General features: G+C 40.6%; 7 protein-coding genes across 10 annotated transcripts; 3 read left to right on the top strand and 4 right to left on the bottom strand.

Annotated features, from left to right (window-relative positions):
- Positions 1-35,919: 35,919 nt before the first annotated feature.
- On the bottom strand, positions 35,920-38,041 carry LOC116711084 (cyclin-dependent kinase inhibitor 1C-like). Its single transcript, XM_032550463.1, has 3 exons — positions 37,344-38,041; positions 37,157-37,247; positions 35,920-36,695 (listed from the first exon to the last, which is right to left on the bottom strand). The coding sequence occupies exons 1-2, from the start codon at positions 37,909-37,911 to the stop codon at positions 37,159-37,161; spliced, it is 657 nt and encodes a 218-aa protein (XP_032406354.1). The 5' UTR covers positions 37,912-38,041; the 3' UTR covers positions 35,920-36,695; positions 37,157-37,158.
- A 7,544-nt stretch (positions 38,042-45,585) lies between these two features.
- Positions 45,586-69,586, top strand: ptdss2 (phosphatidylserine synthase 2). 2 transcript variants are annotated; one of them, XM_032590795.1, is made up of 13 exons: positions 45,586-45,749; positions 46,197-46,639; positions 52,120-52,221; positions 55,324-55,406; positions 59,850-59,917; positions 60,897-61,031; positions 62,412-62,462; positions 63,706-63,819; positions 64,320-64,438; positions 64,714-64,828; positions 65,979-66,124; positions 66,210-66,395; positions 67,482-69,586. In XM_032590795.1, exons 2-13 carry the CDS (start codon positions 46,419-46,421, stop codon positions 67,723-67,725), a joined length of 1,584 nt encoding a protein of 527 aa, XP_032446686.1. In that variant the 5' UTR covers positions 45,586-45,749; positions 46,197-46,418; the 3' UTR covers positions 67,726-69,586. The 2 variants fall into 2 exon arrangements, with proteins under 2 accessions (XP_032446686.1, XP_032446694.1); XM_032590803.1 differs by lacking the exon at positions 45,586-45,749 and having other exon boundaries at positions 45,803-46,639.
- Positions 69,587-70,193: 607 nt separating this feature from the next.
- tmem168b (transmembrane protein 168b) lies at positions 70,194-75,952 on the bottom strand. Its single transcript, XM_032590783.1, has 4 exons — positions 73,883-75,952; positions 72,904-73,046; positions 72,543-72,817; positions 70,194-71,905 (listed from the first exon to the last, which is right to left on the bottom strand). The coding sequence occupies exons 1-4, from the start codon at positions 75,017-75,019 to the stop codon at positions 71,358-71,360; spliced, it is 2,103 nt and encodes a 700-aa protein (XP_032446674.1). The 5' UTR covers positions 75,020-75,952; the 3' UTR covers positions 70,194-71,357.
- A 147-nt stretch (positions 75,953-76,099) lies between these two features.
- Positions 76,100-84,922, bottom strand: samtor (S-adenosylmethionine sensor upstream of mTORC1). 2 transcript variants are annotated; one of them, XM_032590826.1, is made up of 6 exons: positions 84,649-84,922; positions 80,460-80,601; positions 80,044-80,157; positions 79,251-79,365; positions 78,656-78,984; positions 76,100-78,546 (listed from the first exon to the last, which is right to left on the bottom strand). In XM_032590826.1, the coding sequence occupies exons 1-6, from the start codon at positions 84,806-84,808 to the stop codon at positions 78,333-78,335; spliced, it is 1,074 nt and encodes a 357-aa protein (XP_032446717.1). In that variant the 5' UTR covers positions 84,809-84,922; the 3' UTR covers positions 76,100-78,332. The 2 variants fall into 2 exon arrangements, with proteins under 2 accessions (XP_032446717.1, XP_032446708.1); XM_032590817.1 differs by having other exon boundaries at positions 76,100-78,984.
- A 1,414-nt stretch (positions 84,923-86,336) lies between these two features.
- LOC116710039 (protein phosphatase 1 regulatory subunit 3A-like) lies at positions 86,337-94,356 on the bottom strand. 2 transcript variants are annotated; one of them, XM_032548839.1, is made up of 4 exons: positions 93,304-94,356; positions 92,790-92,857; positions 92,598-92,695; positions 86,337-86,607 (listed from the first exon to the last, which is right to left on the bottom strand). In XM_032548839.1, the coding sequence occupies exons 1-4, from the start codon at positions 94,137-94,139 to the stop codon at positions 86,473-86,475; spliced, it is 1,137 nt and encodes a 378-aa protein (XP_032404730.1). In that variant the 5' UTR covers positions 94,140-94,356; the 3' UTR covers positions 86,337-86,472. The 2 variants fall into 2 exon arrangements, with proteins under 2 accessions (XP_032404730.1, XP_032404721.1); XM_032548830.1 differs by lacking the exon at positions 86,337-86,607 and adding an exon at positions 87,440-91,045 and having other exon boundaries at positions 93,304-94,154.
- Positions 94,357-96,204: 1,848 nt separating this feature from the next.
- On the top strand, positions 96,205-113,474 carry LOC116710052 (forkhead box protein P2-like). Its single transcript, XM_032548851.1, has 16 exons — positions 96,205-97,319; positions 97,952-98,120; positions 100,042-100,155; positions 101,125-101,187; positions 102,674-102,731; positions 102,873-103,026; positions 103,494-103,601; positions 104,724-104,811; positions 105,290-105,385; positions 107,042-107,207; positions 107,330-107,400; positions 109,207-109,308; positions 109,397-109,518; positions 110,908-110,977; positions 111,075-111,199; positions 111,301-113,474. Exons 2-16 carry the CDS (start codon positions 97,965-97,967, stop codon positions 111,419-111,421), a joined length of 1,614 nt encoding a protein of 537 aa, XP_032404742.1. The 5' UTR covers positions 96,205-97,319; positions 97,952-97,964; the 3' UTR covers positions 111,422-113,474.
- A 4,688-nt stretch (positions 113,475-118,162) lies between these two features.
- Positions 118,163-121,812, top strand: LOC116730077 (myoD family inhibitor domain-containing protein-like). Its single transcript, XM_032579066.1, has 2 exons — positions 118,163-119,204; positions 121,115-121,812. The coding sequence occupies exons 1-2, from the start codon at positions 118,895-118,897 to the stop codon at positions 121,366-121,368; spliced, it is 564 nt and encodes a 187-aa protein (XP_032434957.1). The 5' UTR covers positions 118,163-118,894; the 3' UTR covers positions 121,369-121,812.
- Positions 121,813-125,286: the final 3,474 nt, after the last annotated feature.

Genomic DNA, 125,286 nt, shown 5'->3' with positions numbered 1-125,286 from the left:
CAGAATTTTCATTATTTCCGAGGCGGCTGCCACCTCTTGGGTGGTCCTCACCATGTGTCGGCCCACACTATAAGTAAATATGTGCGTGTTTGAGGGTACATACTAAAGTTTGTGTCCTGTTGCTCGCACATTTTCTGAATAAAATGTTGTCCCTGTGGTTCTGCGAGGAGGTGTTGCTTTTTTGTTTGTCTAAAAAAACGGCACAAGTCTCAAGATTCCTTTCACCTCCAAAATTAGCCGTGTCTGTCTTTTATGAGGGTGATCATGTAAACTGTCACACAGTAAGGAAACAACCAAGTAAGGCTGCTGACCACAGTGTTGGAGGAATTGTTATTGTTGGTGATTACTTTTTGACGACGCCTCTAAAACCGAACAATTAAGGTTTGAATTTTTGATTCAGTTTAAATCGACTCTTCCTTTTAAGGTTGGTCATATCTCATCAACGGTTCAAATGTTCAAGTTCTACATTAAAAAAAACAAACAAAAAAAAAACAATTTGGTATTTCATACCATTCTTTAAAAAGAAATTACAACTACGGCTAACAAATAACGTTTATAATTTAACATATTTGTTGAACCAGACAACATTTTTTTGTTTGCTTTCAGACTAAGGAAGTCTGTTCCACTTTTTAAAGCTGGCAGTAGTTTTGGGTATGCAGTAGGGAAATTAAACATTTTCATTAACACAACAAGAAAATGCAGTTGACAAAAATATGGAAATATTTTTTGTCCACATGGAAGCCATATGTGACTTTTTCATGGCAGTCTAAATGGCCCAATTCCAATCTTTTTTTCTTTTTTTTTGTTAACCCCTTCAAAAAATCAGATTTGTGCCATTTCTACTTGTGGCTCTAAATTGGATTTGTATGTGAATGATTTCAAAGTGTCTGCAATCTGAGCAGTCAGGTCGCATTTTATCCGACCTTAAAGTCATTCACGTGAGTCACAATTCTGCACCAGAAGAAGCCAGACGTGATAAATCTGGACATAAACAACGGCTGAAAAATTGTAATTATAACATTTAGTAAGAATCCGTGTCAGAGAAGCGCATCACACCACAATCCCGCCACTCCTGGTCCGACTTCGCATCCAAACAAATTTCTCTACTGACGTTTAAGTCAATGCTCCGCTAAAGGTCGTTGCTATTAGTTTTGCTTTTTCTTTTTCTTAGTTTCCTTCATCTTGTTATGATCTGTCAGCTCCCATTGTTCAACAACATTAAAATCAGTTAATAAACCCGTCCATTATTACTTCCGTAAACGGCGCACAGCAGTGTGACGTCTATGTTCTTCTTCTGCACATACAGGTAGCTTCGGGGTTGTAAGTTGTTTACACAAAAGTCTGATAGAGGTCGCATTATTTAGTAGCACAAAAAAAAAAAAATCCATTTAAGCAAAAAATCTGAATTGAGCACCAAGACCTGCTCTGTGCGAATGTGGCCTTAGTGACAGACAACATACAAATGATTTGAGACTCTTTGGGAATGGCATAGCTAGCTGAAACATTAGCCGCTAACAACCCTAAAGTTAGCCTCCGCCGTGCACCTTTTGCTCCAAAACTAAAGTACTCATGTAAAGTTTTCTTATTGTTATTGTACCCATTTGGGCACATTTTGGCCAAAATCTCAACTTTTGAGTGAGAACAAACCAGCAAAGAACAGAAATTATTTTAAACTTAGTTCAGAATGTGTGAAACGTGTATTCAATTTGTGAAAACATCCAAGCCAAGCATTTTTAAAGGTTTTTTTTTAAAAACCTTAGGATTAAACAAACAAAAACACAGTACATTGACCACTCAAATGAAGACTAAAACATTCAGATTACAGTTTCTTTAAAACACAAGCTCTCTGTGAAACGTCTATTTAAGAAGACGTTTCGTTTCGTGAACCCAGCAACATTTAGTCATCCCACCCTTACTCAGAACTACAACAGGTCACAGAGATATGACAGCATGCATCTTGTAAGGAAAGTAAGAAAGACTCGGTAAGTAAATAACTAAACGTTGACAAAGAGCCTATCCCACCCATCAACAATGAGGATAGAGTCCATTAAGAGGACAACAGAGACACACCAGAGACGCCCAAAAATTAAGGGCGAATTGAACCCAGCAAGTGAAACCTGATGGGAAACCAGACGACTTATAGGAAACACATGCATACTCTGAGAGAGCAGGCCAACTCTGCACTGAAAAGTCCCAAGTGAGATCTGAACCAGCGAATCTCCAAACTGGAAGGCAACAAACCTATTATAGTACACCCTAGAAATCTTATATTGATGACATGAATAAATGGAAACCAGAAAAGTCATCTCTTTACGTTTGCTTGCATAGTGCACCTTAAACTAACAAATCTGTCAGCCTGCGACTCCAAGGCAGCACACGAAATGGACTGTTTTTTGGAAACTCTGATGCTGAGGCAGGCTGATGAATGACTGTGGACAAGCAGGTGGTCTGTCCATGTATATTGTATTTCCAAACAATACGAAATGGAATGATTTTAAAAAGCTAGTTGGGCGGCAGACCATGAGCTCCTAGGGCCGCTTGAGATGCCCCTGAATTAGACAAAGGAGGTGCAAGTGGAACAGTAACAGAGTCGTAGTCTTGTCCTTCAGTGATTTGCGGTTCAGCTGTTTCAAGTTAGCTGAGTACCAATTGACATAAAAGCTTTTGGACTTGGTCGCATGTGGCCCACAGCCAAAGTAGTGTAATACAACATGGTAAAGAAACTGGGATTAAAACAGCAAAGTCACTGACATCTTGACAAGGTCGTGTGAGGAGACCTGGGGTGCATTCACACCAACGCTGTTTAGTCCGCTTTAATCAAACTCTTGTTCATTTCCCTAGAAAGTCCAGTTTGTTTGGGGAGGTGTGTGAACACACGATCGAACGCTGAGGTGGAACAAAAACGCAAACTCTGGACTGCCTGAATCGCTAGGTCTCGGTTTGGTTGAAGTAGAACTCTGGCACGGTTCGAATGCCTATGTGAATGCCAAGCAGATCAGAGACTGCTCCAAAAGCAGGAAATGCACAAATACAGCCAAAACAAACACGAGAGTTTAACGCCAACGGGAGAAACGGCTCATTGTCTTTTACCAACGACAAAAGAGAAATCCTGCTTGGCTTTGGTTTACATTATGTGAAAAAGGAAGTTGCACTCATGTCTTCTTCTTCTGTAGTGTTTCCCCCAGTGGTTCTTGGTGCAGAGCCACCACAGACAAAGAGGTGAACAGGTTTTTCGATTAGTTTGCCTCGTTTGACGCGGTGCAGTGTGAAAGCGAACCGTACCAGTTGAAAATGTAACAAGTGTTGCAGTTTTGCTTCCAAGTGGAAACACCTTGAGTAAAGATTCTGATTTGATGTCATTAGTAACAGTTCTTGGAAATGTTTTTTTTTTTTTTTTTCTGCTTCTAGTAATAAAATGTGTTTTTCCGAGTATTTGTGTCGCGGTGGGATTTTGCCCCTGTTTTGTGTGAACATGCCTTTGCCTCTTCCCCGCTGTCAGGAACAATAGCATGCGGTGAAGTCCTGAGCAGCAGCCAAAGTCAGGAAGAACGCCATCCAGAGTCTCAGCAGGAGCTCGCTGCCTCATCATAGTCACAGTGGAAAGCAGGTGAGATATCTGGAATGCCAGAGGCTGCTTTTAAAAGGAAAGCAGGCGAAAGAAAGAAAGTCAAGGATTACATGCATTGTGCTGAAAACAGGAATTTGAGGCTGCGGCAGAATGAGGTGGCTTTGTGGTGGAGGGGGGGGAAAGCCACTGGCATTCGGTGATCACAAATTGTGGCTTTGTTGTTTTTGTCGTCTAAGATGTACTTAAAAATGCCTTTTCCTGTGTTAGACAAAATAGTCTATGTGGACGTCAAGTCACAAGCTTATTAATTTTTTTACAGATATATAAAAATAAGTCTGGTCTTCTTTAATGTTTATGTTTTTATAGAAAACTGTCTAGAAACTATCATTAGCAATTTGCTGGAAAAGGTCTTGATATGACATTTTTGCGACATCGCCTCCGTACCACCGTTAGCCTAATTGTTTGTTAGAATCAACAAACAATTAGGTTTAAGAGATGTCAGTGTCTTCCAGCTCTTCGTTTGTCTGATCTGTTATCAGTAAATATCAGAAATAAGTGAAAATGGACATTCAGAGCTGAGAGCTTTGAAAGATTTCCATTGGATTTAGTTCAGGATCAACTTCACAATATTGATTTTAGCTGAAAAAAAATTATTTTCCAGCCTTTCTGCCACGAGTGGTCATTAATTACGTGAATTAGAAAATCATTGACATCAGAGAGGAGTCGCTGCTAAACAGAGTTTTGCTAATTTAATTCAAAGAAAGACGTTAGAAAAAAAAATTTGCTGTAAGCATTTAATGTTAGCAATTAACATGGTTAACAACTGTCAAAAACTGTTAAATACCTGCAGGCCTGCATGTCTTCGCCCTTGAGGCCTGGAATTACTCAACTCTACACGAAGAGAGTCTGAATTTCCAAGCAGATCTTCTCAATCTACTTCTTAAGGAAAAATATCAACAGGTACATTTAAGTGGTCCTTCTGGTTAGGTAGCATATAAAAATAAACCTGAGCACAAGTCTGGACAAAAAGAAACAAAACAACAACAAGTCAAACAGCCAAAAAATAAATAAACAGATATTACAGCAGCATAAAGGAGAAGATCCAATAAATATAGATGCTGACAACTCTACTGCCGTCTCTGGATAAAGTGAGTAACTAAAGGTTATTTGTCTTTGGAAAACACATTATGTACAGATCATGGCAAGCATTTTGAAACAAAGTCAAAATGTAGTGATTTAGATATACCGGTAGTTCAAATTTCACTGAAAATATGGGGAGCTTTTTTTCTGAACTCGACCTTGAACATCCTCCCAAATATTCACTTCTTCTTCTTCAGGGATCCATACATATGTTGTTGCAGCTTATTCTATGTGAAATGTTTCTGCTAAACCATCAGAGAGTTGCACACAATTATAAAGTGAAATAAAAATGATTCATAATAATTTGTTTTCAGTAAATAGCTACTTTTGGCTAACTTCCTCCCCAGGGTTAGGCTTACAAAACAATATACCAAGATTTGAACATCTCACAAGAGTTTAAATCCATCATCCAAAAGGTGAAGGAGTATGGCGCCACACCAAGTGGCTACAGCTCAATCTGTTGACTGTGCAACTGTTTGTTGTGAGTCCCAGAAATCCAGCCTTTAAAAGAAACCGTAAGCAGTCTTCCTTAATGTTTAGCACAATCACGGTGCTCATTCTACACATAAAAATTCTTGTAATCTAACAAAATGTAAAAAAAAAAAAAAAAAAAAAAAAAAAAGCTAAGGGAGTGTGAATACTTCTACCTTTTTACTTGCACCACATCTCATCTCATTCATCATTTTGAAGTCACTCTCCCTTCACTGTTCACTCGTTTCGGCGTAGACTCTCACTGACACTGACAAACTGCCATATGTTGTTAATATGCACGTGCACCCCAACCCGCAGCGTGCCGACTACACAGGCCCAGCCCACGACTCCCAAATTTGCTGATTTGACATAAACAGGTGCGAGAGACTGCACGCAACAAGCCAGGGCACATCACCCAGCTCGTTTTCCCTTCCAGGCTTGCTTTTCGCACCCCAGATCTTCCAGTCACTCGCACTGAGGGAGGGAGGACACGGATGAACCGATGAGCAGATCTCGTAAAGCCGGGCTGCAGCCGGGCTGTAAAGAGTCATTTGTCTTCGCGTGAAAGCAAATGCACTTTGGAAAGTAGAGTTTTCCAAAACTTTTGTTTTTGTTTTTTTCTTCTTCTGCTAAGCTCTACTTCTCTCTATCGCCTTCCAAGCATATCCCTGAAGTGCATCTTTTATTAAAACCACATGCGGGGTAAGGGGGGTGGGGGGAATTGGCCATTTATATCCTCTCTAATTCAAAGTCCCTGCAGCGAACACCTGGAAGAGTTTTATGATAGATGGATCAGGGTTTTACAGCCAACTTGAGCGTGGCTGGAGTTGTGGGGGGTGGAGGACGGGGGGGGCATGTGATTCGTGGCATAGTTTTTGGCACATTTTAAATAAAGGTCCTAATTTAAATGTGTCTCTCTGCTGAAACACAGACTGGGCAGAAACACCAAAAGCTTATCCAAGATAAAATGCGTTCCGGTCACAAACACTGGTAAAGTCTGCATGGGCCAATATGTCGCACTGCATCGCTTGACCTGGACTGAAGCCTTGATTATCCACAGAAAAATAAAAACATGATTGATTTTAAAAATTGTTTGAGACAGTCGAGGCCTCATCAGTGCCATTGGCCACCGAGGCGGTCGATCAGTGTTCAGATGACGACACTGCAAAAAAAGAAAATCAATATCTTACCAAGTATTTTTGATCAAATTTCTTAGTACATTTGAGATAAGACTAAATTAATTTACAAGTAACTTTTCTTTGAGAAATAGGAGCTTTTTTCAATTAAATAATTCACTAACGTTGATTTAAAAAATAAATAAAAAAGTTCTAGCTCCATTGGCAGATTACTTAGCTTATAACAGGATATTTTTCCATGTTATAAGTGAAATAATCTGAAAATGGAACTTAGTAGTTTTTCATCAGTATTAACGAATTATTGACTTAAGCAATTTCCTGTATCTTACTGAGAGTTTTTTTTCTTCTTTTTTTCCAAATGTACTAAGATATTCGCACTAGAAACTAGATCAAAAATACTTGGTAAAATATTGTGTTTTTGCCGTATACAGGTACAACCCTATACATTACCCTCAAACTTCCAGGCCCTCACAAGATCTGAGCTTGAATTAGAGCCTCTCGACTGGACAGAGTAAACTTTATTCTGAATCCTCAAGTTACACAGTTCTGATAGAGGACCCCTAAGTCGGCATATTGGGCCGTTGTCCTTAAATGCATATTGTTTCTCTTTGTAGACGACAGGCCTTGTTTTATTTTAGCTCGTTGTCTTTCCTTGTGTCCTGTGTCCCATTTTCTTCCTGTTTTTCTTGATACACCTGTGCCTGAATTTTCTGTCCTTTTGGTCTTCGACTCTAATTTTTAAGTTAGTGTATTTGCTTCCCATCACTTTTGTGCAGCTGTTTTACCCACAATTGCTGTCTGATGTTTATTAGTCTCACCTGTTTTGGATCCCAAAATCACTGACCAAGACCTTTCCACATCCTTTCCTTTGTCCTAGGTGCCACGCTCTTGAGTTCCTGTGTTCTACCATTGCTTTATTCCATAGGTTTTACTTTTTTATATGATAAAAGTCATCCATTCAGCATGATGCTTCCTGCTTGTATTTGGGTCCTACACATCAACTCATAATTCATACTCAATATGACTTCTGCATGACTGTTTCTGCTTCTTTTCTGGGAAGGCTTTCCACCATGTTTGAGAGTGTGTCCAAATCCAGTTCTTCCAGACATGCATTTGGAAGGACATACAGTACACTGATTTTGGATGAGAAGGCCTGGCTTTCATCACAAACCTTCTCTACCTAGTTAGGGTCATTGCTCTGTGCACACCAGCCAAGTTCTTCCACATCGAACTCCCTCATCCTTGTTGACTTTACGTTAAGCACTGGGGCAAAGTCACGTTGGAACAGGGAGCGGCCATCCCCAAGGTTCTGCCGAGAAGTTTGAAGCATGAAATTGTTGTAAATGTCTTGGTACGCTGAAGAATCACAAGGTCGTTTCGCTGAAACTCCCCCCACTGAACCCCTCTTCATTAAACTTCGACCTCCACGCAGTGCAGACGGGGATGCACTGCGTCCCCGTCTGCATTGATGCAGTGCAGACAGGGACTGGAGATTTAGTTCCTCCAGCAACTAAATCCAGTAGATGAGTGTGGATTTAGCAGTTTCTCTGCTAAATTCAGTCTGGAACTGCTAAATCCAGACTCAGCTACTGGATTGGCAGACAGAGACATGATTGGTCACTCCAGAGAACCGCCCTAGATGTTCTAGAGCATCTGTCTCAAACATCAGTCTTCAAGAGCCGCTGTGCCATTCTTCCGGTAGTGCATTTGGAGAGGCCTTAAGATATTATATTGCTACCACTTTGAAATTCTCTGAGCTTCTGAGAGCAATCCATTCATTCACAGATGTTTGCAGAAGGCGCCTGCATGTCCATGTGCCAGATTGTATACACCTAAGACTATGGAAGTGGTTGGAGCACCTGAATCCAAAGATTTGAAGGGGTGACCCAATGCTTTATTGGCAATACTGTGTAATCAAATCAGTCAACTCCAATGTGATCATTCTAATTCAGACAATTATGCCAAATAGTTGGTTTATTGTGCCAGTCGTTGAAAAGTTGCATGCATCGAAGGAAGCCAATCTTAGTCACTGACTCTGTAGCAATACGTCCTACTGAGCCATCTTTGTTGACAGCAGGAAGTAGAGAATCCCTTTTAAAAATAAACTCCAGCCTCATCGGAATTTAGCTATTTATTATAAATGTATCTTTACCTATACAGGGTTTCCCCGAATCTATTATAAGCCTGGCGAGCCACCACACTTTACTTGCCCCCCCCCCCCGGCCAGGCTAAGCATTGCTTAGCTATTTAAATTTTTTAAAAAACGTTTTCCTTTTTTAAGACCTTATAGTTGGTGTTCAGGTATTAATATTCCAATCTTCCAATAACACATAAATATCAAGTGATATTTTCAAGTTTTCTGTCATTTAAACGTTTTTTACTCAAAAACACGACGGGCCGCTGGATGAGCAACTGCCCTAGCGCCCAACCACCGGGCTTAGCAAGTTTTCCTGCTATACATTTACTAACAGCTGTGCTATTTGTGAAATACCTAAAACTTCACTTTCACAGTTGGTTCAAAATGAGGTCTAAATGTAAAGTGGTCAAAAAATATGACAAGCTTTCTCAGCAAAATAAATTGAATCTTAATAAGTCCTCATAGTTCAAGAGTGCGTCTAGGGGAATTTTTGAATTTCAGGTGTCAGAAGTGGGAATAAATCACCCACAATTAAACGCACATTGACAGGTTTCACAAGAGTTTGCATTTCAAGCAACATACACCTCATCTGTCAAATTAAGCCCGTGCATTCATTTGCAATGCAGAACAGGGCGAATTGAATCCAATCTGATTTATTGATTCATCAGCATCTAATTTCCACATCAGAGCTCGGCAGAAGAGCCGCGTCAGCGCACCAGCTGAGGTTCAGCGTTTCTGGCCCTGCGTCTCCTTTCCGCTGTGGGGAATCTCATTTGCTGTCTGTAATTGATTGTTCATAATCGCCGCCATTGGTCTCATCTCATTTGCTGACCACATCTCCAGGACTAATGATATGCCATCTGTTCACTTATGAGTGTGGCAAGTAGTACCAGCTGGAATACCGCTGGTCATCCAGAACAGAGATCCCCATTCTCCTCAGGCCATTCATGTGTTCACTGCAGAAAGCTTGGGGGTTGATGAGAAGAAGACAAAGGCAGGTGGTTCACACAGATTTGCTCATCTATGGACACGGGCAGAAGTATTCTTTTCGTAATACACAGGATTTCTGTGTGTCGTTTTTGTGATTTATAAGCTCCTAAAACCCGGGCAGAACTGTGCAGAGAGCCGTGGTGCAGACATGATAATGGCTGCGCTGTGCTGCGCCCGACGGCCTGTAGTTTTACAGCTAGACGAGAAGCCCCTTTTACTGTGTGGCAGCTCAGCACCAACAGATGTGTTTACACAGCCTTTATTACCTGTCATTAACGAGCTGTCAGCATGTGCGTGTGGAAACAATTGAGGGTTTACCTCAGAGACGTGTGGGCCAAGGGATGCAGCTTTTAAAAGGTCTGGATGGGCTGATAAGATCTGAACAAAAGGGGAATCGCTGAACCCTGCCTTTAAGGGTAGAATGTCACACAGGCTCCAAATTCAGCTTTTTATTCTTTGGCTGTCTACTCCATAAAAAGTGACTAGGAAGTCCTGAAATGTTGAAAAGCGTGTTCATGCACATTGGAGAGTAGTTTTTGCGGGTGGGGGGGTCAACCGATACAGGCGATTGGTCCTACACCAATTCAGACCTAGAAAGACCTCCAGCAGTTGCTCTCACGAGATATTTTTATTCATCAAAACTTTTTAAGCACTTTGTGGTTTTTGAATCCATCTTTTTATGTGTAGGACAAATATGACTGCTGTAGTTCTGTAGTAAGAAAGGAGCAGGGAAACTGATACTAGTGAACATGATAGGATGTTGTGGTAAAAAGGAGACGGTGATCAGTCATTATGAAGGGGGGTAAAAATAGAAAAGGTGTCACACTTACGCAACTCGGTTCAATAAGCATGCACACCCCTAGAGTGATGCTTTGTTGTAGCATGTTTTGATTGAATTACAACTTTCAGTCTATTTAAGTTCACCGCTGTCAGTAATTACGATGAATCCAATTAATCTGAATAAAAGTTCTAAGGTCAGGAGAAAGGTGAACTTTTCTCCAGAATTGATGCAAAAACAAAGGGAGAAATATTGATGGAAGCTAACAAAGTGCTAGCAAAGACACTAAATGTACTTCCAGAAGATCCAGTGGGGTCTTTGGGGGCATCTGCATGTAGCCCACCTTTCTGTCGCCGTGTTGGGTGCTGAAGGGTAACAGGAAGTACACATTGAAGGATGATTTTAAAAAATAGCGTTAAATAGCAAATACAGAGTTGCATGAGTTCAGCATTGTGACTCGCCTTTGTCACAATGTGGTCCAGTCAGGGATCTGGCAGCGCCCAGATCAAGACGTGCAACAATCAAGTTTGCCAGCCAGTCACAGAGCACCCCTTCCCTGCTCAGCTCCTCCAGACTAGCAGCAGCAGTAATTCGCAAACACGTAGTGGAACTGCGAGAAGGCGTTCCACAGAGCTCATCCTACGAATTACTTTTCAGTCCAACGCTCCTAATAACAATCGTAAACGGCGTAACGGAGAAGAATCGATATCATGAGACACCGAAAGAGTAGGAGCTTCTTAAAGAGACAGTTCAAAGTCAAACTTCTTTTAAGATATGGTTGTTATATTTAGCATTTTTATAAAAACTGAAGGTGATGTAGCTACTTGATTGTGTTATATAATGGCTCTAAAAATTACATTTTGCTGCCTCTTTCAGGAAATAGAGTGACGAGACATCTGCTTGTTTACCGGTGAGAATAATATATGTTTCAGGGACGTCAAGAAACCCAAAAACTACATTCTAATATATTTCATAATTCCAATAATGTCGGTTTTAAGCAAAAGCAACGCTGCACATCATCAACAATCCCGCCATGCCAACAGTGAAACATGGTGATGGCAACACCATGCTTTGCGGTTTCCTTTTCTTTAGATATAACTACAGGTTTATAAAGACAAAATATGACCTTGATTCTATCGTTGGGTCTAAAAAAAATCAAATAAATCTGGTGCAGTAAATACGTTTTCTAACTCCTTTTCTCTTAGTTTGGGGGCGGGGGACTTACAATAAGAAAAAATGATTGTAGAGGCCATGCAAAGGACTAAAAGTGTTGGTTTATTTCCTGCCTGTCCAGAGTTTGTTGCTGTTTCTGCTTGGCTGCAGTCTAAAAGCTTTGGAGAGGTCCACAGCTGCAGGCTGTAGTGTACCGCACAGACCACTGCAATTATAGCCCAGCATGTTGGCCAAGCCAACAACTACAGTGGACACTTGGAGTGTGTGTGTGCACGGGGGGGGGGGGCTAGCATAGGGGAGTGTGAGTGTGTGTGCATGTCTGTACTGTTGCACTATGTTTAGTTATGGACAGCTGCCAGGGGAAGGAGAGAACAGTAAGGAAGGGGGCCTGTTTGCTCTGGCCCTGCACCAAAAGGCTCCTCTGTTTTCCTCAGCTGGTGATAATAGATGGAGGGGACAGACACACAGAAAGACAGAAAGAAGAAAAAAAACAGTGAGGCTAGCAAAAAGTAATAAGAGGAAAGAAATATTTAGCGTTGAAATAAAAAGAAGGAATCAATCCTCATAAAAGAAGAAGAAGGGGACAATTCAGCGGTGGAACGGGGAGAAGTTGGAGGTACAGTGGAGAGAAATATGGTCGGATCTGGGCATGACTGACAACTTTTAATCTAGAGTATTTTGCAAAGGTATTCACGCCGGTTAGACTTTTGCACATTTTGACGTGTTACCACAAACTTATGCAGGGAATCTTGTGACTTGGTGTCAACGCTAGCCTTCCTCCAGCCACTCTTCTTTAAAAGCCACATTCGTAAAGTGCAAAATGTACAGTCGTCCTGTGGTCACGTTGTCTTTGTCCATTGCACAAGATCCCGATAAAAGTCACTGACATTTATGTACGTATGTAACAGGACAATGTCGGAAAATGTTGCAGGGGCATGAATACCTTCACAAGCCCCTATTCTTTCAATAAGATGAGTCAGTTTTAGTTTTCAAAAGTCACGATTCTTAAGCAGAACACTGTATATATCATTTTAAAAGCTCAATGTCTTTACAACAGGCAATGGTAGAAAAGTAAAATTAAATACAGCTCAAATATATGAGGACCATCAACTTTGAGAGCCTTAAATTTAAAATCCAGCATGGTTGCCTCTTTCTTCGCAGGTGTTTGCTACAGTAATTAAGAACTTATTTAGGCTCGTCTCAGGTCCTCTTGCCAAGCCACCTGCAAGCATAGTACGAAAACATGTTGCTGCTCGAATCCATGAAACGCAAAGAAATAATTGACAGCCGCCCAACTTGTTTTTACCTAAGAAGGTTTTAATGAGATGTGGAAAAGTATAGAATTTCCCAGAACTGGATAAGTTTGGAAAATGATGGGTTGTTTGTAATTTCTAGACTTTCTGCTCTATCCCAATGCTTAAAAGCGTTATATCCATCCATTGGTCCATCATACCTGTTGTTCCGATCATTCGTACATCAATTCATCCATCTAAAATAGAGTTGCTCTGTTATGTGCCTATCCGTAAACATAGCATACATGTGTTTGCTAACTGTACAGTACAATGTACCTAAATGTAATCAGTAATGATGCCTTTCCCTGCTGACTCTGATCTAATGTGCACAAGCCAATGATTGTAGCTACAACAGCTCCGTCTGCTCTTAGTAGGTAACGTAAACTGACGTTAGCAGTTGCAATGGATTATTGCTTTGCACAAATTTCAATGAATAAACAAAGGGTTTAGGTAATAGGCTGTAAATGACCTCTGTAAATTGTTTTCTTCCTGGTCCATTAACAGACTCTGTTGATTTCTATCAGTGTAATCGTTCTACACTCCATCTCATCTGACCTCTTTCTTCTTTTTGGCGTTTTAGTTGCATTAAGTACTATTCTTAGTTGGGGCTCTTTGAAGTAGGCAAGTAACCGCAACACTCTGAGACAGGAATCCTTCCAAATAGCCTTTAGGAAGCCTAATTGCTGAATATTGCAGACACGCGACACATAAGTACACAGCCTTGCATTTCTGTAACAGGAGCCGAGCTGGCAGAGTTTACCATTTGTTTATGCCCCTGAGAGAGTTTTCCTTATCCTGCTAGAATATGTTTGCTATTATTCATTAACTTTTGGAAACTGATGCGTTTGTTTGATCATTTGAGAGACTTCCGTTCTTTTTCACGCAGTTTTACCTTACTGGCTCCAGACTTCTTTTTTCCTTCATTTAAACTCATTAGTCCCCTTTTACAAAACGCCTTCAAGCAAGGCCTGAGAGGCAATCTTTCTGCATCAGTGTTACGTCTGAAACGAACAAACAGAGTTTGAAGTCGATCCGACAGCAGCTGCGTTTCTGTTTAAACCTATAATTTTGCAATTTGACATTCCGAAAATAAATTTGCTTCATGGAAACGAGCCAATTTTGAATAAACTGTTTTCAGTAGGAAGTTTTTGTCGCAAGGATTGGGGTGATTTATTTATTTATTTTTTTGGTTGTATTAAAATTGGTTGGTTATACAAAACTGGAAATACTTTTTCACATCACATGAGTCACATGATCAACAACCAGATGTTGCCGCTGGCGGCAACCTTGAAGAAGACGACGGGAAGTAGTTGGAGGATTATGGCGTGGCATGATTTTTAATGACTTATTGCACGAACAAATTCATTCATGTGCAATTTTAATTACGTTTCTTATTTAATGGAAACACAATGGAACAATGGAAAATTGTGTTTTTCGACAGCGGAATATCGACAAAGTTTTTCGCACATTTGTAACATTGTTTGCATATAGGAAGTGTTAATAAGTGTTGCTGAAGAGAAGGACACACACCTCCAAATCGCACCAAGTTTTTGAGACCAATGGAAGTCAATTGTATGTTAGAGGTGAAATGTGGATTGGCTACTCTGACAAAAACAACTATCAAAGGTCAACAAACTACTTTTGTTTCACCTCCGTTTGGATCGTGAAGGCTACAAATCTATCTGGGTCTGGTGACGGTGTCTAGTCTGTTTGACTTTATCTAGAAAGAGGTGGTTCCACTGAGGGAACTCCGCAATGCTCAGCCGAGCGCAGTCAGACTTGTTTTGACTCTGCAAAGCGACTACACAGGAGCCTGCTGACCTTTTCATCTGTCTGAAACAGAAACAGGAGGCAGTGAAGCAGCCACCTTAGCTAATTGGGTCCCACATCTGACAACAGGCTTCCTCAGTGATGTATACGTCAGCAGTGTCCAACACTGTGGGCAGATCAAAGAGCCTAATTGATGGGATTTTTTTCCACCCCCATCCCCTCTTTCCCCACCACCAAGTATTGATTGCGAGGCGCGTTACTCCGCTAGGGAAAGACATAAAAGGGCCACGGCAGAATTTTAAGCATAATGATTCGATAATGCCGGCCTTTCAGTGTCTGAAACCGAATCACAGCTTCAACGTCAAGAGCGGATGGGAGTGCGGGCAGATTAAAGGGGCCGGTTCCTGGGGCTCAGTGTTTGTTGTTGTTCAGCTCAAAGTTTTCTGTCGACGATAAGAGCCCCCTCTGATCATCAGACCTTCTTTGAGAACTATTCACAGAGCAGCTCATTATGCCCATCTGATTAAAAAAAAATGGTGAAAAAAAGGGCTGATTTGTGTTTTTATAACAAAGGATAAATACACTATCTGAATCCCAGTGGGTTTGTTTGCTTAGTTCGCTTGTCTACTTCTACTGGCTGAGCCACAAGTGTCTCTTAAGGCTGACAGGGTTTCTTGGGAGGCTTTAAAATCCCAACACTCTCGGCCTTTTGTTGGTGGACCCTGAAGAAAGGACAGCAAATCCTCTTGGATGGAGCAATGGCAAAGACGGGAACTGTTGTTGAGACTTAGGAGGCTATCAGCTAATCATGAAAGAAACCTTCTGATTCACTGAGAAAGGGTGTTAGTCTTTCTGCCCCCCCGCTAATTCAGGGTGAGGCCTTCAAGGCCTAAAGAGAAGATCAGCTAATGTAGAGCTGCTGCACCTTCCATCTTTGTTTCATGAGGACGTTTCAGTTGGTTTTAGTCTTTATTATCCATCTATTATCTATACCCGCTTAAACTTGCAGGCTCACAGGGAAGCTGGAGCTTATTTTCAGCGGTCATCTGGCAGAAACACCTTTGACAAGTTTCCAGTTCATCTCTAATTATTAAAGATAATCTTTTTTTTTTTTTATTTCCTCTTGTCGGTCTTCCTAAATGGGCAGTGTTGTGTAAAATTGACTTTTTTTTAGCTTTACGTCATGTTCTAATGTTATTCCCTCATCAAAAACATACTCGAGGTCACACTGAGGTCATTACCAAGCTAGTTCTCAGTGAAATGTTTGTAAAAATTTTGTTAAAGGGTAATTAGAGGAGCCATGTTGTGACGACTTCCTGAAGGCGGTGTTTCAGAAAGAGCAGGAGCTTCTTAAAGAGACAGAGGTTCAATTTCAAGGTGTTAAATTACCAAGTCAAATTTCTTTTAAGTCATATCTGATACATGTTGCATTTTAATAACAACTGAAAGTAACAGCTACTTGACTCTGCTATAGAACAACAAAAATGTGCCTGGAAAATATATAATACTGCCCCTTTGAATAAAAAAAAATATATGTCTTCAGTAAATGAGATAGTCAAAACAAGGATGGAAAGCTTTGCATTCACTTTTTTAATTCAAATATAAAAAACATTTAAATATTATCACGTTCCACTTTGCTTGTGCGTGCACAGCATTTACTTTATTCGAACATTTTCTCATCTTAAACCAAAAACATTTAACCAACTCTGTTGGAATTCGAAGGTGTAGTAGACCAACACAAAGTGTAAAATGTCAGTGAACATTAACTGTCTGGCCTTTGACTGGACCATTCAAATGCATTGGCTAAAGCATTCCTGTTTATAGGATCAATGTTCTCTATGAGGGTGCTCCGTCTCAAAGCTGGAACAGATTGTCTTTTAGGGTCTCCATGTATTCAGCTCTGTTGATCTTTGACCGCCTTTCATGTCCTGAGTGAAGAACAGAGTCCACACAGCATGATGCAGTCAACACTATGTTTCAGAGTTGGGATGGCTTTACAACCTAACATTGTCGATTTGTTTGTAGTGAGAATACAGAGGCTGTGAGTTGAAGCGAGAAATAACTTATTAGATATTTTAATTTCTTTATTGGTTTGCCACATTTTTATGGGATTGTCCTTCTGCTTCTAACACTGTATCTCACCTGAGTTCAGTGTAGTGGGAAAAGTGGGAAGGGCGTACAATCAAAGCGGTTCTGTGATCTGGTTTAATCTGGCTTTCGTTACTTTGTTTGGTGCCAGAACCGTGTCCACTCCAGACTAATTATATACTTTAAAAGAGCTTTAATTCGGTGATCCGGCGTTGTGGAGGAGCCCGGTGAACACTGTTTGGTTTGGGTGACAGTTCAAGCTGTGTGTGAAAGCAGTCACTTTCTTTGTGTGGTCATGAGCCACACAAGTTGTGATCACTGCGTGTGTGTGTAGGTGGGTGGCTTCCCATTTGTGTCTGCTTGTTGTGTGTTCCCTTCTTGGTAATGGGGCTATGTAGCCATTTGTCATGTGATGACAGTCAGTTGTGGTTTGCTAACTTTGAGTTGGTCAAATTATAAACTTGTCGCGTTCAGATCAAATCCTAAACAGAAATGTAGTTCGGACTGATGATGGGAGAATGTTAAAGTACATTAAACATTAGAAGATTCATATTAACTTACACTAGATTGTATTTTTATATGTTAGACTTAAACAAGAGGTCATTTCCTGTAAGGCTGATATCCTAATGGCAAGGCTGTTGTTGACGAACTACTTATTCACCTGGAAAAAATAGTTTTGACAATGTATTTGTTCATCTGGTTAAAGTACTTTAGCTCTGATAATTCTCTAAAACATTTTTGTGGGACTTCAGAAGGTCCGTTTGGCCTATTTGAAGGTGCTTTTTGTATACAAAGATCCTCAAAGTGACACTTTTCTGTGATTTGTGGCGAAATGAACAATGTAAACTACATCATTAAATTAACCAAAGAAAGATTTTTGTTCCACCTCAGTATTCATATTTCTTTAATTTTTGTTTTGTTTTGTTTGTTTTATTACAATATTGACATATTTTATTAGTATATTACCTTCAAAATGTAACTGTAACCCTGTCCGTGTGAGCTGAAACCTCGCTGTTCCTTGTGTTTTCTTTAATGGTGGTTGTCGGAAGGAAACTTGAGGCAGGAATCGGACACGCACGGCGGTTGAGATCGTGGTTCCGACCGTTTATTCGGACCAAACGACCGCGCAGCGGCTTCGCCTTCAGAATTCACAGCAAATACTGCGTGTCAACATAAGTCTCATTAACGCAGTTATTTTTTATTTTTTGTTGTTTACAGATACAGCATATAGAAGAAAAAGACAAAACGATACAAAACTAACTACTTGGACATTAAAAGTAACATTTAACTACATTGAGGAGAAATACTGACCGCTGTTCTGCCAGCGCACCGTAACTGACGCCAAGTACGGCGCTCTTCAACGGACACACTTTACCAATTTCCACAACTCAAAGAACAAATCTAACATTTTGGTGGCATATTTAAGCCACTGCCCTACATAACATAGTCGTGATTGTGAAGGTGGCAGAAAAAGTGGTATACATTTGTTCTGTTTTTTTAAGACATTTGGATCTGATATCCATAAATAAGATCAGGACAAAATACTCAAAAACCGGTCAGACATAACTGTAACTGCAGTGAAATGTGGCTCTACAAAACAGACTTTTCAGATCTTAATGGGTAAGAAACTTCAAACTACTTGAATCATTTTCATCTTCCCTTTACAATTAAACACCGCTCTGTGTTGGTCTATCAGAAAAATTCCAAATAAGTTACAATTAAACTTGTGATAGTACCGTTGAATACTTTTGCTCGCAACTTTAAGTACAAATTCAAATAGTAAAGCGTACATATCCTCCAATGACGTGCGGTGAGGTTCATAGCTGGTGAGGCACTTACTTAATCATAATAATATTTACAAATATAGACCCCCTGCATGTTATTGTTTACATAAGGAAATTTCGCGCATGCGGACAACGCTGGAGGGCAAAAAGACTATTCTTCATTTCATCCATAGCCGCGCTGCCGCCGTAGAATAATTCCGTTAACTCTATCAAACGTGGACATGTAGATATTATTAATTTCGTGCTGTGCTCCACAGCAAAGGGGGAAACAGTTAAAATACAACTCAAAACCAAATCTTTCTCGCTCTCTGCATCAGCGCAGCTACGCGCAGGCTCGTTGCTATAGCAACCGACAACAACGCCACAAAAAAAAAAAACACTCAAATATTTCCCACACAAAGAGCAGGACATTCAGTCTATTGCAGTAATATGGTTTTAGGTTATGGTTTTTGCGATTATTAATAAGTGATTGTTGTGGTAAGAGGAGAAAACTATAAATATATCGCTGCACTTGGCTAGCTCTATGGCTAGCTCGCTGTTACTGTCTCTTACTCTGCAGTTGTTTAGTCACAATGTCTGGGATCATGAGCGCCCCCTGCCATGAGGCAAGAGAACTGCCCGCCTCGCCTCGATTCTGTTCTCTGGTTTCTGATCGCTCCTCAGCACACGAAACACGTTACACACACAGTTGATGACAAAAAACACTGTATATTATATACATAAGCTAAATTATGGAAAATCAGTTCATACATTGAATGTTTTTTAACCATTTTATTGGCGACGTACAGACAGGAGGAGCATGCTCCCATAGAATGGCAGCCAGTGCAGTTAGTGAGAGGTTGATCAATCCCAGGTGAGGCTCAGATCACTGCTGCCTCACCAGCTTCGCTTCCCAGCATTTGAATGGGAAAATGCGAAAATTCTGCGATTTTGAAGAAAAAAAATCAGAATTGGTTAAGCTAAATGAAAAATAGGTACTTTATAGCACAAACCACAGGGTGAAAATAGCAATATATATTATTTTATCATTATATATTTTTTCATGATAATATATAATGACCACACGTCACTGATATCCTCTAAGTGTAACAAAAGTCTAGTTTCAGGGCAATTTAACATTTGTTAAAATCTACAAAATGCACCTTTAATCATGTGTGTGCAGCTTGACTACAGTAATCACAGCTATGGAGCCCAAAAACTGTCAAATGTACCTACAATTTTTATTTTCTATGAAGCTCAAGTTGAATTTTTTTTTTTTATATTTCGTTGTTTGTGTGGCCCAGTCTTATAAACAGTGGATGTTGAAAGTAAAAGTGAAACTCAGCAGGAACTTTTCAGCAGGTGGGGAAAGACCCTCATGATCATATTTAACACATTTCTGCTTGCAGCAGAAGTAAAACCAAAAGAAATGCCAACGAATGTAATTTTGCTATTGTACGTATCATAACAGAGGTAAGGATTTACTTCAGTAAAGTCTAGCGAGATCAGCACAGTGATGGAAAGAACATCTCTATTAGATCATACAGACGCATTTTTTCCTCATGAGCCCAACTTTTATTTCTCGCATCCATCACATGGGGGCATACTTCGACTGACTGACGCTTCCTTTTCACCCTCTGCGGCCGCACACAGACACACACTTCGCCGCTCACACCAGACTTTGACATCCACTGTCACACAAGGGCGACACCCCCTCTCTTTTAAATGTACACAATCGCCATTCACTAGGCAAAAAACCCACACACACTGCATCCCCGTCTGGATGGGAGCTCTTTATCAGTACACACGCACGCACTCTTTCGCCTGCACACAAACGAGCACTTGAGCGAGGCCCCTCTCCACCCACCCACCCCCTCGGCTTATTGGCTCTCCGTTTGGCTGGTGCCACTTTGTGCGAAAGGTTTTGTTGCTGGCTTCATGGGGAGCTGCTGGGGCCTGGATGCGTTTTGTGAGGGCCACAGGATGGAGGCCCGAGTAGAGTCCTGACGTGAAAGGCATTAAAGAGTTTTATCTGGAACGGGCACACAAAATTTACAAAAATTATATTCTAATTTAGGGCATTTGAAGGGGTCATTTTTCAGACTGGGATCAAAAAACTTGGACAACTTTTAAAAACTGAACACAGAGTCAAAATTGGTCAGGGTTAAATACAGGTAAACACTTCCACTGCTATTAATAGTCAAATTCAATAAAGTAGAATATTACTGAAAAGTTTATGTATTTCAGTTACTCGGCTCACAAGAAAAACACATTACAATTATTGTATATATAATTCTCCAGAGAGAACTCTTTTATTTCTGTTAACAAAGCTTTAAAACAGCTCTAGAGCAAGAAATGCTGTAAGCTAACACTTAGCTTGTAGCTTAAACATTAGCCTTCAGTATTTCCTATTGTAAGCTAGAAGAAATGCTGTAAGCTAATGTCAACCAGTACCTCTACACTTACAAAATCAAACAAAATACAGTGTCAATTTAAAGGCTTAGATTTGTGCTGGTTTGTGCAGCGTTTGTAAGCTATCATGTAACACTCGCTATGTGTTTACAGTTAATGAACTCATAATAAAACCAGAGCTAGGTTCGGCTACTGGAGTAGTGAGAAGTGTATTTTGAATTAATGACCACAGACCCAAAAAATTTAGTTAAAAAACAGCCGGCTTATTATTTGTTGAAAGAACAATAAAAGAATAAACAACAACAATGTTACACAATTAACACAAAATGACACAAATTCCAAAAAAAATAATAGTTTCCAGTTTCTTTAAGAATATTTTATAAATCTAAATTAAGGATACTATTTATTTTACCTAGGTTATAGTTCTATTTAAGTTCTAGTTAATACTATTTATCTGTTTTAATTTACAGTTTGTTCTAATCTGTTTAATCTATTTTAGTTCTTTGGTGTTTCCCTTAAGGAGTAAAAAAAAACAATAACAGCAAAACAACAACACAGCAGAACAATTCAGCAAGGACAGGTCAAACTGTGCTTCAGATTGATGTCTTGTTTCCTCCGATGATCCAACAGTTAATTCTGTTTCAGTGACCCACTGCTAATGCGCACAACAACATAGGCAGGTCATACCAAGTTGCGGGGTTGGCAATGTCCAGCAGAAGGCGTAGCTCCTACTAGATGGTCATTAAGCTCCCGGGTTGGCTCGCCATCGCGTTCTCCTTAGGAAGATCCAATTCGGTGATGATCCGAGACTCCTTAGTCCAAATCCCAGCCGAACGTAAGAAAATAAAAAAAACAACAACAACAACAACAAAAAAAAAAGCCAAGTCCAGTTCCACAACACACAAAAGATGATCCCGAACACAGTCAGGGTGAGGAAAAAAATAATGCGAAAAGCTCCTTTTCAAGAAATAAGACAAAACAAAACAAAAACTAGTCTTAGACAGCAAGTCAGCTACGAGTAGTCAATTTCTCTTATCTGTCTCTCTTTTTTCTTCTTTTTTCCAGCACAATCCCGTTTGCTTCTGCGCTCTCTGCTTGCTTTACGCTCTCTGCTTCTTCTCTCTCACGTCAGAGAGCGCAGCAACCCGATTGGCTGAATTTAGTCACATGGATTACACATAAATGTAACCCTTCAGAATAAGAGAGTTCGCTGACAAAGCAAAACTGGTTTATACAGTTTCTCTAATCAATTAAAATATCAAAAAAAATCAAAATACAGCAATTTTAATGTCTCTAATTGTTGCTCTTTTTATGTATATATATATATTTTTAACAATTTTAAGATCGATTAATTCCCTATTTATTCTCCTATTTATTTATTTCCTATTTATCTAATTTACTATTATTTTTATGAAGAGGCTATTTCAACCTGGGTTACAATCATTTTACAGATTTAAAAAAATAAAGTTTCCAGAGGTCATCAAAGGTCAACCTGACCCCCAACATTAACGAAATCAAACACAATTTGTATATTTTTTTTCCCCCATGTTTGTTCTAGTCTGTGCAGCTGAAATGTTTGCTGCACACTTGACTGACTCAAAAGTTGTTTGATTTTTAGTGAACCTAGGGGGAAGTCTGGTTGACCTTTAATGACCTCTGGAAACATTTATCAATATATTTCAAATGATAGTGGCACAAAGGAAATTTTTTGCTGCACAAACCAGCAAAAATGTTTAGGGTCTGTTTATATTATGGTGCTTGCTCAGTGTGAAAATTGTGGTGGGATGCCATCGTTTTGGACTTCTCTTTATAAGTTTGGGAATAAACAGAGCAACACATGCTTGAAGTAAATTACACTTCACATCAATTTATGTTTGTATCTCCAAATATGATTAGCCAGGTTGCACACCTGCACTCTGCGGTGCTTTAATTGCCCTGGGATGACACTTCAAGCGTGATCTTTCTGGGATGAGAGCAGGAATCACAGATCTCTCTGAGGTCGGAAGGCGGGTGGGGCGAGGGGGCGGATTTTGTTTTTATTGTTTTTCTTGGGGGACGGGGTCGGACAGGAATGGGAGGCGTCCGTGGTATCTGGGAGCAGATGGCCTTCCTCTCCCTGCGTCTCCTTTTCGGTGACGTCCGCTGGGAATTGGAGAGGCCTTTAAGCATTCCTTTAGAGGCCAAAGACAGATAAGTGAGTTACGCATTTCGCCACCATCTGGACTCAGACAGCGCCTGGCCCGCAGCTGACAAGTGCGTGCACGCCCGGGCGTAGCTTGGTAGTAAAAAGGGAGGGGTCGGAGCCGTTCCTGGAGAGAGAGCTCTCTCCTCCTCCTGAGTCGGTATTGTTAACCAGGGATGCTAACTTTTGGGAATGCCTTTTTTGTTGCCCGTCATTGTGGACACGTTTCGGCCCATCCTCGTGCAGCTGACGGCGCCTTCGTGGGACACAGCATCTGTTGTTGTTAAGCAGGAGGGAAGGAGCAGGAGAAGATGGCAGGTCACCTCGTTAGGTTTGCCAGTTTCTCCCGTTCCCATCGTTCAGGCCTTTGTGCGCATTGTTGCCCGCGGTGTCGCTCTGCCAGGTCTGCTCTGTGCTTGACCTACAGCATGTCTGCGTGTGGCAGTCTGACTCTTGATTCTTCACGTAAGCACAAAAACAACATTGTTCGAATGCAATTGTGTGTGCAGATGGAAGATTCATTAACCGTGTTGATGGATTTTTTTTTTATTAGTATTATTATTGTTGTTATTGTTAGTCCAACAGCTACATTTGATTGCACTTCTTGCAAGTTGTACCACATTTAGCCCTGCCAGTAATAAAATAATGTTGTGAATGTTTTTGTGTTCACAGTTAAAGCTGCAGTATGGAACTTTTACAAAAACGCGTTTTCTTACATATTTATTAAACCTGTCACCATGTCATGACGGTATGAGACTGATAATCTGTGGAAAATTGAGCTCCTCCATCTCCTCCTGACCTACTACTGTCGTCTGCAGTTGGTCAAAAACAACCAATCAGAGCCAGGAGGAGGGTCTTAGCGCTGTCAATCTTTCAATGTGTATGCGATGCTAAATGTGCTAATGGTAGTCAAACAACTTACCGGTCCAAGAAAATTGTTTATCCGTCGCCATCGATGGCTATGCTAACTAGCCTGAGCATTTATGACAGCCTCTGCTGACTGGGAGAAGCTGTAGTTTAGCAGGAAGCAAGGGGACAAGAGTGTTTGACAGCGCTAAGACCCTCCCCCTTGCTCTGATTGGTTGTTTCTGACAGAGCGCCATATGTAAGATGACACGAGGTCTGTAGGGAGAAGGCAGACTAACTCAATTTTTTTTCACAGATTATCTTTCTCATACCATACTGTCACAACATAAAGATAGTTTTACCAAATATTTAAAAAAACATTTTCTTTTAAAAGTCACATACGGCTACTTTAATGCCTCTTAGTTTTGTAGGAGAGTTAAACTTCCAGCAAAGTACCGCTAGAAGGATGTGAAGGGATATTCGAAAGAGTTGGTCCAATTTATGCAACTAAAACGCAAAGGATAAACTTCTGAACGTGAGGAAAACAATTATAGTAAAAAAAGAGAGAAGGATCGCTCTCTTATTGTTCTGCTACTTGGCTAATAGAAATAATATTGTAGCTAACGAAAAACAGAAAAAATGTAGTTTCTAGTAGATTATGTTTTCTAGAGTGTATTTTAACATCTGAATTCAATTCATGTTTTCACTTTAAGTTTGCAAAAACAAACTTAAAGCTCTTTTCACAAAAGTGACCCTTTTTTTTCATTTTGCCTGGCAAAATAACATTTTCCAAACTGAACTTAAATAAGAATGAATAATGAATAATTATGTAACTTTTCATCCCAAAGAATCAAATCTTCTATATCTCTTCAAAAGTACCTTTTACTAAAATCCCGACTGCATGCTAGCAGTCTTGAAATGAACCCTCTGACTCGTATTTGAGTCATATCTGACCTGAAATTCTAATGTCTCTATTTCTTCACCGTTCTCATCCAACAACTCCTCTACTCCGATATCCTTAAATAAACTTTTACAAGCGTGTTTGAGTGTGCACGCACACGTGCGAATGCTTCTGCAGGAATTAGCGCCGGTACGTGCCTGAGCGGGCTTTTCCCTGCTGTGTAATTGCCCCCGGTGAATCGGCCCACTGGCACTGCCCCGCGTGAAAAAGGAAAAAAAAGAAAGATGTTGCTAATCCGTTGGGTCAAGCAGCCAACAGTGAGCGAATTTAACCACCCGGACCGCAGCCACAAATTAGGAAGAGCTGACGGGACCCTGAGGCATTCTGGGTATTGTTGTTGACTGTCAACAGGTTTTCAAAAGAGAAGCCACAAAAAGGTGAAGATTAATAGCTGCCTGACGACCTTGGAGTATAGTTATAAATCTATATTGCCGTCACGTCCTGTCTTGAAAGATCTGACGTCATGAAGTCCAGGAGGCCATCACCTCCCGCGCAACTTTCTGGAAGACGGTCTAGTTGAAGGATCTCGGTGCTTCCGATTGCAAGAAGGATGATTCCAAAATCAGCCTCTCCTGGCTGCGGTCTGATGAATGATGCACCTTTGTGGAGGCTGCCGTGGCCGACCCTTTTCATCCCGACCAGGAGAGCAAGTGCGAGGCATGAATAGCATTAGTCCGAGTCAGTGCACACATAGCGGTGTAGCCAGCCCTGAAAGCTCGGCCTGCTGGCCCTCCTCCCTCAAGTTTTATGAGCCAAGATGATTGAGGGAGAAGAAAAACTTTCCTGCCAATGGAGGAGAACAGCAGGGACGGAGAGGCGTCACTGAGACGGATGGATGGACGGATAAAGCGGAGATAGCAGCCGCTCACCAGAAGACTCTCGTCCCGCAGAAGAATTGACGCGAAGGGGAACAGGTTTGCGGCGGAAGAGCTGAAAAGGATCCGAACAAAAGGAGGGAGGGTGGAAGAATGGTGGCGGAGGACTCGGGCTGTCAGGACTGGCGCTGGGACGGAGTTAGAGCTCATTTCTCATCGTGTCATCACGCTATCTGCGTCTACTCCGTTCTTCTCTACAAACAATTGCACGGTCACAATGGGTCAGACCTCTTCCTGGGGAGCTGCATATGTTCCTCCGGCTGTAAAGCCGCAGCACTCGCTGCAGTTTTTGATAGCTACAGTATGCGTGAAACCGCTGTAGGTGTTTCTCATTGTGCTGGTCTGAACCTGGAACCTCATCGATCGCAGACAATAGTCAACACTAAATCATCTTCTGTCAGCCTCTGCAACGCCTTCAGTAACCACTCAATGTGCATTTTGTCATGCCACAACCACAAGCTATTTGGGGGATTGTATGTAGCGCATAACTATGAATTCAAAGGCAACCTATGCATTGTTTCAAATGGTCAATATTTGGTAGAACCTACTGATGCAATTACAGCTGTACGTCCTTTGGGAAACGTCTCTACTCCTTTTACACATCTAGAAACTGATGTTTTTCTCAGATACTTCCTTGCAGAGTAGCCCAAGGTTAGACAGACTGAGTGGAGAGCATCTATGAACTGCAATTTCTCAATGTTGCCACAGATTCTCAAACAGATTCAGGTATGTACTTTGACTTCCATGAATTCTCATCATCTTAAAACACTCAATCTGCTCCCTGCTTGTGTCATCGGGGTTGATGTCTTAATCAGAAGTGAACTAGATTTTAGATTTATGGCCAAACCTAACCATCAAGCAAATAATCTTGCGAATTTCAGATCTGGTTTGGGTTGAGCCAGGCTTCTTTTTGTGAAACCTACAATGCAAACGCTGCATAAAGTGGCACAACATAATGTTGAGTTCATCTAAATAAGGGAGTTGGCATCTTACCCTGTTGAGGAGAAGAAAGAAAGTAGAGAGAGAAGTTAATTAGACTATAAAAAGGGCAGCGCAATAGACACAGCGCACTCAGCCCCACCTATCAATCACACATCCTAGATGATTTGCACTTGACTCAGCCCTCCATTTCAACAGGCGACAAAATTGAGCTGGAAGGCGTTAACGTAAATTAACGTCAGCGTAAAGTTCAAATTGTGGTCTAAAAACAAAAGCAGTAAAATTTTATTTAAAATCATATGTCGGGTTTACTTTGGCCTCGAGCTTATTAGTAAAGTTAAGTTAATAGTCATGTCACAACGTCTATGGGCTCGGCTGGGTCAGGTTGGATTTCTTGGGTCCAATCTAAAATTAAAAAAAATGTGACGCTCACGTGGCTGTGAGCTCAGAGATCCACAAAGCTTACCAATTAAGTGTGGCTTTTTCAAATCATGTGTGCCAAATTTAAAACATCCCGTTATGCAAACTTTTTTTTTTTTCTTCTGTTTTGTTACATAAACGGTTTGCCAGGTGTGGATGGACAATTAGACTTCCCCTCACGTCCCGTATATAAAGCCCAGCATTAAGCTAATATGACAAAGACGTAGCTAATATCATTAACAGTGTGTCTGGCAGGAGAGCGGGTTCTGCATTGTGCCAGCTGAATCTCTGTCATGGCTTACAGCGAGACTCTACAGGGGAAATGAATGAGCCATTGGTAATGTTATTAGTTACACCTGCTTTTCCCTCAACAACAACAACAAAAAAAGTTTACGTTTTTCAACTCGACGGAACAAAGAGGCCCGAGTCTGTCGGGGAGCCCCATTGCAAAAAGCAACTTCTACGAAATCGCACGAACAGAACCGCTATGAATATCTGGCGTCGCTTCTGGATATTTCGGGGGCTTGCCCAGAGGAATGAAGATAATGGACGTCTTCTCTTTTTTTGGCGCCAGGTTGTGTTGACCTTGTCACCTTTTAGGGACGGGGTAAAAATAAGAGCGGCTCCAAGAGAATGGAAATCTCTTGATTGGCAGTACTTAAAAATGTTTCACTTTAAGTCAATGGGCTGTCAAATGTTATTTTGGCTTAATAACAAGGAAAACGAAAGCGTTCTTATTGTAGTCCGTGTTATTATGATATATATGGGGAAAAAGTTGAAAGAAGAGAAAAATGTCAGAGGGAATTTCTTTTTTGGGAAAAACATGCTGATGTTGAACTGAGACACTTAAATCAGTTAAATCCTGATTTAATATTAAACCTTTTTTTTTTTTCTTTTTTGTTGCACAAGCATGGCTGACGATACTTTTGCGAAACAATTTCAGAAGCGTAATGGAAATCTCCAAAGTCATTTTAAATTACTTTACGCTGTAAACGCGTCTCTGCTGGATTCCGCCGTGTTTCCGTAGTTTTTAGAAAAACTGAAAGCATCCACATTGATATCTGTGTTTGTCGGGCTTCATAAAAGTGAAAAAAAAGTTTTTTTAGCAAAAACTGAAACATTTTTTTATTACTAAATAATAAAAAGAAATCAACATATTTTGTTAAATGCTAAGTTATAAAGATCATTTTGTTTGATCTGGTTTGTCCGTTTGGTAAAATAATAATAATCATAAAACAAAATAGAGATTTTGCGTATGACTTGAAGGTTTCAATTAAAAGTTAGAAATATTTAGTTTGTATTAACTTGTAAAAATGATTCTAAGGATCTATGCCTGTTTAATAAGCTTAAAAATGTTCCCTGAAAAATTTGTTGTTCATTGGCAATAATTGCCTAAAGTTAGCAAGTTGTTCTTCAAGACTGACTTTACTAATCCAACTATACAAATTTAATTTCTTAAAAACTTCCTTAACCTTAAATGTGATGTCGCTCTGACATACATATATTAGCCCCAATTAATCGAGCTAACAGGTAATTAAACCAACATTTTCATTTATATTCAAATCAATTCATTTTGTTGGAATTTGTTACCAAACAAAAAGTGGCTACAATTATAAGAATTTCATAATTATTTATTGTAATATTTAGAAACCAGCATACTATATTAAAATTTTGAGAATTTTAATACGCTCCAAAATTAGGGGTAAGAAAATAAATATCGCTTCATATTATGACACACTGAAGCGTTCAACTGCAAGAGGGAATAACTTTAGGTGTGTTATCCTGTTGTAATGTGATTTAGATGAAGTTAAAACCAAAATATGTTCTCGTTTAAACAAGAAGGGTTGTAAAAGTAAAACGGCAACACCCCACGAGAGTTTTGAGTGTCATCTAAGGACTAGGAGAGTAAAAGGACGGAAAGTCAGAGGAGCCCTTTTATGCCTTTTTAAGAAGTGCCAATCTGTCGCCGGAGCTTATTTCAGTATCTCGTTATAATGAGAAACTTTCTCATTATAACGAGTTCTGTATCTCGTTGTAACAAGACACTGAGAGTTTCTCATCACGCTCCTGGATTTATTTCATAACCAAATCTGGCAGGTAAATGCTTCCACAAAAACAAGCTACTGACAGGTTGATTTTTATGTGCATTATTAAAAAAAAGAATTACCTTGCCTATGAAACATTAGCCATTAAAGTTATTTAAGCTATTCATTTATAAATTCAACAATGGTAACGGATATTGGTTTGGTCAGCCATTAGCTGTCCTCTTTGGTTGTGTGTGGTTCACACCAAATTTTGTTTAGGCTAATTTCTCTAATTTTTTTCTATTTTAACTAAACATATAAACTTAGTGTAAATACAGAAATGTTTGAAGATGACTGCGAAAGATTTTGAGGAATGTAATTGTTTGTCCAGCTTAAGTTTAGCAACACCGCTAATGCTAAAAAGTCAAACCTGCTAAGCAAATTGAGCTTCTCCGTCATGCCGTTTCAAGTGCATCTCCTCTGTGGTTGTCAGGGGAAACGTTTGCGTACCAACTTGGGAGAAGCTTTAAAACGTTTGTATCTAGCTTTTAGCCATTCAGCAACAATGCTAATGATTTCTAGCTAGCTGGAAGAGCCAGTTGTTCTTCTCAGCCCTGAGTGAGACATTCCTAAAGAACGGTCAGTAATGAAAAATGTTCAAAGAAAGGTTTACATGCCACGTTGTTACTGTAAATTTGAAAGTTTCAGATTATTACAATTCAAAAACTTTTGAACAGTTTAAGTCAAAGGGTTTATTACTGTTTCAAGATAGTTATACGCTTTATATGCAGTTTTTGATTATTTTTAATTTGGCGCAGGAGAAACGGATGAAAGAAACAGTCAAGGTACTTGCTTGATATTATTCTATTGCATTGTAAAATAGGGTAAAACTTCATCCTTATTAATTAGGTGGTTTTGTTATTGAGTAACCTGAGCATGTAGGTTTTGAATGAGTATTAAGGAAGATGACACTGTAATTTTGAACGTTCAAATACCCTGTTGTTTATGAAAGAGTTTGATTCATAAAATCTTAACAGAAAAACAAAGTGTAAGTAGCAGCAGCCAGACTAATCAATTCACAAACCAAATGAAGTAATCACAATGATCTTAGTACTTAGTACTTTTATAAAGTACGCAATCTCTTTATTGCGTTCCCAATAAAGAGATTGGGAACGCAAATCATTTCTGCTAGTATATATATAATAAAACTGATCCAAAGTAAATATATTCAAATTCTTGCACCAATTTTGCTAGTAAAAGTTGTGTGTTATTAAAGTAGGCCTGTCTCTACGCCCCACAGAGTTGCCATTCGCTTCATCACCTCGACCAAACTTTGTAAAACATCTCTAAACGATCTCAGTTTTTTTTTTTTGGGGGGGGGGGGGGGGTTTCTCCCCGTGCAACATTAAATCTGATCCCCTTGATGCGTGGGGAGCGCAAAGCGAATTAGAGACCGAAGCGGCGGCTTGATTCACCCCCCTCCTTCCTTTCTCAGCCTCCTTCCTACTCCAACCGAGACCAAAGTCGAGATGCGGGAGGGGGGAGGGGTCAGAGATGCAGAAAGAAGATATTTGAAAAGCTGCCACGAGTTCCCTGTCACACCGCCTCCTGCGTGGATTGAGCCGTGCTCTTTGTTATCCACAGGCATGAATACTGAGTGGATGTAAAGAGAGGGAAAAAAAATCCAAAGAGAGAGAGAAAGGAAAGAAAAGAGAAAACGCTGGCCTCGCGTCTGCATCTGGTGGCCGAACTAGAAGTAACTTGACCTGCAGGTTCTCTGTAGTCATTTCCCTCATTGTGGGAAAACGTTAAACTTTGCACACACGGTTGATTTAGACTAATTTGCGTTAATTCGTGCCATACGCCAAGGTAATGGCGTGCGAGATAATTTTCCTCTGAGATAAATTAAAAGGACTCCAGGATTTTGATCTAAGCGTTGCTGGTGGATGTTAACGACTGCACACACTGACGCTGTGTGCAAGAAGGGGATGAGCAGACTCTATTTTTTAAGGAAGCTGAGATCCTTCAATGTGTGCAGCAAGATGTTGGAGACCTTTTATCACAGTGTTGTTGCCGGTGCCATCTTCTTTGCTGCTGTGTGTTGGGGAAGCAGCATCAGAGCCAGCGACTCTAATAGACTGGACAAAATCATCAGGAAAGCTGGCTCTGTACTGGGACTAAGGCTGGAGTCCCTGGAAACTGTGGTGGAGAGGAGGACACTGAAGAAGGTTCTGTCTATTATGGACAATAAACAGCACCCTCTCCACCACATAGTGGACAGACAGCGGAGCACCTTCTCACATAGACTGCTCCAGCTCCGCTGTCGTAGGGACAGATACAGGAAATCCTTCCTGCCACATGCCATCTCACTGTACAATAAAAGCTAAATCATTGTTCTGCACTAATCAGTCCAATTTTGCACAACTGCACTGTGGCATACGTGCTGTACATATATTTACATATATACATATCTGCATTTTTTTAAATCTTTGCAAGGACTGCTCTAAGTTGCTTTTGATATTAACAGCATTTTATATTTTTACAATTCATAGCATTTTACATTTTATTTTTATTTTATCTACAACTACTACTCAGTGGTAGTTGTTGTTGTGTCTTGTCTCTATGCTGTAACTGCGAAGTAATTTCCCTGCTGGGATGAATAAAGTACTTCTATTCTATTCTATTTTCTTAGTTCATTTAGTGAACTGTCTAATGGCTGCTGTTGTTCTGTTTTCGTGCACAAAGCCTATTATTGTAATCAAATGTTTAGAAAAGAGGCAAAGCTTTTATGAACATTCCTTACATAATTCCTCAATTTCATGATTTGTTTGCGTCATCCTTTTTGATGAGCATGCAAATATATCATCTCTCGTTTCTTTGCAAACTCTATTCATTCACATTCACAAAGAGACAGGTGTCCAACAAGCTGACGAACCCCCACCACCACCAAAACACACACACACACACACACACACACAAAAACACACACACACACACCCCCACACACACGCCCACACATGCATAATGCTCACACACACTCACGTAGGAGTATGTAAACTTCCAGCAGGATTAAATAAAGGATTATTTTGGAATGTTCTCCAATAGTCTGAGTTAATTGAACTGTTTAGTCCTTACTTTGTAGTTTTAATAAATAAGTATCTACTCGAATAAGCATCAAACAGGCCTTGCAGATGTTAAGCAGACTTTTTCTTTCAGGTTGCCCTGCAGCGTGAAAAACAACAAAAACAATTTCTAATTTTTCCTCTCTCTTTTTTTTTTTTTTTTTTACAGCTGCACACCTGTTTAATCGTTGAACTCGGTTCTACGTCTGAACTTTAAAGCATATTTAGCCCTGAATAACCCACAGCGCATCGTTTGAACTTTACAAGTCCCTCTTTTTCCACCTGTTTCAGCCTGGAGCCCCAAAGCACAGCCCGGCGTGCATTATTCAGGTTCCCGTGCGCCACTCAAATACTCAAAATTAAATGTGGATTTTTTTTTTTTTTTTTTTTGCGGTTATTTTTTTAAGAGCTGGAAAGGGTAAAAAGGGGGGGTCAGGGAGCTTTAACTCGGTGACAAAGCCTCATTTGCAGGTCAATGCGATGGCACACTCGCCTCTCCTCTCCATCCAGCTCTCCTTTGTTCCCAGTCGCCTGCGCCGATGCCAGATGGTCATGGAAAATGCTAATTCTCCCACACACACACACACGCACACACACACACACACACACCAGCCCCTTACCCCTCCTCTGGCCGATTTTCCTCCTCTCTATATTTAATTGCAGTCTTCTGCAGACCGTCCCGGTAATTACGTGTTTCGAGTGGAAAACACATCCCTGAAATAGTTTTTTCTTTTTTTTTTTAGTCGCTACATTTGCACAAAACCCGAACGCTCAAACGTCCCGTGCGACGTGGCTTTTAATATTTGAGGCCGTCGGTCAGCTCCACTTGATTTTGCGTGTACAGTCAGGACTTTCACCTGTGTTCAAACAAAATGCGTTTCAGCATGTTTATGTCCGCTTTTTTTTTTTTTTTATGTTGGAAAAAAATGCATTGATCTGAAGGGAAGTTTGACTTTATTTTTTATTTTTTACAAATATGTCAAATAGATTTTTGATTACAAAATTTAAAAACAAAAGCTACAAACTCTCTTCCGTCCGGATTTATTCCAAGCTCAAATAATCAAAAAGTAACCCTTGTTGTGTACGATTGTGTAAATATAAATGCCTAATTAAGGTTTTACTCAGGTGTTCCTGCCCTTCTGAAAAAACCTTTTCCACTTAACAGACATTCTTACAGGAGAGAAGGAGAAAGCGTTTAAATAAGTGCGTAAAAATATCATCATTTTGCCGATGACGTTGTGATGTAAGCCAAAGGTCATATAGGGGGCCCTTTGGGGCCCATGAGACTGATTCTCCCCGTCAGCAGCTGCTAGTACAATGATGACCCATTGTCGAAGACATGTTTAATGAGCTCTGCATGTTCGCTGTCATCTCTTTCCTTTATGTCCATCATACTCTCATCATGCGCTCCCTGAATGAAGTTATAATGGTCCGACGGGCCTTTGTGGAGCTAATTTAGAACCGCAAGGCTCCGTGCGTGTGAAGCGTTCCGAAAACAAAACGATGGTCTCGACCGGTCCTCTGAAAGACGGCCCGGGCCCTACAAATGTATTTCTGTTCGGCTTAAAGAAGAGCTTAGCGAGTTATTTTTCAGGCCTTAACCTGTGAACCTTCCCAGAATGGCTCAAACTCGAACCCTTCTCAGCAAACGAGAGCGCCTTAAAGGTCCTATTTACTGGGACAAATTTTATATAGTTACACAGCTGCAGGGACAAATAGGGGAAGGTGACCTGTTTAGCACCATGGAGGGGCATGAAGGGAGGAGTCGGGTGGGGCTGTGCGGGGAACTGAATCCGCCTGAATGTGTTCAGTCTCCAACACAGTGGAGACTTCATTAAAGTAACACATAAACAGCTGTTGTCTTTAACATGTAAACTATTGGGGATCCAAAACTGAGCTGAATGTGCCCTCGGCTCCCCCACAGGCATATGGGCGTTAATTAGCTGGATATAGCCATAGATTAATTATAATATTTTTTCTTTGCCCATTGGTATCAATGGAGGAGCCAGACAAAGTGTGCTTTGTTCTCTGACGCAGGACATTCTGTGGCTGGACTGAATGGGTCTTGGCTATGTCTACATGGATTTGCCATATGGCAACAAAAAGGAAAGAATGGAGCCAGAGAGCGCTTTGTGTTGGAAATCAGAACAAGCTCCCCGTCACAGCTTACGGCTGACAAAGTCACCATCAAAAAGTCTCCGTTTCCATCCAAACATTCGTGTCATACAGTCATGGGAGGGCCAGGAGGGGGAGGGGACTGGAGAAAAATTATGAAATATAGCCCCATATTCGCTTTGTGGATATTGACGGGCGGCCATGCATGGATATAGCCATGGATGCATGCATGCAAGGGCCCCACGTTTGGCTTCTTTCAATTAAGGGTAAACTTGCAAGTATGACCAGTTGAATGGTCTGTTTCAATAGACGAGCACCATTACAAAGACTAGTAGTTTTCTTTTTGCACTTTCTGGCAGGTGGCCTCCACGCCCGGTGTATCCACGGCGGGGTAAACAGAGTGCGTGTGTGCGAGTGGGTCCTTTGGAGGGCCTTGTCGAGTACGGGTTGGATGTGTGCGTGTGTGAGTGTGTTTTGGAGATGGGGGGCGGTGGGTGGGTCTTTGCGGCGGACAAAGCGGGGATCCAAAGGCAGCTGCTGCTTCTTTACAAGAGGCGAAAGGGCCTTTAAATCTGAGCCTATATCCCGCAGCTGCCATTAGGGGTTGCTGCGTCTGAATGCGGGTTTCCCCCCGCAAAGGGTCTTTGGGTTCGTGTGAAGCGGATCCACGCAGACAGAAAGTGGCCGCGTCACTATGGGGGCCATTTGATATCTATATCTGTGATGGTGACGGAGAGCCGGAGGATCCGACAAAACACAGAGCGGTCGCACTTTCCACACGCGTTTCAGGTGGCGATGCTGGCCGTTTCACTCCTTCACAAGTTGTCTGGTGGTTTGGGTCGTGTGGACTTTTTCCATACCCAAATAGCGTGGTCAATTTGTGCCTGTAGGGGTTTGTTCTGTTCTGGCTTTTGGCAACCAAAGATTTGAAGCCACCGATGAAATGTGGTTTTAAGAATTAAATATATAAGATGTACAAGAAGAAGATCTAGAGAGTTATATTAGAGGGACTAGGTTCCAGAGTCTGTTGTTATATTACAGTTTTCTGGCTGTAAATGTAAGTAGGGTTGATATATATACAAAGTCCTCAGAAAATAGCAACTAATTAACAGGCATATGAATTTAGCATTTAATAGCTATTTAGTGGCAAAATTAATTAAAGTACCCAAGAACGTAGAAAAATTATTAAAGTAAATTTTTTTAAAGTAGATAAGCAGTAAATGGTGACATGTTTAGAGCATGCAAAAACCTCTGTGGAGACTTTAAAGAAAACAAAAATGAGCACTTACCTTCATAATTTATTCAAAAATTACATACATTATTAGTGGTATATTTTCTGAACAGGGATTCAGAAATTATAGTTACATTAGGAAGTTTTTCAAGGCTAATTATCTCCAATCATTAAAGTATTTTATGACAAAATTACTATGCACTGGTTGAAATTGGTATAAAATGGCAACATGTTCAGAAAATACATTATTAATTTATAAGATTTACTCATTTTAATTAGACTGTAGCTTTCATGTGGAAACACAAAGCAGAACATACGCATTTCTTTCAAACAAACTACCAAATGCTTTGTCTGCAGGGAAGCCTGAATCGATCCTGAGCCAACCAGGCACAAAACACAAACGCTCCTAAAGGTTTAATTTGAAGATATTTTATTTCTTTCTTTTTTCTTTTTTTTTTCAAAAAAATTACTTAGGGCACTTGTATGAAAAAAAATAAAACACACACCATACAACAAAGAAATTCAGTTGTTGTTTTTTTTTTTTAGGCTTAACAACTATTGGGAAGCTACGAGATTGCAAAACACCACAATATCTTTAAAAAAAAAACAGCAAATAAAATAAAATCGAAAATTGGCAACAGACTAAAATCAGCGAGGCATTTGACAAATAAAGAGAAACATAAATAACTTATAAGTTAGAATAAACTTAACATATATACATTTACAGGGGAAAAAAACACAAAGACTAGAAACAAACAAACGCTACTGTCTCTATAAAGCTGTACACTTTTGGCCAGTGTAGAAGATTTTTCTTTTTTTTTCTCTAGGATTGCACAGATGTTAAAACATTTAACACTGTCGAGTGGCTGTATGCAAAAGCAACAATGAATGCTACATTTGTACTGGATAGAAGTAATCCAAACGAAACTTTTCTCCCTTTTATTTTCCTTTTCTTTCTTCTCGTTTTAGTTTTTTTTTTTTTTTTTTTTTTTTCCTTCTTCCATCCACCCGCCCCCCTTTGAGTTCCCAAACCGTTCGGTCCTGAGAGGAGCTGCGGGCGGCGTCGAGGCTCCGCTCCGCCGGGGCTCACCGAGGTTCGAGCCGGCGGAGTAAGCGGGAGTCCCCGTCCCCCCGTCCCCGGTTCTCTTCCTCCGGCGGCCTCAAAAGCGGCTCTCGGTCCGTAGGAATCCTCAAAAACGCGCAGGGAAGTAGTGCAACAAAAAAAAAGTGTAAAAGAAGAAGAAGAAGAAGAAAAACGCCACCTACGGAGGAAATCAAAAATAGACATGGTTCAGTTTTTCGACGAAATTAAAAAGCATTTCGTTTCACGAGAAAAGCGGCGAGTCAGCTTTCCACGGAAAGAAGAAGAGTGACGACAGCAGCGGCGAGGCGTCGCCCCTTCTTAGCGCAGCGTTTTCCCGCCACATTGTGACGTACACATCCCCCCTCCCAGCTCGCTGGTGTTACTACAGCTACTACTATCACTGTAGCTGCTCCTGTGATTTCACCACCAGCTCTCTCTCCCTCCCACCATCCCCCACGTCCACTCAGCCAGCCGAGATAACGCTGTCTGGCTCAATCACTTGCAACCACATTATTACAGAATTGATCACAAATGACTAGCTATGTGCTACAGCTGTTACAATTTGAAGAATTAAAAGAAGAAGAAGAAGAAAAGCGTAATTGCTGTTAATAATGTGGGTAATTAAATGAATGTTCTTACGTTCAACGGATCCTCTTTCGCGGAGTTTGTTCCAACGAGATGGGAGACTTGGGAAGTCTGTCGGCAGCCTTCTTTCGTTTCATGAAGAAGTCTATATGAATGAAATTATAATATACATAAGTCACAGTATGTACATTTATCTGAAATTAAAGCGGCTTCTCTGGGTTGTTTTCCCCCCTGTAACTACCTGTGATGTGCGTGTTGTTGTCATCAGCAGCAGCAGCAGCAGCCGACCTCTTGCGCCGAACACGGGGAGCCTGTCTGCGAGTCCCTGAGATCCCTGTGACCGGCCGGTTTTCCTGATTCACCTCCGCCGGGGTCGGGGAGCTACTTTCGCCGTCGCCCCCGACGACGCTGCGGTCGCTCTCCGGTACCGCTAAGCGCTCCATTACATCCCCGTCGGAGCTCTCCGACATAACGGATTCCGAGAAGGGCGTCTGCTTTACGGGCGTCGCCGGGACGCGCGTCCTGCCGCTCTGCACCGATTCCCGATAAAACGCCGCCGTCCTCTCCGCGGGCATCTCTTCCCACTCGTAGTCCCCTTCCAGCGGCGTGTTGTCCTCGAAATTAAAGTTCCATCTCTGCTGGTCCCGCTCGGAAATCTCCCGCAGCTTGGCTTTCACGTCCCGACTCAGCTCGTCGTGATCCACCGGCCCGAAAAGACTGCGGCACACGCCGGTGCGCCTTTGGAGAGGGAAGGTCCTGCGGGCCACCAGCCTCTCCAGCGCACTGCTCGATAACTGGACGTGGGACATCTCCGAAAAGAAGATCCAGGTGTTGGTTTAGTTGTTGTTTCGTTGCGCTGGAAGTGCGTGTCTGCCTGCCCCCTCGTAGCTCGGTTTAAATGTACCTCTGTGCCGTACGCCTCACAATTTATAACCTCCCAACGTGTCGCGTAGATCCAGGACTTCCTTCATTGGCTGGCCGAAACTCCAACCCTCCCCGAATACGCACACAACCCTCACCACTATGTCCTCCCGAGGACTCTCCCGTTCTTAAATCTCCATTTCTTTTCACGCATCAGTGACTCGTGTGTCCGAATTTTTGACATTTCAAGAGTTCCAAAAAAAATGGCCAATGCAATTCCTGTTTAACAATTTAATCTCAATCGACCTGAAGATCTTGGACGCAACTATAGTTACAACTATCTTATGAATTGTTTGCTTCTGGACAGTCTCAAACACACCTGCAGGTTATATCCCATGTCAGTGTGCACACACAAGGGCCCCTTATCTTTCAGTCCTTCAGCAAACAATGAGCGCTTTGGATCATGTTTCCCAGTCAGTCTGCAGAGATGTTGCACACAGATGCAACCTCTGCTGCAGCTCTAATACACCAGGTCAAAAATGCAACATCAGGGGATGAAAGATTATAATCATATCAATAAAAAGTTGAAGCCTAAAACCTCTACAGCTGCTGTTTTACGCATATGTGAAAGTACTGTATTATTATTATTATTATTATATTTATTATCATTATTATTTTGATCTTATTTTAACTTATTTAAATTATTTTTTTAACAAAAAAAAAAAAAGAAGAAGAAGAAGACGCTTGTGTTAACTATCCCTGCACATAGCAGAGTCTCTCCTCAGGTCCGAGCAGAGAAAACGGACAACGCCTTTACAAGGAAAGACGGATCCACAGCGACCCTCAGTGGTAAGCAAATGGCACTGCAGATTGAGCAAATGGCGCAACTTTGAATAATAATTTGTAGACGCTTTTCCTTGTGCTTATTTCTTCCTTCTTTTTTTTGTTGTCACACCTGCATGTTCCAGAACATCAAACCTTTTCAAAGACAATATGAGATTTAACACAAAAGGCCATTGTAAAACTGTGATTTAATTTATTAGCTGAAACAAGTGACCAATCTGACATGATATACAAAAAGTAGCATAATCATTATTTAATTATGATTGAACAAATTTTTTTTGAGAAGCTGAGTTCTATGTCACTAGACACACCTAAGCCTAATTATTGCCATTCTCACAAAACCAAGAAATAACTTGCATAGAGCTTGTCCGGAACCATAGATACACCCCCTGAGCTAAAAACAACTGTAGAACAGGTAAGTTCACTGACATCTATCAGTCTGGATTGGATTACAAAGTCATGTTTGGGGTTTTGGCAATCAAGTCAACCACATTGTAAACAGTCATTCAAATATGGAGAGAGAGTGGCCATCTTGCCTAAATTAAATCTGCATCCCAAAGGTCGCAAAAGAACCAAAGTAAACATCTAAGGAACTGCAGACGTCTCTTGCCTTCAGTTTTATAAATGCAATACTAAGAAAGAGAGTTTGTGAAAGAATGGGACCCAGGAGAGAGTTTTGTGACAAAAGCCAACTTAGAGTTAAAGGAACACAAAGACAAGTCTTACATTACAACAAAAGAACATCATACCAACAGTCTAACATGATGGTGTGATGATTAAGGCTGCTTTAGGATCTGAATAACTTGACATAGATGAATTATTGTCTCTTACGGAAAATCCTGAAGAAAAATATGTGCAACAGCTCAGGACAATGATCATAAACTTAATGAACTGAACTTTTCTAGAAGTCCGCCTCAAAATGGCTACAAATCTTGAGTAAAAGTTTTGGAGTGGGCTATTCCAGAAACTAGTTAGTACGTTCAAAGTTAAACCCCAATGAGATGTGGTATGACCTTAAACATACAGGCAGAACTTAATTTTTTACATAAAGCAGATTAACCAGATTCTAAACCTGATCTTAGGACTTTTATGGCAGGCATGAGTGAGAAGATAAAAGGCAGGAGCCGAGTTTTATTTTCTGTTTTGTTGAAACACACGGCAGTGGGAGGTGTCACTCGCATCACACGGTGACGTCATATGACAAGACTTCCAGCTTGTCAGTAAGGCTTCCATGTGAGTGTCATCAGAGTCACATGCATGGAAACAAGGAGAGAAATCTCCTTGTGAGGAGACTTAGCAGCGCTCACTGCTCAACAACAGCTCAGCTGAGTTGTCATCATGTGATGGTTTATGACTGTGGGCAGGTGATGCAGTTTGAGACATTTTCTTAATAGTGCAGCTCTCCAATTGTCGTGGTTAAGAGAACTAATGAGTTCCTGTAAATTATTTATCGTAAAACGTAGTGCCTTGCAAAAATCGTAATACTGCTTGATGTTTTTGGACGTTGCCACCATAAATCTCAATGGGTATTCTTCTAATTTTAGTTGACAAATCAGTACAAAGTAGTATATGATTGTGAAGTAGAAGGAACATTATGCATGTATTTAGCTTTTTTTGCTGTTGTTTTTGACAAATATAATTCTTAAAAGGTGAATGTGCATTTGTGTGTATCCCACACCAAAAAAACATCTCACAGAGCACTGTTCAAGCCGTCATCTTAAAATGGAAACGGCACAACTATTAGTCTGGCCCAGCGGTGTCAAACTCCAGTCGTCAAGGGCCGGGGTCCTGCAACGTTTTAGATCTCTCTCTGCATCAACATACGTGGCTCTGCTAGTGAGGCAGTTTCACCTTTTAATTCAAGTGTATAGGACAAGGGACACGTGTCGAAGTTGCAGGACTCTGGCCCTTGAGGAATACTGTTTCCTCAACAAATGTTGGTGCTTACAAAAGGGTGGCAAGAATACATCGATTGTTGAATGTATGGTGTGTATAACCTAGGACACACACCAAACAAGCGTTGTTATCTTCTGGTCAGAAGATAACAACAATATTGTTATCTGGTCAGAAGATAACAATATTGCTTTAGTCAGTTTTGCTGGTGTAAAAGTACTTATAAATAACTTGCTTGGCTTGGCAATATTAAACTTTTTGGCTTGCATGCAAATTGTTGTGTTTGATGGAAACCAAAGGCAACACAGTGAAAGCACCCACACAGTGAAACATGACTGTGGCTGCATCATGCTGCAAGGATGCTTTTCTTTAAACCAAATCAAATGTTAGAACAGGACGGCCAAATCCAAAATCTAAATGTAAATCCAAGCATTCTGGAACGTCACATTGTAGCTCAAGTGCTCCCCCTAATGGCTATTAGGTCAAACAACAGCAGCTTATTCTTTGTCTACTGAGAACAGTGCATCATCCATCCAGCGTGGTAACTTCATCTCTCTTGTTAGTCTAATAGGTTTTTATCAATAAAGTAGGCAGCATAAGCTACATCTTAGCAAAGGGATCATAGATAACTCAAGCTGATCTTTGTTTCTCACAACTTCTTTGGGTTTAAGTTGGTTACTGATTGGCTTAATGAGGTGGGAGGATAACACCTTGGTTCCCCAGGCAAGGCTGTCTAAAAGAGATACTATCAGCCGTAAAAATGCAAGGAGAAAGTCTGCACTCATTATGTTTCAAAGAGGATTGGGGGGGGGGGCGATTTTGGTGTTTTCACAAAAGCAGCAGGTGCGGCCGGTCTGGAGTTCTGCTGTGATCACTGACTTCTTTAGGCCGGGTGTGATTCTTTCATCTTGAAAGCAGACACATGCTTGAACTCAAGGCTGCTTAACTGGCCTTTTGAAATAAGTGGAAGCAGCCAGAGGTCTGGGTTCTGGCCGAAAACAGCCTGGAGGCAGAGGGAGTTTCAGGCCGAATGCTGATGGCTGAGGTGGGCAGTGACCAGCAACAGGTTGGGTTGTGTTCATTTGAACCGAGTGTGCCTGTTGAATGTCTGATGAAGTCATGTGAGGCCTAAAACCAGTGTTTTAGATTTGTTGAAGGAAAACTAAAGATAATGTGCACACAATTTTGAGGGTAGAGTTAGTATGAGTGGTGCTTATGGCAAAACATTTCCAATTTTAGTTTAATCAGAACACATGACATGTCTTCAAAAATGAAGGCCTTTGTCCCTGAGTGCATTTTGCAAGGTTTTTTTGTGTTGCTTTTGTAGTCATGGCTTCTTCCTCTCTGAGTGATACTTGCATGTAATGTTTGAACAGATGAGTGTGGCACCTTCATGCACTTGTGAACTCTTCCCAAAGATGAGCCAGGCTTGTGCCAGTCCATGATTCTTGTCTTCGTTTTCAGACATTTACAATGCCATGGCAACATCAGCTTGGTTTTTCCAATTGTTTAAGGGCATTGCAGTCTTGGTGTAAAGCTCTGTACTTTTGGCCTTTTTTTAACCCCATATTCTGGGAATTAGTGAATGAATTAGTGTGACTTAATGAGAAAGAATAAAAAGAATATAGGGTGACATTTTATAAAGTCTACACCTTTAATGCTTATTTTGGGATTTGTAGTTTTCTTTGCGTTTCACGTGAGCTTTCCTCTTTCGCCTGGTTTGGGTGCTGCTTTTTCAATCTTGCGAACACGTAATTTCTTGGGTGATGTTTGGTCCATGTCTCCGCCCCAGACACGGACCATTCACCTGAACAAACCGAGCCCTTTGATGTTTCAGACGCTGTGCAGGCAGGACTGCTGAGCGTTGCAGGAGGTAAACAAATGGAAAATTGCTCACAAAAAGCCTACAGCCTATTGTGAAACCTAAAAAAAAAACCCTGCACTTTCTGCATGCTGCGTGTAGGTTTAAAGCAGACGTGTGACATACTCAGACAAACCAGTTGCCAAATCATTGCACTCCTCCGAATCGTGTACACAAACAGCCATTCATTAGGCATTCTCAGCGTTATTAATTTCAGTAGGCTGCGTAAAACCCCAGAAAGATGGTTACGTTTTAGCTCTTGAATGTCCTTTTCAAAGTGCACACAATCCTTCAGTTTGTTCTGTGGAGGCCTGAGAGCATTGTTCACTTCACTATCTGAAAAGTGGAAACGTCATTTTCATTTTGGGCCATATCAAAAATCTGAATGCTCTTAAAGGGCCGGCTGTGCCAGAATATACTGATGAAACCAATTAAATTGCTAAAATATTAACAAATAGCTGTTCCTCTGGTGTTTTGTGATTGCTTTAGTGTTTTTTTTTTCTTTGTAATCAAAATTAAAGATTTTGTGGTGCCAGTTTAGAAATGTTTGTAAGGATTTATTTTATTTTTTACAATATTTGTGCTAATGTGTGATGTTAAATGTGACTTTTTATTTCTCACCATATCTATTACGGACTATAACTTGACGTCCAGTAAGGCTGAGACAGCAGTCATTTAAACTCAATGTTTTTGACCAACTTTGAGAAAAATTTGCAGTAAAAACAGAAGAAAAAAAAATGTGGAGATTTGTTGATTTTGTGTGAATTTTGTAGATTTGTGAAAAACTGTTAGGACTTATTGATGTAATTTGTTGTCAAAAGGGCCACATAAAAAGCTGCATCTAACCAGATGTGGCCCCCGGGCCTTGAGTTTGACACATCTACTGTAGGCCCTGCAGGGACAGCAGTGGTCAGAAAGGCAGCCAAGAGGCCCACTATAACTCTGGAGGAGCTGCAGAGATTCACAGCTCAGGCGGTGGGAGTCTTTTATAAAAAAGCATTGCGCTCTCTTTTGCTCTGTTTGAACAATGTTCTGTGTTGTATATCAGAGGTTTAAATTTATTTGGTCAGAGAAACAATAAATGCCTATCTTAATAGGAAGATTACTGTTGTTTTTGAAGGCAAACTATGAGAAAATCCTCCAACTCTTTAGTCATTCATTTACCTTTAACCACTGAGGTTTTGTGAATAAAAATGTTTAATCTACAGTGGTTTACGAGATAAATGTCTACCCAGTGTTCCTCTTTGCCTGAAAGGAGTTTTGGCAACCACATAAATTCTTTTCATTTTAATCTTTAACTTTTGTTCTCTTACAACTCACAAGCTTATCAAAGCCGGGAAGAAGTAAAAACATCCAATAAAAAGCAAACAAAGTCACCAAATTTGAAATACCTTTTAAAAACTAATCATTCCCCCTGACTGAATACATGTTGTCAGATTACTACCACAATCGCCAATGTATTTTATTGATATTTTAGTTGCGCTTTCATTTTATAAAGAAAAAAATCTGAAAAGATATGCCAGGAATTTTCATATTTTTTGCCCTTTGTTATTTGCCAAATAGCATATTTGTTGTCCCGATTGAAAGTCAAACTTTTACTTAATGTGCTCGACACATAAAGAATTTTTTTTTTTTTTTTAATGTTTCATGGAAACAAATGAAGAGAGAAAATTTCATACATTAAATGTGAAGTTATAATAGAATTACGACAATTAAATACAGATATATTTTCGTAATAAATATATTCAGTGTTTGTTTTAATAACAGCTCAAGTAAATAAGTAGATTTATTTTTTTGGTTTGTGTTTATTTCTAAAGGAGGCGGATATGACGCTATGCAAATTATCCAATTACAGCCATGCTAATAGCTTTTAGCAAAAACGGCGGCTTAAACGCCTCTTTTTAAACTGAAGCTCAGACTGAGCACAGTCCTGCTCAGCTCTTTGTACCGTTACTGAATGTTAGTAACTCACAGACCGATAATACTGAAAAGTAAATGTTCCTCAGTAAAGCGAGGTTATACCGCACAGGAAAGTAGGCGAAGCTGGACTTCCGAGTCGAATGTTTTTATTTTCATAATAAAACGATTTCAGTTCGTCATTAGGCGCACAGAAAAAGCAGACGAGCTTCCGAATGCCTGTCAAGTCACGGCCATTTTGTGAGTGGCATTTTTTACGAGACGCTTTAATAATAATAAAAACAAAGCTGTAGAAGACCGTTGCTGAGGTTTGTATTGCTTACTCTGTATGAAAAGGCATCTTTGTGTCTGACATTAAATAAGAGTAAATGTTTCTTGTTGTCAGTGGGGTTTATCAGAAGTTTATGCTTTCTAAATGACAAGGACTTTTCATTTTTTTTAAGAATTATCATTGCTTTCTTTACATTTGGAAGCTTATACACACTAGATTTACCACACCTTGGAATAATTTGGGAAAGCCCAGATGATGATATCATGGCAAACTTCTGGAAGGCAATGATAAGGTACTTCATGCAATCAACCCTGGTCAAGGTTTGAGTAATTTTCAAAAGAAAAGTACTTCTAAGTGTAATATTACTGCACCATACTTTTTAATTTCTACTTGGTTATTATTAATGTTGTTTTATTGTTATAATATCATAGTACAATTTCTGGCTAGGCTACCCCCTCTAACTGCTTCCCTGTATGAATAGGAAGGGTATTGTAACCAAACAAATGTTTCTTCCTGAATTTGTTGTGTAATGACCTTATGTACTTCTATTCATTGTTGTTATTTTATCTTCAAAATATCAGAATTTTCACATCACTTTATTCAAATCACACCAGATGTCAAAACAGCGTATTGGAATAACATTACTCTTACCGCGCGAAACTGCCTCTCACAACATGGCGCCCGCCCCGACGTATCACTTCTAACCGGAGACGGAGGGCCGTTTTACTTTGAAGAGCAATTACCGGAAATGCCTTTGTGTTTCAGAGCATGTGATTGTGTGCGGCGCATGCAGTTGATTGTCAATGCTTCAGCGGCTCATCAGTGGTTCTGTGTGTGTGTGTGTGTGTGTGTGTGTGTGTGTGTGTGGGTACAGCCAGGCTTTAAACAACTTTTTTTTCATTAGCAGCAAAGCTGTTTTCGACATTTGCTATAATGTGTCGAGTGGCAGCAGCTCCTGCCGCCCGTAAAACAGCCCGTAAGCACACAAATTAACCCAGCTGGTGAGTAGTCGTAGCTACATTTCACACGCACACGAGCGGCTAGCTAATAAATGTCCTGAGTCCTTTAAAAGAAGAGACATAAATAGTGAAACGCTGTCTTAAAGAAGTCTCTTTATACCGGCTGGTTAATTAGTAACAAACCTTTTAGTTGACTAAGTCTCCTAGACAAGGTCAAACATTTAAAAATAGCTACCAATAGCTAACCAATCTGTGTGACATGAAAGCAGAGCTTTGATTTGTTGATTAGCTCCTACAGTTTAAAATCCTCCCAGGGTGTTTTGGAGGAAGTCGTCATTGCTGACAGTCTAGGAACAGATGACATTTAAATAGTTTGATACAAGTAGGCGGCGTCGGTCTGCCTGTCTGACAGGTTCACCGCTAAGCACAACTGAACGGGACGTGATTTTCAGGTTGTTGTTTTTTTTCTCTCCCTCCCTGTTGTTCAAGTTACGTCGATTTTTCACCGGCCACCTCAGGATGCTGGCAGCCACCTGGGTGGGGCTGACGCGGATCACAGAGACCAGGAGCAGATCTCAGGGATAAGCCAAACCGAGCCGGATCACTACTCCTCCTCTACTTCTTCTTCTTCTTCCTCTTTCCCCCCTTTTCTTTTCTTTGAAAGCAAAGTGGGCGGCTTTCAAAAGGGTGAAGGCAGTCACCCAACCAGCCATGACCAAGTCCGAGTCGAAGAGAAGCGGCGTGTCCGCCGGCAAGTGCGCCAGCGCCGCATCCGCCGCCGAGCAGGTCAACAACGGCTCGTTTGATGTGGGTTTCCCGGAGCCGAGCCCCGGAGCCAAAGCCAAGGTGCTGAAGCAGACGTCCAAGGAGAGCCTCCACCGGAGAAACGCGGAGTGCGAGGTGTACGACGACGGGACCAACACCTTTTTCTGGTGAGTGGGGGACCTGAGGGTGTCACGACCACCTACCCACGGAGGGGAGGAGGGGCGGGGGACCGCGAGTTTTGTTTTCTAATGCATCAAGGCTGTCTGAAAGTCAGCCCCCAAGTTTATTCCAGCACAGCTAGAGCTGAATTAGTGGGTTTCCTCACACAGACTCACATTTTCCATCCAAGCTTACCTACTAGTGTCCCACCCTGCTTACCCAACACTAGATGAAGATGGCAGACAAATAAACCTGAGGTCCTGTACTGCAGGTGGTGTTCTGTGTATGCTGGGAGCGGGTCTGGGAATGTGTCATTCCCTCCCTGCAGCAGTTTTTCCTGGCTGTCTTGGCTCTTCAGTGTAACGGTTTAGTGTCTTTGGTGGTGGAGGCAAGTCACATGCAAGAGCATTTAGTGTTTGACTCAACTTGGGCTGAAACAAGTAATCAGATTTATTGTGATTAATCGGTTATTGGAATAATTCTCAGATAATTTAGTAATAGATTAATTAAGTGGAGAATACACAAAACAGGCCATTTGGTGAAAGAGCAACACAGTCAGAGGTGGACTAAGTCAAACCTGTGTAAAAGTATAAATGTTTATTTTGCATTAAAGAAAATAGCCTTCTTTATCTTTAAACATGTTCCACTCAAATTCAGATTCTGTAAAACAAATAATAATAATAATCACCTTTTATTATGTAACCCCCCCACCAGATTAGCCCTACACTGTACTGATTATAAGTCAAGCAAGAAAGGCTGAGCTTTTCACACGTTAATGATAGAAGTTGTTTTTTTTTCCAGCTGCAGATACATATACTAATAAAATGTTTGTTTACTTATCAAAAAAAGGAACTGAATTATGTTTATTTACATTTTACTTTATTTGTCTAATATTGTACAAAATAAACTTTACAGGGTGCCTGGGCAAGCTTAAAAAGTTGTGACTTGGTGGTCGCTAACTTGCTGCTAATATACCCTTCCTAGCTAGCTAGCTAGCTTTTTTTTTTTTTTTTTTTTATTAAGCAAAATACATCACTAGTTGGATGGACGATTGTTTTTGCCCATAAGATCCAACAGGATCCCTCAATAATTTCCTATATTTAAAGGGTTTTACTTTTTTCTTTTTTTTTTGTCTTACATTTTGTCCTCGCTAGCATTAAAAAAAGGTCTTTAAAAGTCTTAAATTTGGCTGGCTACAACCTGCAGATACCCTGTTTAATTACATATAGGAAAAATCTTCAGATTGTGCCATATTTTTAAAAAAATTCTGATTGATCGTCAGAATAATTGATTGCAAAAATAATTGTTAGCTGCAGCCCCATTTTGTACAAAATCAGCCTCTTCCCTTATAAAAACAAGTGTCTTCCAGACTGACAGTGCAAATATTTGCTGGTTTATTTTATCGAGCATCTAGAGTTTATTCAACTAACTAGTAAATGCGCTTAAATGTAAAAACTAATGCAGTCAAACTACACATGTCTGATTATTATGTTTATTTTAACCGCGACGTTTTACTTCCTCTCGATCTTTTCGATCTCTGTTCCAGACTTTTCGCCACATTTTATCACGCTGCAACTGCAAATTTCAGAAACGTTACAAATGAAAATCTTAAAACATTTGCATTAGTATTCAACTCCCACGTACTCGGATGCCCCTACATGAAATAAACGGTTCAGGATCTGTTGATTTGGCGAAAGATGGATGAGGCTGAACTTTGAAAACCAGGTGTCGTTTAATTTTCGCTTCCCTTTACAGTAAGACGGCCTTTTATTGCCGTTTCATTCTGTCACATGAAACGGCAATAAAACAAAAGGTTTGACGAGACACGTTTAGTCAAAATAAAACGGTAAAATCCTTCCCACATGACATGTGCAGCGAGTCGTTCATTGATCCGATGCGTCTTTGGAAACGACAGTGCTGGTAATCTCCACCTCAGACATGTGTGGAAAATTGGTGACAGCTGGCCAGTGATAAGAGTGAAGGATTTAGTGATTATCCGGATCACAGGTCAGCCTGGAAATGCAGAAAGCGGTTGAAAGAGCAGCTGCTTCTTATTTGTTTATTTTTGCAAACAGGCAGATCTGACTTTAAGTTTAGTCTACCGAGGGTTGTGGAGAAATGTCCCAAAACAGTTTGAGGATGAGGAAACCTGCCTCGAGTTGGTGAGGAGATGGAAAGTAGAGGCGGTCTGCCTTGTAGGGGCAGACTGGAAAGTGGTTTTTATTTTAAGAAGTGGGGGGGAATAAGAGGATTAGAATGGACATCACTCGGATTTGCAGTAAATGTTTCTATTGCTGTAACTTTTCTACCCATTTAAAACTGCTGGTTGTATCTCAGGTTTACCAACGGGCTCCGTTCTAATCTCAGGCTCTCTGAGCTACACAGAACCGGTATTTGTTCTCCTCCGTTGTTGCTGTGTGGTTGTCAGCCTGGAGGCAAACAAAGGGCCCTCCCCTCGTCCTCCTGCCGAACAGGTTGGATAAGGAGGTGGAACCAGGAGAAAATGCCAAGGCCGCCATGACTCGCTTTGAGGACTTGGAGAGCAGCTCTTGTTCTTCAGGTTGACTGATGGAAGCTGTGATTGCAGCATGAAATGCAGCCGTTAGAATTCACCTTGCAGAAAGTAAAACCTGACCTAATAATACGAATGCAGGTGCTGGTCTGTTTGTTTGGGTTTATTTGTATGTATTTATTTCTTCATTCACTTCTTGTTTAGCTCAGATTATTGAAACAGACCAGGGATGCGCAGATTTGAAAATTTGTACCAATATCCGATACAGATATTGTTGCTACGGCCGCAGGTATTATTTTCCATATATTTTTCACTACCCTTTCCACACTTTGGGGAAAAAAAATGACCACTCTGCTGTCCTCACCTCAGCTTTGGTTAAACGTCCCGCAAACCTGCACTGTATAAATATCAATGTCACATAACCAACTGTCTCCACTCCCCTCCATGTCAACAAAAAATAAATAAATATCAGTTGTCGATATCGGGCCAGTTTTATTTATCATACTGATAACTAGACTGTCGACTAATATTTGCCGATACCGATGTCAGTGCCGATATATCGCACTTTGCTAAATTAAACTTTTAATTTTTGGCAATTGCTGGCTGGTATTGGGATGTTTCAATGTTAATATTGAGTTCAGAAGCTAAGAGCACATACAGCTTTTATTTTTTGTCTTGTAAATTTGATTTTTGTTTTGACAGTAATATAATTCTATCTGGGGGTTTTTCTTGGCTCTAAAAATCACCATAAAATCTCCAATGTTACAGTTCATGCATCTCCAGGACAAAATATGAAATTGAACTTTTTTTTTTTCTAATTTGATTTCTGCTCTGATAAATTACATTTAAAAAAGTGTAAAAAATTTTTTTTTATCAGTTTCACATTACCACTTGCCTTCTTTTTATGAAGACAAGTGGTCTTTTTATGGCAAGTCCTTAAAAAGAAGTTGCCTTAAAAAGAAGTTTAAGGCAAGTCTTCCTTTTATGCCTTAAAAGAAGAGAAAATTGTTCTTTATGCAACACATGCTTGAAGTTAGGTTTTCAGTTGCATATATGAAAAATAAAAAAAGCAGAAAGTGAAGCTGAAAAGTTTAATTTAAGCCCCTAACTGGCAACGACTCTCTCTGTACATTCAGCTCATCGCTCCAGTTAGAACGCTACTTCATTTCTTATGATAGAGGCAATCAACCCTGATATTATCAATAAGTGGTCAAATAAAGCTTTGCCCTCGCAGCAAATCTATCTATAGATAGTAATGCACAGGATATCAGAGTGACACCACTATGGCATGATAAAGGCCAAAGTTTGGTCATTGGTTGTTGGTTCATGAGGAAAGTCGATGGTCCACATCATAGAAGCAATGTTTGTGCAACAACCTAGATAGGGAGTTTAACCGTCTGTAGTTTATTTGTAGCTAAACTTAATTTATTAGTTTCCAGACAGAAATCTCTCCCCTAAAAACATGAATTTTTTTTGTGTGTTGGAGCAACACAAAGCAGCTCATAATTGTAAAATTCAAGTAAGAATGATGCATATTTAGTGTGTATATTGTAGTCAACACTTTGTTGAACCACCGTTTGCTACAATTACCTCTGTACTACTTCTGGGGTCTGTCTACTCTCTCTTCATACATGCAGGCAAATTTCTTTTTGCCTGTTCTGTCTTTCAAAGTTGGTCTTGAAGTATTAAGTCCTGCCACAGATTGTCTACAGGTTTAGGTCTCGACTTTGGGTGCATTTCCACCAGCCCTGTTTAGTCCTCTTTGGCAAACTCCAGTCTGTCAGGTCTGGTTTGCTTGGGGAGGTGTCAATGTGCAACCGAACTCTGGCCCGCCTAGAAACTGAGGTCTCGGTTTGGTTGAAGTGAACTTTGTTGCTTTTCCAATGGAAACATGAACACCAAGCAGACCGGAGACTGCTCCAACAGGAGGAAGTGGACTATAGCGCAGGGCATTTTGGGTAAATACAACCAAGACAAACGTGTTTGTGTAGTTCTACCTGGAGAAATTGTTCTTTGTGTTTTGTTACCAACAACAAAAGAGAAATCCTACAACCACTAAAACTTGATGCCATTCCAGTTTTGTTTACATTTCATTAAGAAGGAAGTTGCACTCATGTCTCTCTCAGAGATTTCTTTTTGTTGTTTTCTTCAGTGGTTCTTGGTGCAGCGCCCCCACAGGGGGGTGGGGATAAACAGGTTTTTTAAAGGTTTTGATTCGTTTGACACAATGCAGTGTGAAAAAGAATCACACCAGCTGAAACTAACAAGTATTCCAGCTTTGGTCCCCAATCAAACCGAGTATGCTACACTATCAGGTGAGAAAACACCTGTAGACCGAGTTCTTTAGCGTGTAAATGTTCTTCTATCTAAACATGAATAGTTTTGAATTTAGGCAGAAAAGTTTAAACTCTCTCCTTATGAGATGCATTTGCTGTGTCATCTGTGTAGCTGGTTGCAAAGAGGTTAACCAGTAGATCTCCTCCGGAGTTACCATGGATCTCTGCTCTGATTATTGCTGAACACAAAGATGGAAACTGTTTAGTAATGACGGGATTTTACTAGGCAGTTAGTTGCACTGGATTTGAGTTAAGGCTGCTCAATACAAATGTGATATACTTCTCAGATTTTTGTTTGTAAAAGATTGAGAAAGTGTATCCATCACCTTTACACGTATGCATCAAACTACTGTGGATCTGTCATAAAATGACATGAATCTGGCTGTTGGAATATGATCGAAAACGGTCTGAATGTTCTCGCGAAACACTCCAGAGAAATGAAGTTCCGCAGCTTTTGCTCCGGACTTTCCTCCGAGTCGTTCCCCTTTGCCGACTTTTAAAAGATCTCCGCTGGCAGCACCTTGTGTAAACATGGCCGCCGTCCCTCCAGGACTCGAGCATCAAAACGTGTTTTCGTCTATAAATGGCACTAATCTTATTTCTGCCGTCTCTCTCTCTCTCCCTCTCGCTGCCCCTGCAGGCGAGCCCACACCCTGACGGTGCTGTTCATTCTGACCTGCGCCCTGGTCTACGTCACGCTGCTGGAAGAGACGCCTCAGGACACGGCCTACAACGCTAAAAGGTCAGCGCGCCGCCGCCGTCACTTCCTCCCCCTCTTCGCCTGACCCCCGAGAGAAGGGCAGGAAATTTTCCACTAAACGGCTGGAGCTGCTTGATTGGATTATGCTTCCTGCCATGTGGCTGGAAGCACTTCATCAGAGGAGGAAAACTATTAACTGACTCAATTTGTTTCCATGCAGTAACTTTCTGCGAGTGCATTTTTAATTAGCCAGGCTGACGGTGCAAACGTAAAGATGCCTCGGAGATGCAGCTTTGAAAATGGCAAAGTGAAAACCACAAAGAGGAAAAGTGTTATAACTGGTGACTTATGGCAGGCTGCTTTAACATAAAATCGCCTTCATCTGACTATCCGTAGATACTTAAAAATGTGTTTTGACCAGAGACAACTACATTCTGACCATCCCGAATGGTAATTTATGACACCTGCATTCACATTCTGACCAGTCAGAATAATAATTCAAGATTTTAATTTCACGAGTCAAAATTCCTTGATACCGGATTGGTCATTTGAAGCATCACACATCCGTAATTACAAGACATCACAAACGTAGTTATGACTAGTTAAAATTACATTTGAGCTTAAGCCCCACTTGTTCCGGCACGAAACTGTCAGAAGATGCTGCGATATGGAAAGATCTCAGCAACAGCGACTGCAGAACTTCATTCAAGTGCTTCAGAAATCTGCAAAGAATTTCCTATTCATTATCCTCCGACGAACACAGTGCAGTTAAAAACAGCTTTGAAAAGTGAGGCAATCATATTCCCATTCTTTTTCTTTATTAAAAATGTTTCCGTTGTTTTATTGAAATTTCAGAATGCTACATCTCTACTTTATTTGGAGATGTCTTTAAACGACTTCTGACTGGTCAAATCTAATTTAGAGAAATGTGGAACTCTAACTTTGCCTCGTCATTATTTGCTTTCAAGATATCTGTGATTTAATTAGTCGAATCTGTGCATCTCCCATCTAAAAGTACATTTTAGATGTTTTGAATTATGGCGCCTTTACTCAGAATTATGACTAGTCGAAACAGGAAGTGAGATATTAAATTGAATTATCTGAAACGTGTTTCAGGTAGCCAGAAATTCACTATGGTTATTGTCAGTTACAACAAATTAATGGTAAATTTTATGTTCTTTATACTAGTCACAATGTAACTAGAGGTATATTATGTTATTTTATGTTGCAGGTGACTAACTCATTACGTTGTGAACTTATCCCTCAAATGTAACTCAAGACGAGCATCTGTGGATTTTATAGAGCTGTGAAACCTCAGAAACTGGGAGGAATGCCAAGCGGCTGCCATGTGATTCACTTTCGTCCGTTTGTGCCGGAACCACTAACATATAGTGACGTTTGTCTTGGAACACCGGTGGCAAAAAAATAAAAAAATAAAAAATAGCACCTCAGACTTGGGCGGCAGCAGCATTTAGTCCCTCTTCTGTTCTTGGGTCTGTTGGTTGCCTGTTAAATTGCATTAGGCCTTCCTCTGACTGTATTACCGGGTGGATAAGAGGCTGAACGTGTAAGCTGTCTGAAACCTTTTCTAACGGTTCAGACCCAAAAGGCAGACTGAATCACATCTAGTTCTGCTCTGTGTTTGTTTTAGATTTCAGAGGGGGCCGTGGCTTCTTGTATGTTTTTTTTATTTATTTATTATTATTATTTTTAGCTTTGTTTGCTTCTGTAAGAGGATACTTGTGTGTTTTACGGGTCTGATAGAAAGGTTCCCAGAAAGTTGAGCTCAAGCTGCAGCCGGTGATGCGTTTTGTTTGCGTTTTGTTTGTTGATGCGTCTGCGTGAGATTGCAGGAAGGCTCTTAACGGGATTTGCTGCCATCAGCAGAGTCCGGCTCGTCGGGATAAAGATCCACTCTCATATGTACACACACACACACCCCCACACATGCACACACTCTGTAAGACATTGCTTTTTCTGCCTCTGATTAGTTTGCACCCACCTTTAACGTTTACATGCAACACTCCTCTCTCAAACTCACACACTTAATTCTCCTCCCACTCACACTTGCACAATCAGTCACACTCTCATGTGACTAGACTCGCTGGCAAAGCAGCACTGGCTTTAATTTTAGTCGACGTCTGGCTACTTATCCCTACCTACGCTGTAAGTCCAGACTGGTACCATCACCTAACATAACATGGCTCTGATTCAGGGTGACTGTGCATCCTTAAAAAGCCTTGAGTTCATTAATCTAGAGTTAAGGCCTTAAAATGTCTTAAATTCATTAAAGAAAATTTAAGTTGGCCTTAAATATTGTCACCTTCTGAAAATAACAGCTTAAGTCATTTTTTTTGCCTAAAGTGATTTTTGCAACAAAAAAAAAGTCACTTTTGACAAAAAATGACTCTGGCCATTGTTTTAGGAAAATAACAAAATGGTTAATCACAGGTTTTAAATTTTGTCATAGCAGCACGATTGATCTCATACTATGCAAGTTTTTTTTTCTCGCAGGACGTTTTTATCAGGCAAACGTTTGAGTTGTGCACAGACATCTTCACTCACTGCGTTCTTGAGGGAACATGCAACTAGCTGCTAATACTAGCTAGCTGGTACTGGCTTATACTACTAGTAGTAGTTCATACTGCCAGTACGAGCTAATAACTGCTTCATTAGTATGAGCTTATACTAGTAGTGCTACTAATACTACCATTAGATAATACTAGCTAGCTGGTGTGTTTGCTTGCTTACTTGCTAGCTAGCAAGCAAATGAACATGGCAGCTACCATATTGCTCTCTAACTAATTTCCTTGTTAGCTAGAGAGCAATATGCCATATGAGAAGCATGAAGCTTCAAAGCCACAGAAATCTCCAGAAATGTCGGTTTTGATCCCCTTTGTTTTTTTTCTACAGCTCTGCCTTTTAATCTTCAGCAGGTCTTAAATTTGAGTTGGTGAAACCTGCATGAACCCTATAATTAGTCTTCGCTTCGGGTTCCTGGTCGACTCCAATCATAAGATCTAAACTCCGTCTGTTCAAATGAGAAAGAGAGAAAGAATTGGAACCCCTTTAACTTTTTTTTTCATCATATATGAATAAAAATCAACCTGAAAGGAATCCTGTCCGTCTCTTTGATCGTTGCAGAGGCATTGTGGCCAGCATCCTGGTGTTCCTCTGTTTTGGGGTAACGCAGGCCAAAGATGGACCCTTCACCCGACCCCATCCAGGTAGGACGAACAATTTGATCAAATCTGTTCTCTGTTTGGTCAAAAAATAAACATTTTTGGTTTTTAAAGATTACATTTTTTTGGAAACCCAGTATTTTTATTTTTTTTTTTCATTTTTCACCAATTCACTCCTTTAGTTAATGTAGTTCAGGTTTATGTCAGCATGGACATAGCCCACTGTTTTGTTTGACAAGACTGTTTTACAGCTTCTTTTTATTCAAATATTGAATTCAGGTCATCTATATGACATTATATCAAGGCCTGGCTATTAATATTTTTTTAATTAAGATGCTAAAGTAATACAAGAGTACAGTCTTGGTATTAGGAGAATAAAGTATCAATTTTCTGAGATGTCAATACAAAGAGGAATGTTGAGCATCTTGTGAAGTTATATTTTGGTACAAGTCTTGCTAATACTTAATGGAAATATTTTATCTGCTGTTATCTGTTATCAAATTATTGTCAGTAACAGATCTTTCAAATTGTGCAAACTGAACTGCTCACATCAAATCCTGATCATTTTATCCAAGCTTTTTCTTTCTCATTAAAACAAATTCTTTCTTGGAATTTTTAGTTTATTTTCTGGTAAAATAGTTTTGGTTTTTCTTATTTTGTAATAAAGGGAAGACTGACAGACTAACCTCCTTTTGAAAATACTTTGTCATTTGTAATTTTTTTTTTTTTTTTTTAAAGAGGAAAGCGAGGAAAAAAAATCAATTAAAATCAGATCTGGTAGGAAAAACTCAGATTTTATATTTAGGCAAAGTTGTCTAGCCCAACATGAAGATATTTATTTTATTGATTGATTTTATTTCAAAGTCATATTTATTGAGGACTTTAAAATCAAATCTGTCTTTACATTAAAACACAAAGAATAAACTAATCCAAACACACAACCACATTTATCAGATAAAAACTACTATTAAAATGTCTCTGACTATTATTCTACAGTAGTTTCTCAGACTTTTATACTTTTATGCTGTTAAAGTGTCCAAAGCTTTTCTGTTGACACTGACATCATGTCATTAAGCAACAGTTACTCTGACCTTCATTGTGTTGTGAAAGGTCAAGCCCAGCTGCCCTCACCAGACAGCCTCCTTTGCTCTGATTGGTCAGAGGAATTGGCCTGATAAATAGGCCCCTCCCTTCAAAACAAACCTTTTAGTGGCTGCAAACAAAATGAGCTGCCAGCTCTCTGTAACTTTGATGCTTAATTACAAACGTGTGTTCTTGGAAAGGCAGAATATTCATTAGAAATGGCTAAAATATATTTTTATATTTTACATTTTAGTCAAATGTTGATGAGATTTCAAGTCTTTACAGAAATGAATTATTTGTTAGTTTTTTCTCTCTTTATTTTTGTCATTTTTACAATTATTGAGGCAAACAGTCAAAACCCACTGGTTTCTGGCCCATCCAGCCAAATCCGTATTAAGCTCCATGTCATTCTATGAATGAGCTCAGCTCCTCGCAGGGAAAATAACACAGTTTTATTTTGTTCTTCACCTGTTTTCCTTCACAGCTTCTATAGCAGGTGTCTCACGGTGTTTTCATAACCGAGGCCTGGTGTATGAAAAGCATTCATAGTGCAGGTGGAAACTGAGTATTATTAGAAATCCAGAAAGCCAAATCTGGTTCACTACTCAGAGCTCAACATCCGAGATGCTCTTTGATTAGGAACGCCCCAAGAAATCAGACGACGACCTCGATCTGGAAATGTTTGGCTCTGAGAAGAAAAAAAAAATCTATTATTCAGACTTGAAATCTTTTTTTCCTGAATGGTAAACGCACCACATTGAAACACTATGTTACTGTAGCAACACCACTCTTCAATTTGGACGTCGTTACTGACTGAAGTTGGTAACACTATTTGACGGGGTGTGCATAATACTGACATGACACTGTCATAAACGTGAAGGAGCCTATGAATGTTTACAACTGTACACACCTTGAGTAAATGACACTTTTAATACAAAGTTTGCACTAAAACTTGTATTAAAAGTCCATTAAAATGGTCAACTTTGCATTATAAGTGTCATTATTTACTGAAAGACACTACATGATAACAGTCGTAAACATTCATGAAGACTCCTTCATGTTCATAACAGCTGATATGTCATGTTTATGACAGTGTCTTATGCACACGCCGTCAAGTAAAGTGTTACCCTGAAGCCTAAATAGAAGCTATTTCAGTGTCGGTGAAGTGTGAAAATGTAAAAGGCAAGGAATAATTCTTTTCTATTAAACATAATGACGTGTCTCCAAATCATTCAAGTTGCTTTCTTTTGTCTTTTTGAGTTTTCATCCTGAATTTGAAAATGTTTGAAATCGTGGGAGTCAGAGTGAGCTCTACAGGAAACACAGAGACTATCAGTGCTAATCTGTTATAATATGCCAAAGACTTTTGTTTGTAATAGTAGAACCTGTTTTACAGCAGCTGTGATATCACCTCTGCTGTCCATGTAGTTGGGGATCATCTCACTGCAAGAAAGAGAATTATTCTGAAGTTATTTTTTTCCATGCTAGCTCTTGCAGAGCATTTGGAATCAGCTAAAATTTGCCGGGAGGTCAACGCTTTTGACAAAACGGATCAAAAACTGATATTTGATATTCAGCGTTTCATATTTTTTTTCTGTCGTCATCCATTCAAAATTGAAATGGTGAAATATACCACATTAAAAACACATGATTAGGATCTCCCCCCCCCCCAAAACTTCCAGACGTCTCTTGTCGTGCATTCTGTCGGACTCGGAACACAAAAAGCCACTCCGTTAAGAAATACCACAGAAAATAAAATTTCAGTGAAAGATTTCTTTGCATTCGTTCAGCTGCTGCCGTTACTGAGGAGCTCAGTCATTGTGCCACTCCCCAAGGCCGTGATCTATATGGAGCTTCGGGTTGTAAATCTGAAAATCCTTCAAATCTTTTTTTTTTTTTTTTTTTCCCTTGGGGAAACGAATCATACAGAGTAACAATAGAAATGCAGCATTAGGATTAACAGCAGAAATGACTGGACTCGCTCAACAGGTCGGGGAGTGTGCTTAACATGGCGTGATCTCGTACGCGCCTGAACATCAGCGTAGCACAAAGAAGTCGCCCAACAACCGTAACCTAACAACACGCCTCGCAACAACCGACAGCAGCTACATCGGTTCTCTGAAGCCTGTTGTTTTCTTCCTATGCCTTCCTGCCTTCACGTCCCTCTGGAGTCAGATGAGGTGTGACTTCTGCATGAACGATCTGCCAGGCAGACGACTTTAGGTGCTGGCTTAATGGAAGCACCACTGTATATGCCACTTTTTCTTTTTTTTTTTTTTTAAGACTGTGCAGCCTAGAAAACGAGTCTAGTCAAATGTAATAGTAGCTCCAGAAAACAGCAGCATATAAGAAACCAAACACCTGACCTGGCGATCTCGTCGTGTCCAGACACACTGATGGGAAAGCGCTTCAAACACTTTGACAAAAACAAAACAAAATAACCTCGACAACAACCGGCTGAGTGCTGTGGCTCCCCGTTTATTTGCATGTACAACAGGCAACAGACATGCAACCACACAGGAAGCCGGTTTAGCCACCAGAGGAGCCGATAAGAAGGCTGCTGGGCCGGTTCTGGGATCTGGGTTCGAACCTGGAGTCTTCAGGGAAACTGTCCGAGAGGAAAACGTTGAGCAGAATCACCCACCGACTCATCGACTCTGTCATCAGCAGCCGGAGAAACTCGTTTCAGCCGCACACAGGTTGATGCTCAAGAGAACCAACAGATTGAAGTATTTCTTCGTCCCCATGGAACTGAGATTTCAGCAACAGCTGGTCCTGCTTAGTTATGCCTAGATTTGTCTGAACAGCTCCATAAAAGAAGCAGAAGTGTATATAAATATCTCTATATTGCAACATTTGTTACATTTTCACACTGCACTGTGTGAACAATCCAGACTAGTTGAAAAACCTCTGAAGAAGACACGAGTTCAGCTTCCTTCTTCAAGAAAATGTAAACAAAAATGGAGTGGCATCAGATTTTAGCGGTTGTAGGATTTCTCCTTTGTCTTTCATGAGCCATTTCGCCTGCTAGCTCTTGACTCTCGTGTTTGTTTTGGTTGCATTTTCCCACAATGCCCTGCGCTGTAGTCCGCGTCCTGCTTTTGGCGCGGTCTTCGGTCCGCTTGCCGTTCACACATGCACTGGAACTGCATCAGAGTTCACATTAATCAAACCGATGGCTAACTCTTTGGGGGGACCAGAGTTTGCTTTTTAGGTCTGGATCAGAGTTCGATTGAGTGTTCACACCTCACCAAACGAACCGGACTTTCCAGACTTTTCGGAGTTGGATCAAAGCAGCCCAAACAGGGCCGGTGTGAATGCACCATGGATAACTTTAATGAGCTGAATCTACAAACACGGTACCAAATATTTTTTAAATGACTCATGTTTGTTCTCCTTCTTCAGCTTACTGGCGGTTCTGGCTCTGCGTTAGTGTCGTCTATGAACTCTTCCTCATCTTCATCCTCTTTCAGGTGTGTGTCCAATCATGTAGAGTGTTTTCCAAATGGCTCTTCTTTGTAGGCTGTTTCTGACCGTGAAGCAGCAGAACTTCTCCACTGAAACGCTTGATTTCATTCCCTTTAAATCTGAGCGGGGACTGCTCACAGATGTACCGGATGGAAGCCGTTAAGACATCCTAAACACCGGCCAAAATGTCAGATTTTTTTTTTTTTTTACTGATTTTTGCTTCAGTTCATGGTGTTTCTATGTAGTGGTCACTGGAAGCCTCTTTTCTCTCTCCCAGTTTAATTAAAATGTCAAGAAGCCAATCCTGATCTGTAGTTTAGAGAGGTCAGCCAGCTGGCCAACAGCTCCAGTAAAGCTAGAACTTGATGAAAGTTTGATGTATGTTTGATGCCCTAATAAGATTACCATGTTCTGTATGGAAGACTGATCCTTCCAAATTCTTGAATAAATAAACTGCTTAGTAAAGTAATTAATGTGCCAAATGTCCAAAAAAAAAAAAAACTTCTACAGATTACTACATTATGCAGTGAGTTAATAGTAACATTTCTAATGTTACTATTTAATTTTCAATTTTATTTCCAATCAAATGTTTTTTTTTGTTTTTCATATTCTGTATTCAAGACATTTTTAGATCTACTGCCACTTATTCATCCTACGTTGATATAGTTTTGCTAATATCAATGTAGCGAAACTTGACTTCTAGATTCACTTTTAGAAAAGTAAATCTAGAAGTGACAGTCATTTAAAAAAAAACAAAAAAAACTGTTAAGTAAATAAAAAATCCAAAAAATAAAAGGCGACTAATTAAAAAATAAATTGTGTTAAATGATTTACAATATTTTGCACAATAATTACTTTCCCAAGCCATTAATTGTATTTCTTGTATGTGGACAATTATGGCAGGATCAGTCCTCCATAGATCTGCAAAACGGCTTCTTTTCAAGTAACGTTGGTGTTTTTTTGCATTACGATGTTATGAAACAGACGGTGCACGATGGGCGACAGTTCATGAAGTACATCGACCCTAAACTAGGGGTCGCTCTGCCGGAGCGCGACTATGGAGGAAACTGCCTCATCTACGACCCGGGCAACGCCACGGATCCTTTTCACAACCTCTGGGTGAGAGTCTGATGTGTTTCAGTGAATTTCATGTTTGAATGCCTTAAAAAAAAAAAAAAAGAAAAAGAAAAAACGTGGAAGCTTTTGTCATGTTTCTAATCTTAAGCTTTGATGTGATTTTCAAATCTAAGCACAGAATCTCAACTGGATTTAGAGCTGTACTTTGACTGGGCCGTTCTAAGACCGGTCGTGATCTGAATTATGTTGCTGCTTCTGGAATAAGTAGGGGTCTGAAGCTTTTACAACCAAATGAGATTTTAACTCTCAGGGCAACTAAATAAAACTCGTCTTTTGACGACTTGTAATTTTAGACAAAATATCTATTGAACGAAATTTGTTATATTTAAAGAGCCACTATTTTATTTTTATTTTTAGGATTGACAATAAAGCTAAACATAAAATTAAAAAAAGAGGATGGCTCTCTTTTCTTCCTGTTGGATGGCAAATTATGTAAAAAAAAAACAAAAAAAACAAAAAACCTAAAATACTACTAATAATGAAGCAATTAGATCCCAACAGAGGAAAAACAGATCTAAAAGCATACTATGAATACTGTTAGTGTCTCTTTTTGTGGAAATACAACTTTGCAAGAATAAAAAGAAAAACTGGACAAAACAACTTGAGTTTGTTGTTTAGAACCATTCTGAAAGGTCCAAAAAGCCACTTGTACCAAGACTAATATTTATCCTCCACAGACGGCGCCTAAAACTGCATTAACGTGCTCGACTCTAAAAGCCTGAGTTTTTTTCCGGACCTCCAGAAGAACCGGGACTGTTTTTTCCTTTGGGATTGCTCTCGGCATCTGTTGCAGTGACCCAGAACCTTCTCTATTTATTGCAGCCTCCGAGTGGGTCAGTCCACCACTTCCAGCATGTTGATTTGGGATCAGATGTTTAAGAAGAGGCATCATATATAGTTGCTGCCTGCTTGAATCGGGCAGAAAAGTCCAAAAAAACTGCTAGTTAAAAGACAAAATGGAAGAACAGAAAGTAGCTCTGAGTGTTCATGATCCGTTTTTTCCCGTTTTTATAAATAGGCTAGCTTTGGCAGCCTCGTGGTTGATGAGAGGTTGATTTTTTTTTTGGAAGATAAATCCGGTGCACAACGTCGCTGTTCAGCAGTGTGGCACCCATCGGATCAAAGATTGTTCATCAGTAGTTTCTGCTCCAGATCCTCCAGAGGAGAAGCTGAAGGAAACACCGTTTTACAGACGGATACCGACTGACTCGTCTGTCAGCTCTGCTCTATGTGTCTCTTTTGCTTTTTAAGAAGTTATCAATAAGTGCAAAGATTGTATTTGTTACCAAAGCAGCTGCAGATTCACAGACTTCTAATCCTGGCTGTGCAACAATGTGGAAATCAGCTCGTTTGTTTCTGCAGGATAAGATGGATGGCTTCGTTCCAGCTCACTTCCTGGGATGGTACATAAAGGTAAACGCCGACAGTTTATCTAACAATCAACTTAAGGAACTGCAATTCGCACTGCAAAAACACACCGTTGAGCAAAGTATTTTTAATCTAGTTTCTAGTGCAAATATCTTGGCACACTTGAAATACGAGAAAACTGACTTACAAGTAACTTTTCTTGTTGCAAGACAATAATTCCTTAAAAAAAATTAATTACTAGCTCCTTTGTCAGATTATTTCACTTATACACATTTTTCTTTTGCCATAAGTGAAATAATCTACCAATGGAACTAGTAAATAAAAAATAAAAAAAATATTAAGGAATTATTGCAGAAAAGTTACTTGTAACTTAGTTGTATTTTATTTCAAGTATACTAAGATACTTGCCCTGGAACATGTCAAACTCGAGGCCCGTGGGCCAAATCTGGCCCGCCATAGCTTTTTATGTGGCCCCCTAGATTCTTGACTAAACACTAAGTGCTTAAATATTATTTTATCATTCAAATTAGAGCAGTTTTTATCCATTTACTGACAAATGGACAGACTATAAATCAGTCTGTCCAGTTTCTTTAGGATTATCATGGAAATTCACAAAAAATTTACAAATCCCTGCCCATTTTTTGCACTAATAATTTGGAGTTTATTGCAGATTTTTCTCAAATTGTCATAAACCTTTACTTGTACTAAACAGCTGCCTTAGCCTTAAAGGATGTCAGATTATAGTCCATGATCTGTACAGCGAGTAATAAAAAGTCGCATTCACCGTCATAAATAAGCTCAAATCTTGCAAATTTTTCCAAATTAGTGCCACAAGCACTTTAATTTTTATTGCAAAAAAAATCACAAAAAGAATCACAAAATCCTGTAGGGACTGAAAAGATGTTCAATAATGTTTAATTTTAAAAATGTCTTAATATTTTAACAGTTTGTCAACAGGTTTTATCAATACATTCTGGCACAGCCGGCCCTTTAAGAGCGTTCATGATCTGGATTTGACCCAAAACGAAAATGAGTTTAACACCCCTGCCCTAGAAACTAGACCAAAAATACTTTGTAAGATTTGGGGGATTTGTTTTGTTGTTTTTGTTCCTCCTTTATAAAATCTGAGTATATGACATCAGAATCTTAAATATGTTATTTTAATGGAAGAACTTCTTTGCAGTTACTTACTGTGAAAATCCACACTGACATTTTGAAGATGAAGACGCCCCGTCACTCTGATCAGCCTCACCTTTAACAGGTGTTTTTGTCTTGTGTTTCCTGTCAGACGCTGATGATTCGGGATTGGTGGATGTGTATGATCATCAGTGTGATGTTTGAGTTCCTGGAATACAGCCTGGAGCACCAGCTACCAAACTTCTCAGAGTGCTGGTGGGACCATGTGCGTACAACCACTGTTTACTTCTTTATCCCAACGCACTTGAGACAAGACGCTTGAAGCTATAATTAAGGCTACATGTCAGTAAATTAATTGTGCAAAAGGTTCCTTATCTAATTTAATATCTTAGTCCCTTTTGTCTCTTTCATTTTGCTGCTTAGCTTTAATGACATAGTCTGGCAAAATAAACGCAAGTAAAAATGGTGGATTCCAAACAAATAGCATTTGTTTGGAATCCATAATGTCCTTAAAAAGTCCATCATAAGTTGGTAAAACCTACAGAAACCTTGAATAATACATGGGGGAAGGTTTGGCCTATAAAACAATTCTGAAAGGATCATTTTCCCTTTTCTTTAACGACGACGCTAACAGAGGAATCATCAGGACGTCGGTCTCTTGATGCCCACTTTGTCCTAATAAAAGTTGTAAGCCAACAACGTGTGAGTGGATTACGGCTTGGCCTCACTGACCTTTTTGACGAAACCTATTCTGCCCCCACCCAGTGGATCATGGATGTGTTGGTGTGCAACGGTTTGGGGATCTACTGCGGCATGAAGACGCTGGCCTGGCTGTCCATGAAGCCGTACCAGTGGCAGGGCCTCTGGAACATTCCTACGTACAAGTAAGGCTTCAGAAGAACAGCTTCCTCCGGAGAGATTCAATGCAATCTGCCAAGTCCTGGAAGTAGTTTTTTCTTTTAGTACGAGTGTTTTATTTCTTGCTTGTTTTTTTTTTTGTTTTTTTTTTAAATAAAGCAGCTGAAATGACGAAAGAAAAAGTCGGATTCGCGTAAAACTGTAAAAAAAAAAAGGCAGGGTTTGATCAAATCCTTATTTTTAGCCGTATTTTTGTTTTTCTTCACATTTCTAACCACCTACTAATCACTTTACCTCCTAGGGGGAAGATAAAGCGCATAGCATTCCAGTTCACACCGTACAGCTGGGCCAAGTTCGAGTGGAGGCCGGCTTCGGACCTTCGGCGCTGGCTCGCTGTGTTGGGGATTATCTTCATGGTAACGACATCTCACCACCGATTTGAAAGGACTTTGGGTCACTTTGGGCAGTCGCCACATTGCGAAACGACTCCAAAGCTCCGACAAGAACGCTTGTGTAGATTGTTTTGCAGAACTATTCATACCCCTTAGTTCTTTTTTTCAAATGTTGTCAAACCAAAGTTCATATCCTTAAAGCATTATTTTCTTTTAGAGACTCTTAAGGAGCAGCTGTGTTTATGCTGAGATTAGATTCCACACATTTGGAGTCACATGACTGGTTAAAAAGGCACTGAAGCTTTTGGTTGTAGTGTGATGAAATGTGAAAAGCTTAAGGGGTGAGTATTTGTGCAAAGTAGCTGAGCCTTCAGAAAAGGGTTGTGTAACTCTGGAGCTGCCTACAATAGCTGTGTTTCCACCACAGATGTGTTCAAAACTTTAATATCTCACTAATGTCAAAAAACAATATCCAATTTTTCAATTGCAGTGTTTCCATTAAAGAAGAAACGCAATTGAAATCACACGTGAATACGTTTGTTCACTCGACAAGTCATTAATGACATCTTCATCCTCTTGCCACTTCCTGTCGTCTTCTTTGTCATTTCTGCCAGTAGCAACATCCGGTTGTTGATCACATGACTTGTGTGATGCCAAAAAATTGTTTCAATTGCAGTTTAATGAAATAAACAAATTTCAATACAGCCGAAAACCCCCATCATCCTAAAGCAAAAACTTTTTACCAAAAAAGATCACAACATCATTAAGGTTTTCTATCTGCCTGAAAATGCTGTTTTTTTTGTGTCATTAGCTGGAAACTAGATGCTTTAATTTTAGATCATTTTCTAGAAACGTCAACATGATGTAGAAGACAAACACCTTCTGTTTTCAAACATCTTATGTTGGTGTACATATCAACTCTTAAAAGATGACTTGTTTCATCCCTCAAAAATGAGATGTTTGTTTTTTGATTTATTTATTTTTTTTCATTTTTAGCAGCACTAAGAGTAAAAAAAAAATAGCTCTTTGGACTATAAAAGTTACACACCCTGTGCTTTAGAAGACGTTTAAATCAATTTTATGTAAATTTTCTCCTTTGTTTTTAAGTTTTCTCTCACTCGTTTGCTCCTGGATTCATAAACGTTTCGTTTTTTTGAACCTCCTCTCCTCACAGTTCCTGCTGGCGGAGCTGAACACCTTCTACCTGAAGTTCGTGCTGTGGATGCCTCCCGAACACTACCTGGTGCTGCTGCGCCTCGTCTTCTTCGTCAACGTGGGCGGCGTGGCCATGAGGGAGATCTACGACTTCATGGACGACCCGTCAGTACCGGAGTTATCGCCCCAGACGCTCGTCCGGGTCGGGTCGGCTTGCCGTAATCGCGCGTCGTGTGACTTCTCCCAACAGGAAGTTCCACAAAAAGCTGGGCCAGCAGGCGTGGCTGGCGTCGGCCATAACGGTGACGGAGTTCCTCATCGTGGTCAAGTACGACCCCCACACCCTCATGCTGCCCATCCCGTTCTCCGTCATGCAGTGCTGGTTCTTGGGCATCTTCCTCATCCTCATCTGGACTCTGTGGAGGTTCTTCATCCGGTAAGAAGAGAGTCGAGTTTGTTCTCGTCACACAGCACTTTGAAAAATAGATGTTTTGACATCTTTGGGATTTCTGGGAGTGCTTCGAGCGTCCTCTGAGGAACAAAACTGCGTCAGCATAAAATGGCATATCTGATTATGTTTATTTTCTAGATAAAAATTATGCAAATTATTTTAGACTTTTTGTTGGGAACCATAACGATCCAAATCACGTTCCGCAGTTCATTTCTGTCTTTGCAGAGCAACTTGTTGTTCAAAATCTACGAAAAAACACAACATTCTTCACAAACTCCACTACTGAACAACCAGGTCACATCCGTACAGGAGCTCCATATCCTTGAACATTGAGCTTTCAAGGTTTGGAAAGTGTTTGATTTCTGTGAAAAAGGTGCTGGATGTTCAAACTGCACCGGTTTGTAATAAAGTGAAATTTAACGTTCGATTAAAAAAAAAAAAAAAGCCTATTATTTACAGTTGAAACCAGATATTTTCATACAAATAATAAAAAGCCACATTTTTTCCCCCCTCACTGTCTGAAGTTAAACCAAACGTTTCTTGGTTTATGTCAGATAGAAATACCAGAATTATTTCTGTTTGCTCAAAACCAGAAAACCTACCGAAAACATTTTTTAGAGATTATTGTGTAACTTTTTTTGTGTATGGCGTCTTAGCAACCAGTGTGAGCAGGAATGTTACTCGCATTACCGCGATTTTCTTGGATTGTTTCAATGTAATGAATATTTATTGTTATTCCTAATGATCCCAGTGAGTTATTGATTCATGTAACTCACAGGTGTCAAACTCCAGTCCTCAAGGGCCGCAGTCCTGCAACGTTTAGATGAGCCTCTGCTGCACCACCTGAATAGAATAATTAGGTCATTAAGGCTCTGGAGAACTGATCTACGTGGCGTGAAAATAGTCCCATTTTCTTGTTTCAAATTGTAAAATCCGACAGAAATAATGTATTTTTTTTCCCCCGGACTTTTACATTTTCTCCACCACATTGTTTCTTCTTGTCAAGGAAATTCGCTCCTAAGACAACCCACGGGGCTAACTCCTCATTTCCTGTCCTTCCCAACTTCACAGTGACATCACGCTCCGTTACAAAGAGACGCGCCGGCGCAAACAGGAAACACCCGTGGACTGGGACCGCCAGCTGGGGAACGGCAGCCCGGGGGCAGCAGGAGCGGCAGGGGCAGCGGGAGCGGCGGGGGCAACGGGAGCGGCGGGGGCAGCAGGAGCAGTGGGTGCAGCTGGAGCAGCGGGGGCGGCGTCGGGCCGCAGCAAACTGAACGGCAGCTCCGACACGCTGCGACAGAGGAAGTCCTGAGAGGAAACGGAGGGGGAAGTTTGTGGAAAGACTCACGGAGAGGCAACCAGGTGGACTTACTCTTGTGCCTACAGTAACAACTCAAAGAGGGAGGGGGCGCCGTGGAAACAGATGGTTTAGTTGCTGGAAGGTGTAGTTAGTTACATACAAGAAGTTACCTCATTCTGCTTCTCTTTTCTTTTCTACACATTCGTGGAGCTACACTCTAGAACAGTTTTTGTTCCCGTCTTGAATGTTCAGGGCTGACAGACAACTGAATGCACTCTTTGAATCCGATCAGTTTCCATTTTTACTGCAAACGAAACGCTGCGAGCGTCGGCAACATTCCCCCCCTTCTGTAAATATTCCCGTTTTCCGTCGCGAACGTGAGAGACGTTGCCAACTTCCTGTTGGCCACTGCTATGCAATCGGAGAGTCTGGGATTTATTTATCCATTTAACAATCACAAAATGGAATTTGTTCTGCAAGTCCGAGTCATTTTTGACAGTTTAAAGCTGGTCCCAAGTACACAAGACAATGTTTATATGCTGTTTAGGTAGGGTTTTTTATTATTATTATAGTTATTAATAAGATTTTAGGTTGGTTCCCAGGATATATGAGACTTTCAAATGGTTTTACAAAGTAAGAACCTCCTGAAAATGTTTACTTTGGGTTAAAGAAAAATCTTCATGTTGTATTCTAATTATTTACCTGGTGATGTAATCGTTTGGGGAGGAGGGATGTACGGTTGGGTGGTTGATTTTTAAGCTCTGGTTTGGGCTGGAGTTTCATTATGATTGTTGAAAAATCAGGTTGTCGGTGCGGGGGGGGAAAAAAGAAAAAAAAAAAAATCAGGTTTTCGAAAATAACCGTCTTTTTGTTACAAGATTAACTAAATCTTTGAAATTTTGCATACGAAACCTGATGTAAGCTTATTTTTCTCTGCCTAAATAAGGTTTATTTGCCAGTAAGAGAACTCTACGCCTTCTTAAGCGTCTCCGTTCGGGGTAAAGCGAAAATATTTCAGGATTAGAACCGAAAACCAAAGCTAGGAATCTAGAGCTGGGATTATTTAAGACGCGTTTGTTCCAAACCTGTAGACTCTGGGTTCATTTAGAAAAAACGTTTTTTTTTTTTCTTCATTCGTGATCTCTCTGAAAAAAGCTAAAAGGAAAGAAACTGTTACCAAAACTTAGTGTTTATTTTTTTATATGTGCTCCTTTGTTACAAACATGCTGACTAAAGTAGACGGCGCCTGTGAGTCACGGCTTCTGTCCTTCCTGCTGTGGGTTCCAGCGTGTCGAGACACTTGTGCACGTATTCGATTCAAGGCAGGAGAATTTAGAAAACGGACTTTATTTTTGCCAAACACTAGACAGAAACATGCCGTTTCTTATCTTTAATGAATACACTGATTTCTGTGCACAGTTGAATTATTTCTCGACATATATTCTATTTATCTGATGCGTTACACTTCATTTTTTCATCCCATCCTTGGAAGGTTTTAAGGCTTCTCAGTTCCCCCCCCCCCCTTAGATTGTTTTTGGTCATTTAATTGATTTAAATATTTTACCATACTAAATAAAAGTCTCCAAATTACACTTGAAAAGTGAAAATAAGAACAAATCAGAACAGGAAATTGAATGACCATTGCCTAAATAAGATTGTTTTCCATGTGGTTGTTTGCGGGTTGGTTAGCACCTCTTTCTGCCACACGGGGGCGCTAGCTATCGTCGTTTGAGCTCCGTGCAGCCATGTTTCAATGTACTTTTGAGTAAATGTGAACATGTTAGGGATTATTAACAGGATTATGCTGCTGCTCAATATAATTTTGTAACATTTTTTTTCTTAATAAAATCAATAAAAACTTAACTGTAACTTGTCTGGTCAATATTCTAAATGATTAAAGTTGGGTTTTTGGTTGTTTTTTTTGCAAAAAGAGGAAGAAAAAAAGTTTTACGACGTTTTAAAATTAGAAGTACATCTTGTGTCATTTGGTTACCAAGGCGACAAGCCTGTTGCATTCATGCTGCAAGTGTTGGTCAATGCATGGTTTCAGCATTATGATGAGGCTAACTGGTTGGATGACGTTTTTGTTGTTTTCCGTCATGAAAGTTTGCCAGTAACAGATTAAAGCAAAGACTTCAGTTTGGAGAAGAATGAATCGTTTTAAGATCATAGTTTCAGCAAACTTTTAGGAACTACGACGAAACGATTCGCTTTTAGCTGCATCTCCCAGCATGACGTGAAATAACAGTGTGGTTGAGGGTTTTTATTTTAACTGAACAATCTCTTTACTAGATAAGCAGCCTGTTGAGCTTCGTTGTTTTGTTCCAGGAAACGTACGGGCCGGTTTTAGGAAATGAAGCGAGTCGTCACACGTGCTAAATACTACTCTCCCACATTTTGTCATGTTAAAACCAAAACTTTAATGGACTTTAGGGGGCATGTTTTTTTTTAATAACACAAAGTAATGTGTAATTGAAAAATTAAAGGTAAAAAAATGTTTTAATTTTTGCAAAGATCTGAAAGGTGTGGCATGCACATGTCCCACAGCACCATGGTGCCACCAGGTTTTATCTTGGAAATTGGGTGTTCAAGGCAATGAGCGACATTGCATTGTTTAGCACACAGTTACATCAGTAGCCACATGTGTGTGTGACATCAGCACATCAATTACTTATGGAGTACCACAAGGTTTGGTGCTCGGCCCAATTCATTTTTACTTTATTTATATATCTGCTTTAGTTTTTAATCGGTACTGTATAATAAAATGATTAGGATTAACATCCTTCCACCACTTTAACATTTAACACTTCTTTTAGCATTTTAACAGCTGATATGCTCTATTAAATAAAATCCATTGACGTTTACAGTTGAAACGTAATTCAAATCTGAAAAACGTTAAAGGATGGGACTTCTTTTGCAAGAAAGAATCATTTTAAAGCAGTTAAATTCCACTTATTTTATTGCATAGTGTAATCGATCTTTCACCATTAATCACTTTCAAACATTTAGCTGATTCTAAAAAAAAAATTAAAAAAAACTTGCATAGCCTAATAAACTAATTATCCAGAAAGAATATTACATCTTCCTTTGGTTTATTAGAAGTACTGCATCTCTCCTTATAGTGCTACCTGAAGAAGCTGGAGTGGGTTTAGAAAATTCCTCTTAAAAATAGTAGAAAACATTCTTAGCGACACAAAGCAGCAACCTGAGCATTTCAGAAGCTATAGGTATGGAAAAAAAAAACATCAGAAAGAATAAGAGTCATTTCTTTGAGCGTAGCATTCGGTTAAAAACGCACGTATCCGAGTCACTTTGGTACAAGATTAAAAAATAGCAGAGCAGGTCTTGCATTTTTTGGGTAAAAGGCAACATGTGAAGCAAAACAATCCAAGGCGGATTTAACAGGAGAAAATGTGCAAAACGGTGAGCTCAGCCTCATCTGGGAGCATCGAGTTCAATCTCACTGACCGACCTTTTGTTCCAAAAAAAATATATATATATATATATATAAAAATCTGACATTTAAAAGAATAAAAAAAATCCTAATGGCTAACATTCATTTCTCAGTAACTAACAGGGTGCTGGTTTGGTAACTAGTAGCTGCCACATTAGTGAGATAAATAACAGCAGCTTCTGATTGGTCCCTATGATGTGACCAGTTTGAAGCCCTGCTGGGTGTCCAGTACAGCTGGTGGGAACCAGTTCAGCTTGATTCTCCTCAGGTACCGCAGGCAGAAGCTGCAGACCCCCAGCAAGTTGAGGCCGCTGCACCACACCGCCAGCTGCACCACCGGGTAGGTCACCTGGGGGAAGTACATGCTCCAGTGGTTGGTGACGTCGCTTCCTGTTGGCAGGTGCAGTGTGTAGTCGCTCCAGTGCCTGGAGACGCCGTAGGCGGCCGAGACGGTCCGGCCCCTTTCGGACCAGCGGACCCCGCTGTTGGGGTTGCAGTTGTAATCCACCCACTGAGTGGTGAAGTCCCCGAGCTGCGGGGCCTCCCGCCGCTCCGCGTCGCCGGCCCATTTGAGCGACGCGCCCTGCACGGCCACGTGCAGCCCCTCCACGCGCCGGACTTCTTTCACCCAGGGCAGCGAGTGGTCGCAGTCCAGCACGACGATGAGGCGGGAGCAGAACCCTCCGTTCTTCTCCCTCCACCACTCCAAGAGCTGATCCAGGCGGAGGACGTCTCCACCTGAGCAAAGGCACAAAACCAGATTAGAAATCCATCGGAGATCTCGGGGCATCTGCAGGTTTCAGAAAGGCAAACGTAAGAATTTCTAAGGCCTTAATAATGCCGCCTTGAATGTAATTTAAGACCAAGAAACTACAGGTTGGGCGATCCTGCTGTATCAAAGTTTCTGCAGGTTTCACCAACTCAAATTTAAGCCCCTAAAATCTTAAGACTATTTTTGAATGAAATTTAAGACCTGTATCATGACAAATCTACAAAAGAAAAATTGTGTTCTATACAGTAGCGTGAAGCTTTTTTTTTGTCCAGGATTCACTAGAATTGTACATTTTGGGAACAGAAAAGAAAACAGAAGTGGTAAACACAAGTCGTCCAGCCAACTGGCCATGAAATGCACTGAAATAATAGATGCAAAAAAAGCTACGTGGTTAGCTTGCAAGCGTATATTACCTAGCCGCTGAGGCTAGTTAGCGATAGCCTCAACTGCCTCGAGTCACAGAACGCAGTGAAGATGTCTGAATTTAAGACATTTTAAGGCTTTAATTTTAGATGAATGAGTGTATGATTTTGTAAGGATGTGCAGACACCCTGTGTCTTTCAGAAAGAAGATCAAGACCGTTCAGTTTGACGGACGTCCCACCTGCCAGGGCCCACTCTCCGCTGCGGTGCGTGTGGCCGCTGTAGAAGAACACGTATGTGTCGTGGCGAGGCCCGTCTGTTGTGCGGAGCTCCAAGAAAGACTTGATCTTCGCCTGCAGGGTCTCGAGGGTGATGCCGCTCGTGGAGTAGTCGCAACCGTAGTTTTCGATCAGGTGGCAGGCGAAGAAACGCTGCACGCTGCTCAGCATGCCGGTGGAGCGCTTGTTCAGCTCCTGCACCTGGTCTGGCGGCAGCAGCAGGGGCTGGCCGTCAGGACTGACGGACCCAAACGGAATATAAATTTAGCGGGTCTTGCCGTTACAACCAAGCGGTTTGGTTCTTTGCAGCCCCCCCCTACCTACCTGCAGAAGTTGGTGGGGATGACCACAGCATAGCCCACGCAGGTCCCACCCAGACTGTTCCCGAGCTCGTAGAAGAGTCCGTGGAGCAGACACTCCAGGGGCAGGATGAGCAGAAACGTACTCATGAAGATACCGCTGGACTCCTGCCGACGGTCACACAAAGCAAACGTGAACACTCAGCTCTGCCTTTTAGGATTTTTCTTTTTTTAAATTAAAGTTTGATGTATTATCAAACTTCAAAACTTTAGTTTTGTGATTCATACTTTGAATTATTTTGCTTAAACCTAGGAGAGAATTTGGACAAAGATGAAAAGCATCTAAAAAAAAAATACGGTAATAAGCTTAAGCAGGGCTGGGCATTTATCATAGGAATTCTGATTCATCATTCTCCTGATGAATTCCAATTAATATATATTTTTTAAGAAAACAAAACTGTAATGCCACTGAAATGTTTTTACTATTGTCCCCAATGTTTGTTCAATGAGCACATCGATAAATAATTCAATTTGGAAATATGATGAAATGCAGTTATTGTGGGCAGTTTAGTGATACAAGTCACAGTAATGGTGACTGATAGCCTAAAGAAGCGTATTAGAAATGGGAATGTTTTTCAAAAGCAGTATTTGTGTTTATGGTCCTCTGACTGCTGTGTCATGTGTCAGTTACCTTAAAAAGAAGAAATAAATATTGTCACTTTTGTTATAACACCACAAAATATCACAATAAAACTTGAATCCCCAATAATGCCAATTTTTTCTAAATAAAAAGTACAATTTAGCATTATTGAGCAAATTAAAAAAAAATTGAGGTAGAGGTGAGAAACTACAATACAAAAACATTAATTTCAAGATTATTCTGAAACTAAAGTATCGATCTTAGCATCAACACGCTAGTATCGCTCGATACTGATATCGACTTGGTATGATATTATTAATATTTTGGATCGCTTCGCCAATCTCTAATGAATTATTGTTCCTACCTGCCAGCTAAAAACAGCCACAGCAACAGTGGACACCAGAGCGAAGAACACCAGGTGTGCGGAAATGAGGCAGAAGTGCCTCATGCCCTTCGAGGCCATGATCTTCTCCAGGCTAGCGTCCTCTGGGCCCTGCGTCCAACACAGTCTCTGGCAGTCGCTGAGCTTGTTGTGAAAGCCCCACACAGTGATCACCAACACCATGTGGCAGATGGCCCAGAAGAACACGCACACCACAAAGCCCGGGATCACCAGGTACCACTGGTCCGAGTCCCTGAACTTCTGAGCCGCTACGGCGACGAAGGCCACCTCGATCGCCAGCAGAGGCAGGAGGGTCAGGCGGCGCTTCAGGCCGCTGGACACCAGGATGGGCCGCCAGCGCTCGATGACGGAAAGCCCGCTGAAGTAGGAGTCCAGCAGAGGGTCGCAGATGAGCTGGCTGAAGAAGCAGGCGAGAGCGAACGGGTTGGCGTCGATGCTCAGGCACTCCAGGAAGAAACTCCCGGTGACGCACGTGAAGCAGGCGAAGTTGGGGAAGGCCAGGAGAGCCTTGGTCCGCAGGGTGATCATGACCGCACCGAGAGCCACGACCAGCACCATGACGCTCAGGGACTCCCCGATGAGGAGCGCCGTGCTGGCTGCCGCGAAGCCGGCCAGCTCCAGGCGCTCCGCGGAGGTGATGAAGGCGGGTCGGTACCGGGTGCAGCCCAGCAGCCGCTCCAGCAGCGACCACAACGTCCTCAGAGCCACGCTGGACAGCAGCAGGTAGTTGGCCGCGCGCTCCTTGACGTCGGCCTCCAGGCCGGGCGGGTTGAGGAAGCTCAGGAGACCCAACAGGAAGCCGAACCACAGGTGGAGGAGACTCAGGCTGAGCCGCTCCATGTCGAAGAAGTAGTACAGCACGCAGGCTGCTACGAGGACCAGCAGCGCCAGGATAAGTATTACAAGAACGATGAACTCCGCTGTTCCGACCCAGCGCGTGTAGAGACCCAAACTCAGGCCCAGGAGCAGGTTCAGACCGGACAGGTACCCGAACCACCGGACCGACGACCACATGCTCACCTCCCCGTTGACCTCCTCCAGCCGGGTCATGGCTGCTTGGAGGCAATGGCTTAAACAGTACCGAAGAAAACGAAGCATTTTAATATAATTTCCCCCCGACTTTAACGTAAAAAACCCCGTAAATTTCACGATTTAAACTTTGTTAAAATCCCGCGAGAGCACAGGCTCCAGGTTAGCTGGAGGACTTGTTGAGGTAAAACACCAGCAGCAAAGCCGTCAGGCTCACGAGTTTACATTTCTAACTTAATGTTTCATTTCATCTGATGTCCAGTAAAGTCAGAAGAGCTTAGCGGATACAACTCCGAGAAATAAGCCAAGAGAAGTGCGAGAAGCATAGTAGTTGAAAAAGTTGGTCCCATATAAACTTCAGTCAGATGACAACCGCCATGATTGTTTGCTCAGTACGGCATGCGCTGAGGGTAAAACAAAAAAAAGGCGCATACGCCAACAGTTCAATTAAAAGGTGATGTTCAAGTGTTAAAATTCTAGCTGAACATTATTTTCGATAATTTGACGATAGCAAATGTCAATTAAAATATTTAAAATGTAGTTGGGTTGAATAACTGGACTGCTTTACAATTGTTTTGACTTAGTAGTTTCACATTAGATTCAGTTTCCTGCAAATAAATGTAGTTTTTTAACACTTTTGCCTTTTGTCACGTAACAAAAACAAACCTATGTCAACCCTGCACAAAGTAGAGAAAGAGTTTGTAGTGCAAGCAAAATGATGCATGGTTTTTAAAATGTGTTCAAGGAAGTGTAAAAATAATTTGTCAATTTATAATTACGTAGTTTGATTCAATACGTGACGATGGCGTTTCACTGCAAATATAGTAAGTGTTTCCCATCATTCTGTTGCAGCACAGCTCAAACTCAGGCAGACTAGATGGGAGTATGGCTGTAAATATTATTTTCATTATATTTACCACTAATTCTCAGTGCATTGATGGCAGGTCTTTGGCTCCAGACTGGGCCAATCTAATATTTTTATGAGCTTTTCCATCTTTTTAAATGTTTACCTTATACACTAACCTGTCTCGTGTGTACCTCCGTCCTCCTGATGCTTATTTGTTCACTAAATGTTCTTTTAACAAACCTCCGAGGCATAAATTGTGCAAAAAGTTTTGAATATTTCCAAGTAAACTCACATACACTTAATTGTTTTTCAGTCATTTATAAAACAGTAATACAACCATTCTCTAAGCACACATTGTTCTGTATCGTTGTAAGTGTTGATAATGACAATGAACCATGCAAATAGGCCAAAAGCAAACACTGCAAGACACGTCACAAACACACTTCAAAGTACTCTGAATATGTGCAGTCAATATGGTTTTATTGTTCAAAAGAATCTTGAAAAAAAAAAAAAGAATAATAATACAACAATGAGAACATTGGACTGCACCAAAAACCTTTTTTTTTCTGATCCCTTAAAATGATTTTTTTTAAAAAGAGAACTAAATTGTTTTGTGTGCAGTTTGGCCAAAGAATCGTCACAATCGGCCCAAGGCACCTTAAGATTAATGGTTGTGTTGTCTGGGCCTGTTGTTCCTTAGGAAACGCTCCTCCTGAGGAAAACGGTTACATTTCAGCACCTTTTGGGGTGAATCCTAAAAGTGCCACTCACAACATCCTCATTCACACACACGAACCCGGACATACTCTCAGGATTGGACCCGTCCAGGGGCCAGAGGGAACACATGCTAGCATTTCATCTGGTAGTGTCTTTAGCTAAAACCCCCCTGTGTGCAAACGGGTTTATTGGCACCGCAGTAAAGACGACTTTCCCATCACTGGCATAATGTCAGACTGAAAACCGAAAGAATCCAACCTTTACTTTGAGTGAACATCAACGAAAACATCCAACGTCACTGTTTGAGAACTCCAAGAAATACTGGCACTTTTTTTTGGCCTAGCATGAAGAACGTCAACACGCGGCGTTTGCTAAAGTCTTCTGGTACTTTAATCGGAAGAGTGTGAGCGACAACACTCCAAAGGAATCGATGTAAAACAAAGGATGCTCACTGTATGGTACAATGAAGGATTTGTGATGCAAACCTGGTAACCTTGTTAAAAGTGTATGGTATCATGAGTTTATTGAAAATACCAAGATATTTGAAAGAAAAATACTCTACCAGAAAAATGACAGTGGGGCACCATTGGATCTTTAAGAAGGATAATGAGCCAAATTAACCTTCTGCTACAGTGATGTCAGACCCCAGGCTGAAATTGTATGGAGTGCAGAACTTTTAAGATTTCTTTTTCTTAATGTAGAATTTTCTTTACCACTAAACAGATATACACAAATTAAAGGCTGGTTTTCAGTGCGAGATTATGCCACTTTTAAGGTGTTTTTTTTTTTTTTTTTTTACAAATCTTAGTAAGGGTACCAACGATTTTGTTCCCATATGTGCAAATCTCTTGACTCGTAAAGAGAAAACAAGGAGCTTAGGTTTGGATAATTTAGGCAACCCTTTTCACATTGATATTCCAGATAAGTCGGATTAAAATCACAGATGTGCGATGCTGGAATATCTTTTTTTCCCCAGCAAATTAAAGGAAAGGAACGGTGACATAACCCAGAGTTAACATTCCGACACAAAGATAAGAGGAGGCGGCGAGTGCAATACCTAGAAGTCGTACCTTGTTTGACAACAGTCACATATTCACCCAAGGAAAGTAACACTAAAAGTGTCTGAAATGCTACAATTAGAAGGGTATTGTAAAAGACACAGAAATAATTCAGAAGATCTTGGATTAAAAATGGTGTCACCACACTTTACACTGGACAACACGGATTTTTAGTCAAGATCTGGGCTTTTTTTTTTTCCTTTAGGTTGGGAAAACCAACGGCTGAGCTGTATGACTGTGACAGAAGCAAGCGTTCCTTCCCAGTCTCTTCAGTGCAAAAATCAAGCTTCTGTCAGACTACAGGAGTTGCTGAGTTTTTTTGGCTTTAATACAAGCAGCCTGCAACACTAGCTTATTGAAATAGAGACCAAGTGCAGAATGTAAACGGGCTGAATTGTAATTGCTGAGAGCTGATTGGTAGAGATGGACGTTAAAAACAAGGGGTAAGGAGCTGGGCTATCTTCAGGGCATTCAAACTCTTATAAAAGCTTTTGTTGTTTTTTTTTTTAAATCAAAATATATCATTCTTAGTGTCTGCGTGTGTGTGTGTGTGGATATGTGAAAATAATCTGTAAACTCTCTTTCCCACTGTGCAAACTGCATTATGTTTCAGTAGAAGGGTTGGGAAAATGGGAGGAGAATGCAGCAGGTTTAGATTTGGCAACGCCGTAGCCGAAGGGAAGAAGACAGGCAGAGAAAGGCCGTTGGGGGAGTCGGGAAGTCAGGAGGGGTCAGCGGTGGGGAGGAGGGGGGAGAAGTGCTAGTTCTGCCTAACTCTGAAGTAAGATGGGATCCTCGAACTCGTGAAATCCCGGAACCGAGCTGCTCTGGCTCTCGCCGGAGTCGGAGTCGTATGGCGCGTCCGGCAGCTCGGCGAAGCCCCAAGCCAGCTGGTCGTCCTCGAAGTCGGAGCGAAGCCCCTGCGGCGGCAACGCGGCGCCGCACTCCTCCTCCTCCTCGTTGGAGTTGAAGTCCTGCGGGATGTAGAGCATCTCTGGGTAGTTGCGGGACACCAAGTCGCTGGTGGTGGCCAGGGACGCCTTCCGGAAGGCGATGAGGTGCATGTGGGAGTACTTGACGTACTTGTAGCGCTTGAAGCCCAGCGACTCCACCGCCACCCGCCAGCTGCGCATCATGAGGGCGTGGCGGTTCTGGTGGGACGAGTCGGGCGTGATGATGAGCAGCAGGCCGTGCAGCTCCAGCAGTTCGTGGGCCTTCTTGCAGCAGATCCAGCGCTGGTACGGCGAGGGGAAGTAGGAGAGAAGCAGCGAGAAGACGACCACGTGGAACAGCTGCGCTGGCAGCGCGTCGATGGGGCTGCGGAGGTGGCGCAGGAAGGCGTTGACGGCGTCGCCCGCCAGCTGGAGGGGCTGCTGGAGCTGCAGGTTGAGGAAGTCGCATTTGTAGACGCTCTGAAAACGAGACGTAAATCAGAGAAAGTTGTTGTGATGAAACCGACAGTTGCTTAATCATACTGGAAGCTGCAGGTGCAGAGTGGAAAGTCTTTGATGCTTCGCTTTCTGGTGAATCAGAACCTTAAAACCAGCCAACCACAGGCATGGTAACTCCTGTACATGAGTCACTTCTGCTGTTTCTGCTTTGTAAGGTGAGCGGGAAAGCCTCATGCAGAGATGTAAACACATCCATCTACTTTTAGTAATCAGTAAAAAAAAAATACCTCGACTGCTGGCACTATGTCGATACCAACGGTCAGAAAGTCATCGAACTTCAGGAAAGGGTTGAAGCAGCTTCCGACGTCCAGAAGACGAATCTTTCCCAGCTGAGATATTGAACTATGGAAGAAAAAAAAGATGCAAGAAGCAAGACAATGTTTCATTAAGCCTGAGAAATCAATGGCTTAAAACATGCAACCTTTAGTTTGAGTCCAAACTGGAAGCGCGCATGTAGGGTGCATTCACACCAGTCTTGTTCAGTTCGCTTTAAATAAACTCTGTGTGAGAAAGTCTGGTTTGTTTGCGGAGGGGTGAATGTGCAATCGAATTTTCACGTGGACCAAAAAGCAAACTCTGGTCCATCTAAAAACTTGAGTCTCCGTTTGATTTCATTGAATCGTGGCTCATGTGAATGGCAAGCAGATTGGAGACACGCTCCAAAAGCAGGAAGTGGACTATAACGCACGGCATTCTGGGTAAATACAACAAATGTGAGAATCTTTAGCTTTAATAACATGAAGCTACAGCATTTTTAAAGTTTAATCAGTAATTACTCATAACAAATTTATGACAGATCATGATTTCTTGATTAATGTCAAGTTGTCATAACAAAGACATTTTGAATAATGTCAACTTTGTATTAAAAGTGTCATAATTTACCGAATGACACTTTATGACAACAGTCATAAATATTCATGAAGACTTACTCATGTTCATGACAGGTGTTATGACAGTCTTATTCACAACCCGCCAAATAAAGTGTTACCTTTTTTTTTTTTTTTTTTTACTTGAACCCACCTGGGGATGGCACTGTGTGCTTGGCCACTCAGACCCAAGGCATGTGCAGCACTCTTTTCATCCTTTTCTAACATCCGCTTCATTCCGCCGTCCAAGAAATATTCTTGACAGACACTGAGAAAGTGAAATCAAAACCAGCAAATCAGAATCTTATAGGGCATGCGTGTGGGGGTGTGCGCTACACAGTTTAAAGTGTTACAATAAAAAAAATAAAAAAAATTTTAAATAATACATTTTAACAGGATGTTTGAGAAAGTGGCAGAGTTTTGAGCATGTTCAATTTTGAGATTTGACTGAATTCTGGTCAAAGTTAAAATAAATCATAAATCAAAATGAGTCATTTGATTGATTCATTTGTTGAACATGCAGTTTGTGGTTTCAGCTAGTTTCAAACTAAAACGCACGCTCAGTCGCACCTGCGACACCACTCGATTCGGCCCTCTCCTTCGCACTTTTTGGTCCAGTGGTTGTCGGCGAGATTCTTCATGGCGACGGCGTACTCGCTAAGCGTCTGCTCGTCCTCGCAGTGCTCGCGCCAGATCTTGTCGAAGTCGCCCACTGGAAGGAGGGAAAAGACGGCAAACAATCAACTCAAGACTTTCAAAAGGAGCTGAAGGATCTTTTACTGCTCGGACAAAAACAGCGTTTCAGCAGGTTTCACCGACTCAGATTTAAGAGCATTCTGAATTAAATTTCAGATCGGTATCATGGCAGAAATGTACAAAACAAGATTGCATACTTCTGAGGTTAACTAAAACTCCTATGACATTATTAATTTAAGTTGAAGACATTGATTAATACTGCTGTGAATCTCCTTATAACAGCATCTGTGGCTCTCTAGCCTCTGCTCCTTTTTCCTGTTCTCATTTTCAGCTGTAAATGAGAACAGCTGAAACGGCTTATCACAACTTTGTTGCGATAAAATTCTTCAACAGGTCAAACTGGTGCTTCACCATCGTGCTTAAAATCCAAAAAAACCCTCCAACTTCGGAGTTTGTGTCGCACCACATGCTGGGGAGCAAAACTGTAAAATGTCTGGGGTCAGTTTGTGGCTCTTGGCAGCAGCTTTGTGCTTCTCACACTGCATATGGATTTCTACAGCCTTAATCCCCGTAGCAACAAAATTGTTCCTTTTTTTTGTTGTTGCACAGAATGTATTAAAACATTGTATGGGTTGCCAACAAAAGTGAGCCAGTGAGAAAGACAAACTTCGTCCAGTCAACGGGTGATAAATTTGCACCACGACGGAGGCAAAAAAGCTAGATAGCAAGCAAGCAAGGTTATATTAGCAGCTGGCTAGCTGTAGTCTTAATTGCCTCCAGTCAAAAAATGCTATGCCTTAGTGCGACTTAAACTTTGCCTGATAGAAAAGTTCCACTAGAAAAAAACCCCCAACATGGAATATACAAGATTTGGTAGTCCTGCCATAACAAAATTTGAGACTTGTTATTAATGCATTTAAGGCCAATTGACATTTTTTTAAATTAATTTAAGACATTTTAAGGATGCGCTGGCACACTGACAGAGAGCAACCATTCACAGCTCACTACTCGTTTTTTTGCTCATCCACTTTCAGAACTTGATTACTTCTTCGAACATCTTTTTTTTTTTTAGGTGATTAAACCACAGAAGTTGTTGAGCCAAGTTTAAAATAAAAACAAAAAACACGTCCGCAGAACTTCCCGTCAGGAGACCTTAACAGACGCCAGGAGCTCGTGGCATTCTCCGACGAGGGGAGAAATCCCATGACCGGGGGGGGGGGGGGTTGGGGAGGGAGGAGGGATATATCTGATTTGGAGGAGAGTGGGGGGGAAGGAGGGGAGAAGGACAACAAGACGAGTGGTTGTAAACAGCAGCGCTCTGAAAGCATGACTGCTGTGAGTCGATGCCAAGCCTTCTGGATCATGCTTTACTTATTAACCAATCATGAGATCTGTTAGCAGGGTAATTATTTTATTTATTTATTTTTTTTACTATTCAAGTCTCCGAAACAAGACATGAAGCCAAACTAAAATCCTCAGGAAACATTTAGGATTATGTTTTAAGCTAGTACAAAAAAAAAAAATATATATATATATATATATATATATATATACAACTCCAAACTCTTTGCATAGTTTACCAGACAGCTGGCGCAGACAGACTTCTGCTCCAAGTTTGCCTGCTAACTAGTTTCCCCAACACATTGTTTTCTTTCTGCTTTGAGATTTGGGAGTAGTGAGAGGAGGATGCACATGTTTTCAATTTAAACGCAATCAAACATAAAAAAAAAAAAAAAGAGAGAGAAAAAAAAACAACCAGTGTAATTTGTAATCTAATTTGTGATGTTTGCTGCTCTTAAAAACAGTAAAATGGCAGCAAATCCTGGATGTTCTTGCAAGCTGCTGCTGTTTGTCTACAGTTGCGAGATGACTACGAGTCATTTTTCATCTTCGCGAGGTAAAGATTTTCCATCTGCCATTTTGATTTCTTTTCTGCTTCTCGCCCACACAACATGTTCCTGGGAGGACGACGCATTCCCCCGGAGAGATAAAGCGAGAGCTGGCGAAGCAGCGGCAGCGCCGAGTGCGATGTGGCTGAAAGAGAAAGTTTGAAAACGGGAGGACTTAAAAACTGAAATTATTCAAGAAGATGTTGTTGAGCTGTCAGGCATGCAGGAGGCATTAGTCAATGCTGATGGGTTGGAGGAGGGTTTTTCCAAACTTCCCGTTTTTTTTGCAACAGAGGGTTTTGCTAAGAAGGCGGGCAGCTGCTGATGAAAAAAAATATTGCAAACCTGTTTGTTTTTTTTTTTTGCACGCTCTTATGCACCCTCTGTACAAAACAGCAAAATTTAAGCAAAGCCGATATACAGTGATGTAGCTCCAGGTCACATTTAAACCAGTAGAAAATATCAAGTAGGTGTGAAACTACTCAAATGGCTTAATTAAATTTTTTTTTAAAAAAACATTTTCTCTCATTAATATTACAGTACCTTCTCCTCACTTTACACGGCAAGCCGACAGAAAGTAGCAATGAACGATTGGTTTTCAAACTTTTCATACAAAGAAAATGAAAAATCTGAAAAGTGTGGCGTGCATTTGTTTCCAGCCCAATTTCACTTTGATCCCTCGAAACATCTAGAAAAGCAAATGCTTGCAGAACAATAATTATACCTCAGGAGAAATTCAGCTTGCACAATGTCAGAATGAAACGATCGTACTGCTGAATATCGGCATGACGATACCGACAGCAATAAGCCCCACGTTTTTCTGCCTCTCGTCTCTCTTTACCATGACACAATGTCGCTACCAGATTGTAAGCTAGTAAAAATACACATCAGGTGTGTTTGAAAGGCAATAAGGGCAGACAGACTCCATTTAACTGATCAAATATAGTACTGACATGCAGAATGTTAACGTATGACACTTGAAATAAAGCTTGCGACTAATAGTTGCCTTCAGGCAGTCATGACGCTGCATGTTCTGCATTGTCTGCTTGCCAACTCTGATTGATTATATTTTGTTTGCCAGCCAAGGTAGCTGGCAAACAAATTTTTTCCCCATCAAAAGAGATGGGGACGTTGGTCACAACTAAACACAGGTTGAGAGTGGGGGTTTTAACATAACACTAGAGGTACAACTCAAGAGTTCACATCGCGTTTTAGAATGGCTCAGTCAAAGTAAAGACCTGAATCCAATTCAGTATCAGAGAATACAAAAGTATGTCGCACTTTGCTGAATTTTATTCATAAAAAAAGACATTAAAACCATAATTTTTCTTCCACTTGTTGGTCTATCACAAGGTATAATTTAACCTCTAGAAATTGTAGCAAGTAGGAAAACAATTTATTTTAAATTAAGTGAGATTAGGTGAAAGTTTTATTAGCCCACAACTGCTAATCAACATTGTGACCGACTAGGCAAATTAGGGGTGATTTGCAGGATGCTGACTAATTTTCCTTCGGTAGTCGAATTTCACTGAAGCAGGAATTGTATATTTGACTGCAATAGTAATAATATTTGCATAAGCAACAACAACCTTGTGCTTAAAATGAAAAGCCAAGATTTAGAGACAATGCGCGTCTGGATAGGTTCAGGCACAACCTGGCTTCCCGAGCATATCTTGATCTGTGGGGGGACTTAATGAGACAACTGTGGTAATCAGGCTCCGATAGATGGGAATCTTCATAAACAAATAAAAGTGCGCTGTAATAATTATACCAATGTTTACGCCGTCTACACGGTTATCTTTTATTGGCGCTAGCAGCCATTCATCTTGGCTCCTTTAATGATTGTCATGAGTAATCCATTAAGTTTTATATGGACTGGGTTTGCACCGGTAAATGGCGTACTTGTACTGAGGCAGATAGTGGCGAAAACAACAATAACATGTTGGGGGTTTTTTTATTCTACATGTTAAGAGATTTAAAACGGCCTTGCTTGTGTAGAGCAACCAGCTGGCTGTGTGTCGGCTGCTGTTCAACCCCCAAGCAGCTAGCAAATTCAACAACAGCACTAAAACATGTTTACTCGCTCAAATGTAAGATAATTTAGGATTTTATATTAACTTAATAGCTCCCCTTCTGTGTTAGCGGCTACAGGCAGAGCCAGACAGCCCTCTTACCCTCTCTGTATTTCCTGCGCAGTTTCCTGTGGACGTTTTTAACCACCCCAGACAGCTTCTCCTGCACCTGCTTGCAAGGCGCCTCTCTCGGAATGGGCACACACAGCCTCCCCTGGAGGTTCTCCGTCTCCCCCGTCTCGACACGGTCCCCAGGGTTCATGGCTCGGCTCCTCCGACGCTGCCTCGGAAAGACGCTTTTCCCCCTAACAAGACTTGCAACCTGACCCGGCGAAGCAGCCAAGCAACCAACAACGCGAGAGCGGATTGGTTGGCTTTGACTGACGCGGCTCAGAAATGACAGCTTGTCGTCCAATCACAGAGCTCTAAATCCGTCCTGCGGACTGACTGCATGTCGTGAGGCATTTAAGTACGGCAGTAAATTTCATTGTTTCCATTAAGAAAGGCACAAGGCCATCAAAACAACGTAAAATATTTATGAAATAGCACATTTTAATTCCTATTTTTACAAACGTTTCTGGTTTATAGGGATTTAAATGTGAATAAATTTTTATTTTTTTTTATTTTTACCACAAATCAAAAGTAATTATTTTAAAACTTTTTGTAAAACGTGTGTTTTACTTGATTCACTTAGGTAAGTCAATGAATCACAGGGTGATATTTGGGGAAAAAAAGGCTGCAAAACAAGTCCAGACAAGTGCTCAACACAGCCACGGGCGGTCAGATGACCTTTCGCAGTCCAGTTAGTGACCAACTGGACTTAATGGACTTAACTTTTCACAGGAATACAGTTTCTTTCATGATAGTGCAACTACAAACCTTAAAGTATTTTTATTGGGGTTTTTTGTGATGGAGCAACACAAACTAGCGCATAAAGACAGTTGCAGAATATTTAATACAGGGTTTTCTTATTATCTTCCAAGACAAATTTGGTAAAACCCTTGAGTTACCTCACTATAAATCCATCTGACTTATGAAGGCCTCAAATGTTTGTTAGAGGCTATTCGAAAAATAAACAAAAAGACCAAGAAACACAGAAGAGAGATCAAGTATAGAGTTGTGGAGAAGTTTAAAGCAAGGTTAGATCAACAAAAAGCTTGTTAGAGATGGCAAATCTCTAACAAGCTTTGCCATCTTGTTTGGCAAAGATGTGGGTGGAGGTTCCCCTTCAGCAGGACAACACCCATAAAGATGCAGCCACGGTTACGATAGAATATTCCTGTATCAGAGTGACTGAGTTGAAGTCTGGACCTAAATGCAACTGAGAATCTGTAGGAACATTTTCATTTTCACAGATGTTCTCCATCCATCCAGTCTGACTGAGCTTGAGATATTTTACAGATGAATCTGCAAATGTGCAAAGCAGGCACCGCAGCAACTGCTGCTGCAAAAGAAGCTGGAGTGAAAGACGGTCCGATCCAAGTTCTAGCTTTCCAGATTTTAATTTGTGAAAGAATATTTAAAACCATGTATAATCTTTTCTATCACTTCACAGTTATGCATTTGTGTTGGTCTATCATATAAAATCCCCCCCAAAAAAAGCAAAACATTGAGGTTTGTGGTTTTACAAGTGTGAAAAAGTTCTGGTTGGAATGAAAACGTTTCTAAGGTTCTGTGAATGACAATAAGAGCCAGAAAATTTGTTAGAAGAACAACAGAAAGTTACTTTTACTTCAATGTATCATTGTAAAAAGGGATGAACTAATCACACCCAGAACTCATACCAAACCTCAGAAAAGGTTAAACAAGTTTAATTAATAGATATTAGAATGTGTAAGATGGGTAGCTTCTTCAAACAGATTTAAATGGGAAGGTGAGTAACTGGGAGGACAAACAGGAAGTAAAATGGAAACAGGAAGTGATGCATTATCCCAGCAGAAGTGGTTTCCAAAGAGATCCTTTTCGGAGACTCAGACCTTGATGAAGTTGAATCCTTGAAGATATAACAGTGTAACAAACCGGGGACTGCTTCACCCACAGGACTGTAGAGAGAGTATCACTCTATATGGAAAAAAACATGAATTTAAAAGTTCAAAACTTGTACAATAGTCACAAAAACGTTTTTACTTGTCAAGTACATTGCATTATTCTCAATGGCCATAAGCAATGAGAACAAAATTGGATTTAAAATAGATTTTTTTCCCCCCACTTTCTTCCACATTTAAATGTGATTTTGTGCAAAGGAAGGCCGACTCTAGCTGCGTTACAAAATGTCAGCAGTCATAAATTCTTTTAAAATCCCCTTGACAGTTTGAAACTATTCCTCACCCTCAAAATAACTCTCAACACATGATGGCCGCAATGCTGTTTATTTAGCTGCGCATGTGAGCTCTGAATCCAAATGGACTCCCTGGAACAAAGCTGTTGAGATCCCCTACTGTAGCTCTGACTGTGTATGTTGAGTAACGATGATGCATTGGTTTTTATGTTATTTTATTGGTTGGCATCATTAATTGAGAACATTTTCATTCCTTTGACTGAAACTTGGGTTAAAATATTGCATACAATCACATATTATGAATGTATGTTACATTTGGGGGGGAAAAACACCCCTTGTCAAATAGCAAAATGTATTTTGTTGCTGGGTTTTATCTAGTACAGTGTGTTTTATTTATTATCACTACAGTAATGGAGCTATGCTTAGCAGGTGATATGAGATGTTTGTGTTGATATGCTGTCTTTGGATTCTACCACTGTGCATTATGATTGAATATCTCGTCTTTGGGATCATCTGCCTAAAGAACGTTGCCCCAAATGTCTTTCATTCAGTTTTACATTTTCAGTCAAATGCAATATTGCAAACCTTACTTATGGTGACCACAGAGTCTCAAAGATTGCCCAGTGGTCTTTTATTTGTAATTTCTCCAAGTGTTACAGTGTCTGATCTTGGGAAGTATTTGCTACAAACATCCAGTACTGTAAAGACTAGTGGATTGTTTTCTGCTTGTGAATGATTTTCCTTAAGGTGAAATGTCTTGTGGAAGCACTCCACTTTGTTTGGACCCAGCCTTTCAGTCTTGATGGGCCGCATCACTTGTTTCTCTAAGATCACTGATGACGTTTTTCCTTCCTGAGATAGTGTCAACACACAAGTCCAACGCAAGTCCAACACTACTGCTTTGTTCACAGTGATGAATAATTAACCAAGTTCGGTGTCTGGTTGCCACTTTCCCTGTTAAACACCAAGGATGCAGGTTTCCCATGACAGGCTCAACAGTAATGGTAGCTTAATTTATTTATTTTTTTCTTGACAGTATAACTGTACAGTTTTGTTTTTCTACCTCCCAAATTAAAATCATTTAGGCCAGAAACATTTGGTCTTATCTAATTGGGGAATCTGCTTCCACAAGTCTGCTGTACTTCTCAAATTGGTTGTAGTTAACTTTAAGTGAGATGAGATTGCCTCTTTAACCCTTTACAATACACATTTACTGTCACCTTGAAAATGCTTACATGTTACATAATGGATCCATGTGGACACCAATGTCCTCATGACAGTTAAAGGGTTAAAAATGTCCACACAAATAGGTAGCATTTATGTAATTTATTACCCTTTTATTATAGGTTTCCACAGCCCAACACAGCAAACATGTAACTTTTATTTACACCCCAACATGCCGTTCAGAACTAATAATACATAATAGTTTTCTGTTTGGGTTACAGCTAATTGTTTATACTCTTGACAACAGAATCTACACATCCTCCCATAGGGAAAACTCAGGAATTATTCTCATATCTAAGGTTTAATGCCCAGGAGTCTCTTTGAAACACACTCAAAACTGCTTTTTTTTTTTTCTTTCTTTCTTTTTTTTTATATACAGTGTAATTAATTTCTTTACTTGTTTTTAATGGGTTCTCTCTCTCTTTGACAGCACAGCCAGATGACTGATATCAAGTAAAGCAAGAAACAGGCAAGGAAATCATAATGATACGCCACAACTGTAAACCCAACCATTAAGGAGGCATACAGCAATGTCTTGGAGACCCTGTCGCAAGAAAACAAGTCTTTCCACCTCCACTCAGTTTGGTGTATACTCTCCTGTGTATTGGCTCTTGCCTCGGCAGCTGTTTTTATGTCCTCGTAAGTCTCCAGAGGGCTGCTGTGCTGCTGTTCTTCGTCCAGAGCTTCACTGATGGACGGCATGGATGTTGACGGCACTTTGCCTCGGCTTATAGAGGGCCTCTTGCGTGCTATGAACCCCGCCTCTCTGATCTTGTCTGTGTGGACCTGCGGTGCCCTCAGGCAGTGCACATACAACCGCAGCTCTTCGTCTGAGTCCGACTCTGCAGAAGCGCTGTCAGGTTCCTCTGCTGAATCGCACATACCGCCTTTGGAAGTAAGGTGCTTGGTGTCCGTGTTTGATTGGTCATCCTTCTTGCGTAGGGTATCCGTCTGGATGGACGCATATTGCCTCTCATTTGGACAGTTCTTCGTTGCTCTGCTCACTAGAGTAGATAAATCATCTTCAACCTTGTTTTGTGTGATGTCTGACCCTACTTTAAAAGACCCTGGTTCATCCTCGTTGTTTTGCTTTGTCATGTCTGAGTCTGCATCTGTAACTACAAGCTCTTCTGCTTCTCTAACTGGGATTATTATATCCTGCTTCATATCTGTTTCTATCTTTTCCTCTTCCTCTCTGAGCCTTGCTTTTTCCATACTCATCCATTGTCTCTCTGTCTCATTCTGTTGCTCTGCTACTTCTTGCCCTTCTATTTTGTCTACTTCAGTACTTTCTGTTCCACCTGTCTTTATGGCCTTAACCTGCTTGAATTCCTTTCCTAGGCATGCCTGACTCGCTAACACCACAGCAATGTGTACCTTGACCTCTGTTGTTTCCTCTACTTTCTCCTCAGTTTCATTGGTCTCTGTTGTTAAATGTAGCAGCTCCCTTTCTTCTTCATTTGATAAGACACAGTTTTCCTCCTCTTCAACCATCTTTTCCCAGTTTTTCTCCTCTACAATGTCTATGAAAAGGAAATCCTCATCTTGTTTTACGAAAGAGGAGTCCATTTCACATCGCCCTGTCTCTTCCACAACATTTTGATGATTATGTCTTCTAGACATATCGGCATGGCATTCATTGTTACTTCTAACGTCATTTATGATGGATTGAGTGACTTCATACATTTCCTTGATCTCACCAATGTTGCTTTCATTACCTTCAGCTTTTGTTTCTTTTGCATTTTCTTGAGTTTCCGAAGATGCAGCTAGTGATGTAAGGTTCGTTCTCTCTGGTTCACAAAGATAGACAAGGCTATTCAGACAAACTTTGCTGTCAGTCAAGTTGGTATTCAATTCATCGAATATCTGAAGAAGTTTATCTTTCACCAAAGCAGTTTTCCTACTTTCACTTTCCTTGCTGACCTCTGCACTCTCACAAATCTTCTCTTGGACACCATTGACCAGTAGGTCCACCTCTTCGTCTATATGCTCTAGCATAATCCAAAAATCTTTGAGATCCTCTTTACTTTCATTCTTTGCGAGGGTTTCCTCTACCTTTGCTGAACTGAGGGAAAAAATTTGCTCTGTTGACTGACACTGTGGTGCTTCACAGGCCAAAATTTCCTCCTGTGCTTCAGTCTGGGAGTTCACACTCTCAAACGGCACATTGTCTTCCACAGGACATTGTTGACCCAAAGACTGGTTAGATTTCTTTTCCATCTCAGTTGGATTCTCCACAATGTCCAAATGCTTTGGGATCTTATTCGAGGTCTTTTTTTCTTCAGAGGTTGGACTGACCAGTTTGACAGACAAACTTTCATCACTTGGTCCCTGAGTGCTGGTCAGATCTCCCTGCACTTTGCCCATGTTACTTCTAGTGCTAACTGGAACAATGCCACAGGTCTGTGTGGGTTCAGAGGGAAGGCTGGAGTCTTCAGTATTTACAGGGTTTTCAGCTGACACCCTCTGAAATGCCTGGCAGTACGGTGCAGCAACCACTGTGCCGAATGTGAAACTGTCGCTCTGACTAATGAGGGTTTCGCTCCTCGCTGTTACTAAGTTGCTAGTGCATGGTAAACTCACATCTCCATCCTGATTTGTGGTGACAAACTTGCCGATATTTTGCTGTTCTTCTGGGGCGGGCTCACCGTCTGAATCCAGGGGGTTGTTTGAGACATCTGGAGCACTCTCGCCTTGCGCTAATACAGCCAGGTCAGACTTCACTTGCTTGGTGGATGTCTGGTCATGTGCTTCTTCAAGGGCCTCAAAAACAAACTGAGGACATTCTGACTTAACTTGTCCCTCGTTAAACGGCTGCAAACCGACAACATTGTCTCCTGGGGTTTCTTCGCGAGTTACTTGCTTTGTTTCTGGGGGGGCTTCGTCTTTGCTAGGGTCATTTGCTCCCCCATCTCTCTGGGTGTAGTAGTCCCTCAGTCTGGCCATCCGTGCCGCTTGTCTTTGCCTTCTTCTGCTGCTGTTCTGTTTGTTCTCCATCTGTCCGTCAACAGAGACAGATTCATTTTAGCGCCAGCTTTCACATCTGGCGTGAACATTTCTACATTTGTCATATTATAACCATAAATTTCAATATATTTCATATGGAATTTATTCGATACACCAGTACAAAGCAATGCATAATTGTGAAGTTGAAAAAAGGTTTTGCAGATACAATCTGAATAGTGTATTTTGCTTTCCTAGTTAACCTGCTATATTCAGCTCCTTTTAAATAAAATACATTGTAACCAAATGTCTTCAAGACATCGTTAAATTAGTTAACGCTATAAGACCTAAGTTTCAACTCTCCGCCTGGATATTTTTGCTGATTTTAATTGTACGCAGTTCTTTAAATGTCCTCTGAGTCTATATGTATCTGCCCATCTATCCATAACAACTGGAGCTTTCAATATCTAGCAAGTTACAGTATTTTTAAAATTTACCATATATTAAAAGAATGCCCATCAAATTAATTTCAGTCCCTGCTACGACGGGGGTGAAACTACAGAAATAACCCGACATTGGCTGGAAACCGTTGGAATTTTTCAGACAGCGCAAAGCGTGGCGATATTACGGTACTGCAAATCTGGCTGCATCGTCACCGATCCCTTCGTTCTAGAAGGGTGACTAGAGACTGCCTATGTGTAATTTGATCTCAGTATAGATCCAACTGTTCTCTGAAGGCCTCAGAAGTTTGTTCGAGAACATGTGAGTAAACGCAATCATGAAGAACAAAGGACAGAGGTTAGACAGAAGAAAGTGAATGGATTATAACACAACATCATGGAAAGAGTATGTTGAAACTTTCAAGAAATGGAAGGCCGCCTAACCTGACTAGATGAGCAAGGCTTATATCTACAATTAGTTGTGCGGCAAGAAGAAACCCACTATTACTGTAAGTCCTGAGAATATCTGTTGGCAGTTTGATACAAGCATGTAGGCGGCGTAGCAAACATGCGAAAGAGAAGGTGCTCTGGTCAGATGAGACGAAAACATAACATTTTGTCCTCCAACCATGTGTGGCAAAAAATTATCTCTTTAACACACATTCCCACAGAAGATCATGATGTTGGCAGCATCACATTGTGGTGATGCTTTTAATGTGTCAGAACAGGAAAGACAACTCGGCGTGGTGTCATCACATAAATTCAAGTTTTAATTTTAACATGAAAAAGGTTGGCATTGTTTCTAAGCAGTCAGTTTACAGTAAAAGAAAATAAATAAAGATGAGCTGGCATTTATTGCTACATGTTGTAGTGAAATGCTTGAGCTAAATGACAAGTTGTCAGCCGTGAGAAAATGAGAAACGGACGAAGTGCAAACAGCAGGTACAAAGTGTCCCGACGTGCATTATGTTACGCCGGTGGCACTCAACATGGTGTCACATGACATTCCCACAGAAAGAGCAACCGGGGTCAGGTTACGTTCTCTGTTCCTCATGTGCTCCCTTCCCTTCCTAAAAATACCTCAGAGATTTAAAGATGTATTTGCTTTTAGACTGTGCAAAATTCCAAATATATTTATATTTATATAAAGAAAATGTGACACTGACCAGTAGTTTCTGTCCCTCTTGGGTCGAAGTTGTTGATTGTCCTTCAGAGGTTTTCTTGGTTTCCAAAGTTCCCACCTCCAATCCCCGGACAGACTCATCTGGAGAACAGAGACATTTTGTTCAAACATTTGGTTCCACATTGAGGACTTTGTTCTTATTTCACTCTCAGCAAAGTAAAAAAAAAAAAATCACCTGTTGACATGTTTTCCTGAGTTGAAGCTGGGTTTGATGAAATGTTTTCCACAGTGGAGACACTCTGACTGCGAATCAATCAAATTTAAACAGGTCACACTCAATTTGGGTCTTTCCTTCTGCTTCATGATGTTTTGTATTGAAAATATCACCAATCAACACAATGAGAGAAGGCGAGGAGACTTTATGTAATGTTATCATTGTCTATTCATTTTATGGGGAGGGTATTTTTATTATTTGTGTCAAACCTGGGGGAAATATTGAGCCGAAAACAAGGGATTCTACATTGTGGAGATTGATGACTCTTTTTCAAGCCAATCACACTAAAAATACTCACTAAAACAACACCAGTTTCGATTAAAATGGCTTGGTTACTCATCCTCAACTTCTAAAAGTGAAAAAAAATGACCAAGAGTGTGCAGTTAGTGTGATTAAATAAGATTAATTACATTCAAAGTTGAACTTGTGCTGCTCTTAGTGCAAACCTAACCAAGGAACCAAGCACATCCCTTACCTGACGGTCTTCAGGCAGCTTTTCTTGTTTGCATTTTCCTTCTGTGGTTTCTCTGTTCCCCCTTTCATGCCGCGCTGGCAGGAGAGCACGTAGTTTCTGTTGTTATTGTTAGCCCAGAATGTCCCCACGGGAGTTTCGTACCGCAGACAAAAGTCGACCCTGACTCCCTGATCCCCGAAAGGTGGCCCCAAGGTAAGCTTAAATGAGAAGCTGTCCATCACTCCATCGCTGGAGCCGGGGACATACTCTGCCAGAAGGTCAAAGTGGGTGGCCCACCTGTCCAAAGAAGTTCTTATGTAGACAGACTTGTTGTAGGAGATGTTGAGAACGCGGACCACTCCTTTAAGTATCGTGGTCCCTGGAAGTAACCCAATTGTTTCCAGTTCTACTTTCTGACTCAATACTTTGGCAAGCACCTCTTCGGGAGGCAGTGGAAGGGAGAAAGTTAAAGGCGAGAGGTGATATTCCACTGAATCTTTACCCTCGACAACTATGGAGTCGCTTCCTGGTAGTTTCGGTACATCCCACGTGTCAAACTCCTTCACTTGCACCAGACTGAGGCCTTTGGCATCGGCAAACGACACCCTCCGGGAGCTGTAGTAAGGAGGCTCGGGATCCGAGTCCTTGTCCGAGAACGAGCTCCTTCTGGATGGTATGGGGGAGGATTTAGGTCTGAAACCGACAACTAAATCGCCCTCATCTTCGTCTGGGTCCAAGCCGGAGAGGCATGGGACTGCGAGGTAGTTACAGGCCTCGGAAGGTCTTAGCCGCCCTGCAAACTCCATGAAGCCCCACAGTGAGTGTCGTTGCTCCTTCTGCCAGCTGACATTCGACATGCTCTGACTTCACAGACAGAGTCCAGTTACAGATGACATTGTTGCGAGGGCCAATACTATTAATAGGCCAGAAGGAACATAAAATATGTTCGGTAGTCTTAAGCTCAAAAATTGGATCTGATGTCCGCTTCTTTCTTTCATCCTAAGGGAACTAACAAATATAAACTACTGTTAGTCATATTTTTTTTGTAAAATATCACCAGTGACTAAAGTTTGAGGGGCTTTTTTCTTATGTAACCACTGTAATTGCTCCCAGTGGAGTTAAACGATAGCGTGGGAATTACCACATCAGCTATTTGGGTGTTGTTGTTGCCCCAGTGGGTCACAAGAATTTTAGGGCTATGGAAACAATAATTTCAGACGGTCTTCTCCTTAAAAGAGTAGTTTTTTCCTCCAATATAACTCACCAATGTAAATCCAGTCAATATTCCTCTTAGCCTCTTCACTTTCACAGAGAGGACAGAGTTTCTGACATCCATGTCAGCAGCTTGAAGGTGAAATTCTGACATGGAGAGGCAGAGATTCTCACAGTTCAATATAGCTGTCATGTAAATGAGGCACACTGGTAGTTACGGTAACAATGTATCTCCCTCTGAACATGTGTATGTCATTAAATCAGTCACCCACACAATACTCCCCAGTCATTAAACAAGATACTGCAGTCTGCTTGCAAAAAGTGCAATTACATCATGCACAAGGTGCAGTGTAGTTTAAAAGGGGGATTGTATTTACTTTATTTGCCATACATTTTTACTGGTCCCATGTGAAAAATTATTTGCTCCCTAAACCTAATGAGTGGTTGTGTCACGCTTGGTGTGTTTGAGATAACAGTCATGAAGTTACTTTGCATCACTATGGAGGAATTCTGGACCACTCTTGTTTGCATAAGTGTATTCATTCAGCCCAAGCATCAACAGCCTGTTTCTGGTCACGCAATGCCATCTCAGTTTGGATTTAAGTCCAAACTTTCTCTACGTCAGGAAGATCCAGTGGCAAGTTCAGAATCATTGTCCAGCTTGAATGATCCAAGTGTGCAAGAGGTGAAGGCCACAAAGTTTTGGGTGCGTACAGTACATTCATTTTGGTAATATTCATGTAGCATAAATTATTGTGAAGTAATGGATCATAATGTATCATAGCGTAATGTAAAGTAATGTAACGTAATGTAATGTAAAGTAACATGAAGTAATACTGTGAAGTAACACGAAGTAACATGAAGTAACGTAAAGTAATGTAGCATAACAAAATGTAAAGTAAGGTAACGTAATGTAAAGTAACGTGAAGTAATGTAAAGTAATATAGCATAACGTAACGTAAAATAACGCAACGTAAAATAATGTAGCATAAAGTAATGTAGCACAACGTAACATAAAGTAATATAGCATTACGTAACGTAAAGTTATGTAGTAAAACATAATGTAAAGTAAGGTAATGTAATATAAAGTAACGTGAAGTAAAGTAATATAGCATAAAGTAACATAAAGTAATGTAGCATAACGTAGCATAAAGCAATGTAGCATAACGTAGCATAAATAATAAAGCATAACGTAAAGTAATGTAGCATAACATAATGTAAAGTAAGGTATTGTAAGGTTACATAACGTAAAGTAATGTGGTGTAACGTAAAGTGATGTAGCATAACGTAGCGTAAAATAATCACGTAATGTAGCATAACATGATGTAAAGTAATGTAATGTGAAATAACGTAAAGTAATGTAGTGTAAAGTAACGTAACGTAAAGTAATGTAGCATAACGTCATGTAAAGTAAGGTAATGTGAAATAACGTAAAGTAATGTAACGTAAAGTAACGTAACGTAAAGTAATGTAGCATAATGTAAAGTACAGTAATGTAGCAAACATAACGTAAAGTGATGTAGCATATTTAAAGTAACGTAACGCAAAGTAATGTAGCATAACGTAGTGTAAAATAATCACGTAATGTAGCATAACATGATGTAAAGTAATGTAACGTAAAGTAATGTAGCAAACAAAACATATAGTAATGTGGCATAACATAATGTAAAGTAAGGTAACATATCGTAAAGTATTGTAACGTAAAGTAACATAACATGAAGTAACATAATGTCAAGTAATAAAGTAATAATGTAACGTGACCTACACGAAAAAAAGCATAGAGTAAAGTAACTTAATGTAAAATAATGTTAAGAAATACAGTGTAATGTAACGTGGTGTATAGTAAAGTAACTTCAGATAACATAGTGGAAAGTAAAGCATTGTAAAATAAGATTAAGTAAAGTAGTGTAAAGTAAAATATCATAGAGGTAACTTTCCTGAGGTTCCTGGTTTTTGTTCACTCAAATTTGAAGGGAGGTCGAGATGCGGGAAATAGCACACTAAAGCCAAACCTTATTTAAAAGTTGAGCTCTGTGAAGGACAAAAAAGACATAAAATGAATAATTAAAACCCTCTGTTTATATTTGCTGGTGCCACTGCAGACAGACCCCAAGTTATTAAAGTTATAATGACATACCATCTTCCATTTATCCACAATCTAAAACTGAAACTATGGAGGTATGTTTGGTGCAAAACTATTTGTGCCTTGTAAATGTGAACTTGAACCCTTCTTTAGTCTTCTTAGATGTACCTGATGTGCCGTTTCAAACGAGAGCAGTCACCGTTGTACACAGGCCTCTGATAACACTTTGACAGCTGTGTTTTTATGGAGCTCTTGTTTTGTTTTGGTTTCTATTCTTCCTTTTTTTTCTTTCTTTCTTTCTTTGCATAGTTTCCAGAAAATGCAGCTGAACAAAGCTACAAACAGCCCCACTATTCCGCACTTAAAGGCTGATCATTCCCAGAAAAATCGGGGGGACTTGTTACTTGCAAACAAGTTTCATTAGTGCAGATCAAGCAGCTGCAATGAGTAAAAATCAAAACACGTAAACAGGTCGTTTCTGTTCAATTCCCTCTCTGTTTGCATGGGCCTGGATCGAATGTCGGGTGATGCTGAGCCGAGGAGGCAGAATTTAGAGAACGGAAACATTTTTCTCATCTGGTCCTGCGTCTCCTATCCTCGCTGCCGTGGTGTTCAGTGGGCGATGCAGCGACTCCTCCCCACCTCAGGTAGACTCCCACCTCCACCAGATGTCTCCTTCCCTCAGTCCAAACCTGCCTCACTTGGAGTCACCGTCTCCGTCTGTCTGGCTCCCACAGTAACGGTACGTAGCTTTTGTTTAATATTTAATACTTAAAAATACAACAACAACAAAAAAAAGTTCAGAAGTTTTGTTCAGCGTTTAGTAACTGTGGAATTTAAATGAGTAATTTGTTGCTGGAAATGGCAAACAGTCTGCCTCAGCTTTTATGCACGAGGAAGAAAGAGAAACAGAAACATCTGTAGGAGTTTATCACCTTCATGCCTGAAAGACGTGAATGGATTCCTTACACTGTGTGGAATTATTGGTAAAATTATAAAATTCATACCATTCATTAATTGCCATATTGATGGTTAGTTGGGTCAAATATGTTTCTAAATGTATCAAACAGGTCATTTTTTTATTTTATTTTATATTTTTTTTACTAATCCACTCTCTCTTTTAGGGCTATAAATTGCGCTTTAAGCTTTAAATAAAGTCTGAGGCTTAAAGAGCCAGAGGCGATTTCTTCAACACCTTCTCGAAAAGTGACACTGCAGGTTCCTAAAATAAACATCTCGTCTTGTTCTCGGAACAAAGAAGAAGTGATTCCACCGGGACTCTGAGTCTGAATCTTAAAGCTTATTATTTACTGTTGATGGGGGGATGTTTATTCTTTGATTTTTTTTCTTTTCTTTCCTCTTTTTTTTTTTAAGGACTTGTGCTGAGATGCCCGAGTCTCCTCTGAGTCCCTCGGCAGCCCGTCAAACTCCAGCCAGCAGCCTGCTCAGCCACACGGACGCCGGAGCGGGGGAGAAAGCGGCTAATGGGGACTCCTGCAGCGGAGTGAGGGTGCAAAGCTGCCAGAGCCTCCTCCACAAACAGGTATCCCCATAGAGTCTGTTTCCAGTCAAATCCTCCTCTTGATAAGTCGGAAGCGGCAGCGTGAAGAGACGATGCAGTCTGGAGTTCTGCTGACTGATCAGAATTAGAACTTGATCAACTTTGCAGATCGATCCAAAAATATCGATAACATCGATACCAAGTATAAATATCGGCATTCAGTCGATACTAGCTTGGTAAGATCAGTATTTTTGCCTCAGATTCCCTCTTGAGATATTATTTTATTTTTGTAGAGTAGTTTCTCAACTTTGCTTTAAATTTTTGTTTTGTTTTGATTTGCTCTCAAATTATGTATTTTTTTGCACATTGTTCAATTAGGAAAAAAATGCACAAAAACCTGTTTAGTTTTTCTTTCGTTTCCGTTTTTAATGCCAACATGTCATTCAAGTGTTTTGTAGACACCTGTACGTTTTGTACAAATTCTGTAAAAAAAACAAAACAACAACAACAACAAAAAACTCAAATCAAAAACCATAAAAGCACCTAAAGGTCAGAAGTTTGGTAATGTATTAAAAACGTAAATAATAAAAAAAATATCGGTATCGGCGATACTTGGTATCAAATCGATACCAAAATTTTAAATATCCCACATCTCTAGTGTAAAAGCCCAAAAATCAAACTGATGCGAGTAAGAAGGCGGCAAAAGAATTTTACAGTTCCTGTATATTTATCATATTTTTGTTCCTGTAGACAAACAGCCTGCTCCACAGCCTTTCTCATTTATGTATATATATTTTTTTAAATCACCTTTTTTTAAAAATTGTACTTTTCAAAATTTTACCGTATGAGAAGAGTTAGCTACCATATCAGCACTTTTCCCCTTTTGTTGTCAGCCCGAGGACTAGGAAATAACTCTACATTACGGTACAATATACTCAGCTTAGCTTCACCTGCTTACCAGAAATACATTTTAGTTCCTCACAAATAAATCAATAAATATCACAATAATAAAATAGAAACAAAAAAAAGAGAATAACACACAGAAGAAACCCAAAAATTAAGAAAATTATAATAGAAATGAAAAGGAACACTAAGAAGAAAAATAAAAAGGACATTTGATTTTATAAATGAAAGCAAAATGCATATAAAGTTCAAAAGTGTTTGGAACTGACACCAAATGTAACCGTAGTCACGTTTACAGTGTAACTTTCACAAGGAGGAAAAAAAACTGATTTACAGGATGCGAGTATAAAAACAAATCTGCTTTTGTAATCTTGCCATCGTTTTTTTTTTTACTTTCTTCTGACGAAGCACCAAGCAGATCCGCAGAGTTCGATCGACTCGTGTGAACGAAGTCGGCTTTGGTTTATCATGTCAATCTGTTTCCTGTTGCAAAAGTGAAATAACTGGGGCGACATTTAGTAGGATGAACATAAATATAGCTTCTTTAAACTGCATCTTCGTTTTTGAACAATTGAGAGCAAACTGACGTCTTCAACTCTTGGTGAGACCAAATCGCACAATCCGACGCTCGATTGTCTTAATCTATTTAAACATCTTATCTGAAAACCTGAGCTGTATGCCGAGTGGCCCATTTTGCTGAAATTGTCCAGAACGTTTTTTTTTTGCTTCTGTTTCTGGTTTCAGCCACATGGGAGGTGATCAGTCAGTCATTTGTCACTCAATCACCAAGTTTACAGGTCAGTTATTATTCCGGAGGTGTTTGCGTTTATTAATAGCCATACACTCCTATTAGGAGCCACAACCAGCATGAAATTATGGCATTAATTAGGTCGGCCTCTCCGGCATGATGATGTTTCACAAAGCCATCCGCAATCCTGATGTGTAATTGGAAAGATTCCCGCTTGATTACGTCCGTTACTGAAACTCCTGACTTCTTCTCTGCAGATCGTGGTTGTGTGTGTGTGTGTGTGTTTTAATCCTGCCTTTCTTCATCTTCGAGGTGTTCCTGGCCATGATGGCTCCTCAGCAGCTGCAGCAGCTGCTGCCGCCCGGCCAGCTGCAGCAGCTGCAGGCTCTGATCCGCCACAAGCAGCAAGCCCTCCTGCTCCAGCAGGTACGTCGGCGCGCGGCTTCATCACGCCGCTTCCAAACCCAGCGTAGAGATTTACAGGGGCGCGTTCGTTTAGTGGTAACGTTTGTAATCCGGATTGCCGGGAAATCCGGATTACAATGGACTGCAAACGTTGCAGCGGAGCTAGTTGGAGTCGTTCCACGGAGACGTTTTTAAAAGTGTTTTTAAATCTTTTCTAAAAAAAAAAAAAAAAAGTTTTCCATGCAGATGAAACGAATTACGCATGTTAAAATGAATGCTAATTAAACATTATTCAACTAGACTGTTGATATATTATGACAAAACTAACCGACATGATTGTTGTGTTTTTGTTGTTTGTTTTAAATCTTCCTGATATACCCAGATAAATATGTCATAAAGTACAAGTACAAGAATATTTTGTGTTGGCAACTCAAATTAGTTAACAATTGGCCTAAACATGCTGAAGAAGGGTAAGATCAAACTAAATAGGCAAACTAAATAAGTTAAGAAACTGATTTTTTTTTTTTTTCAAACAGAAAAGCAGCAGTAAACAAATCATTTCGTCTGCATATGTTGCTCTCTGACAAAAATCTTCTTCTCTCAACGCTTATTTAGATGCAATGGACGTGACTTCCTTTAGTTTTTCAGAAAATGATACAACTGTGAAAAACATCCCATCCAGGAGCGTCCCCCCCCCCCCCCCCCCCCCGTGATTTTCATAAATACTGGGACAAAATTACACATCAGACATGTTAAGATCACATCGGGTCTGTCGATACAGAAAGCATGTTGTAGAACTGAAGCCGACGTAAAGAAGCAGACGGTGGAGCGGAGACGCAGCCGTCAGCGGAAATCGATTTTGGGCTCTAAACCTTTCAGAGCACGCTCGTAAAAATCTCCTCGTCATTCGGTCGGTCCCTGGTCTTTAGGCAGGTGGTGGGTTTCTACATCTGAATAGTAGAAATAATAAATCATTTGCTCCTGTTTTAGCAACACCTGAAGGAATTTTACCAGCAGCAGCTTCAACAGCAGATCAGCAAGAAAGTCAAAGAGGTAAAAGCTGCTTAAATCCTAAAAATATTACAAATATCAACACCTACAGGGTATGTGTGACAGGTGAACATACAGCTCTGGGGAAAATGAAGAGCCCACTGAACTGAACCCATTGAACACCTCCTGGTTATTCCACCTTATATTCATTTCTGAATGAAGATGAACTTGTTTTCTTTGCATCCTTTTCCTCGTTTTGACCATTTCTCATTTTCTGCAAATAAGTACAAAGTGTTTGCTTGGAATTTCAGAGACATGTTATCAGTAGTTTGTAGAATAAAAGAAAAATGTTCATTTTACTCAAACACATCCCCATAGAAAGTAAAATCAGAGAAACTGATCTCTTCATTTGTTTGTTTGAGCTGTTTATACCAGTAAAGTGAAGCCTTCTGGGAAATCTTCTATTTTGACAATCCTGTTAATATGAATGTTTCTGAGTGGCAGAGAATCTGTAGGGAGAGCTAAAGATTAGGGTGATGTGCAGGAGGCGTTCCGAACTCAAAGACCTGGAGCTCAGCGCCAAAGATAAGCTGTCAAAACAGAAGATCTTTCTATCAATGATTACGTTTTGATCATTTTTCAAAAATAAAATAGAGATGAAAAGAGATTAGTTCAGGTTTGTTTGTTTCCATATTCTTACATCCTTCACATTGTTCAACTGATGTTTGTCATTTCCTATCAGGAACAAAATTTAAATCTGAATCAGCCAGGTGTATGAATAATGACAGTAGAAAAAAAAAGAGTGAGACTAAACAAAGTTATGATTTCTACACTTTAAACATGTTTTTAAAAATTGTATTTGTATAGCTCATTTCAGCAATAAGGCTTTTCAAAGTGATTTACATCATAAAAATACAAAGTCATTATTATTACTACTAATTTATGTGTTAAATTTGCTAATTGCGTTTTTATTTTGTCTGTTATTTTAATAAAGTATCTTCATAATTATAATTATTGGGTTATTTGGGATAATCTTTTGGCAAATCAATGCGCAGACATCAAACAAAGTAATAAATATTTTCATTATTACTCAAATATTTTGTAAAATGTACAGTAAGTGCAGAAATCCTGCATTAACACTTCAATGCATCGTGTTGGAAGCACATATGTGGATTTCAACACTTATTTATTTTATAGTTCCACCAGTAAACAGCTGCAGACGATGTGATTGGCTAGCAGGTCGACCAATCAGAAGCCAGCCTCTGTTTGCTGCCGGTTTTAATGTTTTCACGATGAATTTACATTTTAATGATTGAGCTCCAAATGCAATTATCATTTAGCTGTGTGGTTGATATATTGAGTTACTAAAATCATCGTAGCTATTCATTGATTTCATTTTAATTCAGCGATCACACGTTTATTTTATGACATTGTTTCTATATTTACTGATTTGTGGCACTTTTTGTTTATTTTTTTTTTTATCTTCGTAACTAAACATCCAGCAGTCCTGAAAGCTCTGACCTCTCGTTCTGAAAATGTTCTTGCTCAGCAGCTGATGGTCCAGCAGAACCCGGCCGCCTCTCCTCCCGGCCTCTCCTCGGGTTCAGGTCAGGAACACGCAGCTCGCCGTCCTCTGCCGGTTTTTCCTCTCTTTCGGAACATTTTCTTTCACTTTCTCCTCCCTTTTACTGATCAGGACAAACAAACAAAAACAAACACAACAACAACTATTTGTGCCAACTTCACAGGCTATTTCGGACCCGCGGAGATGCAGAAGTTGTGGAAGGAACTCAGATCGGCTCTTTCTGACGACAGGACGGCGACGAGCGGGAGCCGGAAAACGTCCGCTCGAGTCGAGCCGACCGGGGACCGGCTGTCTGCGTCTCCTCCCGGAGCGGATCGGTGAGGTCCTTTATTCTGGAGCGGTTCGGCCTTTTTTTTTTTTTTTGTAAAGGTCAAAAGACGCGTCGTCTGCAGACGTCCTCTCTGTCTGAGGGCGACGTTTGCTTTTGAGGATGCGATTCCCAGCGGGCTGCTTTGTTTCGCTGTTGTTTTTCTTGCTTTCTTTTTTATTCCTGCACCTGAGGTGGTTCAGCAAAGAAAATGCAAAAAAGAAAACAAGAAAAAGAAAGTTGACATGACTGGAGAACATGTCCCCGAATCAGAAGTGAAATAGCTTTCCGTTTATTTGTCGGTTTTACCCGCCACCTCTTCCTGTCATTTCATGCCCCCCCCCCCCCCCCAATGATAAAAAAAAGAAAACTAAATTCTCCTGTCAGGAGTTTCTGCTTTGATTTTTTTTTTTTTTTTTTTTAAAGCGATGCCTTGGGGTTTCTTGTCAGTTTTTCTTTTCTCTCTCGCTCATCCAGCAGCGGTGCAGACGGGGACCAGGCTCTCGCGCGCGCCCTCTTCGGTCACGGAGTGTGTAACTGGCCCGGATGTGAGTCCGTCTGTGAAAACGTCGCCCAGTTTGTCCAGTGAGTTGGTTTTATTTTTCTCCCCTGCAGCTCCAAACGTCTGAGATCTTCCACCTTTCGCAGCAAACTTAGCACTTTCTGAAAAAAAAAAAAAAAAAATCTACTGTGATGCAAAACATATCGAACCGACTCTTTACAAAAAATGCAGACGAGTAGAAAGAAAAAGATAAAAAGTATCAAATGCTGGCTGAGATGAACAAATGTCAAGAACGACACATGATGAGCTCAATTTGAACGTGTTCAAAGGAACTATTGTGTCACTCAACTCGATGTGTTGAAATGTGTTATTTTTGACACGATATCGGTATAAAATGTGTTTTCATAGATTAAGTTGAATAAAAATGGACATCTCCATATGAGGCTACAAGAGATCCGCTTTATTAAAATGAAGTCGCGCACATGTTGCAACAGTAAAGCTGCGATATGTAGCAGTAAAATATGGAATTCAAATTAAAGTCAACTTGTTTCCCCCCCCCCCTCCAAAGTCAAGCTAACAAAAAAGACATTTTTAAAAGTTATTCAACACCACAGCTTTCTATAGTCCATGTTGCCTGTACAATTATTATTATTTTTTTACATTCTGTAAACAGGTACTAAAAACAAACGGCTATAAAATTCATAAAGGATCCAATAGAATCCCCGTCTTGCCATGTTCAGCATTCATCTGTCAAATGGCAACATGCAAAACAAATAGAAAAACAAAATGTATTTTTAACCAGAAAAAAACCCCCACATTTTTTATTTTACTTAAATCACCCAACAAACAGTTATACATTTAAAAATCCAATTTATTTCATCACTTATGGTGTAATTCCTTGTCATTCTGACGGCGTAAAACTTACAATCATTAATCACAATCCTAATTTTTAGTTAAGAGCAGGCAGAACATCTGGTAACAAAGGTTTTAATAACAACACAATAAGAGTCCAGTGGATAACACACTGTAATCCTTTAGCTAAACTTTCAGCAGACGGTTCAACCGCCTGTTGAATTTATTCCACCAGTTGAGTTATGGCTGCTTTTTTTGACACAACACCACACTGTCATCTGCAAAGAAGAGCGTTGGACACCTGCTTCACAGAAAAGCTATTGAATGTTTCTTGGTTTTTTGGGGGTTTTCAGACACATGAGCAGCGAACACACGCTGGACGACAGGAGCACCGCCCAGTGTCGAGTCCAGATGCAGGTGGTCCAGCAGCTGGAGCTGCAGGTGAGCCAGATTCCACAGGAGTGAATCCTATGAAAAAGACAAATAGGCTACTACTCTTCAGCTGAAGCCAGGTCTAGACACATTGTAAAAAAAAAAAAAAAAATTAAAGTAGCCGTTATGATCCTGTTTTCGTTTCTTTACAGCCAAAACTTTGTCTCACACTTTTTGCCTCTTTTAGGTCTTTTTTGTTTTCCCACAACAAACAACTTTAAGTATCATATGCGCGGTAAGAAACGCACAAAAACAACTGTAGTCTGAGGCATGGTCTTGTTTTTCTCAGCGTTGGATCTGCATTGGTCAGCCAACGCCGACTTTCAGCAGATGTTAAGACGCAGCGGGAAATTTTTTTTTGTTTTGGAAAATGTGTTTGGGATGAAAGGCTTCCATTCTACTTAGCCGAATTCAGTGATTTTTGTTTTGTTTTGTTCTGGGGTTTTTTTTACGCCATGACACCGTCTGGTCTCGTCTCGTGGAACAGCTCTGCAAAGAGCAGGAGCGTCTACATGTGATGATGGCTCACCTGCGCCTGCCCTCGCCGCGCGGCGCCGCGGCCGCTGACCACCGCAGCCCCCAGGTACGCCGCAAAACACGTGAGCCGCCATTAGTTGCGTCTGCTGTCTTCCAATGAAATGTGCCGGGTTTTACATTTTTAACCTAAATGTGTGAGTTTGTGAAAGATAAGCTGAGCCGTTTATTTATTTTGTCAGACCTGCAAAAGTTTGACCAAACTCTTCGGGTTTTTTCAGGAGAAGACGGGAGTGGGAGCTATTTCCCAGAATGCTTAGCGGCACGTGTTTGTATCCTGAGGTGGAAATGACTTGCGTCGATCTGATTATTGTGATTTATTAAGGCAAATGTTTGTTTTTAATGTCCTGTTCACAGTAAATGTTTTCGAGCAAAATACATTGTGATGTTGAATAAGATTCATTGTCAGATCAGAAGCTTTGCTCATGCGATTTGAAAGAAGAGTTTAATTTATTCTAAAATAAAATAAGTAGTTATTTTGATATTGTGAGTAAAAATAATAGAGAAATGTGGCTCTTTAACTAGAGAAAGTCAGTTTTTTTCTCTCTCGCATATTGTGAAAGAATTATTTGGTTTAAATTTCAGCATTAAGTTAAAACTCACAATTCAAGATTAATCAACTTTTAAAAAAAAAAAACACAACAAAGTTTAAACAACGTCTCTCTTGTCAAGTCAACTTTGGGAACTTTAATTTCTGAGTTAAAACCAAAATGATTCTTTTTGTTGATTTTAATTGCATTTTCATGGCAGCAGGTGGGCCTTCATTTTCAAGTTAAGCCACCTCCAGATGTTTTACAGTGTGGCGTGATCTGTAAAGGTTAAAGCAGTAGAAACATTTTAGGAAAACCATTGTGGATGTAGTGCATGAGGAGATAAAACGTCATATTCTCCTGCAGATGTGGAGAGTGTCAGGCTGTAATTGAGGCACGTTGGTGATTTTACAAAAAAACAAACAAATAAAAAAGTTACGATAAGTCTCCCCTTATAGACAGCTTATAGATAGTTATGAACACTTTACAAATCATTAATAACTCTTTATTATGCATTAAGTAACCGTGAGAGGGAAACTATATGCTAAAAAGATGACGTTTACAAATGTTTATTGTGCTTACAAGATTGTCTGAAATGTTTACTATAACAAGTCAGTTTAAAATATATACTGGAACAGATTTGGCTCCTTATTTGGCAAGAAACCGGTAGATCTTGTCTCCTTCTCATCCTTACTTAATGCATAACAAACAGTTATTGGAATCTATAAAGTGTTTAGAGATGAATTAATAACATACGTTATTATCTGTAAGTGGAGCCTTATTGTAAAGTGGTACTTAGATGAGACAAAGCTGGAAATCCTGATATATTTAGTCTTGTGTGCATTCTTCCCGTTTTTCACTCCTCTCTCTCGTTTGTAGTTTTGTCTCCCAGCTGTCGGCTCCAGATGGGCCGACAGTCTGCTTCCAGACGGCGGACATGCTCCGATAACGCGGAAGCTAATCATTTGTTAATCTCGCAAACACTGAACCCTAATCACAACACTCACCAAACAATTTCACCCTGTAATTAACAATGATTGGCTTCATTCTCATCGCGGCATTAGCCGAAGCGGGTCGGAGGAGCCGAATCCAATCGCTCTGTCACGCTCGCTAAGGAAATGTCTCACTTTTTTTTTTCTTCTTATTGGTTTTGTTTTTCCTGTCCGTCTTTTCAGCTCCGTCCAGCGTCGCTGGCCGGCAAAGCGTCTCTCTCTCTGAGACACCAGAGACCTCTGAGCGCCGCCGGCTCCCCGCCGCAGGGCCGCGAGGAAGACGAAGAGCCACCTCGGCCTCGGGCCGCGGGACACCGGCATCACGCTCTGGTGTTCTCTCTGTCTTCAGGTAAACGGTGGACGCGGTTTTCACTCGACGCGTCAGGAAAGCAGCTGATTTCAAATCTCCCAATTGTTTTTTTTTATTCCTCTTTCCACCCCACACACACACTGTGTTTTGTCCTTCTGCAGAGAATGAATATGAACTTTACCAGAACGCTGACATCAGACCACCGTTTACCTACGCGGCCCTGATCCGACAGGTATGAGCTTAGAGATTATTTGACTTTTCACATCTTTATTATTTTAAGTCTAGTTTTTTTGAACAGCTTCAGAAACAAGACAATTCGAAGTGCTTTACACCATAAAAACGGTGCCAAGCGATAAACATTACATTTTGTCAAATGCCATCATCAAGCACATCACATATGTTGATCAATGTTCCAGTTACTGTTAATCAAGGGCAAATCTAAACAGGTGGGTTTTTAGCTTGGGTTTATAGGAACTCAGTGTTTCGACTGTTTTGCAGTTTTCTGGACGTTTGTTCCAGATTTGTGGTGCGTAGAAGCTGAATGCTGCTCCTCCATGTTTGGTTCTGGGGATGCAGAGCAGAACCCAGTTCTAAAGTCCCTACACTGGGGACTTTAGAACTTTGTCTTCCTTGTTTTAGTCAGAACACGAGCAGCAGCGTTCTGGATCAGCTGCAGCTGAAGGATTGATTTTGTTTTTTTAAGCAGACCTGTGAGGAAACTGCAGCAGTAATAGATGAGACTAAAGATAAACTCATGAATGAGTTTCTCTAGATCTTCATCGGAAGTTAGTCTTTTAATCCTAGAACTTTTCTTCAGGTGACAGAAGGCCGACTTTTGAACTGTCTTTATGTGACACTGAAGGTTCAGGCCTGATTTAGAGCCTGATCGTTAGTTTCCAGCCTTTCCAGGGGACAAAGCATGGAACTACTTATGAGACTCAAACCGAACTTTTTCTGACGTTTTCTACCACTATGCGTGGCAAAAACTCTAGTCTGACCGTTGCCTTCTTACGCATTTCTGCTCAATTCTCATCTCCTTTCAGGGATTTCTCCCATTGCCTTGGATTCTCTCCAATAGAATTGCAACCAGGTCAATCAGGAAACAGAAGAAGTTGTGAATAATGATGTTGATTTCCTTTGTTTTAGTGTCGTAGTCAGCCTGTAGTTTCATCAATGAGAGTGGAGGAAGTGAACGAAGCTGTTCAATACGTGTTAGCCACGCTTCCAAATATGGAATTACAGCCATTTTGTTTGGCTCGGCTCTTCTCTCTTTGCAGTGGAGAATGGTTGTTTATAGCAGCAGGCAATTTCCGGTAAGCTTCATATTGTCAAACTGGCGCATTGCATGCATCACAGCCGAACGTTAGCAACTGGGTAAAATTTAGGACAACAGAGTCCACGACTCCAGGAAGCAATCGTTTCTCATCAGCCGAAGGTCTAGGTTCTCTGTACGAAGCGAAACCAGGCTAGTAGAAGACTAACACTGCCTGCGCTCCTGAAAACTGGAGCAGAACTTCACCTTGGAACAGGATAAGAACCGAAAACAAACAATCAGAACTGCAATTGAATGGTTTAGATCAACATTTTTCATCTGTCAAAAATGTCCTTGTCAAAGTATAACACAGCTCGAGACATTTTGCAGAGATTGTGCAACTGCTTTTGTCAAAACAGAAGGAGACATAATCCAAAACTAATCGAAGCAAGCGCCGATTCTACCACATCTTAACTCAGGAGGCCTGAATACAGACAGACAAGGCGCTTTTCAGACGTATATTTGTCCAAAAATGTGAAACCAGACATCATTATTCTTCCACTTTACAATTACGCACCACTTTGTTTTGATCTACTACTTAAAGAAAATGCATTTAAAGTTGTGTGAAACCATTTGCAGGCTGATTAGTTCATGCAAAATGCGTGTGAAAACGAATGTTGAGTGGAAAACAAAAAAAGGTATTATGAGATTTCGTGACACACTTCATTTTATTTTCACTTTATGATGCACTGAACGCTTATTTCTGCCCTCCACCCCCATCTGCAGGCTATCACAGAAGCCTCAGACATGCAGCTAACACTCAACGAGATCTACAACTGGTTCACCAGGACGTTCGCGTATTTCAGGCGGAACGCCGCCACCTGGAAGGTGAGCAGAATAATTGACCGGGCGGTTTGCGGCGCGTGCGTCTCGGCCGACCCGCTTCAGCAGAACCGTCTCCGTCACTCTGACCCAGAACGCGGTCCGCCACAACCTGAGCCTGCACAAGTGCTTCGTGCGCGTGGAGAACGTGAAAGGCGCCGTGTGGACGGTGGATGAGGAGGAATACCACAGGAGGAGGTCTCAGAAGATCGCAGGGTACAGTAACTCCCAACTACCGAGCACATGGACCCGAGTATGAGGTCCGATAAGATGATGTTTGATTTTTACTGTTCTTTCATGGCAAGAAAACACAGTAATTCTGTCCTGAATTACAGTAATTATGAAAGAACAGCAATTGTATTCTTTCATAACAGCACAATTACTTCAATAGAAGTAATTACAGAATTACTTTCACTATAATAATTCTATAGTGAAAGTGATATGTAGTGAAATATTGCTTTCATTAAATATTGCTCAGTGAAAGCAAAACTGAATCAAATATCAACATTAAAGCGATATTTCGCTAAATATCGCCTTCCACCAAATATCGCTTGGTGAAAGCGATATCTCAGTATCGCTTTCACTAATATCGCTTAGTGAGTGATATTTAGCTAGTAAATACATTGTTAGTATTAAATTTACCTAAATAAGGAGTGTTAAATCTGCACCTTTGAGTCTTACTTTGATTGTTCTGATAGAAAACAAAACAATGTCGGCTTAAAATGGACAACATCAAATACATACAGACAGTAAGTTCAGAATTGATGCACTGCCTTTCTTATTTAATGAAAACACTGTGATTGCAAAACTGTTTTTTTCTTTCTTTCTTTTTACATTCGTGGAATATTGACAAAGTTTTGCACACATTTATAATGTGGAAACGCAGTTATTGTCTGCTTCACTCAGTAACAGCATCAACACCACAGAGGGTTGCTGTCAGCATAAACTGGTAGCGTTTAGGTGTGGTGCGTTCACAGATCAAAAAATGTACCCAGTTACTGAGTTTATTTTATTCAACATTAAAATTATTAGCATATTGCAAAAATGACATACATGAACACATAGATGGGAAAAGATAAAGCTACGAGACAAAGACAGTAATTGGCTGTTTGCCAATCAGACTGTCTGGAGAAAAATCAGCCGATTACAGTCAATTGTTCTGTCTTGTGCTGAGCCTTTAACTTCTTATCTATTATATACTTTTAACGCCTGTAGATGCCTATTCAACACATACCAAGGATCATATTGGAAGCACTCTGCCGCCATCTAGTGGCCATAGTTATGTCTCAGTTGGGCATAAGAAGCTAAAGTCAATAAATACATTTAAATGTGGTTTTTGTACTATGCGTAAAGTAAAAATCTCAACTTGAATTAGAATCTCTTTAAAGACAAAAACAGTTTTAACCGATTAATTGTGTAATTGTGAAAAAGTTGAAGTTAGTGCTGTAGCCATTTGTTTCATTATCAAAGCTCTCCATCAACAGTAAATAAGAATGAACAATAGTTACTAACCACTTTAATAAAAATATTATTTTATTTTATACATGTGTGCACTAATTACCTTACAATAAATAACATCCAGCTCCCTCCTGTTGTTTCCATTAGGAGTCCATCACTGGTGAAAAATGTCTGCTCCAGTCTGTCTTTGGGCACCGCTCTGCACTCCACCTTCCAGGTGAGACGTTGACGCTTCTGGAAGCCTTTTTAAATGAGCAGCTCTCTGGAGACGGGGAGCTCGAACTTCTCAGTTTGGACTTTCAAATATTTTCTAGGCCGCGCTGGCAGAGGCCTCGCTGCCGGGCCTCAAGAGGGAGCGCTCGAGCCGAACCCTTCGAGGAATCGACAAAGCGGCCGACGGCAGCGGCCGAAAACGAAACCTCTCTCCTCCGGTCCAGCAGTGAGTCGTTCTTAATAAGAAGTTTCATGTCAACCGAAAACAACCACCAACCAAAACAACTGCCACGGTTTTGCTTCTCTTTTTTTTCTTGTTTCACTCAGGCAACTTTACTTCGAGAGAGTGAACAGTGACGACGACGGTCAGCTGCCGACACTCAATCCGGTCAGTCTGCAGCCTCTGATCCACGGAAACAGCGAGGAGCTTTTGTTTGACCTCGAGTGACCTTCCACCTTTACGATTCAGTACCGCCAGTTCAAGCTCTCATTTAACCTCCTGAGATGTCGGAGATGGTACTACTGCAACTTTGTAGAGGTGTTTGATTTGAAGAGGGTTTGAAATGAAATGCAGACACTTTGCTAAAGTGTCCGTGACCTTTGACCTTCCCCACTGTTTGCAGCCACAATTGGATTTCTTGCAAAATACGAAATTACAAGCGATTGATCTGATTTAATCGTGATTAATCAATTATAGGAATAATCGTCAACTAATTTAGTAATTGATTAATCGTTAACTGGAGTGTACAGACTCAAAAAAAGGGTAATTTACCAAAAGAACAAGATATTTAGAGCAGTAATTAAGCCAAAATTGGTAAAAAAAACAAAACGTTTATACATTTTGCCTTTAAGATGAAGAGGGAAAAAAGTCTTTGTCCTCAAGTTACAGTTTTATCTACACCTACTTCTAATTCTGTAAAAAAAAAAAAAAATTTAATTCTGTATTACTTGAGTTTTGTAATGTATCGCTAATATTGGATTAAGAAAAAGTTTACGCTGTTAAAGGAAAAATCTGCTGAATATGACGATTTATTTCAACCGATTCATCGATTAATCGTCAGAACAATTGATAGAAAAATGTATTTCTAAAATAATTGTTAGTTGTCTTAAGTCCAGCCGCCTTCCTCTCAACTCTGATCAGCCTCCATGTTCTCCTGCTGATGAAAAGCAACCCCCCCACAGCATGATGCTGCTGCCACTGTGCTTCACAATGGATGGGGAGGATTTCTTCAGGTAGTCTTTAGATTCTCCTGCTGTGTCAACTATAAGACAGAACTTTCTTTCACCAGTCAGATTCTCGTCACTTGCACAGCTCCACCAGTTGCTCTCTCACAGAAAATCCCAACGAAACATTAAACTTTGTGTTTGTATCTTGATAAAATATGAAGTTCAGAGGTCGTAGATACTTTTGCAAGGCTGTGTAACAGTACTGGATGAAAGAAATCTGCTCTTTTGGCAGCTGTTTAACATGTAATTGTATGGATAATGCAATAATTTAATCTTTGTGTGTCAAAACGTCTGGGTTCGGTCAGTTTGTTACAAACATTTAACTACATCACTTTGTCAGAGGATCTCTGCAGGAAGAGGCCACGATTATGGGATATTATCATATCGATGGCTCAAACGGTGCTCAGATTCAGTTACACATTTTAAGTCCTGTTTATCCATTTTGGCATTACGCAACATTTCTCCCTACCTGTAAAAAACCCGCATTCCTCATCCAGTTCCAGACGTGGAAAAAAGCAAACCTGTGTAGCTCCTGAGATAAATCACAATCAAGACAAAAATGCGACAATTGTACGTTTAATGACCGAAAACGATGTTGAATTTTAAATTAAATTAGGCAGGGGGGGGGTTTTCTTCTTTTTTTTCTCGTTATTGTCGCTGTGGGTTTTAAAGTAACTCTGTCAGACGTTTTAAATGCAACTTTTCATTTTCAGGTCAAGTGATTTTTTTTCCCCTCCTTTCTTTGTAAAAGCTTACTGGGACGGATGATCAACAAAGCTCATATGTGAAAGGAAAAACAAAACGTCTGTGTCAAAATGGCGCGAGTAAATACTCTTGTAAGCACAGACAAGTAAAACTCTCAGCTATGTGTTAAGAAGTTGCGAGTTAAATTTGGATTCATTGGATTGTTTGTCATCCGTGTTCGTGTGTGATTAAAAGGTGAGCGAGACGGTAGCGTGTAACAGCTCAGGAGTTTTCCTGAGTCTTTCTCCAAACAACAAAAACGTGACCTTTGTGTACCGAGGTCATGTTCCCTGTGGTGGGTTCTGTCGGACTGGATTTGTAAATAGAGTCGTCGTCGTCGTCGTCTTCTTTGATTATTTATTTTCGGCGGGGTGTTCAGGTAACCCCGACGTTTATTTTCACCATGGCAACTTGTCCACTGTATAAAGATAAGGTCAACTCTGAGCACGTTGTAATGAAAGTTTCTGTCCGCAGGTGTGAGTCCGATGTGTGTCACTGAATAAAATATGTCAGCTTATTGTGCATTTTAATACGCTGCATAGTATTTTCTTCTTATTACTATTGCTTTTAGCGCACCCCTGGTGTCCCACAAAAGTATTCACACTCCCTAAATATTTACCCCAATATAAAAATTCAGTTCAAATCGTTTCCCCTCGTGTCCCTTTCTTGTCCTGTTCATTTTGGTGTTCCACAGGGCTCTGCTTTGGGGACCATTGTTGTTTCCGCTCTACTTTCTCCGATTCTGTCGTCTTTTTAAGGATATTTCCAATCATTTTTCCGCTGATGACATCCTGTTTGTTTGTCTCTTATCTTCCAAATGAAGTTTTGAAACTCTGCATTTTAATGAAATGTCTGGATTTCAACCCGAAGTTGGACGACTGAAGGTTTTCTTCAGCTGAATTAAGAAAAAAATCGAAGTAATCATCGTTTCACCAGAAAATAAAAAATAACTGCAAAGATAAAGCAGACCCTTGGGCGTCTTGGTTATTTGGCTAAATCTTTGGTTAGGTACCTTGGGGTAACCTTCGACTCGGGTTTTATTCTGGAAAATCCTGTCAAATCTTTGGTTCCTTCCTGTTGTCCTAATGTCTCGCGTCCAGAATTGAAATTATTTTTCTTAAGTCACCAAAATAGAGTCCATCTATGTGTAGCTGGATCTCACAATAAGTCCAAATATAACATTAGTTATAACTGAACACAGCAGATATGTAGTTATAAATATCCAGTCAATATTGATGGTAAATATATATACTGTATATATTAAGGTCTTATTTGTTTTAGATTTGGCAACTCCTGAACATTCTGCTGCTCAACTCGTATAGTTTTATTTTCATAAGTTGTACCATTGCCAAGAAAAAAAAACCTGACCAATCAAATGTCCTGACCTCTTGTGCTTTGTGTTTGTAATGACACACAATAAATTGCTTCAGAAAACCTTTTAAAATCTAATTCTACGTGGAAAAAAAATGCTATTTTATAAATAACAGCTTCGAGTAAAGTTAGCTAAAACGCAGATTCACTCAGATCACAGCTTCAGTTGGGGTGCGTGTGTGTGTCTCTGTTTGTCTCTCAAGATGCGTCAATTTGCTCCGATTTTGGCTGACGCCTCTGCAAAACAGATAAATGAAAAAAATAAAAATGATGAACAGACTGTCCAGAGTGCATCACACTGTCTCACTGAGACGGGGTGAAGTTGCGTCTGTTCGCTGTGGAACAAAAGGCTTCCCGGCTCCCTGTCTCGACTGATGTCAGTAATTGTCTTTGCCGATAAGATGTTTGCTTTCGGTTTGCTGTTTGCCTCTCAGGGCTGCCTTTGATTCGCCGTCAGCCTCACCGCCCGACATCCGCCTCTGACTGAGAGTTAGCATTGAGCTCGACAACTTCAGCAGCTTCGTTTGTGTGTTGCTTTGATGTGCGCAACCAACACGTTGTCAAGTACAGCACTTTTGACAGCATATTTATTTCCCCAGCCCCCAACAGCCAATCCATAAAGGCTGGTCGGTTGTTCATTCGCTCATCGACATATAGAACAATAACAATGCCGTCCTTCACGGGACCAGTCGGCTCAACAAGGAGCTCGTCGTCCGCAGGAATAAAATGGTGGACTGCGGGCCTATAATGTTTTAGTAATTTGGGGAAGAAGTGGACCGTGCTGAACACTCTGTCTCCGCTGTGGAAATTGGTAGGTGAATCATGCTGTGGGGATGAGGGACAGGGGAGCAGGTCAGGGGTGGAAGAAAATCCCAGAAGAAAACCTGTTAAGAGACGGTTGAGTAAAACGTCCTTTCACTTCACAGTGATGCGCTACGTTTTGTTTGGCTCACCTCATAAAATCCAACCCTCCTCCCCCCAAAAAATTAAAAGCAGTGATTCAACAATACGGTATGTAGGCCTATAAAGTTGGCGTGGTTGTCTGTTTATTTGGATCCCCAGGGCTACACACTCTAGGGTCCCCAAAGTGGGCCGGTAACAGTGAGATTTAGGGGCGCACCGAGTGCAGTTTTCTTCAAAAAGCTCAACCTGCCCATTACAATTTTGGCCGACACCGATATCTTTGTCGGAAAAACTCGCTAATTATGGCAACAAAGCCGCTAAGTTGGCAACAGTGGGAGTGACTGTTGTTAATTGCACATATATGATTAGGTGGTAATAAGTTGTAGTAAGTTATAAGGTTAGCTAGCTTTCACTCTCTAAAGTCGTCAAAGTTTAACCTTAATGTAAAAAATGTGCTAAAATTCTATGGTTAGCTTAACTTAAGCATGTTGAGTGACATTGACTTAAATCTATTTAGCATACAAACATTATTGTATGAGCTATAGTTAGCTAACATGCCAAGGTTAGCAGGTTAGTAGTAGTATTTAGCATACAAACATTATTATATGAGCTATAGTTAGCTAACATGCTAAGGTTAGCAGGAGTATTTAGTCTAAAGAAGCGGTTACATGTTTTACAGTCATCTGAAGTCATCTCGGTGGTTTCCAGGCAGCCAACAATTGGCTAAATACTCCTGCAGGTTAGCAGGAGTATTTAGCATACAAACATTATTATATGAACTATAGTTAGCTAACATGCTAAGGTTAGCAGGTTAGTAGTAGTATTTAGCATACAAACATTATTATATGAGCTATAGTTAGCTAACATGCTAAGGTTAGCAGGTTAGTAGTTTAGACTGGTTTCACATAATTATAGGTCATTCGCCGATTTCCCGACACCAAGAAAATCCGGGCCAATTTATTTTGGCTATTTAAGATGTTTTTTTTCCCCTCTCTTTTATAATATTTGTGCTATTACCGTTTCCCTGGTTGCTATTAGTGCTTGTTATTAATTACCACAGTTGTGCGGCATGTGCCTCCGCCATGTTAGGTGACTGAAAGCAGAAATGAGGAGACGACCTCTCTGACGAGCCCGGCTAACAAGCGGCCGGGGCTCACACAGGGTCAGCTGGGAAGGGGAGTGTTGTTAAGGCGCCGAACAAAAAAAAAAAAAACACAAACAAACACACAAAACAATCCGGCACAGAGCAGCTCACACAGGCGGTGACTCACGTCAGCATGCTGGGTGTTGCTGCGGGGGCTTCCTGACCCTTTCCAGACAAAAGGCTGGAGAAGGTCCTGCAGCGGCGGGCTGCGAATCCAACATGCCGCCGGGAGAAAACGCGTCCGTGGAAACGAGGCCGACTGAAGGCAAGTGCCGGTGGTCTAACCTGAAGGAAAAGCGCCTTCATAAATGGCAGACTTGTTTGCTTGTTATTAAAGTTTTTGTTTTAATCTAAATTCACTGGACAGTTTGTGGTTTAATGCGCGTCACGTTAGGCAAGCCGTTAAAACAAAAGTCTACTTTTTTTCCTCTCTTTTTTTTTCCAGAATAAAAGTTTTAAGCTGAATCTGAATCAGGGTCAGGTTATGTTTAATAGATTTTGTGCCAGCTGTGATTTGATCAGTTTGGGGATGTTGATTTAGTAAAATTCTTTTGACTTTTATCATCTAATTTTAGGTTGTTATAATGAAGACATCTAACTGTAGTTTTGATCTATCAGCACCTTTTATTTGGTTAACAGGATTCTAACAATTTTTTTATATATACACATAGATATTTAACTTGTGTTTTGATATATAAAATTTACCCCCGTCTCGTCTTATCTTTTGGGCCTTTTAAAACCTTATTTGTGGCAGTAAGGTATAAACTCCACCATCCATATTGTAAAACTAAAAATAGTCAATTTTTTTTATTATATTAAAGGGTCCAGTTCTGAAATGCTTACAGCAAATTGCTATCCATCTCTTTCAAAAAAAAAAAATTAAATATAGCCTGAAAACGTCTTTTAAATGAATCATCGTTATTAGAATTGTTTCTATTTAGGGTTTATCTGGTTTCTGTTGCATTTCTCTCCCTTTTATTTACTTATCATGTAACGCTCTTATTATTTTTATGTATTTACTAGTTCTTCCATTTGTTTGTTATATTTTTTTTGTCACGGTTCATTTTGTTCACTCTTAATCTCTCAGTTTGAGCTCATCCTTTTGTAATTCTAAATTAGTTATGGTGGGATTTAGAACATAATTTGCACCTGTAACGAATCATGTATGATAATCTAATCATTTACTGTAATAAGAGGACATGTAGTCTGTTAAAAACATTTTAAAGTCGTTCAGAAGAATCCAGCTGTTCCCTGTGTGTCACGTTTTGAGGGTGTATTCTCATTAAATTAACATTTAACGTTCCTCAGATACAGATACAAAATACATTTTATCTACAGTCACAGACGGTTGTAAAAAAATTTTTTTTAAAAATCACATTTTTCTTAATAAATAGCTTTATGCTTACCTGAGTTTTCCACGACTTAATTTTTAAACAACTCACTGATCCGGTATGGAGGGTAAAGAGTACCAAATTTAAAAAAATAAAAAAATTACTCATTAAATCAGTTACAAATAAAAATGGGCTACATTCTGTGTGAATCAGTTAAATCTGTCATTATTTCATCAAACACATTAGACCTGAAAGACTTAACAACTCGTGTAAAACTAGTTTTTTTTATATACAGCAAATATCAAGTGCAAAGCAATACAATGTGCTTTCATTATTGATTGATTGAAAGCTTTGGAGAAACATTATTCATTTTAGAAAACAAAGTGGGAAATTACCTCTCCTACCCCCCTACCCCCCCCCCCCCCCCCCCCCCCCCCCAAAAAAAAATCTATAAAACACAAACATAAAACTCAGCCCAGCTTTTCGTAAATCTCTTCAGTGAAGGAGAGCAGAGAACCTTTTCAAAAGTGAGCGGGAGGAGGACGACGTTTTAAGATCGTTGTCGCAAACCTGCTCCCTCTTTGGCCGCGCTTCGCCTCCAACATTGAGTGCAAACACGATCCGACCTCTCGGCTGACTGAGCTTTCAGCCGAGGATTTCCTTTGAGCGAGCGACCCCCCGGTAGCGGAGGAAATACCTTGAGCGCTGAGCTCATTTGCAGCGGCGCACATGGAAACCGAGGCGCCGCAGTGGAAACGGCTCACGCCGCCACGCTGCTCGTCCTGCTTTGTTAAAGTTGTACGTCTGCTGAGAAGAAAGCGTAAGATGTTTGTTGAGTTGTGTTGTTGCTTTTATTTTGGATAACAAATGAAAAAGCAGCCATGGTTTTAGATGGAAATGCTGCATTTGCGTTTGGACCGATTACGCTGATTATCCTCGTAGACACCACGGCCCGGCTGAGTATTTACCCACTTCGAGTTGTTGTTGTTAGGAAACAGCAGATTACAAAATAACTTTCAGGTAAGACAAGGTTACCTTCTGAAAACGACTTAATAACAGTAAAAAAAAAGTATTCACAACCCTTGATCTTCTTCTAGTTTTGGGTTCTTGTGACTGTAGACCCAACACTTTCACTTTCGCAAAGTGTGTCTTTAGTATCACAAAAGAAAAAGTTTGGTCTTCTTCGAGATCTGTCTAATAAATGAAGAGCATCTCAATCTCCTCTTGCTGCCACATGACCCGCGTCTGTCTGTGTGCCTCAGCCCAGCCTCTGCCGGCTCCAGCCCCCCTGACGAAGGCCTCAGGGGACCGCGGCGTGTCGGAGACGCCTCGGCGTGACCTTCCGAGTCCGACGTGTCCCCGATGCGGCCTCCCCGTCCCGCAGAGCAGACCGGAACCTGCCTCGCGGCCCCAGAGCCGGCCGCAGGGCTCAGCGGCGTCGGGACGCGGCGACAGGAGCCGAAGCAAGAGAAGTGGGCCCGGACCCGACCGACCCGCTCCTGGATCTGCAGGCAAAAACCGCACGTCTTGTTTAAACAGATCGACATTAAAAAAATGCTAATTTAAAAAAAAGTTAAATTCTCAATAAGAATTTAGGAGTTGAATGAAATTGGAGAAGATGTGGACAGACTCATCTATACTCGTCTAATTGAATGGCCTAGTCAAAGTAGCCACCTTAATCCACCCGAGTTTAACAAAGGGGTCTGGTAATTGATGCATGACACACCTCTCGGCTTGTTACTTGACCTGAGGGAAGTTGCCTCCTCCCCTCCCCACCACCTTCTTCAAATCAGACAGAATTGGTGTCAAATGTTTGTGCAGCAAATATTTTTGTTTGTGCAGCTTTGGCTTTGAAGATATTAATGAAGGTTTCAAGGTCAAAAGGTCAACCGGCCTCCCCCAGCCCCCGGTCCTCTCCCCATCCACACACACACTTTTACTAAATCAAAATTACCTTTAAACTTTGATTAACGTTTGGAGGCCTTAGTCCTCGACCCGGACGTCGCGGGTTCAACTCCCGGTCCCGGCGACCTTTGCCCCCTCTCCTCACCCTTTTTCCTGTCTGCCTACTGTCGCAAAAAATACGAGCCATTAGCGCCGCAAAAACTCTTCGGGGAAAAAAAACAACAAAAAAACTTTTATTAATATCTTCAGAACCAAAGCAGCACAAACAAAACTTTTTGCTGCACAAACGAGTTGATTGACACCAATTCTTCCTGATGTGAAGACAATAGTGGGGCTGGTTGACCCTTCGTGACCTCTGGAAACATTTAATATCTTTAAAATGACAGCGGCACAAACAAATTGTTTTGCTGCACAAACGTAGCACAAACATTCGACACCAATTCGGTCTGATTTGAAGAAGGTGTGTTTGGGGAAGGGCGGCAGCTTCCCTCAGGTCAAAATCTGAGGCTGCGCGCAGCATTAACACGTTCCACTATTCTACTTCCTGTTGGCCTGTCACGTTAAAAATCCCGATAAAAACACCAAACGTTCCCAGCTGCCATAAAATGTAAAACAAAATAACTGATTTATTCTTTGAGCCCTGCGGTAAAATCTTCAAAGTCGGCCTTTGTCTTGTTCGTTCAGTCGTATTTCAACCAAACGCCAAACTTTCCGGACAGAAAGTTTTCTGGCACACGAAGTCCATTTGCTTCCCTTCTGTCTCCTGCGTGTCTACCGGTGGGTTCACGCCGTCATCTCTGTGAAGCGCCGCATCAAATCAATTCTGGAGCGACACACAACGCCTCCATTTCATCTACACGCGTCCATTAGCATGAGTTATATGTGGGGTGCGTATAAATCAGCGGAATAAGCAGGAAAATGTTGAGCCCGACTCCGCAGGGAATTCTGACACCTCCATTTCTTTTCTTTTTTCTTTTTCTTTTTACCCTTGGCTTCCTTCAGTAAACAGGATAAAACATCTGGATTTGCATCAGCTCGCTCTCATTTGTCCTCGCACAGATGAAAATAAATAAAGAAATAAAATAAACGAATACAGGAGGAACCCAAGACACGCACCGCAGCACACAGACGAGGTCAACGTATGCAATTTGGTCTGTGCCTAATTTGGGCAGCAGAGCAATTATCATGTGACAGCTTCCTCCTGATTGTTTTCTTTTTTGTTGTTTTTTTTTAGCCCTGAAAGCCTCTGTGGGTTTTTCTTTTTTTCATTTTCCCTGGAGGACTGAACAAAGCTGTGATTAAGTAAACACAAGATTTTCCTCTTTGAAGTTTCGCTTGACACCGCAAACAAACAAATGCGGGAGATTAATTTGGGTTAATAGAGTCGCTAATCCCCTGTTTTTGAGAACACACACACACACACACATAAAAAAATAAAAAATAAATAAAATAAAAAAAGCCTTTTATGGAACATCAGACTCAAGTCATCTTCATCCTCGTGTCGTGTCGCCCGCAGACTCGTGCTTGGGGCTGCTGCTGGCGTGCCTGTGGTGCCAGTTCTCGGTGGCGCTGCTGGGCCTGCTGGAGGCCTGCTCCTCCTGCTGCCTCTGCTCCTCCTGCGTCCGCTGCTGCGCGGCCGCCCGCGACGCGCCTGGCGAAGAGCTGGGATGTCCCGCCCACTGCCACTCGGTGCTGTTCGAGTCCTGCTGTGAGCCCGTCGAGTTCCTGGAGTTCTGCCTGGACTGCTGCGAGATCTGCCACCGCAGCTGAGCCCCCCCCCCCCCCCCCCCCCCGGGGGGGATGGGGACGGCAGACATGCCTGAACTGACCCACCGATGAGCAGAAAGTCTCTTTGTCTGATCCAGAACTGAGAATGGTGAGAATTACTGGAGCTGAGACGATTAATCGTGATTAATCGTAATTCGTCGTGATTAATCGTGATTCAATCATTTGTTGAAATAATCGTGAGTTAATTTAACTATTGATTAATTGCTAATTCGACTAATCAAACTCAAAAAATGGTCATTTGCAATCTCCCCCCCCCCAAAAAAAACAACATATTTGAGAGACCAACTGGGTAAAACCGTACAAAAAAAATAACAAACAAAAAACGGCTTCCATTTTACTCAGAATTATTTAACCCTCCTGTTATGTTCGTTTCTGAGGCACAGCAATAATGTTTGGGGAGTGTTTAATCATGCAATAGTGTCAGAAACCAAATACTTCCTCCAAAACATTTTTGTATCTGATTAACTCCAATACTAACCATTTCAATCAATATTTGTGCAGTGATGTTTTTTTATTTCTCAGAAATTAAGGATCAATGACGACAACCTGCTCATTTACTCATTTGGACTTAAAAAATGGAATTTACATTTTTTTATGAAAAAAACCTAGACATAAAAAAACTATAATTTCCTTGAAATTGATCTTTGGTAAAAAAAATTTATATTACACTTTATTATTTTTTTTCAATGGATGATCTTTATAATTGAATCTGAGACACACATACTGTTCAGGGTCAAATTGACCCGCTGATTAAAATCAAGATAAATGAGTCATGCAGAGAGTATTTATGTTTTCCTCCACTTCTGCTGAGTCTCCACTCAGTGTGGGTGGAGTTTCCCCACGGGAACAGAAAAGATTCCCGTCAAAAGTTGTATGAACACCTGCTTTCTCGCAGTTTCCTAGTGAAGTAAAGAGAATAGTGAGAAAGTGGGCTTGTGTGTGTCGGCTTGTGCATGTACAGTATGTGTGTGGTGTGTTGTGTTGTATGTGTGTGGTGTGGTGTATTTGTGTGTGTGATGAAATATGGTTCATAGCTTCAAGGAAACATAAAAATGGAAATTTTTAAATCTTTTTTTGCACTTTAACCTGACTGCCGGGTCAAATTGACCCGAACAGTATCTGTGTAAAAAGTAGACCCAGGGGTTGGTACAAATGTGTAAAATGAATACATTTTCGATTGATTTGTAGAGTGCACCTATTAAGACAAATAGAAAAAGTTTCATGCAAAAAAAATACTTCCAACTATTTAAAAAAAATATTTTTAACTTTAAAACGGGTCAATTTGACCCGCAACATAACAGGCAACATTTTAGCGTCACTCGGATCAAATCCTCTAAAGCAAAGAAAAATATCTCCTATTAAAATATCTCCTATTAAGCACTCTTAGCTTTTTAATTATTGATCCGTTAATCCAGGAACTAGCCAATAAATGGGCTCTGCGCCGGATAGATGCTGAGCAGAAAGGGCTGCGCTTTGAACGTTATTAGCAGTTTTTGCTTCTTGGCTGCTCTGATTGACACATTGTTGCATTTTAAGCAGTAAAAAAGTTTTAAAAAGCAATGAAATGATTTTTATTCGCTGTATCTTTGAATGCATTTCAAATATTGCATAAATAAAAAAGGCTTAAGTGGTTAATAGGATGTCTGCTGTTGTTTGACCAATCGATTAATCGTCCAAACAATCAACAGAGTACTCGGTTATTAATAGAACTGTTTGTTGCAGCCCTAAGGATTACGCAGGTTATGTCTACATTTGGACATGTGTGCGCGTTGTGCCGTCACTTAAAATCCCAATAAAACGACTGGAAGTTTGTGGTTGAAACGTGAAAAATCAGAAATAATTCAAGTTCTTTTGTGAGGAAACGTACCGCAGACTCGTGGTCACGTCTGCCTGCTGCATCTGTTGCAGTGCAGCAGCTGCAGGTCAGAACAAATCCAGGCTGACAAGTGGAACAAACCTGAGCGCTTATTTCACGCCGCCCGTCCGCCATGCTCTACATTAGATATCCGTTGTCTGCCCCCCCGCAGCGGAACCCAAATGCATTGTGGGCCACAGAGACGCCTAAATCTGATTCACTTGCTCTAAAACGTGATTTAAACGAGCCTCTTTTGCACCACCGCGCAGACTTTGACAGCGTCGTCTTTGTCGGCGCTTAAGGGTTTATTTTTGGCTGTTTACGCCGCGTCTTTGCTGTCGCCGCGCGTCACCGCGTTCTATTGAAGCTCGCTCAGATCCTCTCAGAGATCTGGAGACAATAAGCATCTTCTTTATGGTTAAAAGTGCCTTGTTTGACACACGTGAGAGGGGATTAAAGCGAGAGATGACAGGTTTTGTGTTTGTCCTGTTCTTTAGCTGTAAAAAAAAAAAAAAAAAAGAAAGAATAAAAGAGGTGCGCAGGAAGGAGTCAAACCTGTAATCTTCCAACACTGGAAGTGTAATGCCTTTGATTTAAAGTAATAGACCTTCTGCTTGAGGTCAGTGGATGAAACTTTACGCACATCTGAACCATTTGTGTTCAGTTCAAATATATATGAAAACACCAAAGTTCAGAAAGGTGGCGCAAAAAGTGGAAACGGACTGTATGCGACGCACAGGGGCGCCAAAACAAGGGTAGAATAATTAGATTATTTCTTTCTAAGCAAGATTAAAAGAAATGATGGATATAATATAATAATAAATGATCCTGCTGCAATCACAATCTCATCATGCGTTCTTGAAGTTTCAAACAGACATCTTGTTGGACAGGAAGTCTGAGACGACAAGACAGAAGACGACCTAATGAAGAGCAGGTTGCTTTCAACCCGAGCTATCTTTTTTTTTTTTAAAAAAATAATAAAATAAAATAAAACACGCTCCTCTTTATTCAGTTTCTGCCTATTTGTATTCTCGCCTGCCTCCAAAGCTGCGTGACAACGGCAGCAACCTCTTCAATCAAAACAAGGTTGATATGCGCGGTACGAAGTGGCGTCTGCATAAAAATAATAATAAAAAACGGGTGGGAGGAGGTGGGGGGGATAAAAACACCTAATAGTCAGTCTGTCAGATGTGCCCATCTGCTACAAAGGAAACAAAAATAAAAGTAACTAGATTTGAATATCTTACAATTCGAGGCTGACGGATCAAAGCCTTGGAGAGACGCACCAGAGGGGGGCGATCATAAACACGCTGTCTCGTCTTAATAGGAGAGGAAAATTGTTTCCAAAGCGGCGCAAACCATCAGGCGTCGCATGTTTGCGAGCGTGGGAGGAGAACAGGAGAGGGGCGGGTGTTTTTTTTTTATTTATTTATATATATATTTTTTATAAAGAACATCAAAACACAGCTAATGAGAGTTGGGGTTGAAGACGGTGGCGCATCAAGGCTCGACGGCGAGCGGCGTCTTTCATTTGCAACACCAACCTGCGACTTTTCAGCGGGTTTTGCGCGCAGCCGCCGGAGGATCAGGGCGAATCCCCCAGACATGAAGGAAACAAATTAAAAACTGAGGATTTGTTCTCGCTTGTTGATTATTTGAACTTGTATCTTCACTGAATATGACATAAGTATCTTCAGTAATATTAGTGCAGAATTACATGTACGTTATGCATTTAAAAAAAATAAATAAATAATAAAATATTACGATGCCCTGTGGGGTTTTACGTTGTCTAAAAAGTCTGGATTCATTTAAACAGCAGCTGAAGACAATCCTATGCTTTTTCCCAAAGATCTCTTTAAATATTATATTTTCTTTTAAAATTATCTTTAGCATTTGGTTTTTTTTAAATTAATTTTTTTTAAATACATGTGATGTTTGTGTTATCCGATTTCTGTCTGTGAACGGTGCTATGACGATGAAAACATTCAGACAAAACGGGCCAAAGACGATGCTAAAATGCTAATGATAGCATCTCGGAGACCACT

This window comes from Xiphophorus hellerii, chromosome 2, assembly GCF_003331165.1.
Source record: "Xiphophorus hellerii strain 12219 chromosome 2, Xiphophorus_hellerii-4.1, whole genome shotgun sequence".
NCBI lineage: Eukaryota > Metazoa > Chordata > Actinopteri > Cyprinodontiformes > Poeciliidae > Xiphophorus > Xiphophorus hellerii.
This window is presented reverse-complemented; position numbering and strand designations above follow the sequence as displayed.

Excerpts from the sequence above, each read along its gene's own strand:
- LOC116711084 (XM_032550463.1), bottom strand. The coding sequence starts at position 37,911 with ATGTCCCACGTCCAGTTATCGAGCAGTGCGCTGGAGAGGCTGGTGGCC. Across the intron at positions 37,248-37,343 it reads CAACAACACGCACATCACAG|ACTTCTTCATGAAACGAAAG; the intron begins GTAGTTACAGGG and ends TCATTCATATAG.
- ptdss2 (XM_032590795.1), top strand. The coding sequence starts at position 46,419 with ATGACCAAGTCCGAGTCGAAGAGAAGCGGCGTGTCCGCCGGCAAGTGC. Across the intron at positions 64,439-64,713 it reads TGGAACATTCCTACGTACAA|GGGGAAGATAAAGCGCATAG; the intron begins GTAAGGCTTCAG and ends TTTACCTCCTAG. Across the intron at positions 66,396-67,481 it reads CTGTGGAGGTTCTTCATCCG|TGACATCACGCTCCGTTACA; the intron begins GTAAGAAGAGAG and ends CCAACTTCACAG.
- tmem168b (XM_032590783.1), bottom strand. The coding sequence starts at position 75,019 with ATGCTTCGTTTTCTTCGGTACTGTTTAAGCCATTGCCTCCAAGCAGCC. Across the intron at positions 73,047-73,882 it reads TGGCTGTTTTTAGCTGGCAG|GAGTCCAGCGGTATCTTCAT; the intron begins GTAGGAACAATA and ends GACCGTCGGCAG. Across the intron at positions 72,818-72,903 it reads ATCCCCACCAACTTCTGCAG|TCCTGACGGCCAGCCCCTGC; the intron begins GTAGGTAGGGGG and ends TGGGTCCGTCAG.
- samtor (XM_032590817.1), bottom strand. The coding sequence starts at position 84,808 with ATGAACCCTGGGGACCGTGTCGAGACGGGGGAGACGGAGAACCTCCAG. Across the intron at positions 80,158-80,459 it reads CGAATCGAGTGGTGTCGCAG|TGTCTGTCAAGAATATTTCT; the intron begins GTGCGACTGAGC and ends TCACTTTCTCAG. Across the intron at positions 79,366-80,043 it reads GCACACAGTGCCATCCCCAG|TTCAATATCTCAGCTGGGAA; the intron begins GTGGGTTCAAGT and ends TTTCTTCCATAG.
- LOC116710039 (XM_032548830.1), bottom strand. The coding sequence starts at position 94,139 with ATGTCGAATGTCAGCTGGCAGAAGGAGCAACGACACTCACTGTGGGGC. Across the intron at positions 92,858-93,303 it reads AGCTGCCTGAAGACCGTCAG|TCAGAGTGTCTCCACTGTGG; the intron begins GTAAGGGATGTG and ends ATTGATTCGCAG. Across the intron at positions 91,046-92,597 it reads AAGAGGGACAGAAACTACTG|ATGGAGAACAAACAGAACAG; the intron begins GTCAGTGTCACA and ends GTTGACGGACAG.
- LOC116710052 (XM_032548851.1), top strand. The coding sequence starts at position 97,965 with ATGCCCGAGTCTCCTCTGAGTCCCTCGGCAGCCCGTCAAACTCCAGCC. Across the intron at positions 103,602-104,723 it reads AACGTCGCCCAGTTTGTCCA|ACACATGAGCAGCGAACACA; the intron begins GTGAGTTGGTTT and ends GGGGGTTTTCAG. Across the intron at positions 105,386-107,041 it reads CTGACCACCGCAGCCCCCAG|CTCCGTCCAGCGTCGCTGGC; the intron begins GTACGCCGCAAA and ends CCGTCTTTTCAG.
- LOC116730077 (XM_032579066.1), top strand. The coding sequence starts at position 118,895 with ATGAAGAGCATCTCAATCTCCTCTTGCTGCCACATGACCCGCGTCTGT. Across the intron at positions 119,205-121,114 it reads ACCCGCTCCTGGATCTGCAG|ACTCGTGCTTGGGGCTGCTG; the intron begins GCAAAAACCGCA and ends TGTCGCCCGCAG.